Genomic DNA, 140942 nt, shown 5'->3' on the forward strand with positions numbered 1-140942 from the left:
GTAGCAGTGAGCCGAGATTGTGCCACTGCACTCCAGCCTGGGCAACAGAGTGAGACTCCATCTCAAAAATAAATAAATAAATAAAAGGAATTATTTCATCTCACCTAAATTTCTGTTTTGGTACTTTAAAATGCGAGGATATGTGGGAATACCAGAATTCTGAAAAATGGTATTGTGATCACAACCAGCTGCGTGACTCTGGCCAAGTCATTTTACCTCAATAAGCCTTCAGTTCCTCATCTATAAAATGGGGGAAAAAATCAGTTCTTACATCAATGTGGAGTGAAGATTAAATAAAATGATGCATGTAAAGCACTGAATTCTATGGCTAACATATACTCGATAATTAACAAACGTTTATGGTTTTTTTTGTTGTTGTTATGAGACAGGGTCTTGCTCTGTTGCCTAGGTTGGAGTGCAGTAGCTCAGTTACGGCTCACTGCTGCCTCAACCTCCCGGGTTCAAGCGGTCCTCCTGCCTCAGCTTCCAGAGTAGATGAGATCACAGGCACAAGTACCTCACGTGGTTAATTTTTTATTATATATATAATACAATTTTAATAAAAAATTAAAATAACATAAATAACATATAATACAATATATAACATATAAAATATATATAATAAAATTTTTATTATATATTATATATATAAAAATTTTAAAATATATATATTTTGTAGAGATGGGGGTGTCTCACTATGTTGCCTAGGCAGGTCTTGAACTCTTGGCCTCCCAAAGTGCTGGGATTACAGGCGTAAACCACTGCACCCAGCCTATTTTTATTAAGATGGGGCCTCACCCTGTTACCTAGGCTGGAATGCAGTGGTACGATTATAGCTCACTCTAGCCTCGAACTCCTAGGTTCAAGTGATCCTACCACCTCAGCATGAGCCACCACACCCAATTTGTTTGTATATTTCTTTAGTTATTACTAAATTTGTTCATTTCCCATTTCCCAATTTATCAAAAAGATAAATTGTCTTTTTAATTAAAAAAATTAGTACATTGTCCGTCAAAATCCTTTAATATAAATTCCAGATAAATTTTGTGTGGTAGTTTAAAACTGTATCTACAAATTCTTTGATACTTCTCCCTTCAAGAGGTGGATTTTTTTTTTTTTTTTGAGATGGAGTCTTCTTGTGTCGCCCAGGCTGGAGTGCAGTGGCGTGATCTCGGTTCACTGCAACCTCCGCCTCCCGGGTTCAAGCGATTCTTGCGTCTTAGCCTCCCGAGTAGCTGGGATTACAGGCACGTGCCACCACACCCAGCTTATTTTTTTTTTTTTGAGACAGAGTCTTGATCTGTCACCCAGGCTGGAGTGCAGTGGCACAATCTCGGTTCACTGCAAGCTCTGCCTCCCAGGTTTATGCCATTCTCCTCCCTCAGCCTCCCGAGTACCTGGGACTACAGGCACCCGCCACCACGCCTGGCTAATTTTTTTTCTATTTTTAGTAGAAACGGGGTTTCACCAGGTTGGCCAGGATGGTCTCGAACTCCTGAACTCGTGATCTGCCTGCCTCAGCCTCCCAAAGTGCTGGGATTACAGGCATGAGCCACCACACCCAGCCAACTACCCAGATACCTAATCCTCAGAAGTAGTGTGAGATAATGTTTGTTGTTTTAGGCTGCTAACTTTAGAGTAGTTTGTTATGCAGAAATAAATTATCAGTACACTTTGGTATTAACACTTTTTACTGAAGTGTTGTCTTAGTCCATTTGGGCTGCTATACCAAAATACCTGAGACTAGATAATTTACAAACAATCAACGTTTATTGCTCACAATTCTGGATGCTGGGAAGTCCAAGATCAAGGCATCAGCAGCTTTGGTGTATAGTGAGGGCCCATCCTCATCGATGGCATCTTCTATGTGTCCTCAAATGGTAGAAGAGGCAAACAGATTTAGGCTATCTCAAGTCCTTTTATAAGGGCAGTAACTCCAATTTTTTTTTTTTTTTTTTTTGAGACAGGTTCTCTCTGTCACCCAGGCTGGAATGCAGTGGCATGATCCTGGCTCACTGCAACCTCTGCCTCCTGGGTTCAAGCATTTATCCTGCCTCTGGCTCCTTAGTAGCTGGGACTACAGACGTGCACCACCACGCCAGGCTAATTTTTGTATTTTTAGTAGGGACGGGGTTTCACCATGTTGGTCAGCCTGGTCTCGAACTCCTGACTTCAGGTGATCCACCCGCCTTGCCCTCCCAAAGTGCTGGGATTACAGGTGTGAGCCACCCTGCCCAGCCTTTTTTGTTTGTTTTGTTTTTTTTGAGAGAGAGTCTTGCTCTGTCTCCCAGGCTGGAGTGCAATGGCACAATCTCAGCTCACTGCAACCTCTGCCTCCTGAGTTTCACCATGTTGGCCAGGCTGGTCTCGAATTCCTGACCTCAAGTGATCCACTGGCCTTGGCCTCCCAAAGTACTGGGATTACAGGGGTGAGCCACATGCCCAGCCCACTAATCCCATTTACGAGGGTGGAGCCTTCATGATCTAGTCATTTCCTAAAGGGCGAGATTTGGGTGAGGGCACAACCAAACCATATCACAGGTGCAGTGGCTCATGCCCATAATCCCAGCTTCTCAGGAACCTGCAGTGGGAAGATTGTTTGAAGTCAAGAATTTCAGACAAGCCTCGGCAACAAAGCAAGACCTTGTCTCTAAAAGATATTTTTAAAATTAGCTGGGCTGGGTGCGGTGGCTCATACCTGTAATCCCAGCACTTTGGGAGGCCGAGGCAGGTGGATCACCTGAGGTCAGGAGTTCGAGACCAGCCTGACCAACATGATAAAACCATGTCTCTACTAAAAATACAAAAAGTTAACTGGGCATGGTGGTGTAAGCCTGTAGTCCCAGTTATTTGGGAGACTGAGGCAGGAGAATCGCTTGAACCCAGGAGGTGGAGGTTGCAGTGAGCTGAGATCACGCCACTGCCCTCCAGCCTGGGAGACAGAGCGAGATTCCATTTCAAAAAAAAAAAAAAAGTGAGACATTTGCAAGTGAAGGGATAGAGTGTGTGTGTGTGTGTGTAGAGCAGAGATGGGGGAGGGCAGCACAACTGAGCAGTGGAAAGGACAAGCTGTTTGGGGTTTGCTGTTGCTGTAACAACAGGCCAGGGTCAAATCTCAGAATACTTCTTTTTTTTTTTTTTTTTTTGAGATGGAGTCTTGCTCTGCTGCCCAGACTGGAGTGCCGTGGCATGAACTCGGCTCACTGCAACCTCTGCCTCCCAGGTTCAAGTGATTCTCCCACCTCAGCCTCCTGAGCAGCTGGGACTACAGGCACACGCCACCACACCCGGCTCATTTTTCTATTTTTAGTAGAGATGGGGTTTCACCATGTTGGCCAGGCTAGTCTCAAACTCCTGACCTTGTGATCCACCCTCCTCGGCCTCCCAAAGTGATGAGATTACAGGTGTGAGCCACCGCGCTGGCCCAAAATACCGACTTTTAAGGGAGCAGACAGAGGAAGAGAAGTCCAAGCTGACTTTAGTTGGAAACTAAAAGCAAAACATGGTGATAATATTGTCCTTCCATGATGGAATTATTCTTAGAATCACCGCCCTTGATCATTATACTTTTGAAGATCATTTAAATTTACTGTTTTGCAATATTCCCTTGACTAGAAAATTAAATTCTACCTAGCACTATTATCAACCAAACTCAACTCATATCTGCCCTCTGAAGTCCTGCAGACAAACCTTTGAAGTTGGAAGCCAGCTGATGTGAACCAATTCAGCTGTCTTCTTGGATTAGAGGTTCCCAGTTCCTCCAACAGTTTGTCTTATGATGATTTTCAGCCTTCATTTCTAGCAGTCATCTCCTGGACATACTACAGTTTGCCCACAAGCATAGCAAGCCATCCTCTGGAATTATTAGAATATTTGTGCACAGGACACTAGAATTATCACATTTCTTGTTTTGGAGACTACGCTTTTATTAATGCAGCCTAAAATTAAGTTTACAAGCAGCAACATTAAACTATTAGCTGTTTGAATACATAGCTAAAATGTACTGCCTCCTCCCCCAACATAAACATGTAGCCAACTCTTCTCCCCCCAACCTGTACTTTCCTTCTTTTTTTTTTTCCTGAGACAGAGTCTCACTCTGTCGCCCAGGCTGGAGGGCTGTGGCCGGATCTCAGCTCACTGCAACCTCCGCCTCCCGGGTTTACGCCATTCTCCTGCCTCAGCCTCCTGAGTAGCTGGGACTACAGACGCCTGTCACCTCGCCCGGCTAGTTTTTTGTATTTTTTAGTAGAGACGGGGTTTCACCGTGTTAGCCAGGATGGTCTCGATCTCCTGACCTCGTGATCTGCCCGTCTCGGCCTCCCAAAGTGCTGGGATTACAGGCTTGAGCCACCGCGCCCGGCCCCCAACCTGTACTTTTCCAATTGATTTTTGTTTAGCTTAATTGTAGGTTTCACATTTCTGCTTTTTTCTTTTACTCATATGAAAACCTTTGGCCTTTTCATCATGGGGCATAAAACGGCGAAGACACCTGATAATAGAAAAAAAAATCATAGACAAACATGTAGCAACCATCAGACCATGGTGAATGTAAAGAATAGACCCTCATGAGGCCGGGCGCCGTGGTTTACACCTGTAATCCCAGCACTTTGGGAGGCTGAGGTGGGTGAATCACCTGAGGTAAGGAGTTCGAGACCAGCCTGGCCAACATATTGAAACCCTGCCTCTACTAAAAATACAAAAAATACCCAGGCATCGTGGCACGCACCTGTAATTCCAGCTACTTGGCTGGCTGAGGCAGAATTTTTTGAACCTGGGAGGCGGAGGTTGCAGTGAGCCAAGATTGCGCGCCATTGTACTCTAGCCTGGCCACAGAACAAGACTCCATCTCAAAACACAAACAAACAAAAAAGAATAGACCTTCATCAGACTCCAGGCCTCTGGAGAATATTCTGATCCAGCTACAAGCTTCTGGTTCTATTGTCAATGTCCAATCTTAGTAAGAAAATGGATTAAAGATAGGACATGTGGCAGCCATTGTCTGATTGGTTAATTCTTTTTCTTGAATTGCTTGCTTATTGATTAGAACTGTTTTCCCATTCCCCTTTGAAATCTCTAAATGATGGAAAAGTTCGAGTTCCTTCAGTGACACAGGACAGGGGCTCAGTCAAACCCTGGAATGATTCTCAGTCAAATGTGAAGCAAACAGAAAAATTCTTACACACTTAGGAAAGACATGGCATAAAAGTCAACCTCAGAAAGACAGGTAACATTACCATATGGTACCTCCAGCAGAAAGACAGATAGCATTGCCATATGGTACCTCCAGCTGAAGGCGGAGGACATGAACTCATAAAGGAGGCCATCTGCTCAGTTCTGTGCAGAGGAAGGCTTGCCATGTCCACTCTGTTAAGCCAAGGTTATCAGATTGGTTCTCTATAGTTCCCACATCCTTGTGCATCTTCCTACCTGTGCCCTATTAATGGACAGGCGCTGTTTGATGCATTTGCTGAAGCCAAAACTGCTTGCGTTTGGGTTCTGGCTCCACAATTTACTGGTACCTGTGGCCTTCAGGAAACAACCTGTCTATAAAATGAAGTTAATAATAGTACATATCTGAGCTGTGAGCAAAAATCTTAATACCTATAAATTACTCAGAGAAGAGCCAAGCACATACAATGGACTCAGTAACTGTTAAGATACTATTTCTTCAGTGTTCCTTGGCTCCAACTCATTTCTAACACAGTTTGTAAAGGTCCTCTATTGCTTGTTTGGCTTCCCCAGCGTAGACAAATCTGGGCTGAGTTGTTAGCACGTAGATGGGTGAAGACTTCTTAAGAAAACAGTGCTAAGGTTGTAGGCCACATGGTAAAACATAATTGTTATGGTCCCAAATTTCTACTGATTGGGAAGACAAGGCAACTTCCTCCTGCATACACTTTATTCACACATGCTAAATCTCACTAAACAGATCACACTGTCAGGGAAGATGGCTAAGGAGAAGCTAGGGTTGTCAAGGTAATCCTTGCTTCCGCCGTGTTTTGCAACAAGGTAATAAACAGCCAGAACAGACTAGGGGGAAGCAGGTAAGGGTGAGGAGGGAACGAAGTGCAGTGCAGGGGGTGGAAGGCAGCTCACAGTCAGGGAGGCAGCAGTTCTAGCCAATCAACACTTTATTTTTCAAGTCAACACCTGCACAGATGTTACTGTCCACTTCCTGACCCTAGCAGAGGGTCCCACTACACTTGGATCACCCAAAGGAGCAGTAAGGAAGCTCCTCATCTCAAGACAGAGCGCATGCTCACCAACTCCAGTGCTAGCGCATGTACTGTGGGATCCCTGCTCTCCTGCATCATGAAAGGCCGGGCTGAATGGGGCAAGGATGCAGTGAAGGTTACACAGACTACAGCGACTTAACAGTGTAACTACTGGCCTGACCCACTGCCCCACGTTTACTTTTTACTTCCCAGACCAGCAGCCTCCCTAAAGCTTGGCCAGTGCCCATGGGATAGGAGGAGCTGGCAAAGGATGGGGTTGAGCTGCTAAGGACAGGACACAGCAGGGAAATAAAGCAGAAAGGAACACAAGAGAGAAAAATTATAAAGTGCCTTAACTAAACAACCAAGTGGGACATGAGGGCACAGCAGCACAGGTCCCTGAGGATAGGAGGAAAAAGAAAGGGCCAGACCACCAGGGCTTGGGGCATAGTGGAATGAGAATAGAGATGAGGCAGGGAGGCAAGCACAGGCTGTGGGAAGGACTTCCCTAGCCCTGTTCACATCCACTAACCCAAATGGAAAATTATTTACAAATTTAAAACCAATCCTAGGCACAGGTACTGCACCATGCCCCCAGGACAGCAAGCAGGCAGGCAGGCAGAGGGTGGAATGGCTACCATCCGACAGCCAGCTTCCCCACGCACTGCCCCTCCCCAGAGTGGTAGGCAAAGGAGGAAACAGCAACACTCCTAGCCAGGAAGCCCTACTGTGCCTGCAGCTCCTTCCCCAGTGGCTCATGGCTCTGCCATGGCCTGAGCTTCTTGGTCTGACTGTACCAGAGAATGGGTGTCGGGCCCCAGGGGTGGAGCATCAGGGGGTTTTGGAGGTGTCTCTGGCTCCAAGCCCAGCTCTGCATTCAGCTGCTCCAGCTCCCCCTGATCCAGCAACTCAAAGTCCTCAGTGGTGAGTGCCTCTTCTTCCTCAGGGGCAGGCAGGGGCTGGGGTGAGTCCTGGGGAATAGGTGGGAGAATGGAAGGGGAGGGGGCCGGGTCACTTCCAGCAAGGCAAAGTGGAGGTGACAGGGTGCTGGGCAGAGCAGTGAGGCCACCACTCACTGTCTCGGGGCTCAGTGTCTCCACTGGTCCTCCAGGGGAGCATTTCACTCCATCTGGGGGGGACCCTGCCCCATTGAAGTGCGTGTTCACAAAGTGGAGGGGGGATGAGAGCCGAAGCAAGGTTTCCTTAGCTGCCACATCTTCTTCCTCTTCCTCTGAGTCCAGGGCTTGCCTTGACAAGGCTTGAGGACGGCCCAGTAGGTCTTCGGGAGGGGCCAGCTCTGCCTCCTCTCCCTCCCCCAGGTCCCGGCTTAGGGTCTCCTCTGGTTCACTTGGTAGGCTCTGCTGGTCCAAATCTGTGCAGAGAACAAAGAATTAAGGATGGGCCTGCTGCTGCTCTGATTAGCCACAACAGCCAATGAGTTTAAGGATGAGAATTCAAGACATGGAAAGCTGGGCCAAGCCCTAGGTGTTAAGGTCTTTTAGGAGCTGAGTAGAATTAGAGTCAGTGGGCCAAAGAGCACAGCAAGTACCCATGGTAGGTAACACAAAGATTGTAGGGGGGTGCAGCAGGGCAACAAAGGGCTACCCGTACCCTCGGAGACATCAGTCAGCTGCGGAGTTGTGGCCCGGGATACGGAGAAGCCACCACTCTCCAAGATAGAAGCCTCCTCATCTGACAGCTCTGAGTCTGTAATGGCCAAGGCCAATGCTGTTTTCTTCACATCCACCTGGCAGGAGAACCAGGATGAACACGACATGTGAGGGGCTAAGAGAACCAATTTATCAGGAGCATCCCCTCTCCCAAAACCTCTGGCTTCCACATCCTTTGGAGGTGGCAGCTCCAAAGCAGAAATATTTTTCCTCTGGCTTTCTGTTTGACACCCCGTCTTCCCTGGACCTCACCACTGGGGAGAAGCCAGCCAGCTCTGCCTCGCTTTCGCTCTCTGTCTCTGCCAGTGGCTCATCACCTCCTGGGGGTGCATTCTTCCCTTGCCGCTCTAGAAAAGCAAGAGTAGTAGAGCAGTGACCAAGCATGAATGATGGGAGGGGAGACAAATACAGTTAAAGAACTGGAGAAGATCTCAATTCCAGGGCATCGCATGAGCCCCAAACCAAGGCCCTCCCGCTCTTTCACCCTCCTGGATTAGGGCAGCCCCTTACTCCTCTTGTCGTGTTTGTGATGCAGGGCATTGGCTTCTGCCTTCATGCTGTAGTCCAGCTGCATGAGCAGGGGCTCCAGGCGAGTGTACATCCTCTGGATCAGCTCATGATAAACCACCAGGGGCCACAGCAGGATACTCAACACTATGGGTTAAGAATGTCAACTAAGAGCTCCCTACGTCAATTTCCTAAGAGCCCCCATTCAGCTGGTCCCTAAACTGAAGTGCTGAAGGTAGGCAAGGTCCTTTCCCAAGTCAGTGCCAACCTCTTCTTGCCACATCCACTGCCCTCCTCCCCAGGTTAAGTCTTCCACAGTTACTAATACTAAAGCATCCCTGGAGATCTCCACAAATCAGAAACTGAGCAGAGACCATAGTCTTTCCTCTGGGTCAGTCCAAGGAAAGAAGAAAGGAGAGGGCTTTAAATAGGGCAGGGACAGACCCTACTCACAGACAATGTAGGAAATCATAATCCCTGGAACATAGTGTCCCAGCACAGCCAACACAGCACAGCCAGAGCAGACTCGAACACAGAACTGCAGAGAAGAGCACAAGTCTAAGAACAGCACACTGAGATATGCGCCCCGCTCAGCTGGGTAAAAAACTACTGCTCAGCTGGTAGGATAGGTATGTCCTCGAGGAATGGGGTGGTCCAGTTTGCTTAAGAGGATGCTCAAGACCACCAATTCAGGAAGCTGCCAATAGATAGTACCCACTACCTATAATTCACACTCGTCTGCCTTGGCAGGAGAAAAGCGTCAGGCTATCAGAAGCTTATTTCCTGAGGTGAGACTGCCTCCTGCACGAGGGACTAGCTGTGAATGTTGCCTCAAAAAGGCGCCCAGGCCTCTTCTTTCAGGGTCTTCAACCCGGGAATTTACATCGCTCCACTCCCATTCCCCACCACCTCTACACCCCTTCAGTGTAGTGAACTGTTATATGATGTAGGGGAGGTTACCTGAGCTGGATTCTGCCTCTTGTACTGCAGCAGCTCCTGCAGGTGAATCTGGAAGGTGAGCCAGCTCTCAGCCAGGTATCTGCACAACTCGGGCACACTCAGCAGGTGCGGCCGGGCGCCTGACCCCGCACCCTCACTGGGGAGACATGACATAACCCCTGGAGGCCTCAGATACCAGATTCCTAGACACTTAAATCCCTCTGAGAATGCCAATGACATCTTTAATCTAAAAAAGTAAACAACCCCACCTCCCAAAAGGAGGCTGTCCTGGTCTTAGGAAGCAAAGCCAGGAGGACCCAACCCTCTGCCCCAAAAGGAGCAGGCACAAAACCACCTACACAGGTGCCTAGGACCATGAAAAACCCATGGCTTGTTACCAGTTCATTCACAATGCTGGGGCACTGCCCTGCTCCTTGGTGACACCGGCACCGGCAAGCAGGACAGGATGTGGGCATTTGTCTTCAAGAGGTGGCCTGTACTCACCTGTCAGAGTGTGGCTCCTCTGGGGATGATGCTAGAGAGAGCGGAGAGGGACAAATTATTGAGTGGTAGGGGCCCTGGGAGACACTTCCCAAGGCAGAAATAGCTGTCCCTCCTCTGCAGCCCCAGAGCACTTTCTTCAGATACCAATGGGGGAGCTGTTACATGTTTTTGTTTGCCTCTGTCTCCTTCTTTAGACATTAATCTTCTCCAACATGAGAACTACATTTTACTCATGCTTATCTCCCAAGCAACTCACACACAGCCTGTCACCTATTAAGCAAATTATATGGATAACAAGAAAAACAACACTGACGTTCTATTTATACAGCTTACATGTAAAGCACTATCATAAGCATAGGATATGTATTAACTCATTAATCCTCTTCTCACCTCTCTATGAAATAAAATCTATCATCCGTGTTTTACAGATAAGGAAATTGAGGCAAACAGAGATTGAGCTACTTTTACAAGGTCACAGACATGGTAGGTGGCAGAGCAGGGAATGGAACCCAGGCAATATGGCTGCAGACTTCACCATCTTAACCACTGCACCTACAGTAGCATTAATTTGGGAAAGGGGCAATTTTCATTTTAGGGAATTCCCTACAAAAAGGAAGTGGGCTATGCCTGGGAGGCAGGTGGCCTGCTGTACGTTCCCCCTCACCATTTAACTCCACCCAGCGGAATCAGGCACCAAGCAAGTGCCCAATGGGTGCTTACCGAATGAAGAAACACTCACCTGACACGTCAGGGAGAAAGCGAGGCTGCCAGAGATCCAGCAGAAAATAGGCCAAAAGTGAGACGCTGAGTAGGAAAAAGGGCCGAAGGGACGAGGAAGACAGCAACCTTAGGGAGAGACAGGCACCTCAGCAGTGAGTGGGTGAGAGAGACTCATGCATCCGTCTCAGAAGGTGGAAAGGCGCCTACTGATGGGGGAATGGCACCTCCAGGCCTGACTCGCGACTCGCGACTCGCGACTCGCGACTCACGACTCAGAGACGGAAGAAATCTAAGCGGATGTCAGCCTGCAAAAACTGGGTACGGGTCATGCCCCCCAGGCCAAGTGATAACCCAGAAAGGGGAATGGTGCTCTCGACCCCTCCCTCCCAAGCTCTCCCGCTCATCCCGGCCCCGCCCCCTCCTCCGCGGCCGTTACCAGAAGAGGCCGTTGAGCGCGGCAGCCGTGACCAGGCTGTGCAGCGGCTTCTCCCACACCAGCAACCGCTGCGCCGCCGCCAGCACCGCCTCCCAGCCGCGGAGCCGCAGCCACAGCGTCGTGGCCAGGCGTCCCACCGCCTCGGCCGTGGCCGCCTCCTCCTCTGCCTCGCTGGTGGCCTCACTCATGCCTAGGCTCAGACCCAGACCCAGGCCGAGGCTCAGGCCCATCCCCGGCCCCGCACCCGCGCCGGTGTTACCCCCGCCACCGCCGCTCGCCATAGCCCCGCCGCAGCCGCCGCCCGAGCCCGCGAGGAGCCAGGGCTGCGCGGCCGCCGCCGGGGGCGCGTCAGGCGGAAGGGGGCGCCGCGGAGGACGGCAGAGGCTGCGGACGGGCGTCACGTGACGGCGGAGCGCTGAGCCCGTCACGTGACGCGGCCTAACCGCCCGGATAGGGCGGCCCGCGCGTGCGCGCTGGCAGCTGCCGCTGACGCGTCGGCGGCTGCTGACCCTTCGCATGCACAGGTTCGTTTGCTGGTTGCCGAAGTCACCCGGGGTCCAAGTCCGGGTCCCGGTCTGGGCAGTCGAGCCGTTTTCTTATCCCACAGTGGGCAGGGTGGCTAGGGAGTGTGGTGCTGCCCCGGAATCCACGGTGTGGAGCAGGAAGTGGGCTTCCAGACTCCCAGTATCCCCAGTAGGATCTGCTTCTGCTCGGGAAGGGCGGTGGCCGTCCCATTACTCAACCCTCATCGCACTGGCCCTCCCAGTTCCCTCCCCTCAGTGGGCAAACAAACACACCAGCGCGTGACTCGACAGACTCGAAAACAGCTTCATCTACTCAGAAAAGTTGTTGATTTCCTATCTCCTTAAACGTTCCCACTTCCACATACCGGAGCTCCTTCCCACCTCGGCCTACTCAATCATGAGATCGGAGGCGGGAGATGGGTTTAAAAACAAAACCTTGGGTGGGTGCAGTTTACTTTTGGGTGGACGTGTTGACACGTTTTTGAGGCCTTACATTCGCTTAATATCACAATTTCCGCAGTAGCCTTAAGTTTAAAAGTTCAAATTACACTACAAAAAAACCAAAAAACAAAAAACCCTGAGTTTCTCTTCCTTTTCATAGTTCACCCACTGCTAAATGTCGTGTATCCTTTCAGACGCTTTTCATATGCATTGCTGAGTGTGTATAATCTCTCCTTCTAAAAAGCAACTAGGAACAGCTTCCTGTTGTGGGTTTCGTTTTATTCACATTAACTTCTCCATTGCTACGGAAAGGTCCTACTGGCTTGTTCATCCTCAGTGCGGCGTGCTCCCCTAGGAAGTGTCCCCATTTCTCAGGGGCGCCTGGGGCTCAGCTCTGGGACTTGGTCACGTTCGGTGAGACCAGGAGTTCGAGTCCGGCTCCTGTCCGCGGGTCGGCGCGGGAGGCTGGGCTAGACTGGAGGCAGGAAGTGCCAGGCGCTGACTTGCGGGCGGCACCCCAGCGGCTTGTAGACGCCGGGCGGACGCGGCACAGGCGGAGTACGCGCCTCGCAGCCGGGTCTCTTTTGCTCCGCGAGGTGAGCGCAGCCCGGCTGCTCGACGCCTCGCTTCCCTGGCCTAGGGCCTCGCGCCGCGCCAAGCCCGGGGCGGAACAGGAAGAGGCGCCCGCCAGCCCGGGCCCCGCCTTCCGCTGTCCGGGGAGGGAGCTGCGAGGGCGAGGGCGGCGGCCAGCCCCGGGAGGCAGGCGGGCAGGTGGACAGGCGGGCAAAGACAGCTCCGCGAGCCCCCTACAACTCGTTTCCTTCCGTTCACCTTCGCAGGGCGGCGACTGGCGGTGCGATGGACCTGACCGGGCTCCTGCTGGACGAAGAAGGCACCTTCTCCCTCGCCGGCTTCCAGGACTTCACGGTGAGTGGGCGGCCCGCCCCTTCCCCAGCCTCTCGGCGCGCCCCTCCGGGCCCGAGCGGCGCCGCGAGCTCTCCTGACTGCTGTGCCGGGATTGGGCGGCAGCTGCTCGAGCAGTGCCTCCTCGAGGCCGCGGCCGCTTGGGCCCGGAGGGAGAGTCGCGGAGTATGGGAATGGGGGTAGGGGTGGCCACACGAGGGCCCTTCTCGGAGAACTTCTCCCAGGGAGCCCTCGATGGGGGTGAGGGTATTCCTCCCTCTGTGGACCAGGCTGCCATTGGCAAACGATTGACAGAACGCCGGTCTGGGTAAGGCACGGGCCCCCTGGCAAGCGAGGCCGGACTGTCCCCCGCACCGCCTTCCAGCCCAGAGCCAGGAGCTGCATCATACCTTTCCCTGCCCTTCACCCTCCGCTACCCCTGCCCTGTTTCAGTTCCTCCCAGGACACCAGAAGCTGAGTGCCCGGATCCGAAGGAGGCTCTACTATGGCTGGGACTGGGAAGCCGACTGTAGCCTGGAGGAGCTCTCCAGCCCGGTGGCAGGTTAGGCAGTGTTTTGTGACTGGACAAGTGAGAAGCATGAAAATGGGGTTGTCATCAGCCACTAAAATGACTCGAGGTTTGCCCCGTGGCTGCACTGTCTCTTCATTGCTAGCTTGTTGGTACTTGGTTCAAGAGGGCAGTTTGCATTTCTCATTCTTATTAACCCAAATGAATAAAAAACATTGCTGCCACATATGTCTATATAAATCACTCTTGATTTATGTATTGAAAACTTAATTTTCCAAGGATATCCATCATACGTTTCCCAAATAAACAAGGCATGTTCACAGATGAACAGCAGCGATAGACAAATCTGGATAGTTTCACGTGACAGAGCAATATGCTTTCCTGTTAGAATGAGCTGAAATTCAAACTTGGAATGGGCTTTTTGTCTCAGTGTGGGAGAATTTGATCTCTATTTTGTTACTATGGTCCTGTCCCCAAGGCCTCAGAAAATACAGATCTGGCTCTTCTGCTAGCAGTGGGGACTGGTGTGTTGTGGATGGGTGCTTGTTTGCTCACTCGGCCTTCCTTCTGTCCCTTGCAGACATTGCTGTGGAACTGCTCCAGAAGGCAGCCCCCAGCCCTATTCGCCGACTCCAGAAGAAATACGTAGCTCATGTGTCCCGGTGAGCCTGGAATTGAGGATAGGATGAGAGTGTTTGGGCCCTAGAGAAAGGGGAATCGTTTTTTCTTTCTTTTCTCTCTTTTTGAGATAGTCTCGCTCTGTCACCCAGGCTGGAGTGCAGCGGCACAACCTCGGCTCACCGCAACCTCCACCTCCTGGGTTCCAGTGATTCTTGTGCCACAACCTCCCCAGTAGCTGGGACTACAGGCACATGCCACTGCCCTTGGCTAATTTTTGTATTTTTAGTAGAGATGGGGTTTCACCATGTTGGCCAGGCTGGTGTCGAACTCCTGGCCTCAAATGATCCACCCACCTTGGTTTTCCAAATTGCTGGGATTATAGGCATAAGCCACCGTGCCCAGCCAAGAATAGTTTTTTTTCCCCAAAGATAACAGGAGCAAGCATCATAAGACTTGCAAGAGCTGAAGGACCCTTGGGTTTAATTAGTGATCCTTTCTACCACCCAGGGAGGCATGCATCTCCCCATGTGCTATGATGCTGGCTCTGGTGTACATTGAACGGCTCCGCCACCGAAACCCAGACTACCTGCAGCACGTGTCATCCTCTGACTTGTTCCTGATCTCCATGGTAAGATACCCCCTCCCCGTCTCTCTAGAGAGCCAGGAGCCTGCTGTGAATTCTGCTCCACCACTTCTGGTTCTTCTGCAGATGGTGGCCAGTAAGTACCTCTATGATGAAGGGGAGGAGGAGGAGGTCTTCAATGATGAATGGGGAGCTGCTGGGGGTGTGGCCGTGCCCACTCTCAATGCCTTGGAGAGGGGCTTCCTGAGTGCCATGGTGAGTAGCTGTTCTCTCTCTTGCTCAGTTTCTCTGGCCCGTCTTTAATCATCCTTTAGTCCTTTGTTCTCTCTCAGTCTTCTGTTGGTTTGTCATTTCTCTTTCTGTCCTCTTGTGCTTTTGTGTTATCTTATCTCTTCAGTACTAACCACAGGTTTTGGAGATGTCCTAGAGCAGTGAGACCAGGAGCGGAACATTTCCTCACCTCTATTCCTCCAGGGCCCCACAGGGTACACTCTGAGTCAGAGTTTATCCTATTGGGTTCTGAGTATTTGTGTCCATACTTTCTCTCCCCCTAGATGTTTAGCTCCTTGTGGGCACGGACCATTCTCAGGGTCATTTTCTCCCCTCTTCCTTAGTGGAGGGTATAATGTGAAACCAGGCAGGTGGTGATTCAATGAATTAATGTATAAAAGCTTTTGAGACAGTATCTGGCACATGGTAAGTGCCAAATATGCATTAGCCATAGTGGCGGTTGTAGTTCTTGCTATGGCTCTTATTATTAAATGACTCTGGTTCATCCAAGTCTGGTTTGATGTCCTCTCTCCTTACTCACAGGATTGGCATCTCTACACTGACCCTCGGGAGATTTTTGAGGTGCTGAGCTGGTTGGAGAGCTGGTAGGTTCTCGGAGTTGGGAAGAAGGGCTCGAGGGATTTGGGGACTGAGGCCTCAGCCATAGGAGCTAGAGATGAGAGTCTCTGTAACTGGGGGAGGGAGGAGACAAGAAAGAAAATTGCCAAGATAGTGGTTCTCAGACCTGTCTGTCCTCTTCTTCATCACCTTGGGGAAGGTGAGAAGCAGCTTATTTAAAATACATGTCTTGGGTGGATATCGTAGTTAGGTCTGTAATCCTAGCACTCTGGGAGGGCGAGGCAGGAGGATTGCTTGAGTCCAGGAGTTCAAGACCAGGCTGGGCAATATAGCAAGACGCCTGACCCTACCAGAAAAAAATATTAGCCAGTTGTAGTGGTGTACATCCATAATCCCAGCTACTCAGGAGGCTGAGATGAGAGGATCACTTGAGTCCAGGATGTCAAGTCTGCAGTGAGCTATGATTGCACTACTGCACTCCAGCCTGGAAGACAGCAAGATCCTGTCTTAACAAAGTAAATAAATAAAAATAAGATATAGGTCTTGGTCTCACCCTTAGTTTCTGATCAGCAGATAGCCTAGGAATCTGGATTTAACAAGCTTCCCAGTGTTTCCTGGTGAGTCCTGAGTGGTATGAGGATGCCACTAGGCTGGCTGTAGGACAGTTGCATACTCTGTCATTCTCCACTTCCCCCAGTGTGGCTGAGCAGCAGGGACAGCGGCGGGGCTGGTATACCTACACAGACCTGTGTGTGCTGCTGGAGCAGCCAACCTGGCAGTTGGCCCTGGCCTCCCTCTGCCAGCGGCTGGTAAAGGTGAGGAGAGGCTCGGAAGGATAGGGAGCTTGAGCAAGCCGGTGTGTAGGGTGGGATGGTGTGAAGTGATTGCTGAAAGGTCCAGGATATGGGGTTGGGAATAGATGGGCAGAGTGGGGTATAAATGGCTATAGAGACCTCCAGCTGGAACACAAGTTTCTAGAGACAAGGGGTGAATGTGTTAAAGACAGAATCCTTCTTTTTTGCCTCCTCTCCTGCAGCTGTCCTGCCTGTTAGCTGTGGCATATGTGAGCAGTGTGGCCCTGGCTGTGGCATCGGTGGCCGTAATACATCAGTCCTTGGGGCTGTCCTGCACCCCTGCACCTGGGCCGCCTGACCTTGGACTGACCTCCCATTGCCTCCTGGAGCCCTGCATACCTTCTGTGCCACAATGCCTGCCTTCTCCCGCTAATGTCTCCAGCTGCCTGAAAGGCAGCACAGGGCTGCGGTCACTCTGGGGCAGTCTTCTGGCCTCACTGACTCCTCCACCATTGCCTCCCCCAGACCCCCCTGCCCCTCCCACTCTTCTTCATAATTGCCACCTTTGCCAGAAGCTCCAGAGAGACTCCCTAACCTGCCATGCCTGCCACCACCCCAACCATACAGTCCCCACTGTGCTGTCCAGCCCCTGGTACCATACCTATGGCCTGGCTCCCCACTGGCCTTGGAGCCCGGTGCCCCCGTCACTTCCTCAGCCTCAGCAGTGTTCCCTTTTCAGTGTCATGGAGCTGGCTCGCCTCAAGTCTTTCATTTTCCCAGGCTAGGTAGGGCTGCGAGGAATGCATTAAGAGGGTTTGGGAGTTTCCGAGAACCTGGAGGAGCAAAGCTTGATTTAGAACCTGTCTGCCTCTCTGGGTCCTTGGCAGGTCCCCTGTCCTCCTGGGTGGGAGCTTACGGGGTGGTGGGGCAGAAGGACTGAAGGTCACTCCTAGATCTCAGTGGCTGGCTGCTTGGCCAGGACAGTGATGGCGCCAGGGAGAACTTCTGCTTGGTGACCAGGGACATGTCCCAGATGGACACAGGAGAAGCCCCTCTCTGCCTACCTGGGATTTTCTGGGCTTTTACTTTTGAGTTCTCTAGGATGGAAGGGTATATGTGGGAGATAAGGGAAGTGGGGTGAGAGGAGAAAGGATATGTTGGCATGGGCCCGTGTGATGTCCCTGAAGCAGAAGAGCCAGGGACTGATGGGGTCAGGTGGGAGCTGCTGGGTGAGGCAGGGAACCTTTTCACTCCCATTCCTTAGCTTTAGTTTAATGGAGCCAAGGACTGCTGGGACCTTCAACCCTGACCTTTTGTCATCCAGTCTTCTCTTAGTGTCCTGCTCCTAGGTTCCCTTCTCTTCTGGTTCCTCTCCCGGGTGTTCTCTTCCCAGGCCTCTCTGGCCACTGCTTTGTATCAGGGTTTTTCACGCTTTTGTAGAACTGAGGTTTCAATAAACAGTTTCAGTTGCATGGCCTGGACTTTTCCTTCTGCGGCAGCCCTTGAAGATCTTTCCTCCCTGTGTCTGCCATCCAAGCCTCCCTGCTTCCTGATCCTGTCATCTCACAAACTCTTTTCTCAGCCTCATCTTAGGACTTTCCTATCGTTTGATAGGCATAGCCTCCCATTTCCAACTTTGTTCCTGCTCCTAGGACCCTGGGCCCTTAGTACTGCTCGACTTGGGGTGCCATGGGACACACAGGGTGACTGTCCTGTGCCTGAGTTGGCCGTCTGTCACTTTTTCTGGGTGAGCACTCTCCTTGTGGATCCCGAAGCACATCTCGTGGAGAGTGGCCAGGCCTTGTATCCAGCAGAGCCTTGTGAGCTCCTGAAGGCAAGCCACCAGGACACTTCTCTCTCCTGACCTCCTAACTGGTCTGACACATGGTGATGGTCACATGGTGCTTAACAATTCCAAGAACTTGAAGAACTCCAAGGCTGGGTCGTCACTGGAAGAAGGAAAACAATCTGGGCAGCTTGGCTGAGGGTATTTGGGACTGCTGAGGATCCTTCTTGGAGGAGGTGGTTCTGCCCCCTCGGGAGCATTTTGGAAATTTATGGGCCATTTTTTCATTGTCAAAAGGATTCAAGGGAATGCTACTGGCATTTCATCAACCTGGGTGGGACGCTAGACATCCTGAAATGCTCGCTAGACATCCTGAAATGCTCGGACCTCCCTTGCTGTGAAGAATTCCCAAGACAACTTTTGAATGACTAGCTTTATGTATATGAAAACCCTATTTATCTGAGCCTAGAACGATCTTTGCACATGTAAACGTGAAATAGTGTTTGTAGCATTCTGAAAACACTCAGTTTGCTAGGAATTCGTTCCCTTGTAAATTAAAATGACTTTGTTTTGCTTGGCACCTTTTAACCAAGAGTTTGTTTGCATTTTGGAAAATCGGGTTACAACATCAGAGTCACCAATAAAGCACCAATATCAGCTGGCATTGCAGCTGTTGCAACCACAGCGATTCTCATAGGGTGTGGGATTGGACTACTTCATTGTACTTTATTGTCTTCTGGTTTAGTTGTGCTTAAGCCTTCACATAATGAAATACATGTTACTATAAATTTTATTCTTTACAGTGAGCACGTTTCAGGTAGTTGTGGTTGTCACGTGATGTAGGATATATTATCCACAAGTTTCTTGTTTTCTTTTTTTATTGACATAGTCTCCTTCTGTCACCCAGGCTGGAATGCAGTGGTGTGGTCTCAGCTCACTGCGACCTCTGCCTTCTGGGTTCAAGCAATTCTCGTGCCTCAGCCTCCCGAGTAGGTGGGATTACAGGCATGTGCCACCACATCCAGCTAAGTTTTGTATTTTTAGTAGAGATGGTTTTACCATGTTGCCAGGCTGGTCTTGAACTCCTGACCTCAAGTGATACACCCAGTGTGGCCTCCCAAAGTGTTAGAATTACAGGCATGAGCCACCACACTCACCCCACAAGTTTCATTTTGAAGTAGTCCAGGGGCCTTGGTACTGCAAGGGGTGAGGACTGTGGATCAAATAGTGATGGCTTTAAATGGGAGGGAATAAAGTCTGCAAAATTTCCCCAGATTATTTTGAAGAGCTCCTCTCCTCCCCACCCCTCCTATCCTACTTTCTACAGCCTGGTCTAGGGACAGGAAATCTGGAAGAAGAATCTTGGAGGAGGTCCCCAGAACTCAGCTCCCCAGTTAATGGCTGATGGAATTTGCACAACAGCTGGGCAAAGGTGAAAAGGCGGTGCCCTGCCCCAAATTCCTTATACCTTTGCTCCGCTTCATTGACACTCCCACCCTCTCCCCACCTTCTCCCCACCCCAGGCTTCACCCAAACTCTGACCTCTTACTTTCTACTTAACTCTGGTCCCGGGCAGCCAAGACAAAGCGAAAGGCAGGGCAGCATGAGCCGATCACCCCTCAATCCTAACCAACTCCAATCAGTGGGCTCCCAGGATGCCCTGGCTCCCCTGCCTCCACCTGTTCCCCAGAATCCCTCCACCCACTCTTGGGACCCTCTGTGTGGATCTCTGCCCTGGGGCCTCAGCTGTCTTCTAGCTCTGCAGGTAGGAGGCAGAGGTGCAGGAGTTGGTGCTGCCTGATGGTGTGTGTGGGGAAGTAGGTGTAGATGTGAAAGCCTCTGGAAGTATTGCAGGTATTTCCACTTCTCTGAAGACTGCCCTCCCCATTCCTCCACCTGCAGCATGTCTTGGTCATGGCTTCTCTGCTCTGTGTCTCCCACCTGCTCCTGCTTTGCAGTCTCTCCCCAGGAGGACTCTCTTACTCCCCTTCTCAGCTCCTGGCCTCCAGCTTCTTTTCATGTGGTGTGTCTACCATCCTGCAAACTTGGATGGGCAGCAGGTGAGAGGAACCTCCCTGGAGAGAGGGGGCAGAGTCCTGAAGGGTGGGAGAGGTTTGGGGGAGCCTTGTTGGCTGCCACATATTTCCAGACCTGCTGGGGCTGCTGTTCCTACAGGCTGCCTCTTGTCCAGGCTCCATCCTTAGAGTTCCTTATCTCTGCTCTGGTGCTGACCAGCCAGAAGCTACCTCTGGTCATCCAGACACCTGGAAACTGTGAGCACAGAACAAGGGCAAGGGGTAAGGGTGGGACTGGGTTATCATCTGAGCATGCAGGTGTAGGTGGGTGCAGGATTGAGATTGGGCAGTGGTAAGACTGTGAGGCACTGTAGGGGGCTTGGACCTGTGCCAGGAGTGTTACTGTAGAGCAATGGGTCTCCATCCCATTCATCTTTCTTTTCTCCATGCCCCAAACTTTTCCTAGCCTCCCTCATGATGCACCTGTGTAGGGGACCTAGCTGCCATGGCCTGCGGCACTGGAACACTTCTCTCCAGGAGGTGGGTGTCTAGAGGTGAGAAGGGATAAGGGTGGTGCCAGGCTTCGGGGAGCTCTTATTTCCATTATGCAGAGACTGAGATGCTCCTGGAAAGGAGTTGGGGGAGGAACCCATATCTAGAATTAGGAAGACCAGGCTGAGGCCAGTTTGATTGAACAGAATATTTTCTCTCCAACCTCTCCTCTCTTCTACCAGGTGTCCGGGGCAGTGGTGGTATCTGGGCTGCTGCAGGGCACGATGGGGCTGTTGGGGAGTCCTGGCCGCGTGTTCCCCCACTGTGGGCCCCTGGTGCTGGCTCCCAGCCTGGTTGTGGCAGGGCTTTCTGCCCACAGGGAGGTAGCCCAGTTCTGCTCCGCTCACTGGGGGTTGGCCTTGCTGTACGTGAGTCCTGAGAGGCATGGGATGGTGCCCAGTGGGGGTGTATGGGAAGACTAGGGGAGGGCAGAGCTGCTGGTCCTACCAGATTCAGCAGCGACTGGAATAGGGACATATTTTATATTTGGAATCCAAGACTTTCCCTTGATTCATCTGGTCTCCTTGACTTTCACACTGTTTTCTGCTGTCCCCTAAGGTGACTTCCTATTCCTTCCATGGGAGTTTCCTTCTCTGGGACCACCCCCCGCTTTTATGGTATTCTGCCTACCCCCACCTCATTTCCCATGCCTCAGGATACCCAATGCCTCTTGCTCCTAAAACCTTCTCTCTCTTAGGGTTATCCTGCTCATGGTGGTCTGTTCTCAGCACCTGGGCTCCAGCCAGTTTCATGTGTGCCCCTGGAGGCGAGCTTCAGCTTCATCAACTCACACTCCTCTCCCTGCCTTCCGGCTCCTCTCGGTATGTGTGGGTCTGGGCAGGGCAGTAGAGGTCAGAAGGGCTGGCCTGGAGTGCTCACTCCATCCCCTATCTTTTGGCTTCTGTCTAACCCTCCAAGGGTGGCTCAGAAGGTTCTGGGGGAGGAGTTCTTTCCTCAGTCTTGCTGCTCAGGTGCTGATCCCCGTGGCCTGTGTGTGGATCGTTTCTGCCTTTTTGGGGTTCAGTGTTATCCCCCAGGAACTGTCTGCCCCCACCAAGGCACCGTGGATTTGGCTGCCTCACCCAGGTAGGTTTTCTCCTAGTCCTCCATTCTCTTGTTCAAATAAAGGTATCTATTTATTTGAATTCAAAGAACTTAATGGATTTTATTTCTGAGTTAAATGCTGTGTTTTTTCAAAACATACAGGAGAGAGAAATTACCAGTCTGAGAGACAGACAATGCTAGCCCCTCACTGCAGGTGTTTTGTTGTTGTTGTTATTGTTTGTTTGAGACAGGGTCTCACTCTGTCACACAGGCTGGAGTGCATGGCGTGATCATGGCTCACTGCAGCCTCAACCTCCCAGGCTCAGGTGATCCTCCCACATAAGCCTCCAGAGTAGCTGGGACTACAGGTGTGTGTCACCATGCCGACTTTTGTTTGTTTTTTGTAGAGACAGGGTTTCAACATGTTGCCCAGGCTGGTCTCAGACTCCTGGGCTCAAGTGATCTGCTTGATTAAGTGCTGGGATTACAGGCATGAGCCACTGTGCCCCATCCCACTGCAGGTGTTTTTTTTGGGTCAGTGTTAGGAGACAGACATCTATTGTTTCTGTAACCCCCGATATTCACTACCAATACTCCTTACCCAATGAACACATTTATGTTACCAGCCCCTATGGGCATTTGACTTGGCAACCTATGCATAAAGATTGCTTTTGAGGCGTTGTATGTGAAATTTGCTCATTCTTCTATTTATTTATTTATTTATTTATTTATTTATTTATTTATTTAGACAGGGTCTTGCTGTGTCACCCAGGCTGAGAGCATTGATGCAAACATGGCTCACTGCAGCCTCAACCTCCTTGGCTCAGGTTATCCTTGTGCCTCAGCCCCACAGGTAGCTGGGATTACAGATGTGCGCCACTATGCCCGGCTAGTTTTTGTGTTGTTTTGTAGAGATGGGATTTCACCATGTTGTCCAGGCTGGTTTTTCTTTAATTTAATAAGGATCTGTTGAGTGCTGATTATGTGCTAGGCACATGGTAGGGGACATAGTGATGACCATGACAGACACAGCACTTACCTTCAGGGAGCTTATAGTCTATTGTGGAACATAGATACTAAAGAGTCACCCAAAGAAACCTAAAATTGTCACTGTGGGAACTGTAACCAAAGGGAGATACATTGTGTCCTAAGAGCTTATAATGAAGGCCAGGCACAGTGGCTCACACCTATAATCCCAGCATTTTGGGAGGCAGAAGCAGGAAGACTGCTTGAGGCAAGGATTTCGAGAGCAGCCTGGGTAACAAAGCAAGACTCCATCTCTACAAAACATAAAAAAATTATCTGGGCCTAGTGGCACATGCTTGTAGGCCTAGCTACTCAGGAGACTGAGGCAGGAGGATCCCTTGAGCTCAGGAGTTGGAGGCTGCAGTGTGCTATGATCGCACCACTGCATTCTAGCCCAGGCGACAGACTGAGACCTTGTTTATAAAAATAAAATAAAATAAAATGCCAGGCGCCATGGCTCACACCTGAAATTTCAGCACTGTGGGAAGCTGAGGTGGGAGGATTGCTTGAGCTCAGGAGTTAGAGACCAGCCTGGGCAACATAGTGAGACCTTGTCTCTATTAAAAGTAAAAAAAAAAAATAGCCTGATACAGTGGCACGCACCTTTAGTCCCAGCTACTTGGGAGGCTGAGGTGGGAGGATCGCTTGAGCCCAGGAGATTGAGGCTGCAGTGAGCTATGATTGCACCACTGCACTTCAGCCTGGGGAACAGAGCAAGGACCTGTCTTAAAACAAACAAATAAACCAAAAAACTTATAATAGGGAATTTGAATTTATCCAGGAGGTCAGTAAAGATATTCTTTTTTTTTTTTTTTTGAGATAGAGTTTCACTCTTGTCACCCAGGCTGGAGTGCAATGGTGTGATCTTGGCTCACCGCAACCTCCACTTTCCAGGTTCAAGTGATTCTCCTGCTTCTACTTCCCAAGTGGCTGGGATTACAGGCATGTACCACCATGCCCAGCTAATTTTGTATTTTTAGTAGAGATGGGGTTTCACCATGTTGGCCAGGCTGGTCACAAACTCCTGACTTCAGGTGATCCACCCGCCTCGGCCTCCCAAAGTGCTGGGGTTGCAGGCATAAGTCACCACGCCCAGCCTAAGTAAAGATATTCTTTAGGATGTGGCCACTGATTTGAGATGGAAGACATGAGTAGGAGCTAACTAGACAAAGGCAGGAGGGAAGAGCATTCTAGTTGCAGGATATGCATATGCAAAGGTCCTGTGGTGGCTGGGAGCACAGCATGTACAAAGGCCTACAACAAGGCCAGTGTGGTAGGAGTGAAGGAAGTGAGGCAGAGTGTGCTGGGAGATGAGGCTGCAGAGAGAGGGAAGGCCAGACCAAAGAGGACCTTGTAGACCATGGTAAAGGGATGGGTCTTTCTCCTTAGAGTTCAGTAGTTTTGTCCCAAGACATTATCTTCAAAGACATTGAGGCATCTAGGATTCTTGTGGCACAGGCTGTTGGAGGCAGGGGGTACTCCTGACTTGAGTCTGGCCCCAAAGTGGCTCCTTTTCCCTCCCCAGGTGAGTGGAATTGGCCTTTGCTGACGCCCAGAGCTCTGGCTGCAGGCATCTCCATGGCCTTGGCAGCCTCCACCAGTTCCCTGGGCTGCTATGCCCTGTGCGGCCGGCTGCTGCATTTGCCTCCCCCACCTCCACATGCCTGCAGTCGAGGGCTGAGCCTGGAGGGGCTGGGCAGTGTGCTGGCCGGACTGCTGGGAAGCCCCATGGGCACTGCATCCAGCTTCCCCAACGTGGGCAAAGTGGGTCTTATCCAGGTATGTGGACCTGGGATGGGGGTGGGGTGGGGTGGAGCTAGAGGGGAAGGAGAAGGAAGGAACTTACACCGATTGATTGCCAGGTGCGCCCAGCACCTCACATCAACTGTCTCACTTGGGGAGGTGCCTAAGATTAGACTTTGGGCTAAGAGAGTGGGGAAGTGAACGAATCACCATGGAACTCCTGTGCATGAGGCACAGTACCAAGGCTGGGGCAAAGAACCAGTCACATAAAGTTCTGCTCTCTTGGGGACTTCATAGAGGGAGACGCAGACAGTTGAAGGAAAAAAAGTATCTTTTTAAAAAAGTGGCCGGGCGCGGTGGCTCAAGCCTGTAATCCCAGCACTTTGGGAGGCCGAGACGGGTGGATCACGAGGTCAGGAGATCGAGACCATCCTGGCTAAAACGGTGAAACCCCGTCTCTACTAAAAAATACAAAAAACTAGCCGGGCGAGGTGGTGGGCGCCTGTAGTCCCAGCTACTTGGGAGGCTGAGCCAGGAGAATGGCGTGAACCCGGGAGGCGGAGCTTGCAGTGAGCTAAGATCTGGCCACTGCACTCCAGCCTGGGCAACAGAGTGAGACTCTGTCTCAAAAAAAAAAAAAAAAAAAAAAAAAAAAAAAAGTGGGCCAGGCATGGTGGCTCATGTTGTAATTCTAGCATGTGGGGAGGCTAAGGCAGGCGGATCACTTGAGGCTAGGAATTCAAGACCAGCCTGGCCAACATGGTAAAACCCTGTCTCTACTAAAAATAGCTGGGTGTGGTGGCGTGCACCTATAATCCCAGCTACTCGGGAGGCTGAGGCAGGAGAATCACTTGAGCATGGGAGGCAGAGGTTGCTGTGAGCCAAGACCACACCACTGTACTCCAGCCTGGGCAACAGAGCAAGACTCCATCTCAAAAAATAAAAAATTTTTTAAAAAGTGAAGAAAATTTCAGAAGGCGATAAGTGTTATATAAAAAAATCAGGATAGCGGGATGGAAAGGAGGCACATTTAGACTGGCCAGGGAGGCTTCTTGGAAGAGTAACATTTGAGCTGGGATCCAAATGATGAGAAGGAACCAGTAAGGCAAAGACCTGGGACAGTCCGAGGAAGTGGTTGTGTCTCCAGTGTCTTTTCTTCATGCAGGCTGGATCTCAGCAAGTGGCTCACTTAGTGGGGCTACTCTGCATGGGGCTTGGACTCTCCCCAAGGTTGGCTCAGCTCCTCACCACCATCCCGCTGCCTGTGGTTGGTGAGTGGATGTATCAACAGGGCTGGTATTGAACTGGTACTCCCCAGTATGGCCCGATCAGTTCTTTAGGATGGCACCTTTTCTTTTTTTTTTTTTTTTTTTTTTTTTTGAGACGCAGTCTTGCTCTGTCGCCCAAGCTGGAGTGCAGTGGTGCGATCCTGGCTCACTGCAAGCTCCACCTCCTGGGTTCACGCCATTCTCCTGCCCCAGCCTCCCGAGTAGCTGGGACTACAGGCGCCTGCCACTGCGCCCGGCTCATTTTTTTTGTATTTTTAGTAGAGACGGGGTTTCACCGTGGTCTCGATCTCCTGACCTTGTGATCCGCCCGCCTCGGCCTCCCAAAGTGCTGGGATTACAGGCGTGAGCCACCACGCCAGGCCGGCACCTTTTCTTTCTAAATAGCTTTCCTGGATGAATGGATGGATGGATGGATGGATGAATGGATGGATATGAGCATGTGTCAGTCTCAATTTCTCAGCCTAACATCTTGGTCTCTTGATTGGGCTTCTGGGCTTCCTGAAGAATCAGAAAACCTCAGACCGGGCATGGTGGCTCACACCTGTATCCCAGCATTTTGGGAGGCCCAGGCAGGCAGATCACTTGAGGTCAGGAGTTCGAGATCAGCCTGGTCAACATGACAAAACCCTGTCTCTAATAAAAATACAAAAATTAGCCAGGCATGCTGGCTCATGCCTGTAATCCCAGCTACTCAGGAGGCTGAGGCAGGAGAAATCGCTTGAATCCAGGAGTAGGAGGCGGAGGTTGCAGTGAGCCGAGATTGCACCATTGTACTCCAGCCTGGGTGACAGAGTGAGACTTGTTCTAAAAAAAATAATAATAAAAAAAATCAGTCTCTTGGGTTTTATTTTTTCCCCATTACAACCTGCTTGCCCTGCAATACTCCACACTATGTGAGCCCCCTTGATTCCTCCTGACCCCCTTGATTTCTTCTGTATGAGACAGGTGGGGTGCTGGGGGTGACCCAGGCTGTGGTTTTGTCTGCTGGATTCTCCAGCTTCTACCTGGCTGACATAGACTCTGGGCGAAATATCTTCATTGTGGGCTTCTCTATCTTCATGGCCTTGCTGCTGCCAAGATGGTTTCGGGAAGCCCCAGTCCTATTCAGCACAGGTAGGTGGAAGGGAAGGGGAGTTGCTCAGTAGCAGGAAAGCAAGGAGTTGAGGCTCAGGCTCCCCCGGCTCCTGGCCCCACAGCCTTCTCTGGGCTTTGGTGTAAATACTTCATTCATTTGTTTAATGGATATTTATTGAGCACTATGCTAGCCATTTGGGATACAAAGGTGCCTCCCTTTATTACAGCGTAGTAAAAGAGATGAGATGTGTAGGAAAATAACAAGAAAGGTTCAGATAAAGAGCTATGGTGCTCAGTGGCAAGAGAGATAGCTTCTGTTTGAGGTGATCCAGTAACAGAGCTGGTCTTGAAGGATGGTAAGTTTTAAACATCTTTGGTGAGAAGGTCATTCCTCATGAAGGAACCATCATTTATACAAAGACACAGAAGTGGGAAGTCTCAGGATATGTCCTGAGAGCAGTAAATTGCTTAATTTGTCCCACCCAGTTCTCAACTGGGTGATTTTGCCCCCATGGGGACATTTGGCAATGTCTGGAGACATTTTTGGCTGTTACACATGGAGGAAGAGGGAGTTGTTACTAGGGTTTAGTGCATAGAAAGATGCTGCTAAACATCCTACACTGTACAGGACATCCCCCCTGTACCACCACCCCCAACCAAGAATTATCTGGTCTAAGATGTCAGTAGGACTGAGGTTGAAAAACCCAGGATAGAGCATAGAGGGTAAAAACTGGGAGATGAGGTTGGGCTTAAATACTAAGCTTTCTAGAGAAAGGGAACCTGGAATAGTCAAAGCATATATGGAGGGTGTGTGGATGATCAGAACATAGGGTGTTGAGCAGGAATCCTGTGAGAAAGGCCTGGATTTGGAAAGTGGTTAGACAGGTGAGAGGGATGAAATGACAATTCAGAAAGATCTGTCCTTAGTCCAAGACTTAGGTTTAGGTCTGGGAGGGCAAGACTCCTGGGCTTGGATATAGGATCAGAGTTCCCTTCCTGCCTGGCCCCAACCCTTCATAGGCTGGAGCCCCTTGGATGTATTACTGCACTCACTGCTGACACAGCCCATCTTCCTGGCGGGACTCTCAGGCTTCCTACTAGAGAACACGATTCCTGGTAAGTTGAGGCCAGGCCCCAGCAGACTGGGGAGTGGCCAGGAAGCCATCCCTCCCTGGGATGGGCAATGGCCTGACAAACCTCTCTTTTGCAGGCACACAGCTTGAGCGAGGCCTAGGTCAAGGGCTACCATCTGTTTTCACTGCGCAAGAGGCTCGAATGCCTCAGAAGCCCAGGGAGAAGGCTGCTCAAGTGTACAGACTTCCTTTCCCCATCCAAAACCTGTGTCCCTGCATCCCCCAGCCTCTCCGCTGCCTCTGCCCACTGCCTGAAGACCCTGGGGATGAGGAAGGAGGCTCCTCTGAGCCAGAAGAGATGGCAGACTTGCTTCCTGGCTCAGGGGAGCCATGCCCTGAATCTAGCAGAGAAGGGTTTAGGTCCCAGAAATGACCGGTATGCCTACTTCTGCTCTGGTTAATTTAGCACTAACTCTCATCTGCTGGAGAATCAGCTCCCAAACTGTTCTTTCTCATAGGCAGAGGGTATGTGTGTGTATATTACATGGGCCCGCCTAGAGGTTCCATTTCCCAGTAGGTTGGGTTGCCTTTCCTTGTCTTAATTAGGCCTAACTATTCCAGAGCAGATGCCATGATTTAGCGGACCATGAATGAATGAGATTTTGCCTGTGTACTATCAACGCCACTTGAACCCCAGCATTCACTTTAATACTTATTGAGCATCTCCCATGTGCAAGGTCCTGGAACTACAGGGTTAAGACAGGGTCCATGCCCTCTCAAGGCGTTTACGGTTTAAAAAGACCTTTGTAATTACTAACGAAAATGCAAAGCAGAAAGCAGTCTGTAATAAAGATTAAAATAATGCTGTGGGAGCAAAGAGGAAGGGATAATGAATTCTGATTGGGGACAGTGGGAAAGGCTTTATGCAAGAAGCAATGAGGATGGCGTTGACAAATGAGGAGGATTTTTGGTTTTTCAGGTTCGAGGTCCAGCTTGAGCAAAGCCATGAGTTGTACAAAGTCCAAGATAGCTGAGGGGTTTCAAATTTCTCAGTAGTGAGGAGCATAAGTACGGGGATGATGGAGAAATGAGGCAGGAGAGGTAAAGGATGAGATCAGATTATGGGACTTATGCCTGGGAGACTCCTTCCTTCAACAACTCTAGTGCTGGTGGAGGACCTGAGAGAACTTACCTACGGAACTTCCATGCCTTATTTTGTTAAAAAGAGACTGGACAGGTAGGGGAGGGAAGAGAAGTGACTCAAGTTTGACAAATCCAAACCCGGGCTCCCCTTTCCTACGCCTGGCCCGCTGTTCCTTCTACTCGGCCAGCGTGACTCCAAGACGCGCCACTACCTCTCTACTAGCTGGCCGCCCGGCCTCTCCTCCAGTTACCCTGCCACTGCGGCGCTCCTCTCATCAGCGTCCCAGGCCCAGAAGCCCCACCCATGCCAGGCATAGGCCCCGCCCCTGTGTCCCAAGACCCTGCCTCCTCTTGTAGGGGGGGGAATCGGCCTCTTACTCTAGGCCTTTCGGTTTGCGCGAGCGGGCAAGAGAGCGTGCGTGCGGCGAGGAGGGTGGGCGGTCTCGCTGCCGCTGACGGTAGGTGGAATCGCACTCGAGTCCGGGCAGAAGCAAGCCAGCGAAGGGCTGCTCAGACGCTGCGGGTTGGGCCTGGCTTGGGCATTTTCTCCTTGGAGGGAGCGCGCGCTGCCGGGTACCAGGGCAGGCCTTCGGCGGGGGGGGGGGGGGGGGGGGGGGGCGGGGCGCGCGTGCGCAGTCCGCCGGCTGCGGCCCGGCGTGGATGGTGCGGCTCGAGTGAGGGTATTCCTTGGCCGCCTGTTTGGTGCGACGAAGCCTCCAGTGGCCGGCTTTGTTGCCTCTTGAAGGATCCCGAGCCGCGTCCCAGTGCAGCCAGTGCTGTAGAAATGGGAAGGCGGATGGTGAAGGCTCTTCTAGCTGGGGCGGGTGGAAGCGGGACGCCCGGCGGCTCCTGGAGTGGGGCTGTGATTATGGGACCTAGGGTTCGCATTCTCCCAGGGGGACCGGGCGGGGCCCAGCCGGGATGCTCTCTGGGCCCCTACTGCCCTCTGCAGGGCGTCGGAGGAACTGCCCAGAGGAGTCATTGCTGAGGAGCGGAACTCGATGCAGATAAAGGTTCTCAAGGGACCCCTCCACCGGGATGCCCCTCAGCGCCCCTCCACTCAAGAGAAATAAACCCGTAAATCTGGTTAATGTGAATGCTAAAGGCAGCCTTGAAGGAAAAAAGAAAAGGGTGAAATGTGGAGGCCTCGGACGCAGAACGGGACGCGTGTGGTGGGAGCAGGCAGCCGGGGTCTGGTGCACAATGTGTCAGGCCGCCTTTTTATAGGGTCGGTTACTGCTGGCCGCATTTTAAACTCCTCCCCCTTTACCCAACAAACAAACAAAACCCATCAATTTGAACTTCCGGGCTTTCCGAAGGAATGGGCTAGAATAGTAAATCCAATTTTGGCAACTGTTAGAGTACACTGGGGCGTGCCTATAAGGGAGATGAAAGGGTTTGGCGACTTTATTTGCGTTTGTGACCTTTGGCAATGTGGAGCTCTTGTCCAGCTAGGACTAGCTTAATCATTCCATGACCACTTCTGTCCCCATAAGAGCAGCATGTGGGAAATGTGACGGAAACACCATCCTCCAAACACAAGGCTTTGAGGATGCCGTAAAGAAAGATCACCATATATATGTATCTGTATGCATATCTATATATGTTATGTCACAAGTCACAAGGTCACACTTCAAAAACTAGGGGAAATGACTGTCTTAATCAGACTTAATAAGGAATTTCGTTATTTACATTCTAAATTTTTCCTTCCTGGTGCTTCTCTTCATTTTGTATTTGTAGACTGGAATAATGAAGGAAATTGTCATCTTTTTTTTCTCCCCCACAGGAAAAACAATCACATTCTCTGTCAAGCAGCCGTAGTTCTGATTGTCTACTAGGTTAAGCCTACTACTTTAGCTGCTGAGATAGAAAAGTTGTTTTGCAGGGGTTCCAGGCTGGGCATGGTGTCATTGGTGGCAGTGCACTGGAGTGGGAATGTGGAGGAAGAGTTAAATGGAAATTAATTCAGTCTTTACCTCTGTGATGTGCTCTGCCTTGTATTCATGATTTCCTAGTCATTCTGGTTCTTGTTGAAATGAAATTTAGGTCTTTTCTGTTGCTCCTGGACACAGGTTCTTAGCTCTTTTTTGTGTCATGGATCCCTTTGAGAGTTTGATGATAGCTGTAGACCTCTTTCCCCCTCCCCATGCATATATACATGTATGCATAACATTTTCTTACAATTCTAGAAGATTCACATGCATTGACTCTAGATTAAGAATCTCTGTTTTAGGGATTTAAAAAAAAATCCTGAGAGCTTCCTAAACTCTATTTTTAGATAATGATCAAACACTTTGAATTTCCTGGCCCTGACACTATGACTTATGATGTTTTATAAGACAAGAACTATTCCTTCTCTTCTAGTTCTGGGAAAGGATAGCAGTGACATATTTATTAGCAATGTGATAAAGGTGGAATAAGAAGGGTTTAGGTTTCCACATTATGCTATAGTATTAGAAAGCAGAAATACTAACAGCAACATGTTGAGGCTTAAACACTGTGGAAGAAAGATTTTCTGTCCTCTAGGAACATAATATGGGGGAAAAAAACCCTCAAGATTTTAAATATACTTTTAGTGGCCAAAGGTAGTAAAGTCAGTGATCAGCTGGGTGTATACTGGGAGAACGTAAATCCATGCCTTCTGTTTTATCAGGGAGGATTTTCATGAGATTTTAGTTGATACAGAGTGGTTTAGGTGGTACCCTTCTTAGGCCAGCATGACCCTGAGGCACTTTACTAAATGAGGACTTTTTTGCAGATGGAAGAACTGGAGCAAGGCCTGTTGATGCAGCCGTGGGCGTGGCTACAGCTTGCTGAGAACTCCCTCTTGGCCAAGGTTTTTATCAGCAAGCAGGGCTATGCCTTGTTAGTTTCAGATCTTCAACAGGTGTGGCATGAACAGGTGGACACTAGTGTGGTCAGCCAGCGAGCCAAGGTAAGTATGAAGAGAAGTACTGCTGTGAGGTGGTGGGGGATACCATTCTTTCCTAGTGAAGGTCGGGGATGTGAACATCAACCAGCTTGCTGGCCTGTAGATTCCCAAGGAAGGTTGAATTGGGTTGAGGCAATTCCAGTTAATGTCCTGTACTTCTGCCTGTAGCCCTGGAATCTTCCTGTGTGTGTTTGTGTGTGAGAGAGAGAGAGAAAGAGAGAGAAAAAGTTAGTTTCTCTACCCTATGCATGATAATGAATATATTATTTGATCTAGATAGACCTTTTTTTTTTGCCCAAGGCAGAATTTTGAAGTAGGCCAGTTGATCTTTGTGACTGTCTTCTTTTTGTTTTCTTCTTTCCCGTTGTGATGTTTTTATCTTCTGTCCCCTTCCTCTCATGTCTGTTGTCTTCATGTTAACCAGGGCTTTCCTTTGCTGTTACTTATGAGGGAATTATTTTCCTATTAGCACCCTTACTGTGTACCACTGCTGTCTCTTTAGGAGCTGAACAAGCGGCTCACTGCTCCTCCTGCGGCTTTCCTCTGTCATTTGGATAATCTGCTTCGCCCATTGTTGAAGGACGCTGCTCACCCTAGCGAAGCTACCTTCTCCTGTGATCATGTGGCAGATGCACTGATTTTACGGGTGCGGAGTGAGCTCTCTGGCCTCCCCTTCTATTGGAATTTCCACTGCATCCTAGCTAGTCCTTCCCTGGTAAGTGCAATTTGAATATGGGGTTTGGGGAGGGATGCCAGTTGCTTTGAGATGAAGCTTTAGGTGCTTTTATTTTTTTGCAAACTTTGTTTGAAATTCTCCAATCAGAAAACTTTCCTTGACTATACAGAAGACAAAAAGGATTCTTGACTGTTACATCCTTTCCTTGCAAAAGGAGCAGAGTATTGAGTGTCTTTTTGCATTAATTACTTTATTCAGCTTTTTTTTTTTTTTTTGAGACAGAGTCTCGCTCTGTTGCCCAGGCTGGAGTGCAGTGGCGTGATCTTGGCTCACTGCAAGCTCCCTCTTCCCGGGTTCACGCCGTTCTCCTGCCTCAGCCTCCCAAGTAGCTGGGACTACAGGCACCCGCCACCGGGCCCGGCTAATTTTTTGTATTTTTAGTAGAGATGGGGTTTCACCATTCACAGGATGGTCTCAATCTCCTGACCTTGTGATCCATCCGCCTTGGCTTCCCAGAGTACTGGGATTACCGGCATGAGCCATGTGCCCAGCCAATTTATTCAGCATTTTAAAAGCATCTACTATGGGCTGATTGTTGGTTATCCAGACCTGAAACAATATAGCCTCTTCCTGGAGTTCATAATCTAGTGAGTTCATAATCTAGTGAGAATAATTTCCAAACAGGAAATTATGATAAAGTATGATAGGTTCTTTGATTGAGGTAGACCCTGGATGGTTGAGGATTGGAGAAGACCTCTTTGAAGAGACTGTTACTGAGCTGAGTTTTGAAGATGAGTAGGATAAAATAAATAGAAAAGTCATTGTAGGTGAGAGGTGTAGAGATGTGTAAGGATGTGTAAGTGAGGGGCAAGTTCGGGAACTTCATGACTGCTGTGTAGATAGGAAGGAATGAGAAATGAGGGAGGCAGTGGCCAGATCTTGAAGGATTCTAATGAGTTTGGATTTTATCTCAAAGGCAACAGGATTCACTGAAAAACTTTAAACAGGAATTTTACATGATCCAATTCATGGTTTATCAAGAATATTCTGGCAACAGGGTAGAATATGTACCAGTGTTAGGTACCTTTCTAAACATGATCTCATCATTTAATCCTTGCAGCTGTCCTTCAGGATAAGTATTATTGTCCCTGTTTTTCAGAGTAGGATACTGAGATTGAAAGTAACTTGTCCAAGGCCATCAGCTTATGAATAAATGAGCTGGAATTTGAATCCCAGAATAGTCTGGTCCAAAGCCTCATTTTTAGAGAGTAAGGGGATAATATCCTCTACTAACTCATAGCTTTATGTTTCCCAAGAGATTTTATTAGAAATGAAGAGTGGACGTTAAAGACTAGTTTTCTGGAATAACAGACAGGGTTTCAGTCAGTAGCACTTAGGGGACAGGGTCTTCTTTGCGAAGCCTAAGAGTATAGATTTGTTAGCAGAGGGATCGGAAGACAAGAGGACATCATTTTTTTCTTCTTTAGTCTCCCACCGGGGATGTGATGCTTTGGCATCAATGGAAGACTGGATAGAAAGACTTTTTGAGAAACTGTTTGCTGATGTTTATTTTTGATTTGGAGCCCAGTAAAACTAGAACTGAGTGCTGAGAGAATTACTTATTCATTTATTAACTTCTAAGGCCTATCAACAGTGCTTAGCATATACTCACATTTGTTTATTTTAATTGAATTTCTTGTGAAATATTCCATCTTGCAAATAAATAAAATTTTAAAAATAAATTAAAAAATAAAATTAAAAGTTTTTTTTTTGTAGAGATGGGGGTCTCTCTGTGTTGACCAGGGTGGTCTCAAATTCCTCACCTCAAGCAATCCTCCTGCCTTGGTGTTACAAGCCTGGCCCCATCCCATATTTTATCTATTTCATTTAAAACATTTAAACTTTCTAAGTAACACCAGGGGGCAGTGTTTCCTCAATAATGTTTGTTCTGGGACCAAACCATTTGGGTGACCTTTGGGAATCCCTAGCAATAGCTAATCTCATTTTGTATTACATGGACCTAGAAATGCAGAATACGTAGTGTGATTGTGGAGGCAGTTCTCCTTGGAGGCTCATGGACTCTAATAGTTTCTTCTTTCAAAAGAATACAGTAAGGAACACTAGTATAATGATATTACAATTATATAATATCTATATTATAATATAGATTAGCATATAAATATATGTAATATATAATACATACTATGTTAACATGTTATGTTAATCTATATTAACATAATATATAATGATATAATGTAATATATATTATATAATATGTAATGATACAATATAACATGTAATATAGAATACAATATAATATAAAAGTATATAAAGAAAAACTAGCTATTCTAGGCAAATTCCTCTAATTGGGGAACTACATTAAAGGAAAGAGACATCAGTGTTTAGGGAGGGATGAGTCTTGGTTTGCCATAGGAAGAAATTAGATTTGAGCAATTGATGAACAATTGTGCTTCAAGTTAAAATAAAATACTTATCATTAAAAGAAGAATGCCCCCCTAGGGAAATGCCTGAACTTGAGAGAGCTTTATATGGAAAAAGAGCCAGTGGACACGGGTAAGGATGTAGGTGGATACTATTTCAGGCTTGTGTGTATGTCTGTAAGGTCACACAGTCATAGTTTTTGTTTGTAACTCATTCTTGTGATCGTTTTCATTTAATTTTTTTGAATGAGTAATTCTTTAAAAAGGCAAACATTTCAAACAGCATTTAAGTGTATACAGTGAAAAAATAGATCTTTCTACCCCTTTCCCTAGTCCCTCCTTTTCCTTTTCCAAAGCAACTACCAATATCAGCTACTTGTGAATTCTTAAAGCTATATGTGTATATACTGTATATATATCCTCATATAACCAAATATATATCTGTGTATATGTGTATTTTTTGACAAATAGTATCATGCTGTACACACTGTTTAGTACCTTCCTTTTTTCACTTAATTGTAGAACTTACCCACTGCTTCACTTGGCCAGCCTTAAAAAAAAGAACTTAGAGATTATTCATATCAACACATTCAGAGGACCTACCTTTGTGTTTTCTTTCTCTCTTTTTTTTGAGACGGAGTCTCGCTCTGTCGCCCAGGCTGGAGTGCAGTGGCACGATCTCGGCTCACTGCAAGCTCCGCCTCCCGGGTTCATGCCATTCTCCTGCCTCAGCCTCCAGAGTAGCTGGGACCACAGGCGCCCACCACCACGCCCGGCTAATTTTTTGTATTTTTAGTAGACACAGGGTTTCACTGTGTTAGCCAGGATGGTCTCGATCTCCTGACCTCGTGATCCACCCACCTCAGCCTCCCAAAGTGCTGGGATTACAGACGTGAGCCACCACACCCGGCCTGTGTTTTTAATGGCAACATAGCATTTAATTTCATGAATGTATCATATATTTAATTGATCTGCTATTAGTAGACACCTAAGCCTTTTGCCGTTATATACGGTAACTATCCTTGTATTTACTTTTTCTGCATGTAAATGTGTGAGTAAATTCCCCTAAGTGGAATAGCTGGGTCAAGGAATATTTGTATCTTTTAATCTTGCCACATAACATAATGCCAAATTGTCTTTCAGAGACGTTATGCAGCTTAACTCCTTCCAGTTGTACACGAAAGAGGAGAATGCCGGTTCCTCATACTTCTCCAGCATAACATACTCACATTAACAAGCTAATGGTTCCTAAGTCTGCAAGAGTATTATGGAATATGTTAGGTTTTGGGTCTCTGCTTGCTTGCTTGCTCTCTCTCTCTCCCCCTCTCCCCCTCCTTTTCTTTCTTTTTCTTTCGAGATGAAGTCTCATCATATTGCCCAGGTTGGTCTTGAATTCCTCAGCTCAAGCGATCCTCTCACACTGGCTTACCAAAGAGTTGGAATTATAGCATAAGCCTCCGTGCTTGGCCCCAGGTCTCTGTGTTCTAACACTGAGTCCATCTTCATTTATGACAGACTTCATCTCTTTCTGTTTCCTGTTGTCTGTTCTTTCTAATGTCTAATATAAATTTTGATATTCCACATTTTAGCTTTCAGATTTGTCATGTCTTTGGACATTTTTTGATTCCTAGGAGCCACATCCAAAGGTTTCTTTTCTTTTTTTTTTTTTTTTTTTGTGAGACGGAGTCTCGCTCTGTGGCCCAGGCTGGAGTGCAGTGGTGCGATCTTGTCTCACTGAAAGCTCCACCTCCTGGGTTCATGCCATTCTCCTGCCTCAGCCTCCCGAGTAGCTGGGACTACAGGTGCCTGCCACCATGCCCGGCTAATTTTTTGTATTTTTAGTAGAGACGGGGTTTCACCGTGTTAGCCAGGATGGTCTCGATCTGCTCGAGACCAGGTGGATGACCTCGTGATCCACCTGCCTCAGCCTTCCAAAGTGCTGGGATTACAGGCGTGAGGCACCGCACCCGGAGGTTTCTTAGTGGCAGAAAGAGATAGGTTTTAGAACCAGCAGACTTGAATTTGTAACTCAGCTCCACCACTTTGAGACTACTTGTATTAATTTGGATAAGTACTGAATTTTTATGATTCAGTTTCTTCATCTGTAAATAAATCAACCACAACCTTACTGTCGAGTCATGAGGATTAAATAAAGGCACATATGAAATATCACTTATGTTTAGCATTATAGTGGACCTGTGAGGGCAAATATTTCAACTCCATAACTTTTCGTTTTAAAAGAGATGCTGGGGCCAGGCACAGTGGCTCACTCCTGTAATCCCAACACTTTGGGAAGCCGAGACAGGCAGATCACCCGAGGTCAGGAGTTCGAGACCAGCCTGGCCAACATAGCGAAACCCCGTCTCTACTAAAAATACAAAAATTAGCCGGGCATGGTGGTGCATGCCTGTAATCTCAGCTACTCAGGAGGCTGAGGCAAGATAATTGCTTGAACCCAGGAGGTAGAGGTTGCAGTGAGCTGAGATTGTGCCATTGAACTCCATCCTGGCCAGAGGGAGACTCTGTCTTTAAATAAAAAATAAATAAATAAATAAATAAATAAAAGAGATGCTGGGGATGATGGCTCATGCCTGTAATCCCATCAGTTTGGGAGGCCAAGGCAGGAGGATTGCTTGAGACTAGCAGTTTGGGACCAGCCTGGGCAACATAGTGAAACCTGTATCTACAAGAAAATAAAAAAATAAAAAAAATAGCTGGGTGTGGTGGCATGTGCCTGTAGTCCTAGCTACTTGGAAGGCTGAAGTGGGAGAATCACTTGAGCCCAGGAGTTCAAGCCTGCAGTAAGCTGTGATTGCATTACTGTACTCCAGCCTTCACTGTATCTCCTGATATGATTCATCTTGATCTTTTTTGTTTATTTGTTTGTTTGTTTATGAGATGGGAGTCTTACTATGTTGCCCAGGCTGGTCTTGAACTCCTGGGCTTAAGTGATTCTCCCTCTTTAACCTGCAGAGTAGCTGGGATTACAGGTGTGTACCACCACATCCAGCTTGATTCATCTTGAGATGGAGACCTATCATTCTGCTCCCCTGCTCATGACTTATGAACACTTCTATGGAAAATCTGAAGACTTTGGAGAAAATTATGTATAGCTTTTCCTCTGAAAAAGATTAGCAACTCCTATTTTTATATCTATTACACTTCTTAACCTCCTTAACTGTTGTGAGCCCTTTGATGGCAGAGGCCTCATAGGGTCAGAGTACATATTAGGAACCCAGTAGATACCTGTTGAATTGACTGATGAACTGTATATCTTCATATATTGCTGTCTATCAATTACGGGGAGTGTCCTTGACATCCTAAAGCACTTCAAGATTTTTCCTTATAGTGTCTGTGGATTTGCTTTGAACTATTTACACATTATTATTATTATTATTATTATTATTATTATTATTATTGTTATTTGAGATGAAGTCTCTCTCTGTCACCCAAGCTGGAGTGCGGTGGCATGATCTTGGCTCACTGCAGCCTCTGCTTCTCAGGTTCAAGTGATTCTTGTGCCTCAGCCTCCCGAGTAGCTGGGACTATAGGTGCGTGCCACCATGTCTGGCTAATTTTTTTTTTTTTTTTTTTTGAGATGGAGTCTCGCTCTGTCCCCCAGGCTGGAGTGCAGTGGCCGGATCTCAGCTCACTGCAAGCTCCGCCTCCCGGGTTCACGCCATTCTCCTGCCTCAGCCTCCCCAGTAGCTGGGACTACAGGCGCCCTCCACCTCGCCCGGCTAGTTTTTTGTCTTTTTTAGTAGAGACGGGGTTTCACCGTGTTAGCCAGGATGGTCTCTATCTCCTGACCTCGTGATCCGCCCGTCTCGGCCTCCCAAAGTGCTGGGATTACAGGCTTGAGCCACCACGCCCGGCACTGGCTAATTTTTTGTATTTTTAGTAGAGACAGGTTTCACCATGTTGGTCAGGCTGATCTCTCATTCCTGGCTTCAAGTGATCTGCCCACCTCAGCCTCCCAAAGTGCTGGGATTTTTTACACATTTTATCTAGTCTCTCATATGCCCATTAACACATATTTTCAAAATTTCTACTGATCATTAAGTTAAGGCTATCTGGTCTAAGGGAAATCATTTTAGTGTTCCTCTAACTTTGAAATGAATTATACCTCAATAATTCAGAATGATGTAACCCAATCCTATGAAATTATTTTAGCAGTTACAGTATTTACTGATAAAAAACTTTTTTAAAACCAAATAGACGTTGGGGTCTGACAGATAATTTCAGTTGCCTGGTATGGCATTATCATATTTAATTAGACATGATATTAATTAAAATCTGTTCCTTGTCATGTTTCATGTTGTTATATAATATTTACTGTCACTCAAAGAAATAGCTATTGAGGTAGCTATCCAGAGGGAAGCTGGTTATTAATTTAGGAGTTTCTGTTGTTTCAGTGCTGCCACCAGTTGGATGGTGTTGCTGCTTGGGTAGTAATGACAATTATTTCAATTCAAGTCATCAAATATTCACTGTCATTTATACAAGTATTTGCCTGTTTTCCTCCTGATCTACTTAAACAGTACCAAACTTTTTTTTTTTTTTTTTTTTTTTTTGAGATAAGGTCTCACTCTGTCACCCAGGCTGGAGTGCAGTGGTGTGATCTCGGCTCACTGCAACCTCCACCTCCTGGGCTCAAGCAATTCTCCCACCTCAGTCTCCCAAGTAGCTGAAAATACAGGCACACCTCACCACACCTGGCTAATTTTTTTGTATTTTTAGTAGAGATGGGGTTTCACCATGTTGCCCAGGCTGGTCTCAAACTCCTAAGCTCAAGCGATCCGCCTGCCTCGGCCTCCCAAAGTGCTGGGATTACAGGTGTGAGCCACCATGCCCGCCCAGCAGGACCAAATTTAACAAAACAATTCCTAGGAAAGAAGATTGAGTGTAGAGCAGATACATTTTTCCAAAGCTGAACTTCTGCCACATTCTGAACAGTACTTCCTAGAGGGTTAAGTTTTTGCTAAGGACCTCAACTGGGGGTCAGTGCCAGGTTGGGATGTGCTATGTGGTAGAAGGAAGAGTCTAGTATCTATAGCTGGACTTTATTTCTGGCTCTCCCCTCTGTGCCAGAACCCTTCCATTTCTTGGTTTTTGGTTTTGGTACAAAAGCTGCTGCCACTAACTTCCTTTCTTTCCACCTCCCCACATCCAGTCTTTTCTCTTCTAATCTAACAGAAATGTGGAAAAAAGTCTTTTCCTCTTAATTTGAGCCAAAGCACAATTAGAACTTTTAGTAGTAACTTTTACCTAGAAAATGAATGGAAAATGAAAACACAAAGGTCTGAAAGAGGCCAGACGTCTGATCTGGATCCAGGTGAGTCTGGCTTGCACATATTATGGGACACTGTAGTACCTTTTCCTCGTTTCAAGCCTGTTGGGGTATCTTGTCTAAAAGTACTCCTTTTTCAGGTCTAGGACAGGGGTTGGCATACTATGGCCATGGGCCAGTTCTGGCTTTCTGCCTGTTTTTGTAAAGCTCTATTGGAACACAGCCACCTGATTTGTTTACATATTGTCTGTGGCTGCTTTTGTGCTACAACAGGAGAGTCAAGCAGTTGCAACAGGGACTGGATAGGCCACAAAGGGAAAAATATCGACTATCTGGCCTTTTTTTTTTTTTTTTTTATGGAATCTTGCTGCGTCACCCAGGCTGGAGTGCAGTGGCGCGATCTCAGCTCACTGCGAGCTCTGCCTCCCAGGTTCATGCCATTCTCCTGCCTCAGCCTCCTGAGTAGCTGGGACTACAGGCGCCCGCCACCACGCCCAGCTAATTTTTTTGTATTTTTATTAGAGATGGGGTTTCACTGTGTTAACCAGGATGGTCTCCATCTCCTGACCTCATGATCCTCCCACCCCGGCCTCTCAAAGTGCTGTGATTACAGGCATGTGCCACCACGCCTGGCTAATTTTTGTAATTTTTGTAGAGACTAGGTTTCATCACGTCGCCCAGGCTGGACTCGAACTCCTGGACTCAAGCAATCCTCCCACCTTGGCCTCCCAAAATGCTGAGATTACAGGCATGAGCCACTGTGCCGGCCTAGCTATTTTTTCTTGACAGGTTAATGGACACCTTGTGTAGGTGAATTAAATGATTATTCTATTTAGCTATACCTTATCATATGAGAATATTACCCTATTTGTACAGCATTATGGCTGTGTTTGCATTCTTCTTACCTCTTGTTAAAAATGGGGGGTGTGGGCTGGGCACAGTGACTCACACCTGTAATCCCAGCAGTTTGGGAGGCTGAGGCAGGCAGATCACCTGAGGTCAGGAGTTCGAGACCAGCCTGACCAACATGGTGAAACCCCGTCTCTACTAAAAATAAAAAAATTAGCCGGACATTGTGGTGCGTGCCTGTAATCCCAGCTACTCAGGAGGCTGAGGCAGGAGAATCGCTTGAACCTGAGAGGTGGAGGTTGCAGTGAGTTGAGATCGTGCTACTGCATTCCAGCCTGGGCAACATGAGCGAAACTCCTTCTCAAAAAAAAAAAAAAAGGGTTGTGTGTAGAGTGGGTTGGCTTATACCTTCCTAGGCTAGTTCTTGGTAGGTGGCTTGCTTCTATTTTAACAATAACCTTAGACTACACTGCATTTGTGGGAACAGATTGAAACTCCAGACTCCTTCTGGGCTATCATGAGCCCTGAAGTGGCTCTTAGTGTCTGTATCTAATTTGACTTTCAAGGGTCTTTACCTTCTGTTGATTTTTGTCTTCTGTTAACGCTTTAGCTAGTGTACTCTGTTTTTGCCACACTTCCTTTCTTGAGGGCTACTTGGATCTTCTGCTTTTCTTGTTTGTTTGTTTGTTTTCTTGTTGTTGTTTTGAGATGCAGTCTTGCTCTGTTGCCCAGGCTGGAATACAGTGGCGTGATCACAGCTCACTGCAGCCTTGACCTCCTCGGCTCAAGTGATCCTTCCACCTCAGCCTCCTGAGTAGTTGGGATTATAGATGCATTCTACCATGACTGGCTAATGTTAAAAATTCTTTTTTGGTAGAGATGGGGTCTTACTATGTTTCTCAGGCTGCTCTTGAACTCCTGGACTCAAGTGAATTCCTACCTTGGCCTCCCAGAGTGCTAGGATTATAGGCATGAGCCATCTCAGCTGGTGGGATCTTTTTTTTGAGAAAGTCTCACTCTGTCTCCCAGACTAGAATGCAGTGGTGCAATCTTGGCTCACTGCAACCTCTGCCTCCTGAGTTCAAATGATTCTCATGCCTCAGCCTCTCAAGTGGCTGGGATTACAAACACCTGCCACCAAGCCCAGTTAATTTTTGTATTTTTAGTAGAGGTGGGGTTTGACCATGTTGGCCATGCTTGTCTCAAACTCCTGACCTCAAGTGACCCACCCGCCCTGGCCTCCCAAAGTGTTGGGATTACAGACATTAGCCACTGCATCAGCCACCTTCTTAATATATGTAATTATTGTATGTATGTTTACATTCATGTAAATGGGTTACTTGCCTATGAAACTGTAAGTTTCTATAAGAACATTTATTTTCAGTATTTTTTCTAGTACCTAAACCGAATTGGAGAGTACTTTATAAGAGTCTTTTGGCTAATGGATATCTCTTCCATCAAAGGTCTCCCAACATTTGATTCGTCCTCTGATGGGCATGAGTCTGGCGTTACAGTGCCAAGTGAGGGAGCTAGCAACATTGCTTCATATGAAAGACCTAGAGATCCAAGACTACCAGGAGAGTGGGGCTACACTGATTCGAGGTGAGAGGACATTCTTGGAGGAGTCGGGTGGGGAGTGGTATAGATAGTCAAAGAGTCTTAGGAAAGAGGGAGACTCATTTGCATTAGAGAGGTGCTTCCCCCAGGATGCCTGCTGAATACTAATCAGAAACTGGAGTCTTGATACTAGGTGACTCTTTTTTGTTTGTTTGTTTTGGAGATGGACTCTCACTCTGTCAACTTGGCTGGAGTGTGGTGGGTGATCTCAGCTCATTGCAACCTCCGCCTCCTAGGCTCAAGGATTCTTCTGCCTCAGCCTCTCAAGTAGCTGGGATTGTGGATGCACGCCACCATGCGTGGCTAATTTTTTTGTGTTTTTAATAGAGATAGGGTTTCACCATGTTGGTCAGGCTGGTCTCGAACTCCTGACCTCAAGTGATCTGCCTGCCTTGGCCTCCCAAAGTGCTGGGATTATAGGCGTGAGCCACTGTGCCTGGCCTGGGTGACACTTTTCTCTGCCTCGAATACCTGACTGGAGCCCAAGTGGCCAATAGAAGCTGTAACTGAGTCCAGACATGCCCTAGGCAATGGCGGGGAAAGACTTTGGAAAGGAGCCAATAACTATACAGAATTATACCAGAGCAACATGGACTTGGGAGTTTAGGAAGTTTCATGGCTCCAACTTCAGAATAAAAATTCAATTTGGCCTTTGTTTTTGTGGCAGGAAAAACCCCTAGAGCAGATGCTACCACCAAACCTGCCATTTGTTGCTAATCACCCTCTCCCACTACTGTTTGCCCACATGCTCTCAGCCCTTCTTCTCCCACTGAACTAGGTGTCTCTGCATGATGCACCTTCCTCCTCTTTCCTAAGTAACCCTGTTTTGTTCCCTTTCTATCAGGTAAGAAGCTTATCCTATATGACTCATGTTTCTTTTCTTTGTTCCTTCTTATTACAGATCGATTGAAGACAGAACCATTTGAAGAAAATTCCTTCTTGGAACAATTTATGATAGAGGTAAGGTATTTGTTATTTTCTTGTGTGTCTTTGCCCTACTTCCTCTTTCCAGGTGCCCGAGTGACCACTTGTGTTTTGGGTATTAGGTGGCTTGTGTGGTTGGAATGCCCTTTGTCCAATAAAGTTGCCCATAGAAAGTCTGATAAGGCTTGAGATGTACTTAGGGAGGATGAGGGGAAGAAGGGGGAAAGAACGGAGGAGGCGAAAGTGGGCTGATTGATACTTATAAAACATCTCTGTTAAAGTACCAGGGATTTCATTTGGAATTCTCTAACCTTGGAAAGGTTGGTTGACCAGTTGTTAAATTTTTGCTTGTTGAGATCTGGTCATAAGGTCTGGACTGTAGAGCAGAAGGGTAGGTGTCATTACTTGTCTAGGCCCTTTCAGGATCCAGCAGGAGACGAAGGTAAAAAGCTTAGGGCTACCATTTGGGAGCTGTCTTGTGGGCACAGTAGGTTGTGGAAAATCACAGTGTTTATACAAGGGGACTGGCAAAGGAATGAATGGGGAGTAGATAATTGTGGCCTGTCAGAAGCTCCTGCCTAGGTTTCCCTTCTAAGGATTGAGCTCAGCCAAAAGAAACATCTATTAAATGCCAAATAGGGAAAGTATTAATAATAGTGACCTTTGATTATGCCAGTCAGTATTGATCTTCTTCCCTCACTCTTCTGTGACTTGTTGGTTATACAGTTAGTACCTTAGTATTATTGCCCCATTTTCTTTTTTCTTTTTCTTTTCTTTTTTTTTTTTTGAGATGGAGTTTCGCTCTTATTGCCCAGGCTGGAGTGCAATGTGCGATCTCGGCTCACCACAACCTCCGCCTCCCAGGTTCAAGCAATTTTCCTGCCTCAACCTCCTGAGTAGCTGGGATTACAGGTGTGTGCCACCACGCCCAGCTAATTTTGTATTTTAGTAGAGATGGGATTTCTCCATGTTGGTCAGGCTGATCTGGAACTCCTGACCTCAGGTGACCACCTGCCTTGGCCTCCCAAAGTGCTGGGATTACAAGTGTGAGCCACTGTGCGCAGCCTATTGCCCTATTTTCTAATTATATATATTACCCAAGTTGGTACTTTATCATGTAAGTAAATAATGCTATTATAATCTGGTGTTATATATAGATTATTTATATTTCTGCATTGTCTTCTGGATTAATTTGTAAGCTCTTTGTGGACAGGGTCTCTGTCCCATACCTCTTTTGAAACCTAAATTAGCACTTTTTAAAGGGCTAGGCATAAAGCAAGTATTCTTTATTTGGAACCTCCCGTTCTGCCTCTGCGCATTGACTGAGCTACAATGCTTGGGGTCTAAACACTAAATGCAAAAAATGTGAGATAGGTGCTCAGTCCAGGTACTGAAGCAATTGTAAGTCTGGAGAAGAAGGAAAACTTGTATTGCTAAGTCCTGAAACAGAAAAGTTTTCAAGTCTTTTTGTTGTTGTTGTTGTTTTTGTTGTTTTGTTTTGTTTCTTTTGAAATAGAGTCTCACTTGCTCTGTCACCCACACTGGAGTACCACGGCACAATCTTGGCTCACTGCAACCTCCCTCTCCCGGGTTCAAGCAATTCTTCTGCCTCAGCGTCCCAAGTAGCTGGGATTACAGGCACGCACCACCACACCCAACTAATTTTTGTATTTTTAGTAGAAACAGGATTTCACTATGTTGATCAGGCTGGTCTTGAACTTCTGGCCTCAAGTGATCCACCCTCCTTGACCTCCCAAAATGCTGGGATTATAGATGTGAGCCACCATGCCCAGCCTAGAAAAGGTTTCAAGTTTTTATGGGTAAAGAGAGACCATTAAACCTAAACTTGTGACTGAGAGAGATTTCTTAGGCCGTTTTTCTCTTAGATAGCTTCCCCTGTCTATAAGTTTAGGTATTAAGGCTGGGGATAACATACTAGTTCCCTGCCTCATCCCCTTAGTTAAGCACTGCAGGGCTTGTTCTTAGCTCAGTAGAGAGGTCTCTTCCTGATCTAGTGCCTGCATACCTACCCAGCTTGACTTCTTAACATTTTTCTCTATGTACTTTATGCCTTAGCTATATGGAATGACTTTTAATTTCCCCAAATGCTGTTTTATCTTATCTTTAGGTACACATTCTTCCCATGATCTAGAATGCCCAATGTTCTGGCCTTATCTAACTTGTAAACTTCTTTTTTTTTTTTTTTTGAGACGGAGTCTCACTCTGTTGCCCAGGCTGGAGTGCAGTGGCGTGATCTCGGCTCACTGTAAGCTCTGCCTTCCGGGTTCACGCCATTCTCCTGCCTCAGCCTCCCGAGTAGCTGGGACTACAGGCGCCAGCCACCATGCCCGGCTAATTTTTTGTATTTTTAGTAGAGACGGGGTTTCACTGTGGTCTCAATCTCCTGACCTTGTGATCTGCCCACCTCGGCCTCCCAAAGTGCTGGGATTAAAGGCATGAGCCACCGTGCCTGGCCCTAACTTGTAAACTTCAATTAATCTTCTAGATGTCAGCTTCACATTGTTTGGGAGACCTTTCTGTACTCTGCTTGTAAGGACTATTCTTCTTCCCTGCTGCTATAGTACCTTGGATTATACCTCTGTTTTACCTCTTATAACATTGTAATATTACTGTTTGTACATTTGCAAGGCTATGGCTTTCTCCTCCACTGATCTGTGGACTCTCTGAGGCAAGGACCATGCTGAATGCGTTTCTATATCCCCAGCACTGTGCATGGTGCCACAGGTAGTAAGTCTTTGATAAGTTTGGGTTAATGTTTTGAGAAGTCTAAGCTAGGGGAATTTTATAAAAATTATGACAGTGTGGCCTGTGAATACAATGTTACTTTTTTTTGGCTGGAGTGCAGTGGGGTGATCTCAGTTCACTGCAACCTCTGCCTCCCGGGTTCAAGAGATTCTTGTGCCTCAGCCTCCTGAGTAGCTGGGATTACAGGTGTGCCCCACCACGCCCTGCTAATTTTCGTATTTTTAGTAGAGGTAGGGTTTCACCATGTTGGCCAGGCTGGTTTTGAATGCCTGGCCTCATGCAGTCCATCCACCTTGGCCTCCCAAAGTGCTGAGATTACAGGCGTGTAATTAGCCACTGCACCTGGCTCAGTGTTGCTTATTAGACCTGTATTTGGGGTCTTCAGTTATTCTCATGGCTCATTTTGCAGCTTTGGATAAATCACTTCTCATTTGTAAAATTAGAGGCTTATCGTTTTCATACTATAGGTGGGGAGGAGCCCTGCAGAATTGAATGAGAAGGCATATAGAATTTAGGTGGCAGCACAGGAAGAGTATTAGTGTTTTGGAACCAGCTACTTCAAGAATACTGGTCCCGTAGGTTCTAGGTGGATCAATCTCATAGACTTATAGAATTTTATTTTATCTGGAAAAGAAGTGAGAGATAGGTAGTTGTAGTTATAGCTTTCTATTTTATAGATGAAGAAGTTGAGCCTCAGAGAGGTTAAGTGACTTGCCTAAGGTCATATAGCTGTAGCTTTATGTTTAGGACTTCCCACATTTCTTGACACATAGTCTAGGATTATCTCTGTTTTGTTTTGCTACTTTAACTGGTTGTACACACCAGTTAGGAGAGATATAAGGGCTAGGATAATATGGAATGCTTGTGACCTCTGGGGTCATTGCACTGTCCTCAGAATGTCCTGTATAGCTGCTAGAACTGAAAGGTTTCCTACTGGGGCTGTAGAACTTATGACCGCTGCATCTTTTTAGTTACTCTGCTTGCCCGGGGTCCTACAAACAGGACACAGAAGGGTCATGGGGTCACCCAAGACTGAACTGAAAGGATGTGCCATCAAAATAAGCAACATGGAATAGGAAGATAAACAAACCAGGGAGAGAGCTCGGGATGAAGGCACAGGGGGGCCAGGGCTGGTGTCAGAGGGCCATGCGGTCATTGCCTGGGGTCAGTTTTTAAAATTCTCATTGGGATTATTACTAGGCAAGAGGCTATAGACAATAAGGCACAGGGGGCAGTAGGCCAGGCAGGTTGCTAGGATACTGAGGCTCGGGAAAATAAGAATTGAGCAGGGGTTACTTCTCCCTATTTGGTCCTTTTGTTTTTCCACTTTCTCTAAGAGCCTCTGATTTCTCAATTCTGGGGAACCCAAGGAGCTAATTGATAGTGGCCTAACTAGAGGGGGAATACTGACAATGTTGACTCAAGTCAAGGCTGGGTAGTGTGCCTGTTGGCATGATCTTCATGGAGGCCAAGAACCCTATATAGGGCATTTTATAGGACTGGGAGTTGAGAGGCATCTTTAGGAGTGAAAGAAGAGTCAGGGACTTAGGGACTGTTGTTACATGGCAGTAGGAACTGTATGAAAAAGGAAGTTTAGGATGACTGGGCAGAGCCCACTCTCAGTCTAGTCCACTGGAGGGAGTTCCTTCCCCTGGCCCTGTCCATGCCTCGCTCTCTCCATCTGGTTGCCATCAGGCTGTGTGGCTGCTGGCGGGCTCTTTATTTATTTATCCCAGTGTAATGGGGTGAGGAGGGAGCTGGCCTAAGGCTGGCATTCCAAGGCCATGCCACTGAGCCACAGGCGGTTTGCATGGGTGTGTGAGTCACTGGGGCTGCATGCTGCTCAAACCAGACGCGGCCAGGCTCAGGGACAGCAGGCAGCCCAAAATAGAGCCCCGCCCTCTACAGCTGGCAACCCCTGGCTAGGAATCAGCTCTTGACACCAAAACCTGGGCAGTTGCATGAAGTTGGCTTCCTTTGGTAGGGGTCCCTTAGCAGAGATGGAGATTTTGCAATTCTTTTTTTTTTTTTTTTGAGATAGAGTCTCACTCTGTCGCCCAGGCTGGAGTGCAGTGGCCGGATCTCAGCTCACTGCAAGCTCCGCCTCCCGGGTTCACGCCATTCTCCTGCCTCAGCCTCCCGAGTAGCTGGGACTACAGGCGCCCGCCGCCTCGCCCGGCTAGTTTTTTGTATTTTTTTAGTAGAGACGGGGTTTCACCGTGTTAGCCAGGATGGTCTCGATCTCCTGACCTTGTGATCCGCCCGTCTCGGCCTCCCAAAGTGCTGGGATTACAGGCTTGAGCCACCGCGCCCGGCCGAGATTTTGCAATTCTTTCCTCCTCTTTCTTCATAGGAGGGTATTCAGCATAGCAGTTGTTCTTACTGCTGCATTCTGAATGCCTTATAAGTCTTAAATAATCTGTTCAGTATAATACCTTAGCTAAGAAATTAGGGGGCTATAGTTAACGTTGATTTGACTTAGCATCCTAAATGCAGCCATGGTTGTTATATTCTGTCTAGTTTTAGTTACTGTCTTCAGCTCCTGTCTGGTTGCAGCCTGATTCTAGAGCAGATACTTTAAGCTATGAAGATAGTCACTGCTGCTCTTATGAAGCAACAGCTTATATCACTTGGGGAAGATGGGCAATGCTTTAACTTGAAAATTGCCATCCTTTTAAGCTTGTTCACAGTTCTACTTGGTTTTTTTGGCTGGCTCTCCATCTTCTGCCTGCCTCTTAAAGGTTAGTGTTTCCCAGGATCAGGTCCCCGATCCTCTGACGCTACACTTTCATTCCTCTGGGTCGTCTCCTCTAGACACCAGCGTCAACTATTGTTGGTACATCACTGAATACCAATTTTATATCTCCACTGTGTTTTAGGCCCATATTTCTTTCTGCATATTTGGCATTTCTACCTGGATGTCCCACATAAAGCACATCCTGAACATGTCCAAAATGAATTATCTACTCCCCCAGACTATTTCTCTTATATTCCTTAAATTGGGGAATTATACCATTATCCGTTCAGTTTTCTAAGCTAGAAATTTGGGAGTCACCCACTTTCCTCTTTGTCCTTACTTTCAAAGCCTAATTTATTGACTGTCTTTTGAATCTGCCTGTCTTCTCTATTCCAGCTTCCGTTGTCTGAGATTAGCCATTTTTCTCTCCCCTTTCCCCCACCCACCCCCCCCTTTTTTTTTTGAGACCAAGTCTCACTCTGTTGCCCAAGCTGGAGTACAGTGGCATGATCTCAGCTTACTGTAACCTCTGCCTCCTGGGTTCAAGCGATTCTCATGCCTCAGCCCCCTGAGTAGCTGGGAATACAGGCTTGAGCTACCACACCTGGTTAATTTTTGTATTTTTTGTAGAGATGGAGGTTCACCGTGTTGGCCAGGCTGGTCTTGAACTCCTGACCTCAGGTGATCCACCTTCCTCGGCCTCCCAAAGTGTTAGGATTACAAGTGTGAGCCACTGTGCTTGCCCTTTCTGTCCCTTTTTTGGCTTGACCATGCAGCAGCCTCCTAACTTGTCTCCTGGTCAGTTCTTATTCCCCTGCAGTTGAACTTGTAGTTTTGTCAGAGTGATGTCTTTGAAACCGAAACTTGATTATGCCACTTTTTTGCTTAGAATCCTTTAGTGGTTCCCAGTTTCCTACAGGATAAAGTTCAAACTCCTTGCATGCCACACATGATCATTTATGATTTGATCCTGTTGACCTCTTCAGCCTGCTCCTCTAGCATTCCACTATAGCGCCTTTAAATACCATCTTGTGATGAATCCCACATTTATTCTTCACTGTAGATCTTACCCTGAAACTCCAGACTGTTCAACATTTTCATGAAGAAGTCTAAAAAATATCTTAAATTCAACATGTCCAAAATTGAACTTCCAGTCTTATGCCCAGATTTGCTTTTCCAACAACTCCTTCCCATCTAAGTTGATGGAAGGTTCATTCTTTCACTTTTAGTTGGGTGAAAAAACCTTGGAGTCATCCTGACTGCTGTCCTCTCACTTCCTACAGTCAGTCCATCAGCAAATCCTGTTGGCTCTACCTTAAAACTATGCCCATATTCCCATCTCTGCTGCTACCATACTGGAGCCACCATCATCTCCTACCTGCATTATGGCAAAAACCTCCTTACTGGTATCCTGCAGCTACTCCTACCCTCTCCTGGCCTATTATCAACAAAACAATCTTATTAAGTTACAAGATATTCTTCTGCTCAAAGCCCTTCACTGGCTTAACACTTCATGTATAGAGTAAAATCCAAAGACTTCACCATGGCCTGTAAAACCCTATATGATCTTATAGAACTCTCTTACCTTTCTTACCTCATCTCCTACAGTTCTCCCTCATTCACTCCACTGCATACACACTGGCCTCTTGCTGTTTTTCTAACACTCTAAGCATGCCCTGCCTTTAGTCCTTTACATTGGTTGTTCCCTCTGCCTGGAATGTTCTTTCTTCAGATATTTGTGTGGCCAACTTCCTCACTTCCTTAAAGTCTGTAGTAGTTATCCATTGTTGTGTAACAAATTGTCCGAAAATGTAATGGCTTAAAATAACACACATTTATTATCTTGCAGGTTTCTGAGAGTCAGGAATCTGGGAGCAGCTTAGTGGGTGCGATTCTGGCTCAGCATCTCTCATGAGTTGCAGTCAATATGTCAGCTGGTAAACGCAGTCATTGTAAGATCTGGATAATTCATATCCAAGCTTTCTCATGTGGCTGTTGGCAGGAGGTGCCATTTCTTGCCACATGGCCTGTCCATAGGGCTACTCACAGGACCTGGTTTCCTCCAGAGCCAGTGATCCAAGAGACAGAGACCAAGGCCGGTTGTGGGGCTCATACCTGTAATCCCAGCACTTTGGGAGGCCAAGGCGGGCGAGGTCAGGAGTTCAAGACCAGCCTGGCCAACATGGCAAAACTCCCTCTCTACTAAAAATACAAAAATTAGCTGGATGTGATGGCATGCACCTGTAATCCCAGCTACTCAGGAGGCTGAGGTGGGAGAATTGCTTGAACCCGGGAGGCGGAGGTTGCAGTGAGCTGAGATCACACCACCGCACTCCAGCCTGGGTGACAGAATGAGATTCTGTCTCAAAAAAAAGAAAAAAGAAAAAAAAGAAAATGAGAAGTGAAACCAAGACCAAATGGACCTGCAGTCCTTTTATAACCTAATTTCAGAAGTTACATTCTATCACTATCTCACCGTATTCTTTTTATTAGAAATGAGTCTGGCCGGGCGCGGTGGCTCAAGCCTGTAATCCCAGCACTTTGGGAGGCCGAGACGGGCGGATCACAAGGTCAGGAGATCGAGACCATCCTGGCTAACATGGTGAAACACCGTCTCTACTAAAAATACAAAAAACTAGCCGGGCGAGGTGGCAGGCGCCTGTAGTCCCAGCTACTCGGAGGCTGAGGCAGGAGAATGGTGTAAACCCGGGAGGGGGAGCTTACAGTGAGCTGAGATCTGGCCACTGCACTCCAGCCTGGGCGACAGAGCGAGACTCCGTCTCAAAAAAAAAAAAAAAAAAAAAGAAATGAGTCACTAAGTCTAGGTCACAGTTAAGTGGAGGGTAATTAAACTTCACCTCTTAAGGGGAGCTGTGTCAAAGAATTTGGAGACATAGCTACATAGACTACATCCATCTACATGGACTACAACAATGTCTTTATTCAAATGTTACCTTCCCAATAGAGTGTACCCTGACCACTCATTTAAAGTTGTAAGCTCCATTTCTCCTGCTTTGCACCTTAGAACTCCCATTTCACCTTACCATCCTCTACTTTTTATTTTTTCCATAGCATCTAGTTTCCAACATATTGCCATAACATTTACTTATTTTATTATGCTTATTGTTTATGGTCTACTTCCTGTCAGTTAGAGTGTAAGCTCAACAAGGACAAAGATGTATGTTTTGTGCACTGGTCTAGCCCAAGTGCCTAGAACAGTGCCTCCACACATAGTAGGGACTCTATAAGTATTTGTTGAATAGATGAAGGACTTGTATCTTCCCATTCTTTTTTATTTTCCTCATCTTACGAATAGGCCATCAAATAATCACCTGTTGGTAGCCTTAGACATAGGCAGCCTCACATGTAATAGATGAATAGCTTATATTCCCATTCTACTACCTGCCTTATTTCTTTGGCATTTATGTTTTCTGAAAGGCAGTCCCAACTTTGGGATGAAGTATATATAAAGCTTGAATCTTTTATTATTGAGAAATCCCAGAACCTCTCTTTTTTTAGAGCCAGTTAAGAGACTGATACCTCAAAAGTCAAAAGAGTGAGTACTTAACAAAATCCTGGAAAGAAAATTAGTCATAGAGTCACAAGGGCTCCAATTCCACAGTTGGAAGGGCTACCCTTTTACCATGTACCTATTGTTCAATAGGTAGAGCAAGCCATAGGATTCAGGGTGTTTTTTTAGTATCCTTGTGGGCATCATAAAGAAGGATAAGTCTAGAAGCATGAGAATATGCTCCCTCCTATTGTGTGTGTCAGTTCTCTGACCTAGAAAAACTTGCAGTTAGTTCATCCTTTCAGTATTCGGTCAGGTGCACGTGGGCTGAATGAGGTTCTGTGAACATATAAGGTATGATAATTATTGCCATCAAAGAGCTTACAGTGCTTAGTTAATGATAATAAGGGCCACAGTAATGGAGTGATTAGAAAAAGCTTTCTATAAATGGCAGGACTTGAACTGGGCTTTGATTGAGGTTTTGATTGAAAACTATGTGGAAGGCATTTTAGGTGGGAAGCACATGGGCAAAAGATGGAAAATAAGAATAAGAATGGATGAGGGGCTGGGTGCAGTGGCTCAAGCCTGTAATCCCAGCACTTTGGGAGGCCGAGACAGGCGGATCACGAGGTCAGGAGATCGAGACCATCCTGGCTAACACGGTGAAACCCCGTCTCTACTAAAAATACAAAAAAACTAGCCGGGCGAGGTGGCGGGCACCTGTAGTCCCAGCTACTTGGGAGGCTGAGGCAGGAGACTGGCGTGAACCCAGGAGGCGGAGCTTGCAGTGAGCTGAGATCCGGCCACTGCACTCCAGCCTGGGCGACAGAGCGAGACTCCGTCTCAAAAAAAAAAAAAAAAAAAGAATGGATGAGGATTAGTAGAAAATAAAGTTAGCAAGATAATAACTTGAGGCTAAATTGTGGGAGCCTTAAATGTTGGGCTGGCAGATTAGTGTTTTATTCTGAAAGTGGTTTTCAGCTTTTTTTTGTTTTTTTTTTTTTTTCGCCTGTAACATTTATTTCTCCACTTAGTTCAGTTGTTAACAACTGTCATTATGTGCAGTGATTCTCAAGCAGGGACACATCTCCTAGGAAGGAGATGGGGCACATTCTCCTTGCACTTATTATTTACTGTTGCAGATAGTGGGAAGCCATCGAAAATTTTGACTGGAGAATTGACATATGAAGGTAATCTTTAGGAGGATTAGGCCCTTGGTCATATGCTTATGTGATTTGAAGAATAGTGATGCCATTGATAGACTAGGAAGATCATGGGTGGGGTCAGTTAAACCGTGGGCATATAAAAGAATGGTTTTCCTTATTAAAAATATGAATGTACCAGTATTTGAGCTCTGGAATGAAGGCTTATTCATTCCAGAATGAAATCTGGAATGAAAATCTCCAGGGAGGAAGGTATGGCTGTGCATGTTTCTCAACTACAGTTTTTTTTCTAAATTTCGCCTTCTCTTCTGAATCCTGTAGTAACCAGGGGTCACCACTTCTTCTTTTTTTCTCAAGAATAGCTAAAAAGACCTCTTTATTTTCCTTTTGCAAAGGTTTATAAGGGCTTATGCTTTCAAAAGGAAATTTGTTAGAAATTTTAAAGTAAATTTTTTTTTTTTTTTTGAGACGGAGTCTCGCTCTGCCGCCCAGGCTGGAGTGCAGTGGCGTGATCTCCGCTCACTGCAAGCTCCGCCTCCCAGGTTCACGCCATTCTCCTGCCTCAGCCTCCCGAGTAGCTGGGACTACAGGCACCCACCACCGCGCCCGGCTAATTTTTTGTATTTTTAGTAGAGATGGGGTTTCACTGTGGTCTCGATCTCCTGACCTTGTGATCCGCCCGCCTTGGCCTCCCAAAGTGCTGGGATTACAGGCGTGAGCCACCACGCCCGGCCAAAGTAATTTTTTTTCTTTCTTTTTCTTTTTTTTTGTTGAGATGGAGTCTCTCTCTGTCACCCAGGCTAGAGTACAATGGCATAATCTCGGCTTACTGCAAGCTCTGCCCCCTGTGTTCATGCCATTCTCCTGCCTCAGCCTCACGAGTAGCTGGGACTACAGGCGCCCGCCACCACGCCCGGCTAATTTTGTTTTGTATTTTTAGTAGACCCGGGGTTTCACCATGTTAGCCAGGATGGTCTCGATCTCCTGACCTCATGATCTGCCCGCCTCGGCCTCCCAAAGTGCTGGGATAACAGACGTGAGCCACCGTGCCCGGCATTTTAAAGTAATTTTTAAAAAAAATTGTTAACATTTTGAGAGAGAACAAAAAGGAAATCAATATAGAAAGTACAAATGGGGCTGGGAGTGATGGCTCAGTGGTGGCTTAGTTCAGTTGAGATCGCGAGTTTGAGATCAGCCTGGCCAACATGGCAAAACCCCATCTCTACTAAAAATAAGAAAACTAGCTGGGTGCAGGTGCCTGTAATCCCAGCTACTCAGGAGGCTGAAGCAGGAGAATCACTTGAACACGGGAGGCGGAGGTTGCAGTGAGCTGAGATTGTGCCACTGCACTCCAGCCTGGGCAACAGAGCAAAACTCCATCTCAAAGAAACAAACAAATCAAGAAACCAAGTAGGGGCTAGGCGTGGTGGCGCACGCCTGTAATCCCAACAGTTTGGGAGGCTGAGGTGGGTGGATCACCGGAGGTCAGGAGTTTGAGATGAGTCTGGCCAACATGGTAAAACTCCATCTGTACTAAAAATACAAAAATTAGCTGGGCTTGGTGGCACAGGCCTGTGATCACAGCTACTTGGGAGACTGAGGGAGGAGAATTGCTTGAACTCTGGAGACTGAGGTTGCAGTGAACCAAGATTACATCATTGCACTCCAGCCTGGGTGACAAAGAGAGACCTTGTCTCAAAAAAAAAAAAAAAAAAAAAAAGGAAAGAAACCAAGAGGGAATACATTATGAGAAAGACACTGTCTCAAAAAAAGAATGAAAGAGGACAAAGTGGGTAAAAATTATCCATTTTGGGTTTCTGATTCTAAGAATCCCAATAGCAAAGGACTTTCCCATATCTCAAATTCTCTTATCCTAAAAAATCTCAAAACCAGATTATTACAAAATCATATATCTATAGGAGCCAGTCATATTACATAAATATGTATATCAGGCTGGATAGAAGACAATAGAGAGTTGTAGGGGCCTGTGGAAAACAAAATCATGCATGTTCCTATATCTATATCCAGATAGGCTAGCATAGTTGAACAGACTCCGCTCCAGGAGGTTGTATATCTTACTTCACTCAGAGGAAGTTACCAACTCTGCCAAATTGAAAACTGTTTTTTCCTCTGTTTTGCTCCACCAAATCCACCATCAGTCTCTCATTTGGTTTATTTATTTATTTATTTTCTAATAGAGACAGGATCTCGCTACGTTGCCGAGGGCTGGTCTTGAACTCCAACTCCTGGCTCAAGCAATTCGCCTGCCACGGCCTCCCAAAGTGCTGGGATTATAGGCGTGAGCCATTCTTACTTGCTTTAAATCTCCAGTCTGAGAAATATGGTTCAGATTTGATTTGTGAGGCAGTGATGATTGATGTTTGATGTCTTCTTTTTTTTTTTTGAGAAGGAATCTTACTCTGTCCCCTAGGCTGGAGTGCAGTGGGCGATCTCAGCTCACTGCACCCTCCGCCTCCTGGGTTCAAACAATTCTCTTGCCTCAGCCTCCCAAGTTGCTGGGATTACAGGCACTTGCCACAACGCCTGGCTAATTTTTTTTTATTTTTGGTAGAGACAAGGTTTCACCATGTTGGCCAAGCTGGTCTCAAACTCCTGACCTTGAGTGATCTGCCCGCCTTGGCCTCCCAAAGTGCTGGGATTACAGGCATGAGCCACTGTGCCCGGACTTGATGTCTTACTTCTGACAAATACCTAGCCCTTTTGGGCCTAACCTATAAGCTTCATGTACCTCCAGAGATTTTTGTGAAGATTTACACAGTTGAGTCTCTCTCCTCTTCCCCCTAGTAGAAGGGTTTCATAAAAATCCATTTGTTACAGTATGGTCATTTAATAATGCCTTAGCCTATTTTTTACAAAATCAATGGCTTATTTATAATTAAACTTAATTTAAAAACATAAGATGAAGATTTTTTTCACATACATGTTGAATATATACATATATTTATTTATTTATTTATTTTTTCATTGAGACAGAGTTTCGCTCTTGTTGCCCGGCTGGAGTGCAATGGCGCAATCTCGGCTCACTGCAACCTCTGCCTTCCAGTTTCAAGCGATTCTCCTGTCTCAGCCTCCCGAATAGCTGGGATTACAGGAGCCCACCACACCACACCCGACTAATTTTTGTATTTTTAGTAGAGACGGGGTTTCACCATGTTGGCCAGGCTGGTCTCGAACTCCTGACCTTGTGATCCACCCACCTTGGTCTCCCAAAATGCTGGGATTACAGGCGTGAGCTACCGCACCTGGCCACATGTTGAATATAAATGGATTATGGGACATACAAGTGAGAATGCCTAGGAAAGAGTTGAAAAAGTACAGTTGAAGCTCAGGTAGAAAAAAAGGATCTACAGAAATAGATTTGAGAATCTTCTACAAAGAAGTGATATTTGATGCCATGAGAATGGATGGATCTTTAACTGGGCAGAGTATGGAAAAAAGAACAAAGACCCAAAGATTGAGATTTGGGGAATAGTCATAACTGGAAGGAGTAATAGGAGCCAGTGATGGAAATGTGAGACAGGAAGATAATCAGAATAGCATAGTAGATTAGCCAAGAAAGGGTAACTAACAAATATAAAGTCCGTACTCTGTGTGTGCTAGACACAGGTGCTTTATCTAAGTTATAACTTAATCCTTACAACAAACCTGTGGGCTAGGTGATATCTTCAGTTGAAAGATAAAGAAGCAGAGGCTCAGTGGTGAACTAATTTGCCTAAGGCCATTCAGTTGATTTACCCATATTTGTCTTGACTCAAATCCGGTGCTATTTCCATCACCAAAGATGGCCTCAGTGTCATGTGCAGGAGAGAGACCAAAGAGAAGGGGTGACTGACTGACAGAGGAAAGGCCATTAGGCAATTCATGGTCTTGGGCAATATCAGAAGAAAGCAGGCTGTTAAAGAACGATGAATGGATAAGGCAATGGAGACAATGAGTGTAGAACTCTTCACCAGAGAAGTTTCACAATGAGAAGGAAATAAATGAGAGATAGCTGGAGAGCTAGAAGTAGTTAAGCGAAATAAGATGGAAAGGTGCATATGTGTTTGAAGGCAAAGGAGAAACCAGTAGAAAAGGAAAAATTTATGCTGATGAAGGGAAAGGAATGGTGTGGAAGCAGGAACCTGTGGTATTGAGCCAAGTGGAAGGATTAGTTCTTTCTCTGGGATTTGTGGATGGCATGAAGGGATGGGCAGTACTTTGAAGATAGATGACTAGATTTCTGCATACTTCCAGCTTCTTTCCCCCAGGAGAGGCAGCCTTTTCATCCAATAATTTTTAAAGTCTTTTCCAAGGGCATTTAATTTCCCTGACTTAAAAAGAGAGTCAGATAGTTAAATGACCTTTCTGTTATGACAGAAATAGTGAAAGGGACAGAAGTAAAAGCACAAGCTATATTATTTTCCTCTTCTGAACTCTCAGTGTTTTCTCTTTCCTGTGTCACTTATCACTTTTGCCTCGTATTCTAAGAATTGCTATACTTATCTCCCTGTTAGCCTACAGAGTACTCAAGGGCAGAACTGTCTTGCTCATTTTGTTTCTTCTTGTAATTTCTAACTCTACCTTAGGGCCTTGTAGATAGAAGGTCCCTGGTTGTAGCCTTTTTAAAGGTGGTGGCATGAGAGGAATCTCTCACATTGGGACATGTTGTCTCTGGTTGTAGAAATTAGGAGAAAACAAAGAAAGTGTCAAACAACTGACCTCTAAGTTTTACCTGGTCTGTTGGCTTCATAATTGTAACAGTATACCCAAAGCGTTCTCTTATATCCTTCACTTATGGGTGATATTTCTTTTGCATAGTGGGCCACATTGAAAAGTGAGAGTTCTATAAAGGCTGAGTCCTGTAAGTTGGCAGCTTAGCTGTCCAGTATTTAGGAAATGAGACTGCAGGATTCACGGACATCCTTGTTATCTTCCATAAGGGAATTGTGAAGGGAGAAATTGCCAGAAGATCCCAGAATAACTTTTTTCATTCAGTGTGGGAGATCTTTGGTCTATTTGTTTTTCTATTTAGAAGTTTAGACTCTTCGTGGACAGTACTTATTAAGCCCATTGAAGATACGAAACTTGATGGAATTATACTGAAAAGTTAAAACATGTTTTCTGCCCTTAAAAATGGACTTTTGATGCAGATTAAACTGCTGGAATTTACATATCTACAACGAATATTCTAAATACATTATATATATATAGTACATATATATAGTATATATATAGTACGTGTGTGTGTGTATAGATATAGTACATATATATATATAGTACATATATATATAGTACCTGAGAGGAGGAAGAAACGGATTCATTTGGCATTTGGTTGGGATCTGGGGTTCATAGCAGGCCAGTTTGGGAAAAGTATTTTTGGAAGAAGTTACTCTTGAGGTAAGAGTTCAGAGGAATATTACGTGGGGAATGGCTGCTGAAGGAAAAGACACAGCTAGATCTTTCACTGAGTTATACAATCTAAGGGGCTTTCCTGAAGTGTGGTGGTTTGAGGGAATCCTTTAAAAGGTCTTTGGCTTTTGTTAATCTTACGCTTGAAGCCTGAGCAATTCTGATGCTATACATTGCTCTCTTAGAATCTTTTACTCCAGAGAACCCCTTCTAATTTGGTATGGATAAAGCTAGCAATGAAGAGAAATTCTGAGATGGGATAATACTGCTTGGTTTAAAGAAGGAATAGTTGATGGCAACCGCATTCTGTTTTCTGCAGCCGCCAGCAGCTAGGGGAAGAGCATAGTGAAATTGCTGAGTTTAGTGAGTACATAGGAAATGCAAGTCTTAAGCAGAGTATCCCCCCCTAAATTTGGGGTAACCTCTCATACTGAGGTGTAAAGAAAAATCAATATAAAATGGATAAGATTAGCTCTCTGCAGAGTAATCTATCCAACAGTTTATAAATACATTGCTCGTGAAACTAGATTATAAATCTCAAGGGCCTGGGCCAGTATCTCAATGAAGGAAATTACAGCCTCTTAAATATTTTGTCCAGATTAGAGCCATGGAATTTTGAAGTGACTTTATCAATCTAAGGCTATATCAAGCCACTCTCTTTTACTTATGTGGAAATTGGGGTCCATAAGGATAAAATAACTCTACATAGACAAACAATTGTAGAATTTGGTACCAGAGCCCAGGACTCTGCCTTGCACCAGAGCCCAGGACTCTGACGTTCTGGTCCAATGTTCTTCCATCATGTCCGATTGCCTTGCCACGTGTTATATGTGTTGGAAGTTTTGTGGGCAGTAGGCAAGATTGAGACCAATTTGTGAGCAGTATAGAGACCTAACTTAAAAGATAGGAAAATGGTTCAAAGCTAGAGCGCTGTGCCCCAAGTACTGCCTCTTTTCTTATTCCACATTCCTTTCTTGCCACTTTTAGTCTTGTATGCCTCTAGACTCTTACAAGCAATTAAAGAAAAATCTTTATGTAATTAATTTATGATATGTGAGGAAATGTACTAACAGAGGAACAGAGTTGTATAGAATCCAAAACAAGAAAAACTAAGGAGTAACTATTTATTAATTTATCTAGCCCAATGCCAAAACAGTGATTCAGTAGAACGAGATGAATGTCTAGCTTGCACAATGTATGTAGACTATCCCCTAAAGCTATTTGCCGATTTTTGCCCTTTTCCTGTGTTTAACAAGTAGCACTCTCAATATTTATTCAGCTTCCCAGGAAAAAGCAGCTGAAGATATTTTAGTAACTGGACTAGACTTCACTTTGTAAACTAATAAATTGGCATTTTAATTTCAAAATTAGTCTCTTATAATTTTTAGTTAACATCAGCCAATCTTCTAAAGTCTGAACATCCCTAAATGAACTAATAAAAACTGAGTTAGAGACTCTGGACCTTTGGTGACCCCTGCAATGTATAGAGTCCCCAGGAGGTGCTACCTGAACAGCCACGCAGGGTCTTTCAATTCATGTATCTATTTCTCTCCCCCAACATGTCTTATCAAAAACACTGAATGCTGGGGGCTCCTCTAACACCATCTTAGAATGTCAAGCTGCAGTTTTTTTTTGTTTTTTGTTTTTTGTTTTTTCTTTTTTCTTTTTGAGACAGAGTCTCGCTCTGTTGCCCAGGCTGGAGTGCAGTGGTGTGGTCATTGCTCACTGCAGACTTGATGTCCCAGGCTCAAGTGATCCTCCCGCCTCAGCCTCCCGAGTAGCTGAGACTATAGGCATGTACCACCATGCCTGGCTGATGTTTTTGTTATTTTTAGTAGATCCTGGGTCTCACTATTTTGCCCAGGCTGGTCTCGAACTCCTGGCCTCAAGCGATCCTCCTGCCTCAGCCTCCCAAAGTGCTGGGATTATATACCTGAGGCACTGCACCCAGTCTCAAACTGGATTTAAAAGCACATCACAGACAAGTATTTGGAGAGTGCTTATTTGATGCTGTGCCTTTTGTTCAGTACCATAAGTGGACTCAACCATGCAACCCATTTCATCCAACCTAACATGTACAGAAAGAAATCTTCCCCTCAGTTCTGGGGCTCAGCACAGCTGGAGAAGCCTTTGGACGGTAAATGGGAGATGTGGAAGTTCTAGCTTGGAACAGATCTCTTCGAGCACTCTTTTAACTCATAACTTCCCTTTCTTTAACTTATCAGCCAGAGAAGGAGGGAAATATTGATGCCTTATTGCCACTCTGTTTTCTTACAGCCATTTTGGGAAATTTTGTGTCAGAGGACTTCCCAGAGTTTTGTTCCTCTGATCTAGAGAGCCCTAATACTTCTGGGTCTGAGGACTGGTTCTAACTGTACTTACCTTGTCAGAACCACCTGGGAGGACCAGCAGTAATACCGACCAGTAGCCCCTCTCTCCTGAAACTGCTTCTGGGGTCTCAAAGCCTGAATCAAATGACCATTGTACTAGCCTTGTATTGGGGCTCAGAACGTCAGTTTTTGGCTTATCCTCATATATAAATATAGGTCTCTCTAGATATAAAAAGTGAGAAAGTCTGTAAGTTGCATTTTTTTCTATACCCCCTTTCACAGGACACGCTAATGAGATGCATATCATTAAAGGCCTGATGTTTTGTGGGACGGAGCCTTTTAAACTGGATGTGCCTGGCTTAGTTATGGCAAATATTTACCAAAAAAAAAAAAGAAGGGACATACCATATAAAATTAGAGTTCTGAAAATAGAACTGAGAGAGGGAGAAAGAAAAAAAAAAAAAAAAAAAACCAGGACAGAAAATACAGGCCAGTCTGTTTGGGGAAAAGGGAAAAAGAGATAAAATGAGAGAAACCTCGGCAGTAAAAACAGCATCTTGGTAAACAGACTATAAAAAAAATTGTGACCTGCTTTCTGGCAGCCCTGGCGGCCGTCGAACGGGTGAAGGTGGCGGAGCTGGCGTCTGTGTGGACACACCGTGCCCGGGGCGCACGGCTCCCCTGGCCGCGCAGGGCGTTAAATTTAGCCACATAATGATGGGCCTGAGGAGCAGCCTCTTGTTGACCACACCATAATTACTGCTTCACTTTATGAATTTTATTTTGCTTATTCTGTTTCCTCCTTCTTTGGCATGAAGGAGGCCTGGAGTGGGGGGAGTCCCGCCCCCACATCCCTCCCCTTACAGGACAAATTAGTCTTCATAGAAACTTGGGCTCTTGGACTGCCAGGATAAAGAGTAAGCTCCCTTGATTAATCAGAGAGGGAGGAAGGTTTGCTGGTCCCCAAGGCTCTTGATTTATCATAGCAAAGTCATAGGTGGGACTTGCTAGCCCCACTTCTCAGAGCTCTTGGAGAAAATGTCCCAAAGTCTTTCGTCTTAGATTAGATGGCACCTTCATGTGAGTCTGAGAGTTGAGACTCTTTTTCTGTTTATGCCTCCAAGAGTTAGACTCCCAGGTTTTGGATTTTTGGTCTTTGGTTCTAAACTTCCTAGCTAACTCTTTGGAAGTTTAGTTTTGACATTCTGCATCATGTATAGGCGTATTGTTTTACATATTTCAGTCTTGATGATAACTGAATTCTTGAAGCTGAGGATCTAATGCAGTCAAGTAAGTTTGTTTAGGTAAAAAAAAATGGTTGTTCAGAATATTCTTTTTTTTTTTTTTTGAGACGGAGTCTCGCTCTGTCATCCAGACTGGAGTGCAGTGGCACAATCTTGGCTCACTGTAAACTCCGCCTCCCGGGTTCACGCCATTCTCCTGCCTCAGCCTCCCAAGAAGCTGGGACTATAGGCGCCTGCCACCATGCCCGACTAATTTTTTTGTGTTTTTAGTAGAGATGGGGTTTCACTGTGTTAGCCAGGATGGTCTCGATCTCCTGACCTCATGATCCACCCACTTTGGCCTCCCAAAGTGCTGGGATCACAGGCGTGAGCCACCGCACCCAGCCCAGAATATTCTATTGAAGCCTCAAATATTCTTCTTCTTGGGCACTTGGCTAGATGATGATCTTCTTGGATTTAGTTCGCTACAGCATACCATGGCCTTTGTTAGAGTGGTATTCCAAGACTTAATTTTACCTGCAACTCTAGGGAAGGGGCCAAAAGCCCTTGCTCTCAGACCAAACCATATGGGGGATAGAAAGTAGGCTATAGGAAGTGCATTAGAAGAGTTGTATGGACTAGGTACTAGGTCATTGGGGGTGAAGTTCTTGAAGGGTGACCTAGGCTGGCAGCTACTTATGGCCCCACAGTGGCCCTCGAACTGAGGAAGTGGTGGAAAAGGAAAAGCAAACAGGGGTTGTGGTCAGGGTTCTGGCTGGCCGGTCATTGGCCAGGACTCTCCTATTTGTGTGTCAGGGGTGGTTGGGCTTCTCCTGAGGCCAGGCAAGAACGTGTCAAGGAGAGGCTTCTTGCAGCTCTTGTTTTCCCAAAACAAAGGAAGCTCCTTGCATTGCTGGAAGTCGCGTGCTTGGATGCTGAGTTTGTTATTGCCTGATAACCTGGCCACCAACTCCTGCCCTCCTCTTCACCCCATACAGTCAGTGGCTTGGTGGGAGCAGCTTCCTGTTCCTCATCTGAGGTAGCAGATTCACTCTCTATTGTACCCAGAAGAGGGAAAAAAGAAGAGAGCTAGCCCCCCTACCACCAGACTTATCCTCTTCCCTTCCGAAAACTTTCTAGAATAGTGCGTTTCAAAGTAATCTGACATATGGTCTTAATGTGCCTAACTAGTGTGCAGCATGTACCATATGTGACTTACCATACAAGTTCAGTAGTACTCAAACTGTACTATACTCTGTTCATTGAGATAAGTCCTCTGAACACATGTTTTGATGTCCTGGTAATGTCAAGTTACTTTAAAAGTTTTAAAATGCTTACACTCAATTTCTATACTTATCACATCATGGGCTAGTTACAAAGAATTCACAGACCAGCACTGACCAGTTTGCTGATCATACTTTGAATAGCATTGTTCTAGAAGCGTAAGACCTGGTGAGTTGAGCTATTTCCTAATGGAGATAGAGGTCTTGCTCTAAACCTGTTCAGTGGGGATGAGTAGAAAAAGGAATTCTCAGGAAATTTCAGGCAGTAAAATGCAGTCTGATCTCAATTGCCAAGTCATGCCAAAGAGCTCTGACACTGAGGTAGAAGATTGGACTAAAGGTTTATTTTCCAGTGCCAAGGTTCTTTGATTCTAAGGTTAAATGGTAGTGCCAAGAGATAAAATTAATGACCATGATGATTTTCCTGTATGGGATTGATTTTAAACCTTAAACTGCAGTTTAAGAGGAGATAAGGAAGAAAGAAAAGGAATTAATGTTTTCATAGAGTTCATTTGCTAGTTTATCATTATCATCTAGATATGAGGTCTTTCTTATGAGGCCTTTCAGATTGATCACCTGTTTGGTCAGCATATCTTGGTCTTCTGTTAGGAGGCCACCAAATTGTTTTTAGAGGTTGAGAGATCTTGGATTGAGGAGAAAAGTAAATATTGGCAGAGTTGGTGGAATTTAAGTAAGAGATAAGAAATGGGCCTTGGATTAGAAATGTAGATTACTGGCAGGGTTACTTGACAGCCCTCTTTGGAGGTTGCTGGTGAGGGGATAATATTCAAGAAAAGAGGCTAATATCCCAGGTCAATAGGACAGCTGATTGGAAAGGACTTGCCACATCATAAAAGGTTTTTCTTTGCCAGAAAAAGAGGGAGGAGTAAGGGGACTGACTGAGAGAGAAGACTGTGTGGAAAGTAAGCTAAGCACTTAAAGGACTGGAGAGTCCCATGAGGAAGAGTGTGGGAACCTGCTGGGTTCCATGGAAAGAAAAGAAGTAGGCCACGTCTGAACCTCTGTTTCTTTTCTTTTTGACACCTCCCTAGCCCCAGGGATCTACAGTCGGGAAAAGAAACCAAATGGAAGCTGCTGATCAATGTAAATCTGGTCATGTGTCCCTGCTTAAAACTGTTCAGTGGCTTCCTGCTGTCCTTAGGATAAAGTCCAAACTTCTTACTAAGACCGTTAAGGCCCTTATGAGCTGGCCACCAAAACTTACATCTTCAGCTTCATCTGCTACTCTTCTGCTAGGCCACACTAACCCTTACTCCCCAACCCCATCCATACTCTCCACCTTGCTTCTTAGATCTACACTTTTGTCACAGTGAACTGCTGTCAGTTGCTAGAGCCTGTCATTCCATTATCTCTAGTCTTTGGCACATGCTGTTCCCTCTGGAAACCCCCTTCCACCTTTTCACTTGGGTAACTCCTGTTTATTGTTTGGATTTCATTGAATATGTTATTTCCTCTAGGGAATTCTCCCTGGCCCTCCGAGTTCAGTTTACTTACCCTTCTTATGTGCCATTCTGTTTGCTCTATCGTAGGCCATATCAACACTGTACTATAATTACTGGTTTTTCTGGCTCCTCCTACTAGGTGGTAAGTTCCCCAAGGGTAGGGATATTATGTCTTTAACTTGTCTGATCCGTTATAAATACTCAGTAAATTTTTGTACTACTATGAATTCTGCAGAGAACTTTTGCCTTTTTGATTTCATTTGATTTGCATAACTGCCTGGTAAAATGAGCAGGCTTCCTTGAGTAAAGTTCAACACAAATATATTGATCACCTACTCAGATAAAAAGAAGACCAAAGTGACATAATTATTGTTTTGAAAGCCCACTAGGGCCACTTAAGGATGAGGAGATAAGATGCGTTGGCTCAGAAAAATTGAATGGCCTCGAGTTGCACAAGTAATTGGTGGAAAACAGAACCTTGTCCTTTGACTTTCTAGTGCAGAGCTTTTCCCTGTTATCCCATGCTATCTTAGAGACTTTGTTCTAATAAAAGATATTTGAAAAGGGAGAAAAGTCAGAGAGTAAACAGCATTCCTGTAACTCATCCTAAAATCTGCCCATTGAACCACAGGTTCTGAAATTACAGAAAAATGACAAAGCCCCAAAGTGGAATATCATTACACAGAAGGTCAAGGAAAAATGTTAGGACCATGAAACATGGAAATGAGCTAAGACACAGTTGGAGGGAATCCTCTATCTTGGAGAAGGATCTAAGAAACAGTAACAATTTCAACTGCCAAAATGTTTTCCTTGGGGCTACCCTCAGAACAGAATAGCCAAGTGGGATGAGAGCAGAACTGGGGGGATATTTGCTGGCACTCTTCCAACTCTAGCAATTTCTCAGCCACTGAACAAGTAAGGCAGAGGAGCTAGAACCTTTAGGGCTTCCTCTCAGCCCTTTTTATCCCTCAGCTGTTGGGGGCTGGGTGTCACCCAAATCAGTGGACACCTAGTCTGTAGGCAGGGCTGGCCACAAGGCCAAGTTAAAAATTATTCCTGTGCCCTGCCTTTGGGCAGAGAAGAGCATAGCCTGGGTTCTCTCACCGGCAGGGATCAGTAAATTCTAGCCATACAGGACCCAGACACTCTTTGTCCAGCTCTGTTTTCCCAGTGTCTCCTGGGGAGTGATTCAGGGCCAAGGTGACAGTGGGTTTGGAGCCCAGATGAAAGGATCTCAGGGACCACAAGACAAGATCCCTTGTGTGGTGGCCGGCTGGAAAGAGGAGGGAGTGAGTGTGTGTGGAGGTCAGTGACGCAATTGCCCTGACTCGCAGGGGTGGAGGAGGAGAAGGCTCGTGGTGTGTCTCCTTATAAAGAGGCTCTTACCACATGAAGCAGGGGTGAAGGTGATCCCAGTGTGAGTCACTCAAGAAGGGACGCTGTGTGCCCAGAGCCCAGAAGAGAGGACTTGTGGATTTCCCACTCTTTCCTTCTATGATTTTATGCGTAATATGGGTTGCTTTAGTCACTCAAGCTGCGCTGCTTCTCTTTCTGTCCTCTAATCCATTCTTCCCCCTTAACTCTGCACTGTCTATGATGTGTATGGGTTTTAAGTCTATCCATTGTTCTTGCTCTCTCTAGGTTTTTTATCTTTTTTAATTTCCAAAGTTTGGAATCTATTGATTCCAAGAAACTCAAACCATCCTAATTGTGTTTGCCTTTGAGAAGATGGTCTAGTGGCTCTTTGCCAAGCATGGTTGTTCTTAGATTGTGTTTGCTTTCCTCCTTATCTTCAACCAAGGCAGATATCATATCCTGGACTGGAATCTGAAGGGATTCTAGGGGGCCCCTCAGTTGAAGGCAGCTCAAGTCTGGCCTTTATTGAGGTCTGGGACTGCAGAGAGCTCTGGGGAGTGGCCCTGTAATCAGCCAGCCACCAACCCCACACTGCCTTGTAATAAAGCAGCACTATATTTGTTCTGTTTATAGTCTTCTCTGTAATAATGTCACAGCCCTCACTCCTCTCTCTCTTTGGGGAGATTTTCTGGGTAATAGAAAATTTTAAAATGTTAAAGAGTGTTGTAGACTCCGAAAATGTTTTTATCTAGGACGTGTCTTAAGTTGGGAAGATGCCCAGGAAGTGCAGGCAGCCCGTGGCCTTAAGAAGGAGTGTGCTGTGGTGAGCGTGTTGTATGTGTGTGCACTGTGGCTGTGAGGACCATGTGTGAGGAGGGGCGGTGTGGGAGAAGCTGTGGGTGTGTGTCGTGTGGTTGGAGTAGGTGTGGGGTGCACTCCTCTCGTGGTGCTGGTGGTGAGTGGAGAGTGTGGTTGGAGTGGGGGGTATGAAAGGTGTGCAGAAGGGGACAGTGCAGTGATGGAAAACCCTGTTTGGGCAAATTTCAAAATGGTCAGATATGCTGGATGGTGAGAACTCAAATTTAGCTCCAGAATGGAACCTTTTAAAGCTTACATTCCACTCATTCTTTCAACTGATGCCTGCTTTCCTCTGCTTCCCAGCCTTTTCAGGCCTAGGCTCCACAGTTTTGCTGATATCAATTCTTTATTCCTCTTCCCTACTACTCCCAGTTCCTCACCTCTTTCTTTGTTAACCAGGAAGAAGTCAGAGACAGACTGTTGTAGAGGGAGTGGACAGTAAGCCATGCTGATCTAGGTTGATGACAGCTGGCCTGATGTCCCAGGCTGAAGGCTTTGAGGTTTGCCCAGGGTGGCTAATGTTGGGGGCTGCCATTGCTAGGGTTATTGCTAACAATTTCGATTCCTCCTATTTCCTTCTCCCTCTCTCTGCCTCTGCCCCCACCGCCCGGATTCTATAAATACTTTATTATATGGCACTAATAAAACTTCAAGTATTTCTTTTTATTAGAGCTACATAATATGGTAATTGTGTGACAGAACACAGCGCCTGAGAGTAGCCCCCACCCTCTTCCTAGGTGTGGCCTCTCACCACCTCAGCTTGGGCTAGGCCTACAGGCCTCTCTGTTCCTCTTGAGTGTGGGTGAAGGGGGCTGGATCAGCTTTTCAGGCAGAGCTAAGGGGTCAAGGCCTTTGAGTAGGATCAGGCTAGGCGAGTAAAGAGGCACTTTTCTAGTTTTAAATGTAGTCTGTCTTGGTGGATGAGTACAGCAGGAATCTTATTAGCATTAATTCCAGCCACTGCATGGCGTTACTTAACCTGCCTTTTCTTTTAATAGTTCTGTCATGTGACATAGAAGTAGATTTTGAACTTAGACCCAGGGCTAGGAGTACATGGGTTTCTTTGGTCAACTCTGATTCACAGTACTTTTTGTTTTGTTGTTTTTGTTTGTTTTTAATAATGATCATCATTCTTTCTGATGTTTCCTGGGTTAAGGATCTGTAGGTGCAAAAAGAATCTGACTCCTTCTGTCTCTCACTGCATCAATCCTAGAATAGCTTTCTGCTTAAGTCTCAGTCATTGTTCTCTGTGTCCACTAGTCTCGTGGGAGGGTATGGGGCTGGAAACTCCAGTCTATAGAACTTTACTTACTGTTAATGTGTGATCTACAAAATATGTCTTTGTTGCCTAATTGAGCCTTATAATTTGATTCTGGTTTTTGTCCTGTGTGATCTGACTGTCAACCTTTCCTACCCCTCTGCTGTAGCTATTGAACTAGGTCAGTGTATCCCCACCAGTGTTTTTCTGAATTATGATTTAGCCTCTACATCCTAACTTCTGCAAAGCTTGAGAATTGGGGATTCCTGCCTGGGTAGCTACTAACAGAGCCCCCCAGTGCCAGGGACGTAGGACACATGTTTAGTTCTTTCTTAACTGCCTGTGTGCCCAGTGTTTGCACAGGGGCCAAGCTCCAAACTGGCCTCCACTATCCACTCTTTACTCCCCACGGGGATGTATGGGCATATGTGCTTTCTACCTTTTGGGCCTAGCCAAGGTTAATATTAGACCTTCTAGCTGGGCTGCTGTTCCCGAAAGCCACAGGGTGTTGTTAATATTCATGTGACCGCAGAGGCTCATCAATATTCATGAGGTATCTGCAGTCTTCCTTCAGGCCCTTAGTTTGGAGAAAACAGGAATGATTAGAGTTTCTAGAACTTAAAACTAACCCTATTTCCTGGAGTCTATTGAGGAGGAGGCAAATCTTAAGAGTAAATGTCTGGGCCAGGAGAAAAAGCATTTTCATGCCAATATCCTAAACTGGTCTGGCAACTTAGTGGAGTTGTGCTGAATGGCTGTTATTAATGTTATCATCCTTATCCTGCATTTATTGAATACCACTGGGTTTAGGTTCTTGTACCAGTACTATGGGGGATAGGAAACTAGCATATTTAAGTACTTACTGTCCCAAGGGTACAGAGGTAACTAACATGATTCCTGCCCCCAAGAAGCATATGGCTTAGAAAGGGAGATAGGTGTACACACCTATCTTACCAAAGTAAGAGTGCTATAATAAAGACAAACATGAAGTGCTCAGTGAGGACAGATGAGGAAGTCATTCCCTGGTGGGGATATTAGTGAAAGATTCCCAGGGAGCTCTTGAAAGGTGCATGGATCTAAGGAAAGTAAAGTAAAATTTTTGTGACTTGGCCAGGCGCGGTGGCTCAAGCCTGTAATCCCAGCACTTTGGGAGGCCGAGACGGGCGGATCACGAGGTCAGGAGATCGAGACCATCCTGGCTAACACGGTGAAACCCCGTTTCTACTAAAAAATACAAAAAACTAGCCGGGTGAGGTGGTTATAAAGTGGTCTTCTACTCCTTAGGTGGGAGATGTTGCCCCACCTTTTTTCTTGAAAGATTTAACTAGTAAGGGCTCCCAGTTGCGATATAGTTCTTGGTATATTTTGGGTGTTTAAAAAGATGAATATAATTCCAGACTGTAATTAAAAGAATAGCATGAAAACCCCAAGCCACCCTACCATTGTATTTAGCATTAGTTGAACTTTTCAGGTTTTAAACAATTTTCATCATTTTTATTTATTTATTTATTTATTTAAGTCTGTTGCCCAGGCTGGAGTGCAGTGGCGCAATCAGGGCTCACTGCAGCCTTGACCTCCCAGGCTCAACTGATCTCCCACCTCAGCCCCTTGGGTAGCTAGGAGCATAGGAACACACCACCATGCCCAGCTGATTTTTTGTATTTTTAGTAGAGATTGGGTTTCACCATGTTGCCCAGGCTGGTCTCAAACTCCTGGACTCAAGTGATCCACCTGCCTCGGCCTCCCAAAGTGCCAGGATTATAGGTATAAGCCACTGTGCCCAGCTGCTCTTGAGGTTTTAATGTCTCGTGTGAAAGATGCGTGGGGGCCTTAATGCCCATAGAAAGAATCAGAACAATAATAAAAGAGGTGGACATAGAATAAATAAGAAAAATCCAAGGACAATGGAATTATTTAATTCAGAGAGTAGATTGAATGGTAGTTCATTCTTTTAAATATGGAAAATTAACACATGTAGGATAGTAAATAGCTTTCCTGCATTTCGCTCACGATAGTACAAGAAAGGATTAACTTGAATTATAAGGATGTAGTTGAAGTGGAGAGAAGAATTTTTTACCTGACCTGATTATGTTACTATGTTACTAGGGAAGCTTTGGGAACTCCTTTCCTAGATTTCTTTCTTTTTTCTTTTTTTTTTTTTTTGAGATGGAGCTTTGCTCTCGTCGCCCAGGCTGGAGTGCAATGGTGCAATCTCGGCTCACTGCAACCTCCGCCTCCCGGGTTCAAGCCATTCTGGTGCCTTAGCCTCCCACTAGCTGGGATTATAGGCATGTACCACCATACCCGGCTAATTTTGTATTTTTAGTAGAGATGGGGTTTCACCATGTTGGTCAGGCTGGTCTCGAACTCCTGACCTCAAGGGATCCACTCGCCTCAACCTCCCAAAGTGCTGGGATTACAGGCATGAGCCACTGCGCCCGGGTGATTTCCTTAAGATTCTTTACATAATGATAAGTATAGTATAGTCCTGCTTGGAACAATTAGAGGACGAGGTTAGGAGAGGACATGGCTAGCCCTAAGATTTGGTGGCTCTCTATTCCCCTAGATTTATTCCCCTCATACTAGGGTCGATCAGAGACTTTTCTCTCTTCTACAAATGGCAGTATACTTGATGGAGCCCCACATATTTCCCGAGTTGACATTTGGGGAAGTACTTGCATATAATTTAAGCTAGCAATCCTAGGTATTGAATAAATATCACCTCTTCTTCATTCTTTCTACAAAGACTTGTAAATCTTGAGGTCTGAGGAAGCTGACCTTGGACGCTGGCATGCAGTTCCTAGAGTTAGGTCCAGGAATGGGGTTTAGGGAAAAGCATAGCCAGAAAGAATAATATTAACAATTTTTTATATACTCATTAATTGCCACCTACTCTGATTCCTTCTTCTTACATTTCTTTATTTTGCCTTTTTCTAAAGCCTGTTTATATTTTTGTCTTGATCTTTGCTATTCACATAGATTTTCTTTAAGATGAATGAGAAATTGCTACACTACCTTGTTGGGTCAGATAAATGATCCTAGAATGTAGCCTTTCTGAGAGTATGGACCTTGTGTGACTCACTCCCCACTGTACCTCCAGTTTGTGGCTGGCATATAATAGGGGCTATAGAAATTGTTAAATGAATGAAAAAGTATCTTTGTGAGATGAAGTGACTGCTCAATGAATTTTCTACATATTAGAATGTTTGCCCAGAGTGAAGATCATAGGAATGATACAGCAGCATAATATATCGAAGTCATTGCTTTTTGGGTGATACTGCATTTATTAGTGTTTGATGACAAACACTAGATCATGTCCTCTCAGTGCTAAATTAGAATTTCTGCCCCAAACTAAGAAAACCAAAACAATGTGGTATGCTAATTTCAAAATATGTGGACTCTATTAAGTAGCGAAAGGGTTTGTTGAGTATTCGTCATTCTCAAATCGGCCAGACTCTTGGAGAAGGAACTTCACAAAGAGCTGTAGGACTGGATGTAAAAATCCTATGCGAAGGTTCTGGCTAGTTAGGGTCCAAGGAAATAGGAGAAGATTGGAGCACTGGATTTCTCCAGTGTGCTCCATAGGAGTACTCCCTTTAATAGAAATCATGGTTTCTGTTCTCTTGGATTAAGTTCCTTTAGGATTTATGGTGAATTAAGGAAGGTAAGCTTGAGGTCCACTCAATTCAAAGATCTATTCTACTCAGTTGTCATGAAAGGACAGCAGGTGGCGCCAAAACATTGTCCTACTTGTGCTGGGCCAGGGGCAGGGTGGCAGGGAGGACTCAGGTTTGTGAGGGGGAGGGATTCTCTTCTGAAATAGGGATGGGAGAGTGGGAGATTGGTTACCCTGGCTGTTGCTCAGGTAAGAAATTCTTGTAGGCTTAATGTCTTCTAGCTCCCCATCACTGGGATCTCTACCCTTAACGTCCTGATTTGACAGGAAGGTTGATGGGGAGAGGGGGATCCCAGCAAACCAGAGTGGAAGACAGTTCACTTTCTGTCCCAGGCAAGACTCCTTTAGGGCTAATTCCACTAGATGCCATAGTTTCTACACTATTGTCTCATTCTGTGAGCCTCTTTTTCTTTTCTGTGAATTTGTTTCTGTCTTTTGACAGATGCCTGTCTTGAAATACTTTCCTTGCTTCAGGACACTTCTTTACAGATAGGTTTCTTTTTTTCACTTGCCCCCAACTCTCATCTCTGTGGGAGACTGGGAGTGGGGTTAAGGGAGTGAGGCGTGGAGAACATTGGCCCCTCGACTAATTTAAACTGCAGGTACTGGTGGGGATGCAGAGGAAGAAAACAGGGAAAGCGGTTTGTTAGAGGCTTGTTGGTCCTGAGAAAGAAGCAGAGCACTGTCAAGACTGTGGGACACCAAAGCAGATGGTTCAAGTCCCCCCAGGATCTGCTGAAACTCCGAGTCTGCCCTTTAGCGTCTATCTGTGTGCTGGAGCGGGCCCCAGCTCCCACCAGCCACCATTGATTCCCACAGCTCAGTCGTTAGCTCTCTTCCAGCATTGTCCCTGACGCCCCTAATTTCCCCACTCCCTTCATAAGCCCGCCGGGCTGTCTCCAGCCTTCATTCCTTCAGCTTGTTCCTTGGGCCTCCCCCTTCCCTGGGGCGGGTTTAAGGGCTGGGCGGAGCTGTCCGCCTGAATCCCCTGTGGCCCCTTTGGTTCCTGATTCTATATATATCCCTGTCCTTCTCTGCACAGGGTTTGATACGGCTTTATGGGCATTTCCATCCGCTTTACAGACACAGCCATCACAGAGGCGTGTTTCACCCGAGAAACCTCAGCGGAGCCTGGCCTGTAGCGGACTCAGTCTGGCCCCCTGAATCAAGGCTCTCTTCTCTTCCTGCCCTCCCGGCCCCTCCCCCTCCATCTTCCCACTGCCTACCCCCAAGTGAATAACGGAGCTCTGGGGAGCACTCAGTCTCCTTGGCAGAGCATTTTGGACCCCCAGAGACTGGAGAATTCCTTAGTGTCCATTCTCCACTATGTTAGTTCGGGGAAGGTATGAACCCTCACTTCTGGCTTAGAGTCTGTTGTAATAGGGCAGTCCAACATTTCGTGAAAAGAATGAAATCTATTGGGTGCTGGCAGGTTCTCTTGAGGCGTCTGAAGAGAAAGAAGAAGAGCCTTTATAAACTGAGGCTGAAGAAGCCAATGGGGGCCTAGTGAGAAGGGCCAGGAGCAGAGCTAGGTTATGTGAGTTCAAAGTCATGAAGGGGCAGGGGTCCTCACAGCAGTGGGTAGGAAAGAATACTCCCCTAGGAAATTCTCTTTGGCTCTTTCCCTGGCCAGGAGATCAAACAGTGGAATCTGGTGTAGAAAGGGAACCGCATAGAATAAAGGGGAAACCTATTAAAAAGGCTGTATTTGCATGGAGTAGGAATAGGACCTGTTCACCCTTACCACATCCCCATTTTAGGATGTCTAACGTCCCAAATAACAATTAATAGCTACAACTTTTTATACCTATTGTATGCCAGGCATCCTGGCTGTAAATCTTATTGTTAATCTTCACAACCTTTTTACAAGTTGGTATTTTTCTATGATACAGAGTAAAACTAAGATTCAGAAAATATGAGTTGTCCAAAGTCACATAGCTAATAAATAAGTGATGAAGCCAGCTTTCAGACCCATTCAGCTGAACTGAAAGCCTATGCTCCTTCCACTATACCATATCACCTCCCTTTGGAGCCCATAAGAAGGCGACAGAGCTGATTCTGAGTTCGTGGTTTGAAAAATGTTTAGTCTCTTTCTGTTATTTAAAATTTCACATTTCCACATGGTTCTCTGAACCTGACACCTGTGTTTACTTGTGAGTTTCCCCAACATTCTGGCTGATTCTCTGAGCCTGGGAACTCCCAGGGCACCAGGATACTTGGCTGTGCCCCATGAAGGATTGGCATCTGTGTGTGCATCTCTTTGTTACTGACCAGGTGAGTCCAGGCAAGAAGGTAGCTCACTGTTGCCTAGAGGCCTTCATCCCTGGCTTAGAGACATCAGTCCATTTGTGACTCTGCTGTCCAGAGTAGCCTGGCTAGGTATTTTCTTTCCCCTGCAATGTTTACTGTTCTTTCGTGGGATTTCAGGTTTCCATGATGGCGGAAGGCTTGTAAAATGAAGGGGTGGAGAAGGGTTACCGTGGCAGGAGCCTGGGCCAGGCCAGGTCGAGCCAGCAGCACAGACAGCTTTTATAATGGTCTGCAGGGCTGGGAGGCTTGTAAAGGCGATGCAGGCAGATAGGGGGATAAATCATGCAAGCAGTGGGCAGGGTGGTGAAGCCGAGGTTAGGAATTAACTTTGTGTTGGATGGAGCCCAGGTTGTGGGATGGGAAGAGAGGCCTCTCCTCTTTTCCTCTCCTCTCAGCTCTGTTCTTTGCCTCTCCTTTCTGTTGGCTCTATTCACTGCAGGCTGTGACATGTTTGCCCTAGCCCTTCCTGTCCCTCCTCCAAGTTGCCTGAACTAAATCAACAAAGGAGAGGGTACCCCAGAGCAAGGGGAAGAAAGTATTCCATGCCTCTCCCAATCAAACTGGTTTGTTTGTTGCAAATGTGGAATGGAACCAGCTGATCCATTCCTTCCTATAGCCATATACAAGGGTACCCATCCCCAGTTTCTTTCTGCTTGTTCTCATGTATTATGGCCTTTACAGAAAATGGACCTGAATCCTTTGGGATCATAAAGAAAGCAGAAAGGCTGGGTATGGTAGCTTACGCCTGTAATCCCAGTACTTTGGGGGGCCAAAGCAGGCTGATCGCTTGAGCCCAGGAGTTCGAGACAGCCTGGGCAACATGGCGAAACCCGTCTCTACAAAAAAAGACAAAAATTAGCTAGGTGTGGTGGTGTATGCCTGTAGTCCCAGCTCCTGAGGAAGCTGAGTTGGAAGGATTGCTTGAGCCTGGGAGGTCAAGGCTGCCGTGAGCTGTGCTCACGCCACTACATTCCAGCCTGGGCTACAGAGTGAGACCCTGTTTCAAAGAGGGAAAAAAAAAAAAAATCCTAAGAGATATATCCACCAATTGCAATGTGTAAACCTTACTTGATCTTTTTTATTTTTATTTAAAAAAAGAAAAAGGAAATTAAGAAATGCTCTTTGAGCTGTTCTAAGTTTCTCCATTTTGATGCAGTGTCTCAGCTTGCCTGAGCCAGGGTATAGACCTTGACTGGTTTCTTTTGAGGGTGGAGGCAAATCCAAATCACTTCATTCAGAAATTATATATTTTTGATGTTGTTTGAGACGGAGTCTCACTCTGTCGCCAGGCTGGAGTGCAATGGCGTGATCTCAGCTCGCTGCAACCTCCGCCTCCCAGGTTCAAGTGATTCTTCTGCCTCAGCCTCCCGAGTAGTTGAGACTACAGGCACGTGTACCCACGACCAGCTAATTTTTGTATTTTTAGTAGAGTCAGGGTTTCACCATGTTGGCCAGGATGGTCTCGATCTCTTGACCTTGTGATCTGCCCGCCTCAGCCTCCCAAAGTGCTGGGATTACAGGTGTGAGCCACCGCTCCAAGCCAGAAATTATATTTGATGTGATAACATCTTTTTCTTATGGGGTCTCTGTATGTCATAATTGCAAATAAGTAGGGAGCTGGGAAAAATGCAGAGACAGCCCACATGAGTTGTCGGAGTGGACTTTGTGTATGAAAAGAAGTCAAGGTTGAATTTTCTCTGAAGACTTGTGCATGTGTATACAGTGGCTGAGTGTTAAGAGGTGGGTGCTTTTTGCAGGGACAGTATTTATAAGTCTCTTTAGGTCAGAGTTATATCTATTGTGATCTTTGTTTCTCCTTCTAGCCCTTTGTGTAATGCTTTGCAGATTGTGGCTGATCAATATATATTTTTGACTATTTGCTCAGGCTCTTGACTTGCATGATCAGTCAACCCCCAGGCTCTCTTCTTCTGTTCCTCCCTTCCCCTCTACCATCTCTCACCATAAATTATCCCTCTAATCATCATAGCTTTCAAGTGGATGGCTCAGCCCAAACTAAAGTCATTGACTACATTTCTTCCTTCCTAGATCTGTAATAGCATGGCCACGTTTCTTTCTAATTAGGCCCTAATTGAAAACTGGTTACATTTGGACTTTTCTTCTTCTTTTTTGCTTTTTAGTTCCACTGGTGGAAAAACATTAAGCTGAGGTTTGGGTTTTTCCTCCCCCTGCCCCCTTTCTTCTTCTTCTTCTTCTTCTTCTTTTTTTTTTTTTTAATATGGTGGGATTCTTTTGGAAAAGCTGTCCCCAGTCTGTTGGAGCCCCACTCACAAACCCCAACCTCCTAGAAGACCGGGTCTTTTCAAGTGGTTTGCATTGAACACTTTGGAGGCCCCCAATGCCTGTGACAGTTTCTGTTAATTATAGAGGCTCTTTCCCCCTCTCACATTAGTCAAAGGAGTTTTGTGTGTTTTAACAGCGTTTTCCCTTGGCTTGAATAAGACTCTGTTCAGGCATTTCCTAGGCCTGGTAAGTCGGCAGCACTCACTGGTATCTGGTAGCAATGTTTCCTTATTTGCCTCTCTAGGGGCTGCAGAGACTACAGTAGAGGGATGCTTCCTAGCATGCTCGAAATTTAGTTGTTTCTGGATTACAGATATAGTTCTTATAAAATCAGAAACCTCTACCATGTCTGGGCCCCAGATATAGAATTAGATGGGCACTGGTGTGTGGAGATGTTCTCCAGGTCTGTGGGTCACTTCTTCATGCTTGCAGTCTGCTCCCAGCCTTACCCAGTTTCTGTGTAAGAGTCCCCTTCTTGTCCTTCTTGTTGGGCTGCATCAGAGCATTTTCCTGGGATCTTGGCTTCCATTTTCTATTTCTTAGGCCTGTGTAAGCATTACCTCTTGTAGGCCTGTGCAGTACTTATGCTACTGTCATCTTCAATATTGGAGTGCCCTTCTGTCTGGAAGCCCCCAGTAATGACATTTTGCTTGCTTAGGCCAAGACATTCTAAAAGGAATCAGTCTAGGCACATGATCTGCTTAGGGACTTCTCTGAGACCGATATACGAGCTTGACGAGGAGAGAGTACGAGATCACTGAAACAAACAATATTCAACTAGAAATCCTATGTGGGGTTGCATTTTGCTGAATCGAGTTGAATGTAGGCAGCCTGAATTTAGTCTGGGAGGTGATCAGCAGGGTCTCACAGATGGAGTTATGGGTGGAGAGTGAGGAGACCCCTTCATAAGCAAAGTGTCCTTAGACATGTCACTTCTAATTGCTGGATGACAATTGTTTGTCCCCTTGTGGGCTTTTGTGTGTGTGTGTGTGTGTGTGTGTTTTCATAGATTTCCTTAATGTGCTCAAAGCTGTGAACTTCTCCCTAAGAATATTATGCTTTTGAAGATGCTTGTTTTTAGCCCCTGCCCCACTTTCCTAGCCTAGAAACCTCCCTGCCTAAGGCATTGGTTTTATTTGGATGAGAATATTGTGGGAGGAGGATCCTGAAGAGTGATAGACTGAGTTCTGTTTCAGGCTTCTTCTGTGAGCATTGTTGCTGAGAATGAGAGAGAAGAACTTTTTTTGGAGTATTAAATGGGTGACGGTCATCATTATGATAACTCTCCCTTTTCTAGAAAGGTATTCCAAGTATGGAATATCTTGGAAATGATAGCATTTCTGGCTATAGCTTCATAGGTTTGCCAAGGATCTTAGGCTCATACAGGTAAGGCCAGCTAACTCCACTTCTCTATAGTTTATAGAAGGTGACACTAAGACTTATGGTGGGGGAGAAAAATGAGAGTGGACTGAGAAAAGGGCTCTTTTCTATGTCAGAACAAAAGCCTTGGAGGCCCTGAGTGGCTAAACTTGGAGGCTTATCAGTTATCTGGAGCCTCTGAAGAAGGACAAAGCCAGAGAAAGAGGGTTATGGAGATAAATAATGATAACATTTTAAGATAAGTTCTTGATGGTAAAAATGTCGGATTACAAAAAATATATATATATATATTGAATCAGAATTCAAGGAAGCTGGTCCCTACCTGGAGGATAGTTTCTCCATTTTCTTCCCTTTTCCATTCCTGTCCATCTCTCCCTCCTCAATTTGTTTTGAGTTTGTGCTTCAGCACGTATTTGGTGCACCAAATGCAAATCATCTTGCCCTGTGACCACAGAGACTGCAGCGCTGGAAATTCTTCCTGAATTGCTGACCTGGTTCTGCTGTACGTTGTTTATATTTTATGACACACGTTTAACAATATAAACTGTAATATATTAAGGTAAAACATTGAACAAGTGAAGCAAAGTCAAAAGATGCTGGTGACACGTTTGGTTAGCACTGAGGAGGTAAAGTACTTTGACTTAGTCGTTGCCTTTTTCATATGCCATGATAGCTGCCTGCCTACCCCATGATTTTAAGATGTATAGCATAAACAACATACCACATAAAGGCACAAGAGCTCTCTGTAAAACTGGACAAGTAATTTCAGCAAAATCTTTTCGTGTATTTTTATTGGAAATACTTTCAGAATTGTGATTCTTGGTGGCAGAGTGCGTGTGTGCACGTGTGTGTGTGTGTGCATGTGTCATGTCCTACCATGTGGAGATGGATCCGGTCTTTTTCTGCTTACTCTGATTCATTGTGAAAGTCATGAGTGTAAAGGAGGGCATAAAAGAGGGCAAAGTTTCAGGGGTTTGGAACAGAACTAAGTTGCCCAGCATCTGTGATGTTTGTTCCTGAAAAACTTCAGGTTGCTAGAGATCAGCTTTCAGGGAAGTAGTATTGATTAGTCCTTTCTCCTCCTTCATATCTGGACCTTTTGCAACCTGAGTATGGCTTTTGGGGCCTGTTTGAGCAGGTTGGCCTGCCTGTTATCCTGCAAGAAGAGAAGGGTCTAGGTGTGTGCCCCTAGGGGACTTTTACAAGTTCAAGGCAAGGTCAAGCTCTCCTTTCTAGCCCTTGACTTTGTTCCTGGAGAGACTGCAGTTTTTGGCCCGTTTGGAGTATAAAAGTGCACAGTTAGCTGGAATAGAATTAATAATAATGATGATTTATATATGTGTGAAGTTTATGGCTGGTCCTAGTCTTTGTGAATTAGGACAATATTTTTGTATTATTATCCCTGTTTTATAGATGAGGAAACTGGGGGTCCTTGAGTTTCCCAAGGTAACATAGCAAATAAGCAACAGAGCCAAAACTCAAACCAGGTCAGTTTAAATTGTTCCATTAGGTTACTTAAATTGGTCACCTGGTCTTCTACCTTATGACTCTTGCTTTGACCAAGGGCCAGGGTTCAAAAGGATAAGCTCCCCAGTGCTCTCACCATTTAGTTACAATCTGTGTTATATTTCTCATTCTTTTTAGCAATTTTTTCCTCTCTGAAGCTTTCCTTTTCCACTCTATTCCTATTTCTCTGACCCCCACTTTCAGAGACTGCCTTATTTGCTTTCCTAGAAATTCCCCTTTTAAGGCTTTTGGGAACTTTGACCTACCAGTAGTAACTACATTTAAGAGAGTGTTTAAAATGTCTCCTGCCCCTCTCATTCATCCCCCCACCCCGAAAGCGTGGCCTCGCCCCATCCTGCCATGATGCTGGCCAAACGCGTGGGGCAGCTGTGGTCAGTCCCATTTATAAAGCTGGTAAATATGGGACCGGTTTCTGTCCCCTCCAAAGGTCAATATTTGTACAGAGGTTTAATTTTAACTTAACAAGCAGTTGTTTTCTGCAGCTGCCCTGGTGTGTTGTGTTGTGTGTGCTTTCCTTTCCCCGTCCTTCCCACTGACTGTATGTGTGTGTGTGTGTGTGTGTGTGTGTGTGTGTGTGTGTGTCTGTATTCACACTGTAGACTTAATTCTGATCTTCAGAACCTGCAGCCCACTGGCTTGGCCACACTGTCTCATGAAAGACATTTGGGGCGAAGGGATCTAGATAAGGGGAGTGGGCCTAGTGTGAGGGATAACTAGATTTTTTTCTAGGGGTCAGGGGACAGAGAAGACTGTTTATTAGTATTCTGTAATACTAGTGTCATCACATATCTTTCCCTTGTAGGAGAGTTTCTAGAATGCAGGATTTGAGAGCTGGTCCCCTCTTTTAAAAGCTGTACCATCCCCTACTTTGCTTTTTAAGTAGTGTTACCCCTTATCCAAGAAACCTGGGTTCTAATTTTGTCAGCTGCCTTTTGAGTAAATGAGGAGAATGGGTGAGATAAATCTGGCTTCCACCTTTTAGTACTATGCTTTTATGAATAATAGAGCATTGGTCTGGGTATCAAGAGTAAATTCTATTCCAGTTCTAAAATCATCTTTAAAATGATTTCCCCACCTCTGGTCCTTGGTTAAGGAATATGATCTTTATTCGTTACAAGGATTTTGTGAGGATGGGTGATGTTTTATTTAAAGGAACTTTGAGCTGTTTTAAGTAAAGAGAAATACTTTAACACTAAGCTCATCTTACCTACCCATGTCCCTTTTCACCAAGCTATTTAAGTTCTTTCTGCTTGCGAGCATGTTCCTGGCTCGGCCAATTCAGTCCAACATGCAGTCAGCCCAGACTCCTCAGAGCCAAAGGATCTGAAATGGAGGAGGAGCGCTGTGATGAACAGTAGCATATGGACTCCATCCGCGGTGGCCGCCTCCTTCCTGTTCCCTGAACATCTGAGACCGGTGCCCCACCTCAGGACCTTCTCACTTGCTGTTCCCACTGCTAAGAATGGTCTTTCCCAGATATCTGCATGATTCATTCCTTCACTTCCTTCAGGTCTTTTTTCAAGTGATACCTTCTAATTGAGGACTTCCCTGCCACCCCATCTAAAATTTCAGCCCCACCTCCACCCCCACCCCACAAGCACTTTCTGTCTCTGTCTCTGCTGTATTTTTCTCCATACCCAATATACCACAGATTCTACTTTTTTTTTTTTTTTTTTTTAAGACAGTGTCTCACTCTGTTGCCCAGACTGGAGTGCAGTGGTGCAAACACAGCTCACTGCAGCCTCAACCTCCTGGGGTTCAAGCGATCCTCTCAGCTTAGCCTCCCGAGTAGTTGGGACTACAGGTGCACTCTACCACACCTGGCTAATTTTTATATATTTATTTTTGTAGAGATGGGATTTTTCCATGTTACCCAGGCTGGTTTCGAACTCCTGGGCTCAAGCAGTCCTCTTGCCTTGGCATCCTAAAGTTCTGGGATTGCAGGGTGCAGTGGGTACCCCCTAGATTCTGCTTTTTAATTACGTTGATTTTACCCCCTATGAAGACACGGATTCTCAATGAGGGCAGGGATTTTTGTCTGTGTGTTCATTGCTATCTCTCCAGTGTCAATAGAACAATGCTTGGCACATGCAAACTCCCGAAATGTATTTGTTGAATACATGGAAGGAAGGAAGGGAGGGAAGGAAAAGTAGGCTCTTTAAGCTCATGATTCTTCATAGGGGGTACATACTCAATCGGGGAGATGGTTAGGATTATTTGGAAGTTTTTTCAAACTATTCATACCCTTACCAAAAAATGTTTGATATGCACATATCAAAAAACTATCCACCCCAAGATAGTTAAGGATTATTGCATAATATGCCATCGTTACTGATGAAAATCTGTGGTATTCCTGTCTGACAGGGCCTGTTTCCTTCTGGCCTGTGAATTACAGGCAGTCCTGAGGGCTAGGAGGAGATTTGATGTTTTTCTCTCCTTTTTCACCTTTCCCTACCTCATATATACTCCCAACCCACACCTCCTTGCCCCTCCCCTTTCCTTTATTCTCTGCCAACCCGCCTCCAGCACGCAGAGTCTGCCTACATTGTGAATGGTTGTAGCTGGGACACAGAGAGCCCTTGATGCAGCAAGCGCTTCTTGTGACATCAGCTCTGTGGCTTTAGGGGGAAGCCTGTGGCTCCGGGTCCCCAAGGGAGGGGGCTGTTTTTCTCTTCTTGATCCTTCACGTTGGTGCCCGTCTGACTTATAAACTTTAATGGCCAGTTTTAAAGGTTACTGCCATGGGGCACCTTTGTTGCCAGTTTTAGTTTTTTAATTTGGAAACTTTTTTTTTTTTATCCTTTGTGGTCTTGGGAGGAAAGATTTGGGACCATTTGGGGCTGGGAATTGGTATTTGTGGGTGATGATGAGATAGCACAGCAGCATTCTGGTTCTGGCTCCAATAACCAGAATCCCTGGCATATTATCCAGTTGCCCAAATGAACCCCAAAATGAGAAGGAAAAGACTGGCATTGGGATGTGTAGTCTTAGGCAGCATCAGTCAAGGATATAGAGGGTTGGGAGCTTATTGTTCTGTCTGAGAATGGTAACCATAGTTTAGGTGCTGGGGCACTGGAAAAAGAAAAAGAAATCTCATTCTTAGTCTCTTAACTCTTCTTTCATCCCTAGTCCCAGTCCTTTGTTCTGAATATAGATGTCATTGACAATGGTTAAGTTTAATTGGGATGGGAACAAGGGTTCAGATGTAGAATTGACAGTGGGGAATGTGGCCCATGGTGGTTGCCCCACTGTAGCACAGGTACAGAACTAACAGAGTAAGCTTCACTGAGTCTTTTTGCCATTAACTCTTATGCCTTATTAAAACTTTTTTTTTTTTCCCACCCAGGATAACTTCACAAAACCTCATACGCCAAAAAAAAAAAAAAAAAAAAAAAAAAAAAAGAATCATTGCCTATCTCAGTAATCTGGTAATCTGTATCTCTAGGGGGAAAACAGTACTATAGAATAATACTCAAATAATAGCATCTTGGAATCAGAAGGGTTTATTTATAGCACTCTCATAAAACTATCTTATTCAGGTCCTCTATCTGAAACTAAGAATACGTGGGATTTAAAATGTATTTGGTGAGTGCTAGAAAAGAATTTTTAGAAGTTTAGTTCGGAGCGTGCCTCCTGCCTGGGTACGTTTTTTGTGGGTGACTAGAGTAGTAACACAAATAAATGGACAGATAATCTAACAAATAGATCCCAGGAAGAGGCAAACACATGAATCCATGGGTGCTTAGATGCTTGCTCAAAGACTTATGCCCTTTACTTAACTGTTGGCTGGTGTCCTTGATAGCCAAAACCCGTCTCTCGCTCTCTAGCATTTGTATGGGTTAGACTGAACTCAGGATTCAACTCTGGATGAACTTAGAGAATTCAGGAAAGGAGGCTGCTGTGGAAGGAGGGACACTCAGCTCTTCAAGATGTGTAGAACGAGGGCAGAGCCTTCTGGACAGTTTTGATACTGTTCACAAGGCATATAATACAGGGTCTTGGATTCAGATCTCACTCCTGGCTATTCTTCCTGGGCTGGACAAAGCTAGATTTTCATCTTGTTCCCTGTATTACAGGGCGGGGGAGGAGGTGTGGGGGTTGGCTCGGGGCTGGGCCACAATTAGTGACCTGGAAGCTGGGCTGGGCACCCAGAAGCTATAAATAGCAGTCATGGCGCAGTCGCTGAGCAGACTCGAAGCCCAGCCAGACTAGCCGCGTTTCAAGTGGTCTGGGTGGGATTTTTTTTTTTTCTCTGTTAACCGTTTGTACATCTGGTTTCCTCAGTGTTGGTGGGGCAAGGGAGGAGGGTGGGGCTGTAAGCAGAACAAGAAGTTCGTATGTGGAGTAACTTCTTGATTAGTTTTGCCATATGTATATCTTGGAGCTTCTAGGGCCCTTAGAACCACTACAGACTCTGGGAGTGAGAATTGTGGCCCTTAGGGGGAGATTAGGCCCCAGAGCAGGGCATGTGGTATGGGAAATACAGAAGTCCTGTAGGGCACCTGCCGCTAATTTAAGGTATGGTGAATGTTCCTGGAGAGGGAGAGAAGTGGGGTCCATATGGAGCAACTAAGATTATTTGGGAGTAGCCTGGGGCTTCTTATTTCTCCTTACTCTATGAAACGGTTCCTCTGTTCCCACCATGCCAGTTTGCTTACCTTCTTCCTGATAGACATTGCTGTTTCTTGCTTCTCTGCATTTGTTCCTGTCACCTGCCCTGGATTTTGAAATCAGAATACTTTGATTTGAATTCCAGTTCTTCCACTTTTTTGATTTGTCACCTGGGCATATTATTATGCTCCCTGGGCTTCATCTGTCAGATGAGCAATTTTGATTGGATACACCCTGAGGTTCCTTCTAGCTTTTGTAAACCATAAATTGGTTTCAATCAATCGATTTCTATTTTTCCTCTTTAGGAAGAAAATTCACTTCTACTGGGAAGCCCTCCCTGAATGATCAGTTCAGTTATCTTCCCCTGATTTGACAGATCATTAGTAGTTATATAGTTTATTTATCCTCCTTTCTCTTGCATATATCATACGTTTCTTTGCAGTTATTTTCTTGCTGTTTTCACATACCTTTTTTCTCTTCAAGTAGATTAGAAGTTTGTTGAAGCAGGACACCATATCTTCTGTATCTCTCTCTCAGCACTCACTGTCAAGGTTGTGGGCACCATTGAAGCCCACTCAAGCTTACTGGAAGGCAGACTTGGAGTAGAATGGGAAATAGGAAAAAATGAATATTTTTTCAGCAGATGCCAGTTTGAGAGGTGTTTTTGTTATAGTAAAATGGAAAACAGCAAATGAGAACACAAGTAAGAGATTTCATGCATTTTACCAAACTGTGGGATTCCAGTTCACTGCTTTGCTGACTCTCTCTACTTTTTCTTTTCTCATCTTCTCTTGAAGGTGCTTTTACTTATGAGCACAGCCTGAGTCTGTGGGCTTTTTTGGACGCTGTTTAATAACATTGCGTATGGAGCTACATTTTGCATAACGTTAAAAGGACTTTCTGTTCCAAGCATAGGCTCTTTGTATTAAGTTTCAATAATCCATCTGTTGTAGGCCTCCTTTATGCCCGAAGATGAGGATATAACACTTGTAGATATCTGTGAAAATGTATATGGCCTTGTTTTCTCTGAGTCCAAGGAGAGCAGTGTCTCTTTTGCTTGGCTTTCTGTCGCAGGGCTTTGATCTCCCGTCCCTTGTCTCATCCTTTCTCCTACTTTGAGCCCACTGGACCAGGCTAAACAATTCCTCCCCTCTTGGGTGTTTACACTCTCCCAGTGTTAGCAGAAGGTTATCGTGTCTAGTCTCAGACGTCACTTAGGCCATCTGTCTAACTTGAGCCCCTAATCACTCCTTTTTTATCCTTTCCTCCCCCACCCCAAGTCAATTATGTGACTCTCCCTGGAACTTCTTCAAACTTATCTCTACAGTTTTGGTGCCAGGGTGGCTGATATTGGGCACAGGAGCCAGGCAAAGTCTTCTTAGAACCAAGAGAAAGAGACCATTTCTCTGTCTTCAAGGCATGATGCCTCCTAGTCCTGGGATTTGAGGCAGCTTAGTTTTGCTGGTATTACCTTTCTTTCCATTCATTCATGGAATGAACGTTTAGTGAGCACTTAGTATATGCTGGTGCCTTATTAAACACCAAGAATATAATTCTATTTTATTAAACTTAAAAGACATTTAAGTAATCACTATATGCAAGGCATTATGTTAGAGGATGGATGTTCAAGGACAACTGAAACCAAAACCTTGCCTTCAAGGAGCTTGTAACCCCATGGAAGAACTGGACATGTAAATACTGAATTGAAATACAGTATAAAACGAAATGAGAGCAAATATAAGTCCAAGTAACATACCATGGGAAAATGAATAAAGAAGATTTAACTGTGGCCATTTGAAGGAGGGAGAATTGTAGGCAGCAGAAAGGAATCAGGGAAGACTTTAAGGAAGAGAAGAAATTTGAGTTTGACCTTCATAAATGAGATTTCCTTAATTAGAGGATAGGAAGATGGTGTATTAGACAGAATGAACAGAATTCATTCTTTATTTCAAGAGGTTTTTTTGAAAGAATGAGAAAAAGACATATTAAATGGAACAGCATTTGTTAATATTTCTTCTTTAAATACTTTGTGAACACCTCCTATGTGCCAGTCACTGTTCTAGAGGCAGTGGCAGAGCAGTGACCAAAGCAAAGTCCTTGTTCTCATAGAGCTTGCAGTCTAGTGAGCTGTCAAAACGGATGTGGCAGGGTTTCCCTTCTGTCCCATTGCTGTGATAATTAACCACATGTCTTACTGTACAAGTTCTTTGAATTAAAAAAAGTCTCTTTCCTGTCTGGGCAGTGGATATCTGGTGCCACCTACATCTTTCTAGATATTTCTTCTTAGCCAGATCTTTGACAAGTCAATAACAGACCAGATTCTGCGCAAACCTTAGACAATAGTGACAGTTGATACTTTTGATTAACACCCTATGTTACTGGAAGATTATGAGGTGTGTTATTTTTATTTTATAATTACTTTCTAATTATTTGAAAATTAGTAATCTGCTTATGGAACAAATGGTAAAGACTAAACTAGAAGATGTGTTTAAGCAGAATATCCCCTCTCAATCAATTAGTGACCAGCACTCAAGTATAATCAGGTTTACCTTGATGAATCCTCTTCATTTCCCTCAGTTCCTGTGATACATCTGAGTGCTTGTCTTCCACCCCAGCTGATGTGTGTTTCTGTTTTACCCATGATCTCTTCATGGCTTTAGGCCATTTTAATTTGGTCAAGTTAAGCCTTTCTTCCCAAGTCTGCAATTGCCTTTGCCTCAATTCTAAGAGAGGCTGACAGTAGGAATGAGTCCAAAATTCCATTCATTTTATATTCACCACATCTGGGTTTCTTTTAGCATCATTTTCCCTCTTGAGAACATTTTCAAGGTTTTCCTAATTTTCTAGTGGTTTCTTCTTTTTTTTGTTGTTGGGGGGGGTGCCTTTTGGAAGATTACTGCGAAGTTTCCAGCATTGATTATCTAGTCTTGAGTCTATTTATGTATATCCCTCTTTCTCTACCACCTTCTCTCATGTAGTAAAAGTTGTTTTCTTCTCTTCGTTTATTATGTAGGCGTCTTATTCTTGAGACCTAAGTTGTGGGTGATACTTCTCCTCTATTCCCCTTTGTTTCCTAGGGAACCTCTGATTCTTCAACGAGTAGCCTGGATAGATCTTGCACCCTCTTGTAAGGGAACACCCTGGGTAGAGAGAGCAGCAATTAAAGTTTTCATGTGTGCTGATCTCACTGCAGCAACTACCCTAATTCTGTCAGTTCTGGAGCTCTCTAGTTAGACATTTGCAGCTGTCAATACTGCTCTCAACCACTAGGGGACACACTGTTTCCCTTAGCTCTTTTGGCATAGTTGCAGGCAGAAATCCCTTTTTTCCTTCAGTCAGTCTGTACCTGGTCCTGGGGCCACCATGTTTGGCCCTGCAGGTTGTGCATGGCACAGCGCCAGTGAGTTCCATTCTCATAAAGTAGGATGCTCCTGGATTCATGCAGGGCAGTGACCCTGACTTTGTTCAACCAAGGCAATGTCATTTTGTTTTTTAAACCTGAGACAAAACAAAACAAACAAAAAAACAAAACCAGAACAACAACAAAAAATGTTTGGGTAAGAATAAATTATTCCCAAGACTATCATAGCATTATTCATACAGATAATATAAATTCTATTAAATACCTTACATATGTGTGCTCTAGAGTTAGGCAAACCTGTGTTTGAATCCTGACTACCACTTACTGGCTATTTGACTTCAGTTGAGCTGACTTTGGTCTAAATGAAGGCTCCAGAGTCTGGTGATCTGAGTTGAAACCTGGCTCTACTTAATTACTAGCTGCGGGACTTTGAGAAACTTACTTAACCTACCTGGCTTCAGTTTATTTTGGTGTAAAATAGGGATAATGTTCTCTTTAGAGTTGTGAGAGCTCAATGAGATATACTTGAGTGCTATTTGTAGTGTCTGGCATATTAGAAGCATTTGAAAGTATTAGTTATATGTGTAAATTGTTATTCTTAGGTTTCTTTCCATTTAGCAGTCATTCTGTTTTTTAAAAAAATGGTGGTCAGGCATGGTGGCTCACGCCTGTAATCCCAGCACTTTGGGAGGCTGGGCGGATGGATCCCTTGAGGTCAGGATATCAAGACCATCCTGGCCAACACAATGAAACCCCATCTCTACTAAAAATACAAAAATTAGCCAGGTATTGTGGTGCACGTCTGTAGTCCCAGCTACTTGGGAGGCTGAGGCAGGAGAATTGCTTGAACCCAGGAGGCAGAGGTTGCAGTGAGCCTAGATGGCGCCACTGCACTCCAGCCTGGGCAACAAAGCAAGACTCTGTCTCAAAAAAAAAAAAAAAAAAAAAAAAAAAAAAAGTTAAAAATAAATAAAAAAAAATAGTGTCCTCTTGGTTCAATGTTTATGCATATAACCTAATCTGAAAACAGTTTTCAGGGTTTTTTCCCCCCATTTTTGCTTTTTTTTTTTTTTTTTTTTAAAGAGTGCAATGGTGTGATCTTGGCTCACTGCAACCTTTGCCTCCCAGGTTCAAGAGATTGTCTTGCCTCACCTTCCCAAGTAGCTGGGATTATAGGTACACACCACCAGGCCTGGCTAATTTTTGTGTTTTTAGTAGAGACAGGGTTTCACCATGTTGGCCAGGCTGATCTTGAACTCCTGACCTCAAGAGATCTGCCTGCCTTGGCCTCCCTAAGTGCTGGGATTACAGGTGTGAGCCACTGTGCCCGGCTTTTTTTTAATTTTTATTTTTTTAATGTTGCCCAGGCTGGAGTGCAATAGCTATTCACAGGCACAATCCTACTACTGAGCAGCATGGGAGTTTTGACCTGCTCTGTTAACAGCCTGGGCTGGTTCACCCCTCTTTAGGCAATCTGGTGGTCCCGCACTCCCGGGAGTCACCATACTCATGCTGAGCTTAGTGTGGACACCTGATCGACATAGCTCACTACAGCCCAGAACTCCTGGGCTCAAGCGATCTTCCTGCCTCAGCCTCCTGGTAGCTGGAACTATAGGCACACGCTGCACCCAGCAAGTTTTCAGTGTTCTTAAACTGAAATATCCCCTGCAACCAAAATAAAGAAAACCAAAAAAAAATAGTTTACATTAAAACAAGAATGAGTTGATCTTCTCCTATCAGTTGGCAAAAATTAAGATTATTATAGCTCTGACTAGAGTATGAAGAATTGGGCACTTTATACAATTTTGGTTGGAAGGTATATTGGTACATTTTTGGAGGGCATTTTTTTGGTAGTGTCAGATATGTCCTTTAGCCAGTGGGTATGTACTCTATAAAATTATTAACATACAAAAATACCTAATAAGCATGCTCAAAGCAGCATTGTTTATAATACAGAAAATTGGAAACAGTTTAAAAGTCCATCATTATGGAAATATGAATAAATTATGGTTTATCCATATAAGGTAATGCAATGACGCTATTAAAAAGAATGAGGGCCGGGTGCGGGGCTCACGCCTGTAATTCCAGCACTTTGGGAAGCTGAGGGGGGCGGATCATGAGGTCAGGAGATCAAGACCATCTTGGCCAACATGGTGAAATGCCATCTCTACTAAAATACAAAAAATTAGCTGAGTGTGGTGGCACATGCCTGTAATCCTAGCTGCTTAGGAGGCTGAGACAGGGGAATCGCTTGAACCCTGGAGGCAGAGGTTTCGGTGAGCTGAGATCACGCCACTGCACTCCAGCCTGGCAACAGAACAAGACTCCGTCTCAAAAAAAAAAAAAAAGAATGAGATAGTCGAGGTGTGGTGGCAGAGGCCTGTAATCCCAGCGCTTTGGGAGGCCGAGGCAGGAAGATCACTTGAGGCCCAGAGTTCAAGACCAGCCTGGGAAACATATTGAGACTCCATCTCTAAAAAAAATTAAAAATTATAAAGTTAGCCAAGCACAGTGGCACGTTTCTGTAGTCCCAGTTACTCAAGAGGCTGAGGTGGGAGGATTGCTTGAGCCCAGGAGTTTGAAGCTGCAGTGAGCTATGATCCTGCCACTGTGCTTCAGCCTGGCAACAGAGCAAGACCCTGTCTCAAAAATAAATAAATAGGCCGGGTGCGGTGGCTCACCCCTGTAATCCCAGCACTTTGGGAGGTCAAGGCAAGCAGATCACCTGAGGTCAAGAGTTCAAGACCAGCCTGGCCAATATGGCAAAATGCCATCTCTACTAAAAATAAAAATTAGCCGGATGTGGTGGTACACGCCTGTAATCCCAGCTACTCAGGAGGCTGAGGCACAAGAATTGCTTGAACTCGGGAGGCAGAGGTTGCAGTGAGCCAAGATGGTGCCACTGCACTCCAGCCTGGGCAACAGAGCAAGACTCCATCCCCAATAAATAAATAAATAAATAAATGGCCTTGAAAAGATGACCATGATATACTGTTACGCAAAAAAAAAAGAGCAGAATGCATAAGAATATATGTAATGTGATCCCATTTGGGATGTTTATACCAAATAGAAAAAAAGTCTGGGAGCATACACATCAAATTGTTCACAGTGGTTTCCTCTGAGGGGGGGATTGGAGTTAAAGAGAATAAGTCTTTTATTTATATACATCTATAGTGTTTAAATTGATTAGTATTTTAAAAATAATTTTGTAAAATGCCCATAGAGGAAGAAATATAAATGGGTGAATTTTCCCAGTACCAATTCTTTATCTTGATAGAGTTCTTTGCTACTTCTTAGCTTCCTGGGTCCAGATTACTTTCCTCAACCCTGTCTGGCTTGGTGGGATTCTTGGTCCCTGTGGGAATCTGCATTCTAATTCTCTTCCAGAGTGTATAAGCACTAGATCAGATTCTCTGGATTCTTAGTCATATTTCATTGCTGCTTTTTTTTTTTTTTTTTTTTTTTTTTTTTAAAAAAAGACAGTCTTGTTCTGTCGCCCAGGCTGGAGTGCAGTGGCACAATCTCAGCTCACTGCAACCTCTGACTCCTGGATTCAAGTGATTCTCATGCCTCAGCCTCCCAAGTAGCTGGGATTACAGGTGCGTACTACCATCCTCAGCTTTTTTTTTTTTTTTTTTGCATTTTAGTAGAGACCGAGTTTTGCCATGTTGTCCAAGCTGGTCTCAAACTCCTGGCCTCAAACAATCCACCTACCTCAGACTCCCAAAGTGCTGAAGTTACAGGTGTGAGCCACCATGCGCAGCCAAGTTTCACCATTCTTGAAGGTTTCCTTAGCTCCTGGACCTTTGAAGACCCTGTTCTCACGTCCTGATAGATTTGTATCTCTTTGATCGACTTCCTCATATTAAAGCTGTTGACGCTTAGAAAACTATCCTTTTGTTCTAAACTAGTTCTAGCCTAGGGTTGGTAATTACTGCGTGATTCCTGACTATAGTGTGAATATGTCATGTGCCATGTTCCCAGAAGATTCTTACTTTATGTCCACCTTCTTGCCACAATAACCGAAGGCTTCCTTCTCCTGTATTAAAGATGTGCCTCCACTATACCACCCCTTCCCTCAGTGGACCTCCCACTGGATGCCACCTACCAGTTTCAGAAATACACCTTGCATTTCCCCATTCTGTCCTCTTTTCCTACCCTTCCCCGGTTCCTGGGCCCTACCATTGTACCTTCTGAAATTCATAGTTTATAATCAGCAAAATCTTCTTTATCTTCAGTCTCTTCCTTGAGCATTACTTTCTCCTTCTTGGTCGGAAACCTGGCCTTCCCCTCAAGACTTTTCCCATGTCTTTTCTGCCGCACTCTCACACGGTGGCTGTTTCTTCTTTCATAGTCCTCTTACTACTGAGTATGGAGCTGGGATACACGTCTTCCTTATTTCTAATTGCTGGTTTCTGACCATGTCTGCTCCCTCTTCTTTAAAAAGCCCCAGCTTTGAGTCTGATGCATCTGAACCTGTCACCCAGGACTCTTCACTGTTATAAAATGCACTGACTCTAAGTAATTCCCACTCATTTCTTGAGGAATTTAGCTCCTGACTCACTATTGCCTTCTCCAGTACTTCTCTAATTATCTTGACTCTTGCCCTATCTCATTCACTGACTTCTCTGGACATACTCTAGAGCAGTGGTTCTCAACAAGGGGAGGTTTTGCCCATAGGGAACATTTGGCAAGGTCCAGAGACATTTTTGGGTCTCATAACTTGAGAAGTGCTACTGGCATCTGGTGTAGTGAGTAGAGTCCAGTGACACTGTTCAATGTCCTGTAGTGCACAGGACAGCCCTCCAGCATGAAGAATTGTTCAGCACAAAGTGGCAGTAGTGCCACTGTTAGAAGCTCTGTTCTAGAGTCTGCTCTAGGCCTTGTAATCACCAATCATTGCACTCCTCCATATTCTCAGTTTTATACATCCTACTTTCTGAGCATATCTCCATCCTCTTTTTCCAGCTGTCTTCTTCTGCCTTGACTCAACATTCCTTTAATCCTACAGAGAGCTCCAGCCCATTGATCTTACCTTCCTTTTCATTGTCCTGACTCCTGTGATATCCTGCCTCCCTTCCTTACCCAGCTTCTATGGTCAATTATAACCACTCCCTTGCGCGTACTCCTGATTTTATTGCCCATTTCTTGTGTACAGTCAAACTCAACTTTCTACCTCCTCCATACCTATGCAGTCAAATGTAGTCAGAAAGCAAAACGTAACAACCATGCTGACTAGTTTCATCATTTTATTTATTTATTAAAAAAATTTTTTTAGAGACAGGGTCTCGCTGTGTTGCCCAGGCTTGTCTCGAACTTCTGGGCTTAAGCAATCCTCCTACCTTGGCCTCTCAAAGTGCTGGAATTACAGGAGTGAGTCACTGCACCCAGCCTGACTAGTTGCAATTTAAATTCTTGACCCTGCCTCTCAAATGCACCCTTAATGCTGCCAGACAATTAAATTTCCCTAAAAAATAATAATCAGTCAGAAATGAACTTTTGCAGACTTAAACCATACTTCTGCTTCCTCCTAACATATGTACCCTCAGACACTGCCTTTCCACCTGTGTGCAAAGATAAAGTAGCCTTGCCTCTGTCTAAAGGCTGTCTCTCCATTTGTGCATTAGATTCTATCTCACCTATCAAGGAAATTGCTCAGTAATTGCCCTCTCCCTAAGTTTTTGTTTTCTATAACATTGTTATATTAGTATTCAAGTGTACTATTATTCTTCCACCTTAAAAAATCTTTCTGACACCCCAGTTTGCCCACCAATCACCACCCTACATCTTCACTCCCCTTCCCTACAAAACTCCTTATAAGTGTTGTCTATTTTTACTGTGATCTTACCTTCCTTTTCTTCCAGTTCTGTCTTAAAACCATTTAAATGGGGTTTTGGGTCTCATCACGCCATTGAAATTATTCTTGAAAAGGTTACTAATGACTTTTACGTTGCAAAATCCAGTAAATAGTTCTCATCTCTCATCTTATTTGGTCAAACAGCATTTGATAAAGTTGGTCGCTCAGTCCTTCTCGACATAGTTCGTTTGGTTTCCAGAGCAATACACTTTCCTGGCTTTATTTTCTGCTTCATCAGTTACTTCTTCACAATCTTCTTTGCTGATCTCTTCTCTTCTGCACTACCTCCAAGGCTCAGTCCTTGGCCCTCTTCTATTCTCTACCCACGTTTGCCCTGTTGGTGATCACTTTCAGTCTCATGGCTTTAAACATCATCTTTATCCCTGTGTCTTCAGCGCAGTTCTTTCTCCCAAACCCCAGACTTGTATATTCAACTACTTGTTCAACATTTCCACCTGGAAGTCTAATAGATCAAACTCAACATATTCATATTGAACTTCTCGTTTCTTCCCCCCTCCCGCCAACCCCCACATCAAGCCTGCTCATCCCATAGCCTTTTCCTTGGTTAGTGGCAACTTCATACTTTCAGACTTGCTCAGGTTAAAAATCTTGGAGTTGAGCCAGATATGCTGGAGCACATGGGTAGTCCCAGTTACTTGGAAGGCCAAGATAGGATGATCTCTTGGGCCCAGGAGTTTGAATCCAGCGTAGACAATATAGCAAGATTCTGTGTCTGAAACAAATAAATCTTGGAGTCATGTTTGACTCTTGTCTTTCTCTCATACCCCACATCCAATCCATCAAGAGATTCTATTGGCCCTTCTTTCAAAATAAATACAGAATCTGCCTCTGCTCTAGTACCTTGATCTGAGCCACCATCATTTCTTGCTTAGGGGACTACAGTTGTCTCTGGGTTTCCATCCTTGTTCTCCTATACAGATGTCCCTTGACTTATGATGGAGTTACATCCTGATAAACCCATCATAAGTTTAAAATATCATAAGTTGAAAATGTATTGAATACACTTAACCTACAGAACATTATAGCTTAGCCTATCTTAAGCATGCTCAGAACACTTACATTAGCCTACCGTTGGGCAAAATCATCTAACACAAAGCCTATTTTATAATGAAATGCTGAATATCCCTGAATATCTACTGAATGCATATCACTTTCACACCATTGTAAAGCCAAAAAAATCATAAGCCAGGAATTGTCTATAATCTCTTCTCAACCTGGAAGCTGGAGTGATTCTTTAAAGTTCTGAGTCAGTTCATGCCACTTCTTTGCTCAAAACTCTGCAAGGGATTCCATTTTACTCTAAGTAAAAATAGTTGTCGCAGTGGCTCACAAGGCCCCTTCTTATCTGATCCCTATGATCTTTCTGACCTCATCTCTTAACCACCTTTCTCTCTCTTACGTCACTCTAGCTACATTGGTCATCTTACTGTTTTGTTTAACACCCTGGGCACACTCCTGTCTCATGCCCTCTGCTTCCAGCACTTGTGCCCCAGATATCCATAGGCTAATTCCCACACTGTCAAATCTTGCTAAATGTCATCTCATCAAAGCCTACCCTGATCACTTTATTTCAAATTGCAACCCACCTTTTCATCCCTACATTCCCAATCCTTTACCCTACTCTTTTTTCCCCCCATTGCATTGAACATTTCCTAACATAACTAATATTGATGGTGTTCTACTGCTAAAATATAAGCTCCTCAAGGGAAGGAATTTTTGTATGTTCTGTTGACTTCTGTGTCTCAGTAGCCAGAAATAGTACCTGGAACATAGTAGGGCCTCAATAAGTACCTGTTGAATTAATACTTGTCTACTTTTAGGCATGATTGCAGAGCAAAAATGACAGAAAATCTGAGTCAATTGAGTAGTAATTTCATATATCTCTACAGCACTTTATGTTTACAGAATCTTTCCCAGGTCATTGCCAACTCTTTCTCCTGCTTCCTTAAGTATTCTTCTCCTGAGGGGGGATTAGTCTTGCACAGTTCTATCAACTTTATGCAATAAAAATTCAAAGAATTAAAAAATACATAAATAGCAAGAGATAGGTCCTCTCACTTTCCTCTGCCTTGAATTATTTAGAAAGAAGGAAATCTTAGAAAGCCATGTATCCGTGATCCAAGTGGCCCTCTCTAAGTTTGATTCCTTGATTTCTGGGCTTTGATGTTGAGTTTTAGGACATGTTTCTGTATGAGGTAGAATGCTTTGTATCTAGGAGCTCCTTAACATTAGTCTCCACCTGTCTCCCTGAATCTAAATTTTGGTTTATCAAGCCTCTTACTCTTTGCCAGTTTTTTTTTTGTTTTTTTTTTTGAGACAGAGTCTCGCTCTGTCACCTAGGCTGTAGTGCAGTGATGTGATCTCGGCTCACTGAAAGCTCTGCCTCCCGGGTTCACGCCATTCTCCTGCCTCAGCCTCCTGAGTAGCTGGGACTACAGACGCCCGCCACCACACCTGGCTAATTTTTTTTTGTATTTTTAGTGGAGACGGTGTTTCACCATGTTAGCCAGGATGGTCTCGATCTCCTGACCTCGTGATCCACTGGTCTCAGCCTCCCAAAGTGCTGGGATTACAGGCGTGAGCCACGGCTTCCGGCCTGCCAGTTTTTTTTTAAAGCTTCTCTATCTAGGCCCAATTCAGATGTTGTCAAATTGATACATTTATTGCTTCACCAGCTTTTATCTGGTTTTCTGCTTTCAGTATTCCTCATTACCTCGTGGAAAATGTTTTGAATTTTGTGTGTACTTAGAAACCTGCCCCTTAGCTCTCTGATTGCATTTATAATAGTACCCATACCCCTCCTCCCTGAACTAGATCCTAGGCTCTTAAGAATTTAATCAAGAAACTAATCCTGCTATGGATGGTGCTCTCCCCATTGGCTGTGAGCTCTCATCCCTGTGGTAAAGGCTTCCTTGAAGCAGTCCAGGCCTGGCCACAAGAAGTTGGCAGAGGCTAAGGAGTCTTTAACTTAGGTTTCAGTTGTATGGGGAATGATATGGGAAGGAGACAGCTATTAAGTGACCATTAGGTTTAAAGCATTGTACAATATCACCCAGAAACACATGCTAAGAACCTGATGGTAAGATCTTTTAACAGTCAGGACTACTAGTAACCAAATAATTTATCATCTGTCAGTTAAAAGATATACCCATCAAAACTGGAGACCCGGCATATTGGCCTAGAACTCTACACACTGTGTCGCTCTCTTTTTATTATGGTAGGCTTTTGTTTCCATTGTCTTCCCTGACTTACTCTCTCACAGATCTTTCAAAAGCCACCTCGGTAGTTAGGCTGAATGGAAATGGGAAAGGAAGAAAGCTGATTTAGCCAAGTGTTTCCTTAGCCATACCCACTGCCCACCTTCTAGGATGGGACCAATGTGGTCTTCCACATGCCTTGGTCAGTCTTTTCTTTAGATCCTCCTAGGTGCTCTTCTACTCTGGCTAGTGGCCTTTGGGATGGAGTCGGGGGTTGTTATTACCTGGGGTGAAAATCAGAGGGACTAAAATTCCTCTCCCACCCTCTTCCTCTGTTTTGGTGGTTTGGAGGGTCAAGGCCTTGACAGATAATGTTTTATTATTAGCAGGTGTTCAAGATGCCCTGTAACCAGAGCCTAGATTTGGTCTTTCCTTCATCCCCTCACCTGGAGATGAACCCTGGCGTGCTGTTCTGTTGCCTAGGGTCAGCCTGGTGTCAGGGCTGCCTGTTTGTGCCTCCTAAGTGAGCCTGAGGATAGGGGGTTAGCACACTCAATGGGAATCCTACACCCACAGCTATGACTTCCTGCAAGGAAGTGGAGAGATTATCAGTTAGGAAATGCTAAATTAAGTAACCAGGGCATTCTCTCCTGCTTAGTGAAACCTAGATCCAATGAATGTGAGATGTACTGTACCTAGAAATGATCTGGGCATTTTGGAGTACCTGGACAATAGCCAGGAGTGAGGACAAGGATGCAGAAATTCTGAACCGGGGAACTAGAAGTCTCAGGAAGTAGCTCTTAGCCTCAAGCCTGATCATATCCATTTAGGAAAACTTCTTCCAAATCAAGCCGTCTTGACTCTTCTGCAGATTCAGACTTCTCTCTTTCTCTAGTCCCCTTCTCCCAGCACCCAGCCACAAACTCCGTTTCCACAGTACTGTCAGACTCTTGCTCTGAGTGGGGGGTCTGAATTGAAGTATATCTTAATTTCCAGTTCTTTTTTTCTCCCTACCCTCCATCTTTTTCTGGGATCTTTTTAATGGCTAGTAAGTCTTGCTTAATTCTCCCCAGACACTGGATGCTAGGGTCATCTTAACATTTTAGATCCGATCAGATCCCTCCATCACCACCCCAGCCATGGGTTAGGCAGGTACCCTGTTGAGAATGAGTCTTCTAAGTTAAACTGGTGGCAGACAACTCAGGCCTAGCAGTTGACCTTCTCCCCTTCGACTTCCTAACCTCAAAACCTGCCAGTCTTGATTTCCTGGAAAGTGGCTTTGTATCCAGAACTTATTTTTCTCTAGAGCCTCTCCTCAGAATCCTTGCCCATCTTTAAACTTGGAGTCTAGTGGGACCAGGCATTGACACAGGCTGGAGATGTTCCTCAACACACGTTCCATGCTTGCACTTCGGTAGTCACTGCTGATGTTGTATTAAGTAACTTCATTTTCCAATTGTGTGTTTGGTTTGATTTGGTTTCACTGTGTCTTTTAAAAATATTTTTACTATAAAGTATTTAATACACACAAAAGAACATATAATAAAACAAACACTATATACCCACTATTCAACTGCATTTTTAAACAGTTAATAGTAATATTCAGTTCCTTTCCCAGTCACTTCTCCTTTCCTGTTTGCCCTTAGTGGGATTAAAAACAGTGGGAAGAGCAGCTGGAGAGGCCTGCAAGGTCATTCTGTTCCCTTCTCCACAGAAGTGGCCCCAGATCTACGTCTGTCTTGTGGGAGTTTAGGCACTGACCATTCTGTGTTCAGGGCACAGTTTATCCCCCTCAGTTTTTCCCTGTCAGTAGTATCGAAAATCTGTTTTAAGACACATTTTGCAAGAGGACCTCTGATAGCTTAGGATTCTTCTTCTGGCCATTTATATATCCCTCTTGTCCTTGTCTCCTTAAACCTAAAGATGCACAGTTTCAGGTAGTGCCCTGGCTTCTCTATTGATTGTTCATCTTGCTCCCTTTCTTCTGGCTCCTATGAGTTCACTGTCTACCTGTTGATTAGTCACCCTGCCTGCCAGGGTAGCCCTCTATGTAGAGGACAGGCAGCTTTCCCTCCTCCCTAAGGTATTCGGCAGTGGTATCTTCTACAGGAGATTTATGGAAATCAGCCGCTGTGGGCTTTACAGAATCTGGAGTATACATACCCTGAACTGATTATGAATTAAGGAATTTCTCATCTGGAAGGCTGTTAATATACACAGATATACATAGTGTCTTGCAAACATGTTTCATTGAGCACTTTTGTTTGAAGTATTAGCAATTAATTGTGAGGCAGAAAAATCCCCTTAATTAGCTTAAGTGAAAAGGGGATTTACTGAATAGGCACAGGGTGGTCTCTTGGTACCTAATTGCAGATGGCTACCCATGCCTCACAGGAACTGGACAGGCAGCTTCTTTCTCTGTGATCTTAAGATCTCTTATCTCTGCCCCCTACAGCCAATTTGTTTCTACTCCTGCAGACCATTGACTGGCATCTGGCTTTGGCTCCCCTTACTGCTAACTCTGAACTGGCTCTATGTGGTCTTTCTGATTGTGCATCCACTGTTACCCAATGAGAGTCTTTACATCTTTACAGCAGGGGTTTTTACCCTGGGGTCTATGGATGCCTTGGGAATTCATGCTTAGAGTTCAGGGTTTCGTGAATGGAATGAGGGAAAGTTGCATCTTATTTTCATTAACCTGTAACTGGAATTTAGCATTTCCTTCAATTATAAATGTAAGCAAAAGACACTGTGTATTAGAAGTATCTGTCACCAGTAGAAATCACAGATACTTTCATATCATTCTATACTGCTGCAGATATCTTGAAATATAGTTTTTGCTGATTACTGCTTGAAATTATGGTTATTAGACTCATTGCTAGATCTCATGATTTAATGTGTTAATAAAGAAGCTCGTATGTTATAATATTACAGATTAGTTTAAAAATATTTCAATAATAACATTTCAATTAATTGGTTTCCTTTGTAATCCTGTAATTTTTTTTTTTTTTTTTTTTTTTTTTTTTTTTTTTTTTTTTAAGACAGTGTCTCACTTTGTCCCTCAGGCTGGAGTGTAGTGACACAATCATAGCTCACTGCAGCCTTGAACTCCCAGGCTCAAGCAGTCCTCCCTTCTTAGCCTCCTGAGTAGCTGGGACCATAGGCATGTGCCACTCAGTACACCTGGCTAAGTTTTCACTTTTTATAAAGACAGAGTCTCACTATGTTGCCCAGACTGGTCTGCTCTTCTCTCAAAGCAGACTGTACATAGACCTGTATCATAGAACTGAACATATTTTGCTAAACCCACAATCAGTCATTTATTTCTTTGTACCTAGAATAATGTGGCTCAGAGAAGGTGTCAAGTAAATAGTTCTTGAATGAATAGGTCTGTTTGCTTATGTGGCTTGAAACTTTGTCCCCAATTCTGCTCTCAGGACATTATCTCCTGCTATTAAGCAAGGATTTATTCATTAATTTTATATACACACACACTTGGTATATACACACACCCTTGTTCATTTAATAACAAATTTAAAGAAGCTTTTTCAACAATCCTTTGAATTTTGTTATCACCCAGTGCTGGAAAATGGTGTTCCCTTGGCATTTCCCCAGAGAGTTTGCAGCAGAATGTATTTCCTAGAGTTTAATTCAGCATTTCTAGACCTCAGGCTAGCTTAGCAGGAAGTAGCCTTTAGAACGAAGTCAGACTCAATGGTAGAAAAGCTTAGACTGTGGGAAGCAGCCATCTGAGAAATCCAGGGCATCGAATTTGAAAGGCGCTGAGGGCTCAGCACTTCCAGTTCAGTCATTTCATCTCTACAGGACTTTGGGAGACTCTTGCCTCCCTATCCCCATCCTCACCCCACCCTCCACCCCAGCCATGTGTTTCTTGCCTGATACCAACCATGTTTGCCCTTAGAATGCTGATAGGAATAGCTTTATAAGGAAAGAACTTGCAGAAATGGCTCTGAGGTTATGCTATTTACCCTAGCTTAAACTCCACAGGAATCTAGGACTACGGAAAAAAGAACTGAGACGTCACCAGAGTTTCAGCTTCTGGCTTTTTGGACTCGGTGCGAGATTGGCAGCCAAGGGCTCCTATCTAACTGGGCTAGTCATAAGAGAGTCCTCAGCCGGAACTGGGATAAACCTGTATCCTAAAACTTTTTCCACAGATACAAACTGTAAGCTCTATGAGGGCAGTGGCCATGTCTCTCCCCCGAAACTGAATTCCCAGCACATACTTCAGTGCCTGGCACATAGTAGGTACTTATATTTGCTGGATGAATGGTCCCTGAACTCTAGGTCCCTGAACTCACAGCCTAATGGGGAAGACAGGAAATGAGTAAATGAATAATGGAAAATTATTATAATTAATTGAGGAAAATGAATAGAATGCTGTAAAAGCACTTCAGGTGATATGGTCAGGGGGCCAGAAGAAGTGACATTTAAACTGAGAGTTGAAAGATGAGAAGAAACCAGCCGCTTGAATAAGTTGTAGGACGCAGATGGCCCCTTAATAGTAATTCAGAGGAGGAAGTGTGTATACCTATCTAGATTTTTGTAGGCTATTTGTGGGAAAAGAAGGGCCTACTGTTGATTCACGGTTCGTCTATTCACTGCTGCCCCCACCCCACACTGTTCCTTACATATCCGGCTTTGTTTAGTAAGGCCTCAGACCTAGTGCTGTTGACTGGGAATCAAAGGCTCCAGTGTGTGACTAGCTGTGAAGAACAATTATTTGTTTATGTGTCTGACTCTTCAGCCAGACTATGAGCTCCCTGAGGACAGTGAACCCTGTCTTATCCTTAGGACACAGCATGCTATAGTGTATCCTTGGCAATTTTGTTTGATGATTGAATTAATAATAACAGTTAATACTTATTGAGCACTTCCTATGTGCCAGACATGATAGGGAGAACTTTACTTGCATTATCTCATTTAATCCTCATAATAACTCTATAGTGCAGGTAGTAATATCATTCCCATTCCACAGCTGAAGAAACTAAGGCTTAGAGATGAAATAATGGGTCAGGGATTTGAGTGTAAGCAGTTGAACTCCAGAGCCCACACTGTTTTTGCTGAAATAAAGTGATTTTCCTAGTTGCCTTCAAATAGTTGAGAGTGCATGGAACTCTCAAGGGAACAGAATTAATATGGTACATACATTGTCTCATTTAACAATCCTTGGACAACCCTCATTAGTAGGAATTCCTTTACTCATTTCATAGAGGGAGAATTGAGGCTCAGAAAATTAAGTCACTTGGCCAAGATCAAGATCATAAAACAAACATGTAAGTGGTGGACTTATTTTCAAAACCAGGTCTGTCTGACTCTAGATCCTGCGGTCTTTCAACATGCCATGCCACCTCCAGTCTCTCAGCCACTGGTAGGTATCTGCTCCACTGACTGCTTAAAGTTCTTTAAAAGTTGTCCAAGCCTGTTGGGAGCCTGAGCATCTATTCCTAAAAGAGGAAATAGAGTGGAGAATAGGCAAAAGAGATGGGGAGAATAGAGACTTTATCTATTTTAAAACTTGTTTTTAAAATTAGAGCTATAATCCACATACCATGAAATGTACCAAAAAGTATATACCAAAAGTATATACAATTCAGTGGTTTTAGTGTATTCACAAGGTTATGCAACCACAACTACTATCTAATTCCAGAACATTTTCATCACCCCAAAAAGAAATGCCATACCTATTTGCAGTCATTCTCCATTCGCCCTGTCTCCTATCCCCTGGAAATCACTACTCTTTGTCTTTATGGATTTGCCTATTCAGTGTATTTCATAAAAACGGGATCATACAATATGTGGTCTTTCGTGTCTGGCTTCTTTCACTTAGCATTATGTTCTTAAGGTTCATGTATTAAAGCGAATATCAATACTTTATTCCTTCTTATGTTAGAACGAAATACCATTGTACAGATATACCACATTTTGTTTATCCATTCATCCGTTGATGGACATTTGGGTTGTCTCTACTTTTTGGCTCTTATGAATAATGCTGTTACGAACATTTGTGTTCACATTTTTGTGTTAACATATGTTTTCAGTTCTCTTGGGGATGTACCTAGGAGTAGAATTGCTGGGTCATATAGTAACTCTATGTTTAACATTTTTAGTAACTGCCTCGCTGTTTTCCATAGTGATTCATCTTTTATTAATAAACTTTTAAAATTGAAGTATAAGATGCATGTAGGAAAGTGCCCATATCAGAAGTGTACAGCTTGAAGAATTATTACAAAATTAACATAGCTGTGTAATCAGCACCCAAATCAAGAGCTAGAAAATTTCCAGTACTCAAAAGTACTCCCCTATTATCTGCCAGTATCTACCACCTCCAAAGGGTAACACCACTATCCTGACTTCTAATATGATCATTAAGTTAATTTTGCTTGTTTTTGAGCTTCATAGAAATGGAATAATATAGTATATACTATTTTGCGTATGACTTCTTTTACTCAACAAAATGTTAATTTTTTTTTTTTTTTCTTTTCTTGAGACAGGGTCTCACTCTGTTGCCCAGGCTGGCCTGCAGTGGCACGATCACAGCTCACTGTAGCCTCGAACTCCTGGGCTCAAGCAATCCTCCTGCCTCAGCCTCCCAAAGTGCTGGGATTACAGGTGTGAGCCACACACCTGGCCCAAAATGTTAATGCAATTCATCCATGTTGCTCTTTGTAGCCATACTTTTTAAATTTTCACTTCTGTATAATATTTGATTGTAAAACTATACCACCATGTATTTACCTAGTTGTGTTGGAGAAATACATAGAAGTGGAATGTCTAGGTCATAGGTGTGTATATTTTTAGATTTAATAGATACTGCCAAACTATTTTCAAAAATGACTGTATCAATTTATAACCACACAAGCAGTTTAGGAGAATTCTGGTTGTACTATTTCTTTGTCAACACTTGATATTATCTTCCTTTTTCCTTTTAGCCATTATGATGAATATGTAGTGATATTCTGTTGTGGTTTTAATTTTCTCAATGAGGTGCTGTACATTTTTATGTAATTATCAGTCATTTAAATATGACTAAGACTTAGGTATGACTAAGTCTTTTTCTTACTGATTTTTAAGAGTTTTTAATATATTTTGGAAATGAGTTCTTTGTTGGTATATGTATTGCAAGTATTTTCTCCTACATTGTAGCTTGCTTTTTTGCTCTCTTAAATATCTCTTTCGATGAACAGAAGTTCTTAATTTTAATCTAGTCCAATTTATCAATCTTTTCCTTTATAGTTTGTGTCCTGTTAAGAAATCTTTACCTCTTCAAGGTCATGAAGATCAGTACCTTATATTATTTCCAGTGTGTGTGGCAGGTGGAGGAGGTGGTGCATCACCCTATAGAGTAAGATTTCTCAGGGCAGAGAGGACACTGCCACCCTCCAGAGAGGCGGGCAGCAGGCGGGATGGGGGCAGGGAGTCCATGAGAACGTGGCTGCTATGGGCTGTGTTCCCAGCTGTCAAGCGTGTAATCTGGAGTGAAAGAGAATCCTTTTGGTGGTGGAGGTCCTACAGAGGATACTGCGGGGTACTCTAAATCAATTTTGTACCCTAGACACCCAGTTGACTGTCCTCTCTTCTCCACTAAGACAGGAAAAAAAAAAAGGAATCTGCACTCCTGCACAGTGCCAGTAGCACAGGGCAGGGATGAAGAGCTTTCAGAGCCTTATAGCTGTGATTTTCTTTTTGTTATTAAATCTGATGCTTTTGTTCTTTCCAGTTTCTACCACATTGTTTCATTTCCATTTGGGAAGAGGATGTTGAGGTGGCTGAATTTGAGAGAGGTACTAAAATAATGTTCAAACTGCTTGTTCCCCTGCTAGGCTGGTCGGAGCCCCTTCCCTGAGCCAGAGCTGACAGGAGCTGCTTGTTCTTCTTGGAGAAGGAGTGGGAGTAGAGAAAAGAACGAATGAGAGTTGCTCCTACACTTTGAGGGGCTCTGAGGATCCGTCCCCCCCAGGAAACCACTTTCGTTCCCCAAGCCCCTCTGCTGCTCGTTAGTTGCCCTCCAGACTAGAAAGCCATGGTTTGTGCTGGGGCTGGGTGGGGCTCCAGGGACAGTTTAGGCTCTGGCCCTCCAAAGGGGAGGGGGTGGCTATAGAGCAAGCAGAGGGTCACAGCTCAGTCTGTACCATTTGCTTGTCACCTTGAGAAGTTCCACCTTGTCTAGCAAAACCTCCTTTCAGAGGCAGCCACCACAAAGGGCTCTTATGAGAGCTACTGCCCCACCCCCACCTTCACTTCCACTCCCTTTACCATTATTTTTCTTTGGGGGCAGAGCTGAGGGGCCTTCCTGCTATGACTCTGAGGGGCTGTACTTATTTTAAAAGGAGATTCAAGTCTAGAGACTTCCCATACCAGAGATTCATTTTTCTGATTTTCCAGTATACTTGGAGGACACTCAAGGGGTGAAGTAAGGCTTTCCTTTTCTAGAGGGCATTTTGTCTTTTCCCTCTTTCAGCCTCTTGAGCTATTTGGAGATTTAAGAAGAGAAGTGAGAGCCAGCTTCTAGTACCACTAGACCTCAGAACAGGGACCACTTCCTTACAGGGGTAGGAGATGGCAGGGAGAAATGGATGTCTCATTGGTAAGAGGCATTATAGTATAGTGATTCAAGTGTAGGTTCTAGAGTTCAACTTCCTGGGCCTTCTGTTTCCCCATTCTGCTGTGACCTTGGTCAAGTTACTTAATCTCTTCAAGCCTTTGTTTTCTTATATATAAAATGAGATTGGGCTTCAAGTCATGACAAATAAGTAACTTAAAAAAACCAAAAATAAATAAAATGAGAATGATTTTAGAGCCCAACTGATAGGGTAACAGTGGAGGTTAATTGCAGTAATGTGTCAAAATGCATAGCCTAAGTACCTAGCACATAGAAAGCATTTACAAAGTTAATCTTACTAATATTTTTCAAGCCTTCTGTTTGGACCTCTTTTCATAGTCTCTCTTCCCATCCCCCTCCTTTTCTGACCCTGCAGTCCAGAGAGCTAGCCAAGCCTCAGACTGAACCAGAAAAATCTGAACAGTATACATAGGACTTGGACTTTGTCTCAAACTGTTTTGAACTCTGCACCTATCTTACTCCATTGCATTTACAGCATCGTGAGAGAGAGGCAGCAAAATTATCTCATTTTGAAGGGAGGCCACAAAGAAAGTGATTTAGTAACTTGACTAGATTGCATACATGCATGTTTGCTATATGACTGTATGGCTGCATCCATTCTCCCACCTTGTTTTTAAAGGTCGGGGGGGGCGAGTTGGACTATGACTTAATTAATTTGCAAGGTCCCTAAACAAAAGATTAAGTTTGGGTTTCTGTGTGTTCTTTTTCCTTATAGCCCAGCACTGAGTGGATGCTCAGGAGCTGGAGGCTAATCATAGAGCGTGGCGAGGTCGGCCGCAACAGGGCAGCATGATCAGGGAAGACCTTGTTGCAGGGACAGACCCAAACAAAGCTAAATCAGACCAAACACAGGGGCAGTGTCAGCTGTCTCTTCAGTTTCACATTTGGACCTTCAAGGGCAGTGTGCCTTGTGTATTTAGGGTACTATGTGTTCTCCCAAATCACCAAGGTTTCTGATCAGTGAACTGATAGAGGGGTATTCTGTGAGGACAGAGAGAGAGACCCAGTATCAGAGTTGGTTATTGCCTGAAACTCAGAGATAGCTCATCCAAGTGAGCTGCTATGGAAAATTTGAAATGAGGAGAAAGGAGAATGAAACAGTTGTCTTCTAAAAATCCAGATATCACCACCCTATCTCTTTTCTCTGTCCTGAGAATTTTTTCTCTCAGACTCTGAGGAAACTGTGAAATTAATCCCCTCAAAAACCATTTGGCTGTTAGCTATTTTTATGATCTATATCTCCAGGTCGTATTTTTGTGTTTTCCAGATAGCCCTTATTGAGTGTATATTACTTGAAAATGGAAATGACATAGCAGAGCATTTGCACAAGCCACATTAGGAAGCAGGAAATGGTGGTGAGAGAGTTCTTGGTTCAAGCATTGTGGGATCAGTTGGGGTGTGCAGAATACTCTTGCTAAAATGTTGTTGGAAGCAAGCTGTTTGTGCTTTGTGTGCTTCTGGAGAGAGTAGGAGCTTTACTCTTTACTGTTATACTTGCCACCCAGAAAAGAGGGTGGAGAGAATGAAGATGAAACCTTGGCCTCTTGGGTAGGTCCTGAAGAATTGGAGAGTAAAGGAGAGCTTTGAGAAGCAGGGGCTATTTGGGGGGAGGTAGGGAGACAATACCTACTGAGCAGACACCCTTTAACATATCATCCCATGGAATCCTTCCATCAGCCTCATCAAAGTAGCTGTTGGTCTCCTCATTTTTCTGGTAAGGGAACAGAGGCTAAAAGGGGTTAGTAACATACCTGGTAACTGGCAAAGCCGGGATTTAAACCCAGGATCTTCTGATGCAAAAGCCATGCTGCCTCGGTCATTACTAGAGACCGAGGAGTCGGCTAGTGTGGTGATGGTGGGCAGTGAACTACCCACAGGTTACTGGGTAGATTTCTGTGTCTCCCTGATCTGGACCTTGACTGGATAATAGTGTGCTTTGGGACACCAATGGAGAGAAGTTAATACAGATGCTCCTCAACTTACAATGGGGCCGCATCCCAATAAATCCATCCTAAGTTGAAAATAGTAGAGCCAGGCGTGGTGGCTCATGCTTGTAACCCCAGCACTTTGGGAGGCCAAGGCAGATGGATCACCTGAGGTCAGGAGTTCGAGACCATCCTGACCAACATGGTACAGCCCCATCTCTATTAAAAATACAAAAATTAGGTGGGCGTGGCAGCAGGCGCCCATGGTCCCAGCTGCTTGGGAGGCTGAGGCAGGAGAATCGCTTGAACCTGGGAGAAGGAGGTTGCAATGAGCGGAGATTGCACTCCAGCCTGGGAGACAGAGCAAGACTTCTTCTCAAAAAAAAAAAAAAAAAAAAAAAGCGGAAAGAAAGAAAATATCCTGAGTTGAAAGTGTGTTTTTGACTTATGAGACTATCCAAAGATAGCCCCATCATAGGTCAAGGAGTGTAATGAATGCCTATCACTTTCACATCATCAGTAAAATAGAAAAATCCTAAGTCAGGGACCATCTGTAATTGGATCAGACCTGGTTTCTTTATGTACTTTATCATTAGGGCATTTCTTAAGTCCACTTAGCACTCACTGGAGTAGGGCCAGGCAAGAAAAGTCTCAGTGTGCCTTGCAAAGGGAAGGAACAGACATTTCTTGGGCACTTACTCAATTCTCTCATTTAATTCTTTCACATATTCTGTGATGTAAATGTTGTTAGTCTTGATCCCTCAGTGCCTGACTCCCAGTGTCTCTCCTTTCCCTCCCCTCTCTCTCACAGTAAACCATTAAGTATGATGGCTTGCCCACAGTGCCACAGCTAGCCAGTAGAAGACCACCTTAGGTACAAATCCACATCTTGGAGACCTTAAGGCCAGAACTTAAAGTGTATTTCTTTTTTTTTTTTTCTAATTCCTGAATAGCCTTGCTTCTTCCTCTTTGAGTGAGAAGCTACTTTGGGCTTTCTTTTTTAAACCTTGATACTATCCTCATGCATTGGGTTCATCTTTCCTTCTGACTCTCAGCGTTTTACTACTGCAGTTGGGTCTGTGTCGTGGATCCAGGGCCATTTCAGATTATCTTTGATTTAGGGATTTCATTTGGATGGTAATAGTACCATCTCACAGAGTATACATTTTAATTAGCTATATATTTGTTGGTGATCTCCCCTCTAGAATGTAAACTTCAAGAGAGCAGGGAATTTTATCTCTTTTGTTCACTACCGTATTCCCAGCATCTAAATAGTCCCAAACACCACAGTAGATGATCAGCAAATATTTGTTAAATATGAATGGATTGGCAGAGGGGGAGTTACGTTTCTTGAAGAGTCCTTCTCTTTAGAGTCTTCTTCCTAAACTACATTTCTTGTTCCTTTCTCTTTATTCTGGCAAATTCCCTGGCCATTTGAGACCTTAGAAGAGTTTTCTAATGTGCTCTTATTCCTAAGGGAAGCTGATGGTTCACATTGCTGTGATTCCCTAAGTGGAGACCCGGGCTCCCGAGGGAAGGAAGTTTGTATCCAGACCAGCAATGTTTACCACATTGCAAGAGGGAGGAGCGGAATTCTTACTCTTAGGGAAGTCACGTGTTGTGAGCCCTGCCCTTGCGATATTGTGATGGTTAGTGCCAGGGCCTTGGGGCTGTGCCAGTTTCTGGGGCGGGTGCCAGAACCAAAGACATGCTCAAAGGCTGACTCTGGAGAGCTCCAGTTAGCTTATTTTCCCTTTTTCTTCATTAAACCTGTATCCTCAGACTGTGGGCCCATATTTATAGGGTGAGCAGTAGATCAGATCTAGCCTTTCTTACCCAGGATTCTAGAAGTTTCTTTTCTGAAACTCAGAGGAAAGTAAGGCAGGGAGGAGAGGCAGATTTTGTATTTGTAGTTGAAAATGCTAATTGGAAGCTCTCTAGAAAATCCTGAGAGAGTCTTGGGTTTTCTGGACCACTGGGAGTGAGTTTAGACCTCATGAAGATGAGAGTTACCTCTAAAGAGGGGAGGTTGGACCCTCAGAACCAAGATGGGCTGCAACAGGGACAAGAAGGGGAAATAAAATGCCCTACAGGATTTCTGTCACTTTGGTTTGCCTAAAGTTTCTGGTATGGCTGTATACCAGGGTCCAAAGTCCCAGCGAACTGGAGATGGGAGAGTAATATAGCTCTTGTGGCTGTTGAAAAATCACACTACTAGAAGTAAGTAATGAGGAAGTACTAAGAGTTTAGGTAAATGTAACAGAGAATCTAAAAAGCGAAGCCTGGAAGCAGCTCTGGATTCCTCGTTGTTCCATCAATGCTAGTTTGGAGCCAAGGAAGCTTTGGCAAACAGTTGTAGAGCAGAGAAAGCCACTTTGTGAAACAAAAGGAAATTCCCTTGGGCATAACCTTAAAAAATGAAGTCCTTTGCAAACTAGTGAATGTGAACTTAGCCTTCTAGTCTTGTTTCCCATGAGACACATCCACATATCCTGTCTTCACACCTTTATGCTTCACTTACTTCCAGCACATCCAAAGTCTAACTTTGCAAGGCTTGTCTTAATGTCACCACCTCTGATGCTTTTTGCAGAATTCTGTGTCAAAATTCATCCCTTTCTTCTTCTCTGGTTCCCTATTACCCTTTGTTTAGAACTCTGTTATAGCAAATCACTTGAAAAATAAAACAAAACAACATATGTCTGCCTATCTCCCACATGCAAATCTTTGAGGTAGGGACTCTGAGTTACTATTTTTTTATTAACTCAGACCTGTTATGAGGGAAGGATTGATGCATCGGTTTCCCCTGCCTTGAATCCTGTAGTGCCTGGCACATAGCAGACTCTCAGTAACTTTTTTGCTTACTAGAATTGATTCTGGGTTAATCAGATGAACACATTCTACAAGTAGGCTGACCTGACTCTTCTTTCCCTCCCCACTTTGGGCAGTGACCCGCATTGTGGCTGGTACATCGTGCTCCTGGCTCAGTCGCACCTATGGCAGGGGGCACTATTTACTTTACTTACTCCTGACTCCAGCATTCTCCCTTTGATCTCTGCTGCCTGCCCCAGATAGCCACTACCATTGTCCTGCCCCAGGAGCTAATGTTTCTCTTTCCCAAGCTCCTGCCTCTCCACCTCTCTTCCCTAGTATATTTTGAGAATGAGGCCCAAGGAATCTGTGATAATGGGGAATGGCTAGAATGGGATTAAGAGTATGGTCTCTCAGCTCCCACGGGTTCCAGTCTGGTCCAGCTGTCTCCTTTTTATCTGCTCCCTTTTCTTGACACCTTGGGGAACTTGTTCCTCAGCTGGATGGCAGGTCATCTGGGATGTGAAGGATTGCAGGTTGTGATCCTCGGAGAAGCTGGATTGCCCTTTTGACTAAAATTTTGCTGTTCAGGGAAGTAAATAGGATAGTAATTATATGTGTGGGCCCTGAAGCCAGACTGCCTGGGCTCTAACCCTGTGCCACCACTTACTAGCTGGGACCATCTCAGCCAAACGGGGTCATGCTAGTGCCTACTGTGCTCATTTATTCACACATAGTTACTGAGCCTCTACCGTGAGGTGACCTCAGCGTTCTTCTAGATGCCAGGAAAATAGTAGTAGAAAACACAAAAATGGTTTAATACATTTTAAGTACTTAGAGCAATGTCTAGCATATTTAAGTATTCGACAATTATAGCAATATGCTGTTGCTAGGACTTTTCTGAGAATAGATGGTCAGGTGGAATAACTTTGCCAGCAACTGCAGGACCAGATCTCTCTGAGAAGGGGAAGGACAGAGGAAGGGCTTAGATTAGTTTCCACATTTAGACACAGGTCCAACATTTCTGGCACTTCATTTTGAGGTTAAATACTTGAGCTGAGTGAAGGTCACCCTGAAAAATTGATGAATCTGTTTGATTCCATGGAAAGGGCAGGAGGAAATGACTCTGGACTGCCTCATTCTGCCTAACCCATTTGTGTAGATAGCACAGTGCCTACCAAGTCATGTATGAGTGACCCTAAGAGAGGCTGTATTTCTTGGGTAGTATGAAGGGAGATGCTAGAGGTCAATATATAAGGAAGGAGGGCAGCTGTTTGCCTCCCCACCATCAGGGCTCTCTGGCTGTGGAGGAGAGAACCCTCTTTTGAAGGCGGTGTCTTGAGAGTTAGAGAGCTGAACTTAGGAAGTAGAGTGAGGTAGGGTAGAGGTGGTGTGGCCTGATAGTTTACCTTCCCTGTTTCAGTTCATTCCTCAGGGAATGCTGCCAGAGGGCTGTTAGACTCCTAGTGTGATTACTGGCTAGAGGCAAAGTTTGGACTCGGGGCACTGATTCATTGCCTGTGGTTTCCAGTGAAAGTCCAGGCCTGATATAGTCTTTATGGGGATAGGGTTGGAGTAGAAATGTATGTGACATTTCCTGGTAATCAACAAAGTTTTCAGCTATCCTGACTGGTTCAGCACCTGCTTTCCTGTTTCTCACATTTTCTCTTTTCTATCTTTCTCCCACGAGGGGCTTTCAGAAATGAATGCCCTTATAGCACAAAAAGGTGCCCTTGACCCACGATATGGGCCAATCCAGGATTCTTGGGTTGGTTCCCATGTGAGCTGCTGGCATGGCTGCTCTTGGGGACCTGCTAACTTGGCTGGGAACCATGGTGATTTGCACGCCTAGGAACAGGTGAAATAGTTCTGGGCCCTTTCCAAGATTCCGAAGTGCAGCCAGGTTTGGGACCACTAGATACCCTACGCTTTCATCTCATTTTTATTGCACTTTGTTCAGTCTTCAGCCATTCCCTCAACCCAGTTCAGCCAAGTGTATGAAACTACAACTAGGCAAATCATTTTGCTCTGGATATAAGTCCACAGTTCATTCTGTAGTGAAGGAAACAGATAAATATAATGTAATCATAACAGTGTTTCTCAGCCTTTTAAAAATTATCACTTCCCTGAGGAACCTTTTAAGACATTTTTTGCCTAATCACTCCCTCTCAGGAAATTTTAATGCCATAGATATACCAAAAAATCTATGTATGCTGTGTGTGTGTGTGTGTATGTGTGTGCACGCTTTATGCTTTAAAAGAGTAAATTTTTTTTACCCCTCAAGAACAGTTTTCACCCCCTTGGAGGAATCTCAGCCCACTGTGAGCATGTGGGTGATAGAGTAAAGGAGTGTGGGACAGCAGTGGGGAATGGAAAATGGCAGGGGGCCTCAAAAGTTTTGTCAGCTTTGTTTTTCCTGTCTCCTCTGCCTGAACATCACAGCTCCATAATTTTTTCTTGTGTTTCAGTCTGTCATTACCATTTTGCGCTCTCTCCTTTATCCTGAATTTTATCATGTTTCTCTAGTTTAGGAATGAATTTAATGAAAATAGTAATTTGTTCAGCTCAGGGAAAATTTAGGAGAAATAATTTCCTAAAGTAGCCCTCTAGGAAATCATCCCTTTGGAAAAAGAGCCTAGAAATCTATAGGGTATTCATGGGAAAACATAATAGACCTAAGGATTAGGGGAAATAAGATATACATTTGGAGTTGCCCTTCAGAGGAGATGTCCCGAGAAATCTTTATATTGGTGCCACCAGGCTTGGATATGGACGCCCCCTATTGGATCTAACTGCTTTATATTCATTTGGGGTTGATGCCAGTTCTGCATGTGGGGTATTAGATCGCTTCTCCAGCAGTACAGTGTAACTAATGACAGTATCTCCTCTCTCTTACAGAAACTGCCAGAGGCATGCAGCATTGGTGATGGAAAGCCCTTTGTCATGAATCTGCAGAATCTGTATATGGCAGTCACCAAACAAGAGGTCCAAGTGGGACAGAAGCATCAAGGCACTGGTGAGCACTCCAGAGGTACCTGGTCTGTCTGAGGATACAATTAGGATCTAGGTTTATGCTGTCCAATATGATAGTTTTCTAGCCGCATATAACTATTTAAGTTTAAATTAATAAAAATGAAATAATACTAAAAATGTATTTTCTCTTTTGCACCAGCCTCATTTCACGTGATTAGTAGCCACATGTGGCTGGTGGCTACCAAGTTAGTGCAGACACAGAACATTTCCATCACTGCAGAAAGTTTGATTGGGTGGCTCTGGTCTAGGTGCTTAGAAGGGTTAGCAAAAGAACCAGGAGAAAGATTAGTTTCCCTGGCTGGGTGCAGTGGCTCACACCAGTAACCTAGCACTTTGGGAGGCCAAGGTAGGAAAGGCCAGGAGTTTGAGACCAGCCTGGACAACATAGCAAAAACCTCATCTCTTAAAAAAAAAAAAAAGTTAATCTCCATACCTGAGACATGTCAGGGAATATGTAGAAGAACAGCTGGCTATTTTGAGTAAAGGAAACTCTCATCCTACCTGCTGAAAGTGGGCCTGGGGAAATCTTCATAGCAGAAACAGGGCTTTCTGAAAGTCAGCTGGAAGTTGGACCTGTGGCTACTTCTGTCTACTTACATATTTGTACCAAACCCTGGCCTTTATCAGAATGCTTGGTGAATACTAATGTCTTCCTGGTAAGAAGAAGGCATTTATCACTATCTTCTCTTGATCTTTCTGATTTCAGGAGATCCTCAGACCTCAAACAGTGCTTCCCCGCAAGGAATTCATAGCCAATGTGTAAACCAGCCAGAACAACTGGTCTCCTCAGCTCTAACCCTCTCAGTGCCTGAGAAAGAGTCCACAGTAAGTCATGAGCAGCTTCTTGGATGGTGTTCTGAGAGTTGGCACCTATATCCCCCAAACCAGTGGTCCCTGGAACTGCTACTTCATTGGCACTGCCTCAACAATATTGAGGGATATTTGTGACCAGGCTCCAAATTGTAGGTGTCTAGATGGAGAGTCATGGTCTTGCACATCTTCCCTTGCTGTCTCTTCTCTGTAGTTCTTGTAAGAATGATGTGCCTCGACTCCTCTTTCACCTTATCCCACTTCCAGTGATGGCCAGTGATGACCAGTGATAGTCAGCGAGGCTGTTCCTTGGGGGAGAAGGGACATCTCCATCTCCTGCTTAGGGTCTTATATCACATTTGCTGCCTGACATAGACTTCAAAATACCTATGTCAGACACTTCCTGAATGCCTCTTCTTTCTAGCTGGGCATGGTGGCTCACGCTTGTTATCACAACCTGTGGGAGGCCAAGGCAGGAGGATCACTTGAAGTCAGGAGTTTGAGACCAACCTGGGCAACAAAGTAAACCCTATCTTTACAAAAAACAAAATTAGCCAGATATGGCGGCATGTGCCTGTGGTCTCAGCTGCTTTGGAGGCTGAGGCAGGCGGATTGCTCGAGCCCAGGAGTTCAAGGCTGCAGTGAGCTATGATTGTGTCCATGTACTCCAGCCTGGGCGAAAAAAAAAAAAGAAGGCCTCATCCTAACCAGGAGCCATGAGAGGAAGAAAGTTCCTTTCCTAATTTCAGTGGAACTATTTCAAAACCCCTACTAACTTGGGTTCCCTTTTTTCTAGGGTACTTCAGGCCCTCTGCAGAGACCTCAGCTGTCAAAGGTCAAGAGGAAGAAGCCAAGGGGGCTCTTCAGTTAACCTGTTGTGGCCTCAGCTGCTGAGGATGGACTTGGAGAATAGCTTCCAAGCTTCACCTTGAAAGAAGCTTGCATGGCAGCAATATTTCTAAAACAGTGACCCAGTCAGAGGCCTACTGTAAGGGCAAGAAAACTGAAGTTCATGTTGACAGGTCCACAGGGAATTGGCCTTCCTATTCAAGTGGAAGCCAGTCTCTGAGAATCCCATGCTCTCCTCTCTTTTGGTGGAGGTTCTGTAGATTCAGGTTTCTACCATGGACTTTAGGTATATAGGACAAGTCAGCAAGAAAGCACCACACACTCAGGGAGCCTTGTCTACCTTTCCCTAGAGTCTCTAGCCAGCCAGCCCCCGACACTCCTCAGAGACCCACTTCTGTCTTTTGCATGGAATAAGAAGCACTCACACTCCCCTGCTTTTGGGATCACTTATGCTGTGGAACTCATAACCCAATTCACTTCACTGGGTACCACCCCATTGTTGTCTCTGGATGAAGTCTAGCCATCAGTCCAGTCCTTCAGATTCTTCTTAAACTTCTCTACAGTGGCCAGAGCTAAACCTCCATTTGGAAACTTCGATCTTGAGAACTCTCTTCATGGTGGGCACAAGATAGATAGATGATTGCTACTTTCTTGTGTCAAACTTGAATGCATTTTTCTCTTTGTTTCCAAAGTATAGGCAACAGGTTAAACTACCATGCGGGGTAGTTTATCGATCCTCCCACCTCATCCTCCTGAGTAACTGGGACTAAAGGCACACACCACCACGCCTAGCTAATTTTTGTATTTTTTGTGTGTGTGGAGACAAGGCTTTGCCATGTTGCCCAGGCAGGTCTTAAACTCCTGGGCTCTAGTGAGATCACTGCCCACCTCAGCCTCCCAAAGTGCTGGGTTTACAGGCATGAACCACCATGCCTGTCCCATTTCTGGTTTATTTACTTGTGATGGTTAAATGCCTCCTTATTCATATATCTTGTATATATACTGGTGTTTCTGTCCTGATGTCAAGTCTCAAGAGAAGATGATCAAACAATAATAAAATAATTATAATAAGAAAAACAGGCCGGGCGCGGTGGCTGGCCGGGCGCGGTGGCTCAAGCCTGTAATCCCAGCACTTTGGGAGGCCGAGACGGGCGGATCACGAGTTCAGGAGATCGAGACCATCCTGGCTAACACGGTGAAACCCCGTCTCTACTAAAATACAAAAAAAATTAGCCGGGCGAGGTGGCGGGCGCCTGTACTCCCAGCTACTCGGGAGGCTGAGGCAGGAGAATGGCGTGAACCCGGGAGGCGGGGCTTGCAGTGAGCTGAGATCCGGCCACTGCACTCCAGCCTGGGCAACAGAGCTAGACTCCATCTCAAAAAAAAAAAAAAAAAAGAAAAACAATAATAAATAGCTAACATTTATTGAGCAGTTAATGTATACCAGGTACTCTAATGAGCACCTGACATTGATCCTCATGGCATTGTATGAGGAAGATGCTGTTAACCCACTAAGAAATTGGGTCTTGAATGAGTAAGTGACTTATCAAAGATCGTACAGCTAATAAGTGACAGCCAGAATTTAAGCCCAGACAGCTGAGTTCTTCGCAGCATTATTATATACACTAATGAAAACATTTATTTTCCAGAAAGGACATTAGGTCCTTCTTTCCAGTCTCCCACTGTAAACGTCTGTATCCCATGACCTTGCCTCTTTTCAATAGGATGTTCTACTCCCCTGGGCCTCTTCAAGGAAGGAGCTCTTGAGGACTCCAGGACTTACCCTCATGCTTTTTCCTGCTAGCAGAGTCTGAGAGCTCCACCAAGGCTCCTTCCCAGTCACTGCTGATAACTTTACCCCCAGACCAGAGGACCCTAGAGTGTGCTATGTGGTAGTGACTGTCATCGAAGTGAATTGGGAACTAAATAAAAACAGCCTATCAGCTGGCTTACTTTGCCTTTTCGTTTCTTTCTTTCTTTTTTTTTTTTTTGAAATGGAGTCTTGCTCTTGTTGCCCAGGCTGGAGTACAATGGCACGATTTTGGCTCACTGCAACCTCCACCTCCTGTGTGCAAGCGATTCTCCTGCCTCAGCCTCCCGAGTAACTGGGATTAGACACCCACCACCAAGCCCAGTATAAGTTTTGTATTTTTAGTAGACACGGAGTTTCACCATGTTGGTCAGGCTGGTCTTGAACTCCTGACCTCAGGTGATCTACCTGCCTCGGCCTCCCAAAGTGCTGGGATTACAGGTGTGAGCCACCGCACTTAGCCGATCTTTTGTTTCTTTTCAGCATAATTTAGATAGTCAGATTTCATTATCTACAAGGCACATGGGAAATGGAAAGGCTTCCCAAGCAAGCTTGGAGAAAATACGGGTTCTTCACCCTGGGCATTCCCTGTACTCTAAGAACACAGACTCAAGACATTTTTCATCACAGCGGGGCCAGAGGCCTGTGAATCCCTCAAAATAGTAGGTAAAATCTTAAGAGCAAAATGTTGATGTTCTCAAAAAGAATGTGTGACCTTCCAAAAAGGTTAAGTAATAGTATAGCTAGTAACCTTCCATCCACTGCCCCCCTCATCCCCAAAGGTTGCTGTCTCCATGGGGGTATTGCTTAAATACGTCCTTAGAGAAACATTGCTACGAGAGGCCCTGCCATAGGCATTCTTGCCCTGAAGCCCTTACCCCCAAAAACTAGGGGTAGTGGTTGAGCATCATTCATCCTAAGGCAACTCCAGGGAAATCCCTGCTTTGACAAATTGGCCTAGCCAGGCTGTATTCCAGCCCTGCCCCCTGGCTTGGGCCCCTCCCTGAGGCCCCCAGCCTGGCCCAACCCCCACTCTACATGCACATAAAAGGGTCGAATTCTCGTGGCTGCTCCATAAATTTTATTCCGTAAATATTAGTTTTCCCTGTGTTTAATAAAGCAGTGGCCCACCTCCCCGCCTACCCGCCCGCTCCCCGGGGCTGGGGCTGGGGCCAGAGCTGGCTGGTGGGAGAAGGGACTCTTTCAATTGCTTTGGAGTATTTTTAGAAAAAAAAATAATATAAGGTGGTTTACACGAGCAAGCCAGCAAACCAGGAGCAGGACTTGGGACCTCGAGGAAGTTCCTGCAGGAACTCGACCTAAAAAGTAGAGAAATAGCGCCACCTAGGTTGCAAGGCCTACTTGGCCTTGCCGGCTGGTCCCCCGTAGTTAGCTAGGACAGGCATGCTCTTTGCTTGGAGAGAAAGCCTCATCCCTTTCCACTCCAGCTGGATAGCACCTCCTTTTCTCATGCCTCAATGGGGACTTCCCCAGCAACTCTTAAAAGCAGAGCTCAGGCTGGGTCCTGAAAGATAGCACTAGGGTCATTCTCTTCTCTTGTCACCAGGCAGCCAGTCTCCCAGATCAAGGAGAATTTCCAAGGGATAGTAAAGTTATTGAGAAGGCAAAAAGAAAACTTCTAGTCTCTATCTTTCCCTGACTCCTGTGGAGCTAATTCCTATGGTGTAAGGTGGCAAAGAGTGAGATCTGTGTTCCTGTGCTCTGAACTGGAAAGAGTCTAGCCTGTTGAGACCAAAATCCTTCCACAGGCCTGGTGCAGCGCACCCACAGTGAGCACTGGGGGAAGAAGAGATGCTCACATTTCTTGATACTCAGCCCTACTGCTGCTTGTTTTTATCCAGCAGTACATTTGGACTCCCTTTTCTTTCCTTCCTTTTCACTTAGACCTCCCATTTTCCCAAGCCCTTACCTCCTCCTTAGCCCACGTCTGTTGGGAGATAAGCAGGGGCCCCTTGTATACTCTGTACAAAGCTGGCGGGAGGAGTGGGGAATGGAAAAGGCTGTGCTGCTCCTCCTGGTTTCATTCCTTACATTGTCACCAGGAGCATTTTTCTCTCTCCATTTATTCTGTCTCTCATTTTCTCCAACTTACAAAACTACACAAATTCACTCCAAAGAGTATAGGGTAAGCCTAAATTCTCTTAATAGCCCTTCCTCATGATATGGTAAGCTCACTTTGTCTGTTCTGCTTGTGCTATTAATGTAGACTGTGTTAATAGACACATTTCTTGTGCACTTTTCTGTTTTCATCCTTTCGTTAGATTATACTCTTTGAGAACAGGGTCAGTGTTAACCCTAACTCAGAAAATATCACTACAGGGGTATTATACCATTAAATAATATAATTTTACGTTAACTAGGTTTTGATATAATCAGAATATGTTTTTCTAAACTCTGCTGTGAAATAGTTTCTGTCTTCTAATTTTTCTTGAAGAAAAATCTGTTTGAAAGGAATAAGTGACATACTGCAAGGAAGCTACCAAACTCAGAGCTCAAGAACCTTGGTTCCTCATCTCTGTTACTAACATGCATAAATGTATGGGCTAGCAAAATTGTAATGGATTACGCTAGGCTCTTAGATACAGAGGGGAATGCAGGAAGAGAAGGAAGCCCACGCTTTGTAGGAGGGGGGTTCCCAGCTGCGGTGACGCCCTGGAAGCTGCTACAGGGTACTCTTGTCCAGGGCAGCTCATTGCTCTGTGTTTTTTCCTTGTGTTCTTGGCCAAGGCCTCAGAAGACCTCACCATGAGTGGAACATCCAGTGTGTGGAGGGTATGAGGTAGCTTGTCTTATGTGAGGAAGAGGGACCATAGGGAATCCTTCTCTATTTGAGGATCTAGAAGTCCATCTGTTCTTGATCTTTCATCCCATCTTCTGAGACTTTTTTTTTGTGGTGGCCTTTTATGTATCCTCTCAGCTCTGGGCTCTCAGTTCTCTATCCTAGCACACAGGAAATCATTAGGTAGCACCCAAGTATTCTAGCAAAGGCTTCATCACTCTTCTCAGCTATTAAGTCCCACCCCACTCAGTTTCTCTGTTTGGAGTCCAACAGATTTTGCTACCCTTCCACCCACTCAGCACCCAACTCTCATGGGTTCTTGAGAATCTGGGCCAGTCTACCAGGGGAACCCGGAAGAAGCACTGGAAGAGCTCCAGGGTGTGGGGAGCGCACAGCCATTGACTCACCTGGGAAGATTGTGCTAGGATTACTTGTCCTGCTGGGCCAAGGGCCAGTAGTTAAAGGAGCATGCAGTGCCACACTCTTCCTGCCTCCCCTTACTCTGGGGCCCAAAACAGTAGCAGAGTTAGAATTGGGGAGTAGGGCTCAGGGGCTGCTGGGAGTCCCTTCTGAAATGTGTTGTATTTACTTTTTCATATTGGCAGCTGGAAGGGGAAGCCCATCCCAGCTCGGCATTGTTGTCTAACATGGTTAATCAGATCCTATAATCCTGCTGTGGAAATATTGGGCCTCACTCAAAACAATAGAGACTGAGAATATTGTGGTTAAATTTCAACCAACTGCCTCCCTGGCCTGTTTGCCTAACCCCTACCCCCCTCTCCCGGGCCAGAGTCCTCCCAGCTTTATGGACCCCTGATAGGATTGACGGCCAGTCAGAAATGGGTGACAGGAGAGGGGAGAATGGAGTAGGGGAAGGGTGATCCTCTTGACTGCCACTTCATCCTGGCTTTTCCCTCCTACCTCAGGCCTTGAAGGCTGAGCAGGGAGTGGTGAAAGGGGTTGGAGCTAGTAGAGAAGCTCCATAGGGTGTGGGTCTCCACTCAGGGGTCAAGAGCAGTACTGTTGGGAATCATGCATGATAAAGACAGCCCTTACTCAAGACGGAAAAAGCCTGATGCCACACAAGAAGGAAAGACTGCCAATTTCATTTAGCATTGTTGCCTGGGGGGATTTCAGGGTGTCCTGTCACGTGGGAGGAATGAGGAGGCACTAGTTGCGGAAGGCAAAGCTGGTAATAATTTAGGTTTTGTTTCATATATGACAGCAATACTAATAACAGTGTGATGACATTTGAAGGTGATACTGATGGCCCAACTTGAGTGGTTTTCTGGTAGTGGTAATGTCCGTTGTGTTGCCCTCTTTCATAGGTGTGAATTAAATCTGGCAGGAAAATTTACATAATTAGAATGGCAAGACAAAGGGAATAGATCATTTCAGAAGGACAAGCTGTACAATGGTATTTTGAATTAAGAAAAAAAGAAAAGATTGAGTGTCTGGATTGTACTAAAGGGGAAATTTGAGACTGGGCTCCATGGCTTACACCTGTAATCCCAGCACTTTAGGAGGCTGAGGCGGGAGGATTGCTTGAGGCTAAGAGTTTGAGACCTAGGCAACATGGCAAAACCCTGTCTTTGCAAAACATTTTTAAAATTAGTGTGGTGGGCCGGGTGCAGTGGCTCACACCTGTAATCCCAGCACTTTGGGAGGCTGAGGTGGGTGGATCACCTGAGGTCAGGAATTCGAGACCAGCCTGGCCAACATGGTGAAACCCCATCTCTACTAAAAATACAAAAATTAGCTGGATGTGGTGGCGTGCACCTGTAATCCCAGCTAGCCTACTTGGGAGTCTGAGGCAGGAGAATCGCTGGAACCTGGGAGGCAGAGGCTGCAGTGAACTGAGATCGCACCACTGCACTCCACCCTGGGCGACAGAGCAAGACTCCATCTCAAAAAAAAAAAAAAAAAAAAAAAAAAAAAAAAAAGAAATTAGTGTGGTGATGTGCGCCTGTAGTCCCAGGTACTCAGGAGGCTGCGGCAGATTGTAGGCTTATTGAACACAGGCAGTATGTTTTTGTGGCCATTCAGCAAGAAGCATAATGCCCCTGTTGGTGGTGATAGTGAATAAGCACTCAATGCAGTCAGTAAGTATATAATTTGAGTTAATACGTGTTTAAGGATTCCTGTTTCTTGTTGAATGTGGGTTTCTCTATCTAATTCCCAATACATTTCCTACAACCCTGTGCCGTTCCCTTAGTGATCTGGAATGTTTTCCCACTGGATCTTCTCATTTGCAGTTTGAGTCTGTGAATACCATGATGTTTAACCAACATGAGGTTTAAGCCAACTTTATAGGCTTCCTGTATCTCCCTTCCTGGTCAGCAATATAGCCCATTTTCTGGAGCTTCCAGTGGGGATCTTTCTTCCCACTGAATTCTTCCTATTAGTTATCTAAGTGGCTTAACCATTGAAATGTTTTCCATCACCTTTAGATCCTTTTGAAACCACTTTCTCTACCTGCTTCAGTTCCATTTGATGACTGCCATTATCTCTGAGATTCCCATCCCTCTGGATACCTCTTAGGTTCTCACAGCCAGGAACTATTTCCTAAGTTGTCTTTCTGGTGGAAAACTCAGCTCCTACTAAGCAGTCCCTGCTTCAAAATGGCTTTGATCAATGACCCAAAGGAGCCAGGCCAGTCCCTGAGTCATCACAGAGCACCCTAGGTGAGAAACCCTGAAGCGTTCTCTGCTGTTGCTCCACCCCTACCCTATATGAACAGATTAAATAATTTCATTTGGCACAGTTCTGCTATTTTCATTTGTCAAACTCTAAAAATGCACACACACTTTGACCGTTCACTAGTCCATAGTACGGGAACTGGGGCCTCACTGTACTTCATCTCGTTGACTGGTGACCCCTCCAAAAACAGTGTGGCTGTGACTTGTGCCTGGTACGTCCCAGGTACATGACAGCCAAGTACAAACTCGAAGTCAGCTGCCTCACAAGCTGGGTGTCCTAGTGAGGAGTCTTCTCTGCCTTTTGCTGAAAATATCACCGTGTTAAATTTCCCCTTTATTTTTAAAATTTTCGTTTATTTATTTTCGAGATGTCTCACTCATTCTCCCAGGCTGTAATGCAGTGGCACAATCATGGCTTACTGCAGCCTCAACTTCCTGGGTTCAAGGAAAGCCATTAGGCCCAGCCTGAAGTTGATATTTAAAGGATAGATTCTTTCCCCCAAATTGTTTCATTTTTAAAATTTTTTCTCCCATGGGGTCTCACTGAGTTCCCCAGTCTGGTCTCAAACTTCTGGGCTCAAACAATCTCCTTACCTCAACTTCCTGAGTAGCTGGGACAATAGGTGAGTGCCTCTACACCCAGCATTCCTCTCAAATTTTTCAAGTGTGGGAGCCAGGTGAGGTGACTTGCACGTGTCATCCCAGCACTTTGGGAGGCTGAGGCTGACGGATCATGAGGTCAAGAGATCAAGACCATCCTGGCCAACATGGTGAAACCCCGTCTCTACTAAAATTACAAAAATTAGGCCGGGCGCGGTGGCTCAAGCCTGTAATCCCAGCACTTTGGGAGGCCGAGACGGGTGGATCACGAGGTCAGGAGATCGAGACCATCCTGGCGAACATGGTGAAACCCCGTCTCTACTAAAAAATACAAAAAAACTAGCCAGGCGAGGTGGCGGCGCCTGTAGTCCCAGCTACTCGGGAGGCTGAGGCAGGAGAATGGCGTGAACCCGGGAGGCGGAGCTTGCAGTGAGCTGAGATCCGGCCACTGCACTCCAGCCCGGGAGACAGAGCGAGACTCCGTCTCAAAAAACAAAACAAACAAACAAACAAAAAAAAAATTAGCTGGGCAGGGTGGCGCACGCCTGTAGTCCCAGCTACTCTGGAGGCTGAGGCAGGAGAATCACTTGAACCCAGGAAGAGAAGGTTGCAGTGAGCCGAGATTGCGCCACTGCACTTCAGCCTGGTGACAGAGCGAGACTCTGTCTCAAAAGAAAAAAAAATTTGTTTAAGTGTACGAAGGAGAAAGTGAGAACCATGAGAGGGTTTCTCTCTCTCTCTCTTTCTCTCTCTCTCTCTTTTAAAGTTTAAAAGAATCCTGTATGTAAATACTGTTTTGTTACCTACTTTTACTTAATTATGTTGTGTCTATATTTACATGTCAATACGTAAATCTTTTTAAAGGGTAAATTATCTTCACTCTGAGCTTTACAAAAAGTTTGAAAAACACCCTCGTGATCAGAAAGTAGAAAATTAAGCTTACTCACTCCATCCTCCTCTCCCGCGACTCTCCCACCTAGCTTTATTTTCTGTAGTCACAATGGTCTCCTTGTTATTTCCATGACGTGCCATGGTTCTGTCTGCCTAGAATGCTCTTCCCCTAGGTACCTGGTTGGTGAAAACCTTCTCCTCTTTCAGGTCCTTGCTCAAATCGCACCTTCTCAATGAGACCAACATTAACCACTCTACTTAATGGAGGAATCTGCCTTCTGACCTTGCATCCCCCTCCTGCCACAAGCTGGCTGCACCCCAATCCTTTCACCCTGTTTTAGGTGCTTGGAATGTGGTGTTTTGCCCATAGTCCTTTCTTATTCCTTTCTAACACATTATTATTATTACAGATGGTCCCCAATGTATGATGGCTCAACTTACAATTTTTTGACTTGATGATAGTGCAAAAGCCATCTGTATTCAGTAAAAGCCGTACTTTGAGTGCCCATACAATCATTCTGTTTTTCACTTTCAGTATAGTATTCAGTAAATTACATTAGATATTCAACACTGGATTATAAAACAGGTTTTGTGTTAGATGATGTTGGCCAACTGTAGGCTAATATGAGTGTTCTGAGCATGTTTAAGGTAGGCTAGGATATGACATTTGATAGGTTAGGTATATTAAATGCATTTTCAACTTAGGATATTGTCAACTTACAGTAGGTTTAGTGGGTTCATTGTAAACTGAAGTGCAACTATATATTTTATTTTATTTTATTTTTTGAGATGAAGTCTCACTCTGTTGCCCAGGCTGGAGTGCAATGGCGTCATCTTGGCTTACTGAAACGTCCCTCCTGAGTTAAAGTGATTCTTCTGCCTCAGCCTCCCTAGTAGCTGGGATTACAGGCACGCACCACCATGTCCAGCTAATGTTTGTATTTTTAGTAGAGATGGGGTTTCACCATGTTTGCTAGGCTGGTCTTGAACTCCTGACCTCAGGTGATCCACCCACCTTGGCCTCCCAAAGTGCTGGGATTACAGGTGTGAGCCACTGCACCCAGCCTGTTTATTTATTTATTTGTTTAGAGACAGAGTCTTGCTCTGTCACCCAGGTTGGAATGGAGTGGTGCGATCTTGGCTCACTGCAACCTCTGTCCCCCTGGTTCAAGCAATTCTGGTGCCTCAGCCATTTGAATAGCTGGGATTACAGGTGGATACCACCATGCCTGGCTAATTTTTGTATTTTTAGTAGAGACAGGGTTTCACCATGCTGGCCATGCTGGTCTCGAACTCCTGACCTCAGTTGATCTGCCCACCTTGGCCTCCCAAAGTGCTGGGATTACAGGCATGAGCCATGGCTCTCGGTGTTCTTATGTTCATTTTAAATTGTCTGTCTCCCCAACTCCTGTTTACTAGAATAAAGTTCCATGAGGACAGGGATTTTGTTTTGTTTTGTTTTTTTGTTCTGTCACATTTCAAGCACCTAGAATGGTGTCTGGCACTTAGTAGGTTCTCAAAAAAATTTTTTTTTGTTGAGTGAATAAATGAAGAAAGATTATCACACACATGAGACACCCCTGTTCACACCAGCAGTATCTTGGGTGGTTTTAGAAATTTGTGGATATAAATGAAGTCTGTTTTGTTTGGGGCACTCTGTTGTAGGATAGGAGTGAAAATTAAATACCCTTTTGTTAGCTATAACCAGAATAGAATAAACTTGTCATTTTGCAGAAGCTAAGAGTACAAGTTACTAAAAAGTAATTGACTGTATCCTTTCTTGCTTTCTTTGGCTACAGATCCCCAGCATCCTTAGGGTACCATCTCTACCCAGAGGGACCGGGTAAGAGACTGTGGGTAGACTAGTACAACCCAATTACAGAAAGCTGATAGGTGTGCCAGAAAATCACTTGAGTGTTATTGAACATTCACTGAACTAGTGTTTTCTAAGATTTTCTATTAAGCAACTCATTTCTTCTCAAATAGAGACTGGAGTAGAAATAAAGGTTAGGCATGGTGGCTCAGGAAAAAAAAAATAACTCATTAGTTAGTCAATGTGTTATAATCCATGTACAGAGATATATGTATGTATGTTGTTTTTCTTCTTCTTCTTTTTCTTTCTTTTTTTTTCTTTTTTTTTTTGAGACAGAGTCTTGCTCTGTCGCCTAAGCTGGAGTACAGTGGTGCAATCTTGGCTTACTGCAACCTCTGCCTCCGGGGTTCAAGCCATCCTCGTGCCTCAGCCACCTGAATAGCTGGGATTATAGGCACGCACCACCACACCCAGTTAAATTTTGTATTTGTAGTAGAGAAGGAGTTTTGCCATGTTGGCCAGGCTGGTCTTGAGCTCTTGCCTCGAGTGATCTACTGGCTTTGGCCTCCCGAAGTGCTGGGATTACAGGTGTGAGCCACTGAGCCCAGCCCTAGATAAAAAAGACGTCTGTCTTTTTTTCTGTAAATGTCTTTCTATACGATAAGAGTTTCCCACAATCTTTGGTCTCTGATTTGAGGGAAAAACACTCTGTAACTAATTCTGCCTTTTCCTAGCTTTTCAAAGTCATCAAAGCAAGGTCTTTAATGCCTGACTCTCTCTGAAGTACCTCGTAATGAGCTTATTGTTTGAGCAAAGGTAACTTGACATTCCCATTTCTAATCAACAGCCAGCTTTCAAAGCATTGTTAGTTTTGAGTGGCTCTAGTTGGATCTCCAAATGTGACCTGGACTGATCAGAGGCTTGAAAGGTATGCTTTTATTTCTGCACATGGGGCCAAATTTGCTTACCTTTTGGTAAGGTAATTTTGAAAAGGTAAGGAGTTGCTTACCTTTTCAAAAAATCAACAGTAGAAGTCAGAGTGACACCATCCTGTTGGGGAAGTGGTCAGTCAAATAAAGTATAAGGTGTTAAAAGCCCAAGAAGAAGGTAACAGTTCTAGAAGGAGGAAAAACAGTTACTTCAATTTAGGAAGGAAAATGGTTGACTTGAACAGAGGTGGACAACCCAGCATGCTTGCTCTGGGAATCACTCGCCAAGAAACTGTTACCATGGAGTCAACAGGGGCCTGGATTCCAACTCCAGCTCCCTATTGGACAAGCTGTGAACCTGAGTTTCTGCATTTGTAAAATTAAGATAATAGTGTGAACTTCCTAAGGTTTTTGTGAAGGTTTTGTGAGATGATACTAGGGTTTCCTCTCTTTCTTAGATCATCTAACTTGGCTCTTCATTACTAGGCCATCATCTTTGCTTGTACCACTCCCCTTTCCTGAGTATCCTCTTCATTCTTTTCAGTCGTTCCCTTCCCTCCTTCAGAACTGATTTTATCCAAGAGGTCTAACCCCAGGCTAATCACTTCTTATTTCCATATTATCCTAGACCAAATTCATCTAATCTATTAGCCTATCTAGTTTATAATGCATTATTCTGTATTCATTTGTGAGTAGCATTTGTGGCTTTGTAATTGTCTTTTGTTTTCATGATTTATCTTTAAGGTTAAATAGTAAATTCCTCAAGGACAACTGTATCTTCTACTTTTCTGTTTGCATTCTGTGTTCTTATGGGCCTATTATACAATAGCATCAAGGTAGATATTCACTAATAGAAAGAGGTAGGGGCTCCTAATCACCACTGCTGTCTTGGGGCACCACACATAAGCCTCCTTATGTATTCCCCCTAGATGAGTAATAGGAATCAGAAAACTGCTGCTATTCCTAAGTGAACCCAGCAGAGGATAAAAGTGAATTATAAGTAACATTTGTACTTTAAAGCTTATATTTGTTAACCCTTTCAACAACTCTATGAGGTATATGATATTATTTTCATTTTATAGATGAGAAATGGAAGTTCAGAAACATGTCTAAGGTCACACAGGTAGAAGGTAGCAAAGATGGTGTTCAGGCACGGGTCTGCCACCTCCACGTCCACTGTTTCTACTGAGCCAGGGTTGCTGTGCACTGGGTCACTGGAGGGTGTTGGACTAACTGCATTCCTGAAAGTTGTCTGGTTGTGGCTTACCACCCTTGGATTTAGAGCTGGATTGATCCAGTCGAGTGGCAGGATTAGGAGAAAAAATACTAGTCGACTATAGAAGTGCAGACCTATGCAGTATGTACATGGATGTGAAGATATGCTATAGAATATCATGTATATACTATAAGTACAATGTATTTGTACTATATAGCGTTAAAGTAAGATTAACTAAAAATGCTAACATGGTAGTCTACTAAGTAGATATTTAAATTATGTTCTATTATGTATTTCCCTCCATTTCTAATTTTTTTTAAACTTTCACTTTTCTAAACAAAAAATTAATCGTATTATCCAAAGCAATAGATAATTTGTTATCTTCAAAATAGAGCTGATTGAAAGATAGAAGAGATCTAAAGGTGAGAGAAGAAAGTGATTTTACCAGCAGGCTCAGGTGGGTCGAGCCCAGTGAGGCTCGATCACTGCATCTCTCTCCTGATAATGAGGTCACATGTCCCAGGCTGTAGGCCATTGGAGCTTCCAGAGTGGCATACTCTGCCCCTGTCCAATTTTAATACTGCTGGCAGAGGCTGGCAATGATCAGAAAAAGAACCAGGTCTTGTTTGATAGGTCTAAGGAACTACTAGCCCAGTTTAAAAGCCACCCTACACCTACTGAACAGCTAAGAACATAGGCAACCAAGAAATGACCCGGGTACTGAGGCCCCAGGTTGGATTTAAAGTGTTCCAGGTCACTTTATGGTGCTCCCAGTCTCCGCTCTTCCTCCATTGAAGGAGGTTGGACTGATGTTGACCCAAATTTGAGATTCAGATCTTGGAGCACCATTATGTCCTGAGAAAAGAGTACAGCTTTGGAGTGAAAAAGCTCTGCGTTCAACTTTTAGCTCTGGGACCCCAGGCAAGTTACTTGGCGACTAGATCTTGGAGTTATAGATTTGTAAAAGGAGAATAATGTCATGCACAGAGGATTCTTGTGGAGATTTTACTAATTGTGTAAAGCACCTGGCAGAGAGAAAAAACTTGATACACTGGTCTCCCTCTGCTTCTCCAGCACACACCCTTATCACTGCTCCTAAGTTAGCATGGCAGAGGAGGGTCTGGTCTTAGTGAAGCCCAATCTCAACCAACGAGGTGGCTCTGCTGCAGTGGCACACCTGATGACAAGCTGTGGCAGCACTTACAGCATAAGAACTTATTTGACATGGATCAGATCTTTACCAGATTTGTATTTAATAGGTTAGAATCACAGTCTGAGAGAGGAGAAATGAGAGGAAGAATGGAAAAACTAATAAATGATTATAAATTAGAACCTCTGAGAGAACTTAAAGAAATTGTCTCTTACTTGGAGAAAGGAAGAATGAAAGTAATTTAACAACTCTTCAAGACAATGCATGAAGGATAATCAGCAGGATAATGGCCCTAAACCCCAAGGCCAGAAAAAGAGGAATGAGTTGAATTTGCATTAGAGAGGGAGGGAGAAAGACTAAATTTAAGGCGAAACTTCTCTAGAAGAATATTATTAAACACTGGGATAGGTGACCGCAGAAGCCTATGGAATTTTCTTTCATGCAGCTCCATAAAAACAGAGAGCCCCTGTTTGTCTGGTTTGTGAGAGGTACTGACCCTGCTCCCGAAATCTGAGGTAGTGGGGCAGGAGGGAAAGGAGATGGAGAATATCGCAGAGATAGTTCTTGAGCCCTGGAAAATACAAGTTAAAGCTCTTGGAAAGCTTTCAGGGAAAAGAAGGAACATTCATCTTTGACTAGGAAACAGAATCTGAATGCCAATGCAAGAAAGAACATGCGGGGTGGGGAGAAGGTGCGGGCAAAGGGGAGGAAAGGAGGCGATCCATTTTGTTTCCACATTGCAGGCACCACTCCACTCCTAGTGGAGCAATCCTAAATTTCTTTCTGTGGGCCTCAGTTTCCTTTCAAGCACTTAGATTAAGCACTCTCTTGAGTCTCATCCAATCCTGAATTTGTGTTTATAAAACTGATCCAGAGAGTGTGAGTAAATCTGTGAAGAGCTACTTCAGCCCCAAACCCGGTGGTGTTGGGTGGATTGGTCCTGCACAGAGGGACAATGCACCTGCCTAGGCGAAAACTGGGGCTGGGCCAGAGTCATAGGCTTCAATCCCTGCTTTTCAGCCACTAGCAAGTTGTTCATCTTCTCTGAACTTCAATATCTTCATTTGTAAAATGTGGACAGTAATAGCTCCTTTGGCCGTTTTGAGTTTAAATTAGATAATGCAAGTAGAACAAGTAGTACAATAATATCTAATAACTCCAATATTCAGGAATATAAGTACCAATAAAATGGTACCTATTGTATTAATAGAATTTGGATGATAATTTTTAAGCCTTTTTATTTCTCATCTTTTCATTTCTACCTTTATTGGATTTGCAGAATCTATTACAGTCAAATCATATAGTTTGGTGTTGTGGTGGTGATTTTTTTGTTTGCCTTTAACACACTTGCCTTTACTTGTTTTGACAGAAGGGATCCTAATTCATTCAGCTTTCCCGAATGTCGTATAAAAACACATAACACATGTTCACGTTCCTAGTTGTTTCTACATATTCTCTGCTCTTTTAAATGTGTAATATAGAAGCAAGTAATTATTTAGCAGTTCCGATGGCTTTGCATCATTTTGGCATTCATAGCAAGCCCTCGTTACTGAGATATTTGCGGCCCCTCTTTAACATGGTCAGTCAGGGTTCCTCGGTATTCTGTTGATGTCACCATTTTAGCTACCCTTCTCTGCATATTGACCTATCCCTTTGCAACTTCATATTGTCGCTTTTAACAGTGTTTCCAACTTAAAACCCCCTATTTGACTCTTCAAAAGGCTAGACTCCCCACCCCCAGTTTGACGCCAACAGGCAGGCTGTGGGATGTGCACCAGGTTGATACAGAACCCAGCTCCACCAAGCTGAAAGGGCGCGTCGCCTGGGCCAGGGTGGGGCACCAGGTTATGAGCGGCCTCCTGCCTTTTGGGTTTGCTTCCCCGCAGGGGACACCGTAGGCGGCTGTGCGGTCCGGTCACTGCCCCCCGCCCCTCGCGTCCGGCCGCGCCGTGGGTTGCGGTCTCCGTGGGGGTGGCAGCTCCTGTCCGGGAGGTTTGCGCCTGGCGGGGCACCCCAGAGCCGCGAAGAGCCGGTAGGCGAGGCCAGGGCGGGGTGGGGCGCGTCCAGGCGGGGAGGGCAAACTCGGGCAGCGCAGGGGGCGCAGAGGGCAGCGGGCGGGCGGACGCGCGGCGGAGGCGCGAGCGGGACTAGGGCTGGCTAGTGCCGGGGCCGCCCGCCCGAGGGGGAGGAGGCTGTGTTGCCCTTGCTGCAGGTTCGCTGTCGAGCGCACAGGAGGCAGGGACATGGGTAGGGTGCGGTCTGCGCGGGGCCCGAGCCCGGATCTCTTCCATTTCCCCTCTCACTCGGCCCCGGGCCGCGCCGCAGACGGCAGCAGCTCCCGCTCCGCCCGAGCCGCCTGACCGCCGGGCCGGGGTGCTAACCGCGGGGCCCTGCAGCCCGCCGGCCCGGCCAGCCCAGCCCAGCCCGGCGGCCCGCAGCCCCGCCGCCCGCCGCCCCCCGCCGCCGCCGCGTTGCCAAAACAAACGGGCCGGCCTATTTATTGGCGGCCGGCGAGCCCGGCAGCTCAGAGTCGAGGCGCCGAGGGGGACAGCGCGCCGCCACCAGCTCGGGCCCCGGGCCCCCGCCCCGCACTTGAGTCCCGCCGGCCCTGGCCGCACCGTGCCGCCCATGGCGCCCCCGCCTGGAGCCCCCCGGAGCCACCTGGACGCCTGAGCCCCCGCAGCGCTCCCGTCGACTCGCCTGCCCATCAGCCCACCAGGAGCCCTCGCCCGCCGCTTCCCCGGGTTCCCTGGCCATGTCTCCCGCCCGGCTCCGGCCCCGACTGCACTTCTGCCTGCTCCTGTTGCTGCTGCTGGTGGTGCCGGCGGCATGGGGCTGCGGGCCGGGCCGGGTGGTGGGCAGTCGCCGGCGACCGCCGCGCAAACTCGTGCCGCTCGCCTACAAGCAGTTCAGCCCCAACGTGCCCGAGAAGACCCTGGGCGCCAGCGGACGCTATGAAGGCAAGATCGCTCGCAGCTCCGAGCGCTTCAAGGAGCTCACCCCCAATTACAACCCAGACATCATCTTCAAGGACGAGGAGAACACAGGCGCCGACCGCCTCATGACCCAGGTGAGCGCGATCCGCCCTACCAGCGCGCCGCCGCCGAAGCACCGCCACCTGCCCGGCCCTACCCACCCCCTGGCACCTTTTCTCGACTGGCTGGCACTCTCCCTGGCACCTGCCCCTCTCGCCAAGCCCCGCTGCCTCCTGCCCACGATGGGCTGGCCAGGGGTCCAGGCAGGAGTGTCGGCATCCCCAAGCCCGGCGGAGACTGCTAGAAGAGCTCCTCGCTGCCAAGCCCCACAGCCCAGCAGGTTGGCGGCGGCTCCTCTGCCCCAAAGTACTGGCAGCTCAGCCAGACGCGGCACCCGGAGGTACCTCTACCCGGCTGCCTCCTGCGCCTCCGGGACCCACGCAGTCCTTCCCGGCCTAACCTTCTGCACAGCTGTGCCCCTTTCATTTTGAAACCTTTCGGCATCCCTGAGGCAAAGAATCTCTTGATGCGTAGGGGCACCACGGTCTTTCCTCCCTGTGCGCTCTTGGTTCTATGCGCTGCCCCCTCCAGGAGCAGCGTCCGTCCCGGCTGGGTCTGGGGTTAAGAACAGCGAGGAAGAGTTGAATGGGGAGGCGGAGGTGGGAAAGGGAACCCGCTCAGCGAGCCCACGTGTCTGTTCGGAGAGCTGAGGGGTGCTACTGCGGTGGAAGGGTAGGTTATTGGAGTCTTTGGGCTCTGGGACTGAGCTTAGGGGATTCCTGGGCTTGGTGGTGGAAGAGAGGGGCTGAGATGCCGAAGGAGGCAGGGAACAGGGCTGACGCTAGTCTCTGCATGCTGGGAGCAGGACCCGCGCTCCACCCAAGCTTAGAGGCGCAAACTTCCTTCCCTGCAGCCAGGTCCGCGAGGGGAGAGACCTTCACCCCCTTCCTCCGGGGTCTCCCGAGGCTTCCCCTTGAAAGCAGGCCCCTGACTTTCTAGATCCGTTGGGAAGAGCAGCTAGACTCAGGGCCCTCAGCATGCACCCTGGCGCCGGGGCTGGCCGGCCGGTGTCGGGGCCGAAGGTTGGCTGGTGGCCGGGCCGGGCCGGGCGCCGAGGAATGCAGATAAGGATCCGGGCCACGGGCTGGGCAATCATTGACAGCGCACGCCCGGGCTCTGGACCCGAGAGGGGGCGGTGGCAGTGAGGGAGAGAGGCGGGGAACCAGGGCTGCAGGCGGGCATAGGTGGGGGGCTAGAAGCCTGACAGCAGGGTCTACAAAGGAGCAAGCGGAACTCCCTCCCTGGGCAGTAAGCACCCCCAGCCAGGCTGTGCACCAGCGAGGACCTGCAAGGCCCTGGGTTGTAGCTACTATTGGCTCCTAGGAGGCTGAGTCCAAGGGTCTGTGAGGCCCAGGCTCTGCAGGGTGGGGGTAGGTTGAGACTTGGGCTGCCCACACTGGTTGGCGCCTTGAATCTCAGAGTCGAGGACTGGTGGAAGGGCCTTTCCCCTCAGGCCAAGGCCTCCGCCCCAGCTTCTCAGAGTCAGCCGCACAGCCCCTTGGGCTCTCAGGACCCAGGCACACCAGGAGGCAGCAACCAGGGATGGCCGCTTGGGTCCTTCCCCCAGGGCACGGCTCTACTCCAACTCCACATGAGGAGGGTGGTGGAGCTGGCTCCCTGAGATCAGAAGCTTGGTTTATGGAGTTCCTTCCCACGGTATAGGGGCGGGCCACCGGTGCAGAGGTCCTGGAGGTCTGGGATTGTCAGCCCCTTATGGGCCTTGCAGAGGAAGACGCTGCATGTGGCCCGGCATTGGGCGGCCCTGGCGCTAGTCCACCGGTTTCTGGTTCCCTGGCCCTGTCATCTCTAGCGGGGGTGTGGGCCGGTTTGGGATTATAAGAGGGTCCCAGCAGGAGTCCTCGGTGATGCTCGAGGGATCCAGGCAGGCCGGCGATTCCCCTCCAACACACCCCCTGAAGCTGCTGAGACGCTCTGCACCTGCCGCGCCTCCAGAGCCCGTCGTCCCCAGGCCTCAGCCCTGAGGCTGCGGTGACACCTACTGGGCACCTCGGGCCTTGCACGCCTCGCAGGCCCGCCGCAGGCAGTCGACTCCGCTGCCACTCATCCCTCCCGGCAGCTGGCTGGCCCTCCTGCTGGAGGCACAGAGGGAGCGGGAGCTGAAAGATGTAGTCCTGTCTGTGGAGGGATGGATACCCGGAGCTGAAGACAGCACAGGGAGGCAGGAGACCTCTACCTACCAGAAAAGGCGCCGCCAGGGCGCTTGCCTCCATGCCTCCTCCAGATTTGTGATACCGTCGTGCGGTCTAGATCCCCGGGGGAGGCTGTATGCTAGGGAGGGAGCACTTCAGGGCCCTCTGTTCCTAAGGGAGAGGGACAGCACCCTCCTGGGCTTCCAGCTCCCGTGGGTGTGGCGGGAGAGTTCTGGGCGAGGCTGCGCCTACACCTGCACCTCGGCAGTCTCCTCCCGCCGATTTCGCTCCAGCTGATTTCGCGCACATTCCTCTCCCAGCGCTGTAAGGACCGCCTGAACTCGCTGGCTATCTCCGTGATGAACCAGTGGCCCGGTGTGAAGCTGCGGGTGACTGAGGGCTGGGACGAGGACGGCCACCACTCAGAGGAGTCCCTGCATTATGAGGGCCGCGCGGTGGACATCACCACATCAGACCGCGACCGCAATAAGTATGGACTGCTGGCGCGCTTGGCAGTGGAGGCCGGCTTTGACTGGGTGTATTACGAGTCAAAGGCCCACGTGCATTGCTCCGTCAAGTCCGGTGAGCCGCCGCCGGGGGGCTGGGCCCGGGGCCGGGGCCGGGGCCGCAGGGCGTGGGCAGAAGGCCTAGTGCCAAGAAGGTGAAGAGGCCCGCCCAGGGATGGAGGCAGGGATCCGGGGGAAGAGGACATCGGCGGCGCTCTCCAACGCTACTCCTGACCTTGACTGCCTGCTCATCCCATGCCTGGTAGTGTCATGGTAGGAGCCTAGGGAGATAGGGCCCTGTCCCAGGGCTGCTGGGTGCTGACCTGGTGGCCCACAGTCCAGAGCCTGCCACAGGAGGTGCAAGACAGAGCAAGCTGGACAGATGGAGGAAGCCAGGCTGCCAGAAAAGGCCTCCCCACCCCACCTGGTGCAGAGTAAGGCGGGTGGTGGGGCCAGGGGCCGGGATATGCCCAGACACCTGCATGCCTGACCAGGAGCCCAGAGGCTCCGAACCCATCACCCAGCTGCAGGTCAGCCCTCCCTGGGGCGCAGGCGTCCCCAAACTCAAACTCTACCCCCCATGCCCTGAAGCTGGACATTTCAGGGCAAAGCCAGCCAGGAGAGCCAGACTAAACAAAGTGGACTCAATAAAGTGGATTTTCCCAGATTGGCCGCATTGTTGATCAGAATCGGCAGGCACTGGGGCCTCACCCCTCCCTCAAGTCTTGTCAGCACCCTGTCAACTACACCAAACCCAGCCATGGAGGCTCCAAATGGTTCCTGTGTGGCTTCCAGCCTAGCCCCATCTGGCTGCCGGCTCAGCCCTTCACACTGGCAGCATGTAGTAGTCGCACTCTCATAGACCTGCACACTGAGCCCAGGCCCACATGTTGATATTCCTGACCCTACCCTGACCCACAACCACACCCTGAACCTTCCACTCAGTACTTCCCTGCCAACTGTGTCTACTGCAAGCCCCATCCACCCTTCACTGCAAACACCAGCCCATGACGGCCACTTCTGTTCATTACTCCTGACCCCCAAACACTGTTCTCCAGCTCACTTGCTGATGCCGAAGTGTCCTGTCCCTGCACAGGGACTCAGCACATGAACTGAAGATGGTGACTGTGTCCTCGCCCCTGGCTTGCTCCTGACCCAACCATTCACTCCGAGGCTGCCCAGGAGTCTGCCTTCGCCCCACTGGGTGGGCTTCTCCCACATCCCTACGTTCAAAGGGCCAGCTCTGTTACAAAACCTGGGGAATCAGCCTGAGAGGGCAATTTTTGGGGAGTGTCTGAGCAAGGGGTGAGAAATAAAACATCTAGGCCTCGGAGGAGCTAAGCAACCTCCCGCTCCATGAGGCAGCCCTTTCCTTCTCATCCACTGGGTCTTGGAGCACTACTGTGCTCCTCTTGTTGCCAAAGTATTAGGCTGGGGAGGAGGGGGCAGAAGATCACATTGGAGTGAGGGGATGGGGGGCAGTGAAGTGTGGGTTCAAGCCTGCATAGGAAGTGGGGGGCAGGAGCCAGGATATGGTGACAGGGGCTCTCTGGGAGCAAGAGGAGCTCTGGCTGGCTGGGGTGGCCAAGGGAGGATCGTTGTGACCGGGAGGCCGAGCTACACAGCAGTAACACCTTCATGTCCCTTTCTCCCACAGAGCACTCGGCCGCAGCCAAGACGGGCGGCTGCTTCCCTGCCGGAGCCCAGGTACGCCTGGAGAGTGGGGCGCGTGTGGCCTTGTCAGCTGTGAGGCCGGGAGACCGCGTGCTGGCCATGGGGGAGGACGGGAGCCCCACCTTCAGTGATGTGCTCATTTTCCTGGACCGCGAGCCCCACAGGCTAAGAGCCTTCCAGGTCATCGAGACTCAGGACCCCCCACGCCGCCTGGCACTCACACCCGCTCACCTGCTCTTTACAGCTGACAATCACACGGAGCCGGCGGCCCGCTTCCGGGCCACATTTGCCAGCCACGTGCAGCCTGGCCAGTATGTGCTGGTGGCTGGGGTGCCAGGCCTGCAGCCTGCCCGCGTGGCAGCTGTCTCTACACACGTGGCCCTTGGGGCCTATGCCCCACTCACAAGGCACGGGACACTGGTGGTGGAAGATGTGGTGGCATCCTGCTTCGCGGCCGTGGCTGACCACCACCTGGCTCAGTTGGCCTTCTGGCCCCTGAGACTCTTTCACAGCTTGGCGTGGGGCAGCTGGACCCCTGGGGAGGGTGTGCATTGGTACCCCCAGCTGCTCTACCGCCTGGGGCGTCTCCTGCTAGAAGAGGGCAGCTTCCACCCACTGGGCATGTCCGGGGCAGGGAGCTGAAAGGACTCCACCGCTGCCCTCCTGGAACTGCTGTACTGGGTCCAGAAGCCTCTCGGCCAGGAGGGAGCTGGCCCTGGAAGGGACCTGTGCTGGGGTGCACTGGCTCCTGCCATCTCCTCTGCCATGGAGATACATCATTAAGACTTGACTGGGCAACACCAGGGTTCCCCACCCCCGCCGTGGTGTAGTCATAGAGCTGCAAGCTGAGCTGGCGAGGGGGTGGTTGTTGACCCCTCTATCCTAGAGACCTTGAGGCTGGCACGGCGACTCCCAACTCAGCCTGCTCTCACTATGAGTTTTCATACTCTGCCTCCCCCATTGGGGAGGGCCCATTCCATCTGTCTTAGGCCCCTTTGGGTGGGCTTGCACCTCAGTTGATGCTGCTAAATTCCCTGGGAGCCAGCATGGAGCTGGCTGGACCCGATGCTGTCCAGAACTGGGAAGGCCACAGGGGTGGGGCAGCCATCCCGGCCATTCTGAGGTATGACATTCCTCCCCGGCCACACTCCTCAAGACACATCCAGAGACTGTTGCTGTCAGTGGGCAGAGTTCTGTGTTCTGGCCAATGTGACCATAGTGCTGGGGACTGGGGGAAGTGGGCTGGATGTGCTTGCCACCCCCCGGGCTAAGCTCCCTCTTCTGCTGAACCATGATCCCCACCCCTTCCGCTGGTCAGTCTCCCATACCTTATTTATTGGCGCGGAGGGGGAAGCCCATGGGAGAATTCTGGGGATGTTTTGGTCTTTTCTTCCTTTTGTAATAAAAATTATTTAAGTTGTTAGAGCCACAGAGTCCAAGATGCTGAGAGGGGACAATTCACGGATAGTTTGGAGCCCTGGAAGGGTATGTCCAGGGTTTTCTTCCCTCCTCAGAGAGGCCTGGCTCACCTTCCTCCAAGGACAGAAACTCCAGGCCTCCCACCCTCCCTGCAGGTCTATTCCCACCCAGTAGCTCTGCAAAGCCCCTACAGAGAGCTGTGCTCTGCGCAGGGCAGGGCCTTTACACACTGACCTCACTGTTTACCCCAAACAAGGATGGATCCGAGAGAGAACAGAGATGACTAGTCCATGGTCACCTCACTCATCTATAATCATGCCCTTGTGCTGTTGGGGCCTGGGCTTCTGACTCTTCCCTGTTGGTAATGGACCACAGTGTGAAAAGATTCTGTAAAATTCACATCTATCTTGTGGACTATTCTGACTTCTTGGACAGGTCAGAGATCTCTAATCCAGCAGTTCTGAAACGTCAGGATCACCTAGGAAGCTTGTTTAAAGATGATTCCTGGCCCCACTTCCAGGATTCCACTTTTTTTTTTTTTTTGGAGATGGAGTCTCACTCTGTTGGTCAGGATGGAGTGCAGTGGCACAATCTCGGCTCACTGCAAGTTCCGCCTCCTGGGTTCACGCCATTCTCCTGCCTCAGCCTCCCAAGTAGCTGGGACTACAGGTGCCTGCCGCCATGCCTGGCTAATTCTTTTTTGTATTTTTACTAAAGACGGGGTTTCACCATGTGAGCCAGGATGATATTGATCTCCTGTCCTCGTGATCCACCCACCTTGGCCTCCCAAAGTGCTGGGATTACAGGCGTGAGCCACTGTGCCCAGCCCAGGATTCCACTTTAATCGATCCAGTGCAAGGCCCAGGAGCTTAGTTTTGTAAACACCCCAAACATGGCAGATGGTCCATGGGCCACACTCAAGAACTACTGCTTAGTCCAGAGGAGGCCCAGTTTACTGCCAAGACAGCATGACCCCCTTCCTTACTTTCCCTCCATCCCTCCATCCCAAGGCAAATTTTTCTATACTCACTACAGATAAACTGAGGTTCTAGGTCCAGTGATACAAAATTTTCAGGAGTTTTGTGAGTCAGTTGAAATAGGCACAGTGGCCATAGAACACTGGAAATTGGCAGAGACTACAAATTAGGGTTTCCCCCCACCTTGGGGAGCTAGTTGTTGAAGTGTGCCACTGCCCAGGCTCTGTCCTCTTACACAGATGACTGTGTTGAAAGTGGTGGGGATGACTGTTCAGACTCTTAGCTTATCCTCTCCTCACATCCATTGAAGAAAATGCCAGAGAAAACCATTATTCTGTGGTCCGTGTCATCTGGAGAAATCGGGCTCCACTGGCTGTATTGATAATTTCTATCATTTAATGATGACTAACCCTTGCTAGGCATCATTCTAGATCTTTACATTCAGTAGCTCATTTAATACTCATAATGACCATACGTGGTGTGTACTTCATTTAATATTACTACTTTCCAGAAGAGAACACAGAAGCACAGGGAGGTTAAGAAACTTGCCCAAGATTACACAGCAAACAACAGAAGCAGAATTTGAATCCTTCCAGACTGGCTCTTGTGCACATTGTTTTTACCCCCAAGCTTTTCCTCTGGGGAACTCAGGTTCTCTCTGGAAGGTCACACTCAGCATCTGAGGTCTGGAAATCTGCTTTGTCAACACATCTAGAGTGGACCCATCTCTCTGTGGCAGACTCTTACTGACCAGGCTCACAAGGATCAAAATGTTCATGAACCCATTCACAGTGAGAAATATCAGGCCTAGGTCAAGATGCTCTTGTCCATTCATTCACACATTCTCTCCCTGTAGACATTCTACCTGGGAAATCAGATTGCAGTGATAAGTTGTTGGTGAGTGTGGATGCATGCAGTGGATGACTCCCCAGGTCATGGGGGAAGGAGTGGGGTCGGGGGGCGCCTCTCCTACTGGGGTTGGGCACACGTGGTCCAGCAGACAGTCATTTGGTGTCCCTAGACCTTTCTGTTCTAGATAGGCCTCCTCAGGGAACAAATTCATTTTTCAGACAAAGATTTCAAAGATTTCAAAGACAAAGAACTTTGTATGAATTCAGTCCCTCAAAAGAACAAATTTGGGGTGGGAATGGGACCCTACAGCTTTTCCTGGAATCCTGGGCCCAGATATGAAGAAACAAGGAGACAGCCTGGAGATCATCTTTCGTGTCTGCAGTGTGGTGGCCCAAATCTCTCCCATCCTCCGTACAGTGCCGAGACCCAGAGGAGGGTCATTTGCACTGCCCAGACCCAGGCAGTGCAGATCCAACGCCTCCTTCTCCACTTGGGCCCAAGCCTAGCCCCAAAGGCTGCTGCATCCACAACTGTGACGTTCGCTCATAGTCAATGCTTATTTTATTTTTTTTATTTTTTGAGACAAGGTCTCATTCTGTCACCCAGGCTGGAGAGCAGTGGCATGATCTCAGTTCACTGCAGCCTCTGCCTTAGGTTCCAGCAATTCTCCTGCCTCAGCCTCGCAAGTAGCTGGGATTACAGATGCATGCCACCAAACCCAGTTAAATTTTTGTATTTTTAGTAGAGATGGGGTTTTGCCATGTTGGCCAGGCTGGTCTCAAATTCCTGGCCTCAAGTGATCTGCCCACCTCAGCCTCCCAAAGTGCTGAGATTACAGATATGAGTCGCCGCGGTTGGCCAATCTCATAGTGTTAATGGATGCCACTCCATGTCAGGCACTGTGCCCAAGTTGGGGGAAAGAGGCAGTGCCTGTCTTCAGTGAACTCCTAAGTTGGGAGGGAGAAGTGTGGGAGACAGGGATATCCACATGGTGCACCAACTGCTGTGGCTGACATCCTTACAGTGGCTACTGAAGCACCATGGA

General features: G+C 46.1%; 5 protein-coding genes across 10 annotated transcripts; 4 read left to right on the forward strand and 1 right to left on the reverse strand.

Annotated features, from left to right (window-relative positions):
- Positions 1 to 5881: 5881 nt before the first annotated feature.
- On the reverse strand, positions 5882 to 11387 carry RETREG2 (reticulophagy regulator family member 2). The gene is made up of 9 exons (XM_050752404.1): positions 10992 to 11387; positions 10575 to 10681; positions 9836 to 9866; positions 9353 to 9488; positions 8846 to 8930; positions 8396 to 8539; positions 8138 to 8232; positions 7827 to 7962; positions 5882 to 7587 (listed from the first exon to the last, which is right to left on the reverse strand). Exons 1-9 carry the CDS (start codon positions 11270 to 11272, stop codon positions 6971 to 6973), a joined length of 1632 nt encoding a protein of 543 aa, XP_050608361.1. The 5' UTR covers positions 11273 to 11387; the 3' UTR covers positions 5882 to 6970.
- A 77-nt stretch (positions 11388 to 11464) lies between these two features.
- On the forward strand, positions 11465 to 17707 carry CNPPD1 (cyclin Pas1/PHO80 domain containing 1). Of its 3 annotated transcripts, none has more exons than XM_050752430.1 (9): positions 11465 to 11515; positions 12796 to 12883; positions 13313 to 13421; positions 13969 to 14050; positions 14517 to 14637; positions 14719 to 14847; positions 15406 to 15467; positions 16139 to 16256; positions 16478 to 17707. In XM_050752430.1, the coding sequence occupies exons 1-9, from the start codon at positions 11508 to 11510 to the stop codon at positions 17018 to 17020; spliced, it is 1260 nt and encodes a 419-aa protein (XP_050608387.1). In that variant the 5' UTR covers positions 11465 to 11507; the 3' UTR covers positions 17021 to 17707. The 3 variants fall into 3 exon arrangements, with proteins under 3 accessions (XP_050608387.1, XP_050608388.1, XP_050608389.1); XM_050752431.1 differs by lacking the exon at positions 11465 to 11515 and adding an exon at positions 11522 to 12552; XM_050752432.1 differs by lacking the exon at positions 11465 to 11515 and having other exon boundaries at positions 12644 to 12883; positions 14517 to 14847.
- A 1671-nt stretch (positions 17708 to 19378) lies between these two features.
- Positions 19379 to 28720, forward strand: SLC23A3 (solute carrier family 23 member 3). Of its 4 annotated transcripts, none has more exons than XM_050752400.1 (12): positions 19379 to 19786; positions 20017 to 20081; positions 20197 to 20294; positions 20503 to 20576; positions 20771 to 20952; positions 21286 to 21409; positions 21560 to 21674; positions 24184 to 24437; positions 25567 to 25672; positions 26636 to 26803; positions 27785 to 27880; positions 27975 to 28720. In XM_050752400.1, the coding sequence occupies exons 1-12, from the start codon at positions 19625 to 19627 to the stop codon at positions 28268 to 28270; spliced, it is 1740 nt and encodes a 579-aa protein (XP_050608357.1). In that variant the 5' UTR covers positions 19379 to 19624; the 3' UTR covers positions 28271 to 28720. The 4 variants fall into 4 exon arrangements, with proteins under 4 accessions (XP_050608357.1, XP_050608356.1, XP_050608358.1 ...); XM_050752399.1 differs by having other exon boundaries at positions 19381 to 19780; positions 19918 to 20081; XM_050752401.1 differs by having other exon boundaries at positions 19695 to 19875; positions 19980 to 20081.
- An 85-nt stretch (positions 28721 to 28805) lies between these two features.
- Positions 28806 to 116788, forward strand: NHEJ1 (non-homologous end joining factor 1). Its single transcript, XM_050752449.1, has 8 exons — positions 28806 to 29438; positions 31739 to 31915; positions 32415 to 32627; positions 42632 to 42770; positions 43687 to 43745; positions 113583 to 113700; positions 114424 to 114542; positions 115324 to 116788. Exons 2-8 carry the CDS (start codon positions 31739 to 31741, stop codon positions 115396 to 115398), a joined length of 900 nt encoding a protein of 299 aa, XP_050608406.1. The 5' UTR covers positions 28806 to 29438; the 3' UTR covers positions 115399 to 116788.
- A 14797-nt stretch (positions 116789 to 131585) lies between these two features.
- On the forward strand, positions 131586 to 138074 carry IHH (Indian hedgehog signaling molecule). Its single transcript, XM_050752437.1, has 3 exons — positions 131586 to 132354; positions 134790 to 135051; positions 136633 to 138074. The coding sequence occupies exons 1-3, from the start codon at positions 132040 to 132042 to the stop codon at positions 137289 to 137291; spliced, it is 1236 nt and encodes a 411-aa protein (XP_050608394.1). The 5' UTR covers positions 131586 to 132039; the 3' UTR covers positions 137292 to 138074.
- The last annotated feature ends 2868 nt before the right edge of the window (positions 138075 to 140942 follow it).

This window comes from Macaca thibetana, chromosome 12, assembly GCF_024542745.1.
Source record: "Macaca thibetana thibetana isolate TM-01 chromosome 12, ASM2454274v1, whole genome shotgun sequence".
In the NCBI taxonomy this organism is placed as follows: Eukaryota; Metazoa; Chordata; class Mammalia; order Primates; family Cercopithecidae; genus Macaca; species Macaca thibetana.

Excerpts from the sequence above, each read along its gene's own strand:
- SLC23A3 (XM_050752399.1), top strand. The coding sequence starts at position 19,625 with ATGAGCCGATCACCCCTCAATCCTAACCAACTCCAATCAGTGGGCTCC. Across the intron at positions 20,295-20,502 it reads CATCCAGACACCTGGAAACT|CCTCCCTCATGATGCACCTG; the intron begins GTGAGCACAGAA and ends AACTTTTCCTAG. Across the intron at positions 24,438-25,566 it reads GCAAAGTGGGTCTTATCCAG|GCTGGATCTCAGCAAGTGGC; the intron begins GTATGTGGACCT and ends TTCTTCATGCAG.
- NHEJ1 (XM_050752449.1), top strand. The coding sequence starts at position 31,739 with ATGGAAGAACTGGAGCAAGGCCTGTTGATGCAGCCGTGGGCGTGGCTA. Across the intron at positions 42,771-43,686 it reads TGGGGCTACACTGATTCGAG|ATCGATTGAAGACAGAACCA; the intron begins GTGAGAGGACAT and ends TTCTTATTACAG. Across the intron at positions 113,701-114,423 it reads ACAGAAGCATCAAGGCACTG|GAGATCCTCAGACCTCAAAC; the intron begins GTGAGCACTCCA and ends TTCTGATTTCAG.
- RETREG2 (XM_050752404.1), bottom strand. The coding sequence starts at position 11,272 with ATGGCGAGCGGCGGTGGCGGGGGTAACACCGGCGCGGGTGCGGGGCCG. Across the intron at positions 8,931-9,352 it reads AGAGGCAGAATCCAGCTCAG|TTCTGTGTTCGAGTCTGCTC; the intron begins GTAACCTCCCCT and ends TCTTCTCTGCAG. Across the intron at positions 7,963-8,137 it reads TGGCTGGCTTCTCCCCAGTG|GTGGATGTGAAGAAAACAGC; the intron begins GTGAGGTCCAGG and ends TTCTCCTGCCAG.
- IHH (XM_050752437.1), top strand. The coding sequence starts at position 132,040 with ATGTCTCCCGCCCGGCTCCGGCCCCGACTGCACTTCTGCCTGCTCCTG. Across the intron at positions 132,355-134,789 it reads CCGACCGCCTCATGACCCAG|CGCTGTAAGGACCGCCTGAA; the intron begins GTGAGCGCGATC and ends TTCCTCTCCCAG. Across the intron at positions 135,052-136,632 it reads GCATTGCTCCGTCAAGTCCG|AGCACTCGGCCGCAGCCAAG; the intron begins GTGAGCCGCCGC and ends TTTCTCCCACAG.
- CNPPD1 (XM_050752432.1), top strand. The coding sequence starts at position 12,815 with ATGGACCTGACCGGGCTCCTGCTGGACGAAGAAGGCACCTTCTCCCTC. Across the intron at positions 12,884-13,312 it reads CCGGCTTCCAGGACTTCACG|TTCCTCCCAGGACACCAGAA; the intron begins GTGAGTGGGCGG and ends GCCCTGTTTCAG. Across the intron at positions 16,257-16,477 it reads TCTGCCAGCGGCTGGTAAAG|CTGTCCTGCCTGTTAGCTGT; the intron begins GTGAGGAGAGGC and ends CCTCTCCTGCAG.